This window comes from Poecile atricapillus, chromosome 4, assembly GCF_030490865.1.
Source record: "Poecile atricapillus isolate bPoeAtr1 chromosome 4, bPoeAtr1.hap1, whole genome shotgun sequence".
Lineage (NCBI taxonomy): Eukaryota > Metazoa > Chordata > Aves > Passeriformes > Paridae > Poecile > Poecile atricapillus.
The window spans coordinates 33,964,384-34,108,562 of record NC_081252.1 but is presented as its reverse complement, the minus strand read 5'-3'; the positions used below and the strand labels follow the sequence as shown (position 1 = coordinate 34,108,562).

The window sequence follows — 144,179 nt, the reverse complement described above, 5'->3', positions numbered from 1 at the left end:
TCAGCTGGAAACCAGAAATTATCAAGAGAAAGAGATTTTAGTGCGGCAACATACTACTTCTGTATTTTTGTTTTGGCTTTCCTGAGAGCATTCAGTCACATTTTGTTCTGCCTAGAACAGCAGAACAAGAAGTCAGCTAAGTCATTGCTATTTCAACAAGTTTTATAATAAATTTTATTTCTCTTTCCTTTTGTCTTTTTTTGTTGCGATTCCAGCAAACCAATTGAATCTTAACTTTGTGGAATATGCATGGTTCATGAAAAAGATAGGTGTGCAGGTGGTTATTTTTTTAGACTTACACTCAATAGATTCTTATAAAGATATTTTGATGAGCTAGGTTTTCTGAAACACCCTTGCTTGACCTCAAAAGTTAATTGCAAATTTATGCATAGAAGTCATCTCCTGGAAGTTCCTTGGGGCACTTTCAGATTTTAGACCAATATTGTTTATTGTACATAGGCTAAGTCTGTACTAAATTAGAGTTACAGAATAATTTAGAAACAAGCAGGACAACACAAAATAAGGTAGTTTGCTTTAGGAACATGGCCACTGAGGATTGCTGGTGCTGTGTTATTGGATGAAATGGATCTTCAAAGTGTATCTTTCCCCAGGAAAGCTTTCTAATGGAAGCACTCATCTTCGTTTATGTTGTTTCAGAGTGGGTCTTCTGAGCTAGGACCGCTGTTGAGTCATTTTGTTTGCAGGACCGGTTTACTTTCTTTGTAGATGAACTGTTTGTTCTTTTCAGTTATCTAAAGCATATATGACAGTAGAGTGCAGTGAACTTTTAAAAGTCAGCTCAAGGAAAAGCTCTTAAGTCATTTAAGCCTTATTTTACAGGTTGCTGTCTTCCCGTGATCTTAGGACAGAATTTAAAATAAACTGTTACTGAAAGATAGTTCGTACTTCTGAAGAGACAAATCTTTCATTGGCTTTACAAATAGTCATGTAACAAGCAGTAAACATGCAAACCTCCTTGCTACTGCTTATCTGTGAAGTCTGTGCTGCTCTAAAGTAATTTCTCTTCACAGGGCAGTGGAGAAAATCATTGTCATCTGGCCATTCCGTTATTGGCAACTTTGCTGGCAGTGTTAATTGCTGCATTGGCAAGTTTTACGCTGGGTATATGCTGAGAACTAATCTGTGGCCTCATTGATACCAAGCATTGATGTCAAGCAATTCATAATAATTTCTATTCTCTTCCAGTTTGACTTCTTTCAAATCTAGGATTTGTGTTAGAGAAATGAGTTATTTGTAATTTAATTTTAACAAAAAGCTAGTAAAACTAAGTGTTGTTTATCTTATGACAATTTTTGTCTTCTTTATTATACATAGGAGGTCTTTTATTTATAATCTGGATGTTTGACAATGTCATTTCAAGGGAGTCCATGCTGCATAAATAACTGAATTTTAGTTGACAGCTACTGTTGAAGCAACTTCACAAAATAGGAAGGGGAATATTTGGTATTTACGAGTTGGGTTAAGCATCTTTTGAGTGGTAATTTGAATTTTTATGGATCTTGATTACAGTTCTTTCCATGTTAACACTTAAAAATCCAGACTGTGGTTTATGCATGTTGTATACTGCTACTAATGCTTCATTCCAGAAATCAGTGAATTATTGGTGTTATACAGAATTTTGTTGCTCACAGTGAAATCCACTTTAGGAAGCCAGAGTGGAGAGAAACAGCTTACTTGAGATGGGGTTGTTGAGGATTTTTTTTTGTTTGTCTTGGTTTTTTTTTTTTTTTAAAGTGTCTATTTTTTTTGGTAGTTCAGAATGAGCAAGGATAAGTTACAGCTCTAGCTATGGGCCACAGTTCTAGCATGTCTTTTCTGTATTGGCACTTTGCTTTAGAAACTGCGTGTATTTTACTCTATCATTTTGAAGAGAGATTAGAAAGTCTCCTTAAGAATTTGTGTTTCTTCTCTGGACTTCTGCAGGAATCTGTTATCTTGGGGCAGTGGTTACCACTTTTTTGTGCCCTCAGTAAAGATTTTGTTTATACATTAAAGGCCATGCACTATTATTTGGGATGTTTCCTTTTTGGCTGTAGGATAGGCAGCCCCAGTTCTAAGTGTGTATTCTTGAACGTTTGATTTACTTGTTCGTTTCCTTCCCAGCAGTTTTTTCTCCTCCTTGACAGTAATGTGAATATCATCACATGTTCTTCTGTAAGTATTATTTATGGTGCATCAAGATTGTCAGATTTCATCAAAGTACTTCTCTAGTGCCAAGTAAGCCTGGATAGTCAGTTGTGACATGAGCCCAATCAGGTAGGATACACAGTGACATTAGATTTGACCATGTCAGTCATAAGGTGAAGCAAGAGAGGAGGATCTGGTCCAATGAATAGATTTTCCATGCTTCTGGAAAGGGTCCCAATGCAATGTCAGTTTAAGTAATCTTGAATGGGAGTCTAATAGCAGAGAATAATTAATGTCCTTAATTTCATAAAATTTGATGTTTTCTTCTGTATAGGATCAAATAATTTCTGCCACAAACCCTGAGATTTGTTTTATACTGTGTATAAAATTGCAGAGAAGTAAGGAAACGGGTTTTGTTTGTAACATAAAAAAGTATGACTGGTAAAAATGATGAATTTTCAGATCACTCTTTGCTTATGCTGAAGCATACAGTGTAAGCTGTGCAGCTACAACACTGTTGTGTTGCTGGCAGTGTGGGAGTTGTGCTGAACAATATGTATTTGGCAACTGAAAGGCTTACAAAAACAAGTCTAATAACAGCTTCTTTATAGTTTTGTTTGATTGGAATTAAAGTGATGTAAGCAACAATTTAGTAATCAATAAAACCTTCCATACAATATGAATTCATGTCTTTTTTCCATTACGGTTTTTATAGTGAGAAGAAGAAAAAAATAACTGTATTGAAGTGAAAGTAATTTAGTATCGACATGGACTGTTTCCCATAGCACAGTAACAAATAGTTTTGCCCATCAGCTGTAATGGGAAGCGAGAAACTATTGATTGCTGTTTTATGGAGAACTTCCTGTCTGCATGAAAGGATTAGAAAAACAGGTTCAGAATTGTTCATGCATTTCCTCTAGTGTGTTTTTATAAAACATGGAAACACCTCTGGAGTTAAGTATGAGTTCTAGGACGAATTCTGGATGAGAGTTTTGTGGGTGGAAGAAAGCTTAAACTAATTTTGCTATGTCTTAATGGCAGCAAATTAAAGAGGTATTTCTCTACATGGCATGCAATTGAAAATTTGGCCACAATGAAGTTGATGGGGGTTTTACCACTGAATTTTGAAGTAGTGATTCCACTATGTGGGATGTAATTTTTTTTTTTTTTTTGGTTGGTTTTGGGTTTTTTTTTGTGAGGGCAGGAGGAGGGTTGGTGAGTTTCTCCCTCCAATTAATTGGAAAACCTATTAGTCTGGCATGTCATGTATGTAAATATAAATATCTGCACAAGGTGTGTTTTTTTTATTCAAGATGCATCATTCATTTTTAGATGAGGCTTCTAAACTTTTACTAGCACACCTGAGAAAATACTGCATATTTGGAAATTAATTGGTGTCAGTAAGCCTGATCAGCTAAAGAAGGGTCAACCTGTACTCTTAATTCATAAAGTGAACAGTGGGTTAACAAGACTTGAAATTACTGTTCCATAAGCATAATATGGAGTAGATAAATCACTTTGGTCCTTTGAAACTTGACAGACAAGTAACTACAGGTTTCACTGGTTGTGAAAGAAGAACTTACCATTTTGGGAGATTCCCATCTGAGATTTCATTAATGGTAGCAGCTAAGAATCTGGCTTTTACACCTTGACGTCTGGTGAATTTTGTTCTGTGCTTACTAGGACAGAAATTGTTTGAAAACTGACAAAAGTAAGTTGGATGAAAAATAAATGGCTGTTCCTGTCTGAAGATGACTCAAGAATTTTGAAGCACAGAGGGGAATCTGCATTTCTTGTTTTGATACTGAATAAGGTTCTGTAAGTAAGCTCTGATTGCAGGGCTAGTAGAATGTAACTGCTTCTGTGAACACTTTTTCACATAAATTTTTCCTAGGCTTGCTTATCTTGAAAAATACAGTTAACCAGCAGTCATGCAGTATTGTAATCTCATCTAGGATGCATCAGAAACTTGAAGAACATCAACATAAGTATTCATAAATATTGATGTTGCAAAATTACCTTAAAAGGTTTTCCAGCAAAATAACAAAATCTAACCAAGGGAATTTTGTCTTTAATCTGTCTTTATGTATTCTGTCTACCGATTGCTGTAAAGCAGTGCTCAGGTAAAGATGTAAAACTCTGATGGGAACTGTGGAGTATCTAGATGTGGACTTGTTTGGGTTTTTTTTCAAATGTTCTCTAGAAAATCTTCAAAATATTTTTTCTTCAGGGATTTGCTGGATCATCCCTTAGGTGTTACTGTCTTCCTATTGCTTGTATTGCATCTATGTAGGATAGGCTTTGTAATGTTCAGTTGTGCACTTAAGTCAGTAACATAACTTCTTTTAGGTGCATGTTGGCACGAGGGTTTTGTTAACTTTTCTTTAGGACTTTTGTTTGAATATGAGTACACAAGCCCTAAATTTGTATCTAAAGCGTGGATTAATTTGAGGTACTCACATGCAAATTAGACCTCAGCAGTAAAATAATTGAACTAAGTGTCTGTCTCCTTGCAAGGAAGGTTGAAAACACTGACAAGAAAACTGTAGTTGAAAATGCTTGGGAAATTTGTACTGTGCTGGGTTTTTTTTTTCTTCAATAAACCTGCACACCTTACCCTTTTGTTTGGGAAGTGCAGGTAATGTGTGAGATGCTCATTTCTGCCAACATGTTTTTGCAACCTTTGCTTTATTTTTTAGGGAGAGCACATCTTTGCAAGACATGCCACCTTTACTCTTTCTGCTCCAGTAACAATTCTTGAATTTTAGATCCTGCAAATGTCTTTTTTTCCCAGGTGATGCATCACTGAGAGAAGGGATGAAGGGTTAAGTCCTTCAGAGCAAGGGAGAGTCAATGCAGCATCAGTATGAATTACAAGTACCAAGGGCTACACATAGAGAAAAGTAAGACTTGCCAGAGACCAGATACAAAAACTGTCATTAACTGAAATCTCTCAGGGAGGTGAAAAGGATAGTGAAATAATTAAGACTAAAGGAGACTAGAGCTATGATGTCTGAAAGGAAATATTTGAAAACTTGCTACATTTACCTGGCAGGCTGGAGTAGAGGAGGCATTTCTGGATTAGATGTGTATAAATGGAAGAATGGAGGAGCAATAGTGTGTTAATGTGGGTGCAGCCAATGGTGAAAATGAAAATGTGGGTACCTTGATGCAAATAAATGTTTTTACAGCAAGCTATAAGTGCATTCCTGAAAAGTGCAGGTGTTGTAAGTATCTGGATGTTCCAGTGCCGGCATACTCCAAATTATATCTCAGTATAGTACAGAAAATTCAGTGGCAGGTGAAGAATTGTGGACCACTGCAGAATGATAAGTCTGGAGGGATTTGCAGCTGCACTGGGATTTTCACTGAGGAGGCGCTTGCAAGCACAGTTCTAAACAAGGCTTAAAAGTAAAGTGTGAAGAGTGAAGCCAAAGTTTGCATGGTGAATATCTTAAAAAAACAGGCTAATTTTTTTTTACAGCTGGTTGAATGTAGGGATTACCTTACAACACTGAGTTTGGGTTTTTTCTGACAGGTAAGTGGTGAGCTGAGGAATGAGAAGTGAGCTTATAGCCACAGAATATCATGCTGACAGGATGCATTGCTGTTGGGAGACTTGTGATAAGAGTGTAGCTTGTGCAATCAGAAAAAAAAGCCTCTGTGCTGCATCCAAAAGTGCTTTTTTTTTTTTTAAACTTGGAAAAGACACTAAAATCATAACATGACTTAACTATTTCCAAGTAAATCCCCTTGACAAGCAAACTTCCTGCATTGACAACTTGAGATCTGCTCTCAGTAAAGCAGCAATATAGATTATGAATATAAAAATTCCATACAAAAATTTGAGCATGGCTTCAGCTGCCAGATGAGTCAAATTTCATGTCTTGTAGATATATTAATTCTTTCCTGCTCATTCAATTTCTTCCCATGCAACATTTCTTTTTGTTTCTTCTTCCCAAACAAGCATATTTCTTTTAAAGAAAGCTTGGCAATGGAAACCAACCAGAATTTATTAATTCTGTTAATGACTTTGTTCTATTTGGAACTAAAAAACTCAGTTGAAGGAGTTTTGTGTTGCTCTAAATCAAACTTTTTACAGGAAAATCAAAAGTAACTAGCAATCAATCACAGTAGCTAAATGAAAGCATAGATAAAATTGCTTGCTGCTTACTTAAATTAATGCAATGAAGTGCAGTTTATTTTTCTTCCTGGGCAAACCTGCTTCATTATTTTTGGTTTTGTAATCTTTTTTTGTTAGATTTTGTTTGTTTTTTAATTTGTAGTTGAGGTTGTAAATGTCCTTTAATTACATAAGAGGAAAGAAAACTGCTCCTAGTGTTTTTGCAGTTTTAGTTGCCATGCAGTTGCCAATTCAATGATGCAGTTTTTCTGGAGTGATTAAAATAGAAAGACTGTGCTTAAAATGGCACAGTGAGTGTCAGAGATTCACATGCTGAAGAGAAGGTCCACACACTTCCCGTAATGCAACCCTGTGGCAGTGCAATTGTAGTTTTGTATTCTCTCACAGGCTTCAATTTCTCAGTTTTTTTTCTTGGGAAATTTTATTGGTGAAAACACTGCTAAGAAATTGGAAGCTATCTCTAGCCTGTATCTCCAGCCTGATTAATTATGATGTGGTAACTCCTTTCTTTTTTCCCTTCCCCCCAAACTTGTCCTGGCCTTCTTCCAGCAACAACATCCCTGAGGAGCCTGTGAGAGCCTAAGCTATTCTGGAGAGCTTCATGTTGTCCAGGTGCAGCATGCAGTGCTATCGATTGCTCTTTCAAGTCCCTGTGTAGTTCAGCCTTGCTGCATCAAACACTGACAGAACTATGCAGTGGGAGTGTTTTGTGGTGGGAAGTTGTTCTTGGAGACAGAAAATACTGACTGGATAATCAGATATGCAACCTGATGTTGATAGATAATTGTTCTGCTTCCATCCTCCCAGTTCCTCTTACCCTACTTGATTTTTCTTGTGAAATACAGCGCACTGTGTATAAGGTGCACCAGTGGTTGTTAACAATGCCCTACACTGATTTTAATAACAAAATTTGACAACAGTTTTCACATTCTTGACAGAAAATAAGCAAGTGGTAACGCCTGAGATTGAATGAGAATCAAAAAGGAAACCTAAACCAAAGTGAGGAAGATGATCAAATAAATCATATCTGGGTTTTTTCTTTTTTTTTAACATGTTCAGCTCAGCAGTGTGCCCAGTAACTGTTGCTAAACCTCAGCATTCCACTAAGAAACATTCAGTCCAACCTGGCTGACTGTCCTGGCAAGTGCTTTGTATTGGTGAAGCTGAGCAGGGGATGTTCTGGTGGAGGAATGCCAAAATCTCTGTGAGTGAAAAGCTGACCGTGTGATGAGAGAAAGTCTAGTTTTTTTTCTGTTTCACAATTTCTTAGTTTCTTAAACCCCATAAATAGTTACTGTGAATAGTAAACAGATTTAATATTGCAGGTAATAAAGACCTTTAAATTGTGGTCAAACTCCTAAATTGTCTTAAAATTTTGGACTCAGGAATATTCCAGGACATACAAGTTTCATGATAACATGGCACTTACAGAGAAATAAAAAATCACAGACAAAGAGCCATTACCAATAATGGTTACAAGTAGGAAATGGGAGAACTTTCAGCTCTGGAGCATATTGCATCTCCATACATGTCTTCCAAAAAGATGAGCCTACATGTTGTTGCTCTGTTCAAAGGGAAGACAGAAGGGATGGTGAGGTGTGTTTACAAAATGAATGGCCAGAACATAAATGTCTGTGTGCTGTTCTGTGTGTGCCTCACACCCTACTTATACTGTAGCAGTTAATTTGAAACAACTCTGGTGATAACTGATACCTGTGTGGAGATCTGTGTTGGATGTGACCAAAAAAACTGGTGATTTTCTACAGGACACACCTCAGTTAACCACTGGGAGCCAGCATGTTTTAAAATAACACAGCTGTTGTCACTCCTACCTCAGGGCAATACTGTGTTTTCACACTCTTTTCCTTTAAGACATGTCAGTTCTCACTCTTTTAACATGGTGCTTTTCTCTAGTGTAGACAGGACCAAAGTAGTATGTGGTTGATTTTAGAAATGTTCCTGTATAAGGAATACACTTTCCTCATCCTTTTTCCTTTTCTTTCTCCCATGTTTTTGTTTTTGTTTTGTTTTTTTTAAGGTTTTCCTGTATGTTCTCACATGGAGTTCGTGTAAAGTCACTTCTTTTCAGCAGAAGGGGAACATAATTTTTATTATGCAAGAAGGAATAAAGGTAATGTTCCCTGACAACTTTACCTTAAAAAAAAATTAAAATGTCTTAGCCTCACATTTTGATAGTTACAGTCAGCTAAGTCTCTTGCAAAAATGCATTTGATTCTAAGCTTTTTAAATTCATTTTTAGTGCTTTTAGTTGTCCTTAGGCTGCTGTAATTTCCCCCTGTGCTAAGGCTGATTAGGACAGTGGTCATCACAGTGAGATGCTGCTTTCTTCCTTCCTGGACACACCCTGTCCTTCATCATTCTCAGCCTGCCCCTTCCAGAATGGAGGGAGGTGGTGGGCAGAGACACAGCCACAACACTGTCCTCCCAGCCCAGAGCTCTGCCTCTTCTTCTGCCTCTACCAAAAGCCTCTTTGTCCCTTTTGGTTCATGAGCAGAATAAAATAGTAATCTGTTGTTTCTCTTCTGAGCACCAGAGACCATCAAAGAAGTGAGTGGATTACAGGGGAAGAAGAAATGGGTTTCTTTTTTTCCCCTTGATGGCTAGAAGTTAGAAAGGGATCACCTGCTGGAAACACTGGAGTTGTGTTTATAGGGTCATGTTTCCTAAAATTCACTGGGGATTTTGTAGAGACTCTAAAGCTGTTTTGCTGACAACTTTGTTGTTTCTTCTGTCCAAAAGCATCACAACAATAAAAAGAATGGTTGTGATCTACAATTTTCCACAATGGCGCACTGAGCATGGAGTTGCATTTTTCACATTTTCCTCCAAATAGTTTTGTATTTTTTTTCTTTTTTTCCTTTTTTTTTTTCCATTTGAAATGGGACTGAGAAGCATCACTGATTCACTCCATTGGGTTTCTAAATTTTGTTTGGCAAGTTGAATGCAGTCTGGAAAACAGAAATTCTACATCTGCTTTGCTCATTGCCTCCCTGCAGTGATCACTGTCCCTAACAAATACAGAGCCTGAGCAGTAACTAAGCATAGCACAGAAATGGATTCTGCCCCATGGTGCTATGCTTAGTTCCTGTTCAGGGGCTGCATGACTGTCATTACTTGCAAAACTTGTTTCTTACAAATCTCTGGGGGTTGCTAGGATGGCTTTGCATCCAAACCATTGGTCTAAATATTAGTATTTGAAGCATTTTTGCTACTAAAACCCAAAATGTCTCCTACCGGGCTCACAGTGGTGCAAGTCTACCAGCCCTGGGGGCCATGTCACAGTTCAGAGGTTTTCTCACGGGTACTAAGGTAGATCCTGCCTGTGCTGCTCCAAACATGTCCCACCTCTTGCCACTCTTTCCTAGGAACTAGTGGCAGTGACAGCAGCTTTAGCAGAGCAGTGTCAACTATTTGGAAATGTGCTCAGGTCTTTGGGATGTTTGCCATCTGATCATCCATCCCCACCAGCACACACTACCAAAACCTGGCCATGCAAACCCCACACAACCATCTACTTTTCACACTGGATGTTAAGCTTGGATAAAATAAAGCATATGCACATTCCTGAGGAAGTAACATTTGGGAAGCTAAATTTGCAGTTCCTATTTCACATTCTTTTCTCCTTTTAAATCAAGATGTGAATGTTGGGATATGCACTCTGTGTATATGGTGATCCTTGCTGTTGCATCTCATAATAGGAGGAGGAGGGATAGGAAGTATTCTTGTATTTGTTCTGCTCTGAAGTCTTCTTTGTCCTGCCAAAATTTCTTCTTTGGCATTTTTTCCATATCTGGCTCATTGAAGCTATGCATTTGTTTTCCATTAGTTGCCTCAGTTAATATGATGAGTTTCTCTACTATTATTTTTAAATACTGCATTTTAAATGAAAAAATGCACTCATTCAATGGTCTGATAAACTGGTGTTATTTGCCATCTTTGCTTCATGTCCTTCTTTTCACTCATTTTCCTTCTTTTCGGTTCATGTCTTTGAGCCAGCTTTGCTCATGCATGTATCATTTCATGTGTTTTCATGTGTGTGGTACTACACACAGAAACCCCCAGTGTGAGCCCAAGTCTGCTGTGAACTCTGCCCAGCTCACCTGTGTGCTGGGATCAGGACACTGGATGTACCAGAGACAAGACGGTGACAAGTGTGGTTAAGAAGCACTAACATTTTTGAAATATCTGTCCTGGCTGGTTGATTCACTCACTTTCCATCTATCTACGTTTTCCAAATCTGTTCTGGGCTTTTTCTCCTTTGACTGAAGGAAATAGAAATAAAAAGTGCACAAGAGAATAAGTATTGAGAAGTAACACTGAAGAAAGATTTTTCATGTGCTTTTGTGTCCTATAAACCCACCACAGAAGGAGGACCATAGGATCAAACCTCCCAAACTTCATACTATAAAGCTTCCTCTATCAAACCACTAATTTTTTCCTCTTTTCCCTCAGGAAAGATTTAAGCCAACAGATAAGTCTTGAGCCTTGCCTCATAGACCAAAAGTAAATAAATCCACCCAGCATACACTGGCAGAGAAATTTTAAAGTTACATTGTTCTCATGGCTGCATTTTCTAAAATGTCTTTTCTCTGCCAGCACTTTTTGTTATAAGCCCTCTTCAGCAAATTCTGCAGTCACATTTCTGCCTTGAATCTGTAATAGTCATAGTAGGGGAGGTGACTTCTACCAAACTGAGTGGTTTTGTATTTCAAAGTACAATCAGTTACAATCAGTAGATATTTCTTGGGGTGAGGCAGCCAGAGAGACTATGCTGGGCATGATGGGATGGGGTGTTTCAATTAATTCTGAAATGTTATAACTGCATTAACGTACTGCTTCTTTCCTTCCCACCTCAGAAAGCGATGAACCAACAGATCAATATTTGTTCTGTCTAAACATCTATTTAAAATTCCAGTTTGAACCATTTTCTCATTTTTGTGCCTTTGTTTTTTCTTTGTGTTTCTTCAAAGAGGGAAAAAAATCCCCAGGCTGAGATATTAGCCAAAGAGTTTTGTCTCTCTAACAGAGAGGTCAAAAAATGTGAAGTGGCTTCTGAACTTGGGCATACAAAAGCTCCCTGCATTGAATACCTGCTTTAGATGTAGGTTTTGAAGAGGGAATTCCACTTCCCAGCACTCTGGTGAGACTTTTTAATACATTAATTGATGGGCAGAGGGAAAGCCAGGCATCAGTTCACAGAGGAGTAATTTAGTAGGAAATCAAAGTCTCCCAAGAGAGAATTTTAACACTCTTTATCCTCCCCCAGAAGATGGTTACTTTCCCAGTTATCTTCACCTCTTGAGGAGTTTTTTACCTGTGATCAGCAGCAGTTTGATGTCCTTGGATATGCTATGTTGCTGTCTGTGACTTGAGTGCATGGGAGAACTGGCTGCAGTGCCCAGATAATTGCCCCTGCACCTGCCTGGCCTCCATGCCCTGGCCAGAGGCAGCTCCTGGCAGGAGCCTGCCTATGTCCCAGCCTGTTGTGATTCATTGCCCAGTTTATTGCTGCAAATTGAGGCAGTTGAGGTTAACTCATGGAAGTATGAACTGGAGCAGATGAAATGCTGGCCTGCATCTTGTCCTGTGGCTGCAGGGCAGCAACCCATGTGGAGGAGCAGCAGCAGAAAGCTGTGAGAAGCCAGTCATGCACTGCTGCCAGGATTGCTAGGCATCCTCTCTGAACACATTTTTCTGCCCCAGTTTAATTTCTGTGGTGCTCGGGTCATTGCCCTTTTACTCACTGAGAGGAGTTTTGATGCATTTTCCCATCCTCAACCTTTCCACTTTACCATTTATTCCTTGCTTCATGATGAACTGTGTTTGAAATTGGACACAGAGACATGTATGAGTGGAAAACCAAAGGAGAAGTCCCAAACTCTGCTGTTACTATTAATGGCAGGGCTCGCAGCCAGCAAGTTTGCTTGGTTATGCCAAACCCAGATTGGACGGAACAAACCCTGACAATTTGGTGTTATTTTCTGAAGAAATTATTCAAAGTCTATTTCCTAGTGGGGAGACAAGACAGCATTTTGCATGAAAAGAGTAACTTTCTTTAGCTGTTGAGCAAACACAGAGCATCTGCCTAATATAGATAGCCAAGAAAATGTAGGCAGAAAATGTTCATTTTGGAACCTAGTGGATAAAATTTTGTCCCTTTAGAGTAAATGGGAGATTTGCCATTGACTCAGTCAAGCAGGCGTTTCATCCGATACTTTTTACATATGTTTTTATATGTTATGATAATTCGTGAATGAACTAAAATAGTCCTGTAGAGAATATATAAGGATTGTTCTTCTCTGGCTTAGGGGGAGCAGTCTTCATTTATATTGGGGTCCTTGGAAAGAAATAGGGATGGGAGATTCTTTACTACATTAACAATACATACTTCATCTTGTATCTCTGTTTTGTGTAATCCATCAACAGCAACATTGCACAGAGTTAGCTGAGAAAGGATCACAGATGGGAAGAAAATGTTTTAAACCAGATCTGAAGGAGGCTGAGGTGATGTTGTCTGGATGGGAGTTGTAATCAGCAGAGAAAGCAGAGTATCTTGCCCTTTGAGGGTGTCTGTCTTAGCTTGTTCCAAGTCTATGATCCAAAGGCCTAGTTGGGCTTCCAACCTCATTCTGGCTGTATTTCTAAGTGCTCGAGAAATCATTAGTAGCTAGGAGAACTTTCGGGGGTTTATTTGTTTGTTATCTGGCATGGGGAGATTCTGAAGATTCCTTGTGGATACAGACCTTATCCTTGCAGCCAGGCTTCTGCCTCCCAGCATCAGGTTCCTTCAACACGCTCCTTATTAAGATGCATCTTCTACCTGATGAGAAACTGATACCCATGAACATTATGAGCTGGTTTTATCCCCTGTGAATGCATGATGCCTGTTCTCCACAGTCTGCTTTGGCCACCTCTTGCCTTGATTTGAATATGTTAGTTTTGGCCTAGGAAGTTCCAGCAGACCAGGGGAGCTTGTCCTTTCCTGGCTCAGCCACCAGTTAGTGCTGGCACTCGGCCTGGAAGCCTGCTAATGTAAGAGAGAAAAGGGGTAGCTGGAGAGCCATTTTCTGTTCAAGATTTTTGACTTGGAAACTTTAATTCTTGTCCTGGTCAGAACATCTCCAGGGAATGAATAAGTGGTTAGGAACTTAGGGAAGGAGAGAAAGAGGATGAAATTAATGCCATGATATTTTCTGTTGCAGGTGGTTGGCAGGTAATTGGGGGAATCCTCCATTATTGTAACTGCATTTGGCTTAAATATGCAGTGAAGTGACCATCTAGAGAAAATAAAACCATAGCTCATATAAAGCCCATGTAAAGCAGAGCACAAGCAGATAGGACAAACAATTGGTAGGATAAAAATGTTGGTGATGCTGTTGACTGCAGAGTAGAGAAGTCCCAAACTTTTACTGACAGATCTGCTTTGCCCAGCTCAGGTGTGAAAGCAGTAGAGCTGTTTGGATGGTGTTGTGTGCAAGTAAATAAGCTTGTCTTCTCAGAGCAACTTGGGTGTCTTCCTGTTGCTGTGGTATGACTAATCCCAGCCACAATAATTTGCTTCCATATAGTTCAGAGACATCTGTATTTCCAAGTGCATCCTACAGTTATGACTACATGGTGGCTACTGCAATTAAAAAGGTGTGGTTTAAATTAAAAGATGATTTAAGTTCTCATTGCATCTGTTTAACAGCCTAACAGTGCACAGTTCTGTGTGGTTCAGATTTTTCATTTCCTTGGTACACTACTGAGTCCTGAATTCTAGCCGGTACTTCTGCTATTGCCCTGTCCCTTTAACCTAGGTAGTAATGGCATAGAGTTGTTGCAGTAAATAAAAATTTCAGATAAATGATTTAGTGTTCAAGCAAAGAAGCCTATGAGAATATTTCAACCCATTCTGATTTCCTTTAAATATTATCTTGGCCACAAAATACTATTATTTGTCCTTGCAATATGATTTTTTTTCTGGAAAGCTTTAACACAAATTCTCTTGTATCATATTGTCATGTAATAAATTTTTGTGGTTTGGCTGATGTTCTGGCTTAAGCCTGTTCTGAAACAGAAGGAAGAAAGGTAGCCTAAAATAGCAATTAGAAGAGAGATTTGAGGTTTATTAATTATTTTCTGTTTCTGTCACTAGCTTAGGTATCAGCTCAGCATGCCTTGAAGTTGCAGGAAATGTTTTATTGATTTCAGTAGATCTTGATTCAGTGCATTTAGTCTGACCTTGGACAAGTCAGGTGCCTACTGTGCTTGGGACTGAAAAGTCCATGTTCTGCTTACCCCTTCAACAAATCACTATAAAGCTTCATTCATTCATTCATTCATTCACATCTGTAGAGAGCTTTAGGGCTTGTAAATGAATGCCACTTTCTAAAGTACAAACTATAATTTCAGTGTAGATGAATTCATTTTACCTTCCCACCAGCTGCCAACAATCTGTTTAGTGCAATGAAACTCTGACAGCCTGTGTCAACAGCTGAAAGCAGCTCATTCATGACAGAAAGAAGAAAGAGAAAATGCAGACCCAAACTCTTTCCCTAGCAGAGAATGGCTCTGTGTATGAAAATAAAAATTTTGTCTGTCATTTCAAAAGGCCCACTCGTAAAAGAAATGCATGTTAAATTAAAACTGCTGTTATTTTTTCATTCCATCACACTACAGACCCCTCCTGGTTCTTGATGAAGAGTGAGGTGAAATATCGCATGACTGAGCTACAGAGAAAACAGCAAGCTGTTCCAAGTGCATAAGCCAAAATGAGCATTCAGAGAGAGATCACCCTGTCATGAGCTCATGCTGGCAATATGTTTTTTTCTATGGGTGTAAACTGAGATTTGAGCCTGAGAGAGACTCCATATTCAGCCCTGCAGGAGCACTTTTGTGCGTGTTGTTTTCTTTAGAATAAGCGAGGAAGTTGTGAACGGCTCCCAGACCTAGAAAAATACCTACAGCCACAGCGAGTTCAATGGTCTCTTCCCCTTCCCTCCCCACCATGCAGCAATAAACTGAAGATGGAGTCAGAGAGAAAGCATGCAGATTTTACTGAAGGGACAATGTCATTTTGCCCTGTGTGATTACTTGGGTTTGTGTGGTGGTCTGAGCATTTTGCCTCGTTTGGGAGGTGCTAGGTAGATGAAGGCTTGTGGTGGGCAGAGGCAGGGACATGGTGGTCAGGGCTGGGAAGCTGAAAGGCAGAGTGAGTCCCTACGTGAGACAGGCACCATGTGAGCTCACTATGTGAGCCTGATGTCCCTGCTCCTGTGTGGCAGTGGGGAACCTGTCTGTATCATCTCAGCAGCAGCTCTTCCCATACAGAGTGGGGGCTCTGCGGTAGTTGTGGCATCCCTGAGGGAGGTCCCTTCCTAGACACCAGCCCAGAAACTGGCTGTAGTCCTTCCCTGGTATGTGTGAAAGGAAAATAATGCCCTGGGCAGTGCCCAAAGTCAGCAGAGTACCCAGTTTCTCTATTCTCTGAATTTTCAGTCAAGTAAGTACTGTGCTGTAGAGGAACAATGTCATTTGAATTCACTAGTATATTTTACGCCCTTCTCAGTGCTGTTTTTTTTTCTGCTAGATGTGAGCAACACTGGGATTTCTGGTATAAACTGCCCCTTCCAGGCACTCACACTTCCCTCTGCCTAAGGTCTACTACCAGCAGAGTGTGATCACAATCTGTTCGAGACCTAAACACTTCACAATTCTTTTCAAGAGGATCATATAATTCTTATTGGTAAAGTCTGAAAAGCACACCATTAATTCGTTTCCTCTTAACCTAAAAAAGGCTAGTAACTCTTGTTAGGAAAAAAAATGTATTTAAAAATAGATGGACTCTTCTAACCCCCAAAGTACTGGCACCGAGTTTTAGAGTATGACTGTGGCTGGGGGCATCATGGCACTGGGACAGGCCACCCCAGCTGTGCTGTTAACCAAGACACCTACTCTGATGAACATGTTTAGGAAACCAGTTTCATTTTCCTGATGGCATTTTTCAGTGCAGTTCAGAAATGGGATGCATTTTGAGTTATTTTGAAAGAAGCAGCCAGAAACCCTTTGATGCAGGAATTCAGAAACAATGTGGTCTAGTCAGGCATGAACACATGGAAAATGTAATTGAAATAGTAAGCTGGGCCTACAGACAGTTCTTGCCTAAAATTAGCTGTAGGAATTTAGACTTCCTATAATATCTTCTTGTTCCTGTTGTCATATTCTAGTACATGAATGTACATGGGTTTAGAAGTCCTGCATTCCTTTTATAGATGCCTAGCGGTCTTTCTTCGTCCTCTAAATATATTGCAGAAGTTTATCTTATGCCTTACTTAAAGGCTTAAGAAACTTCTCCTTCCTATCTTTTTTTGGCTGAGTTCACTCTGAAATACACTGATTTCTGTATTTACTGCAGTATGATACATGGAATCATTGCAACCCATACCTAGGGTTACATTAAAGGTAACATAGTCAAAGATGCAAATATTCATGAATATTCTAGGAGTGATGAAAAAAACATATATTTTTGTTGACTATTTTGTGGTGGGGTACAATCTGCTGTGGGTAACAGTGTGATGTCCATGTTTGAAGCTTTAAAACCACTGCTGCAATGCTGTGATCTCAAGCATCTCATAGTTGATGTTCCCGCCACCAGAGCAGAAAGTACATAGCTAAAATTGGCAAAAGCCTGTGTTATTTTATTCTTGAGCGCACACACACACACACACACACATACACACACAAAAAATAAAAACTAAAAAGGTCAGCAGTGAAATACAACTAGAACAGGCTGGGAAAAGCAAGTGGGGAAAAAGAAGCCCAAAGTCACTGCCTTGGGATGCAGGAACTGCAGGTTGCATTGCTGACACCCTCTGTGACTGTGCACATGGAGTGAGGGCTCCTCACCCCAATGTATTGATTGTCTGTGAACCATGTCTTCACAAATTGCAAACACTGTTTGCACTAGAAACTGTGGTGGTGATATGGTTGGGGCTTTTCCGGCACATAACCCCACCTTGGGTCTGTTATTTCAGGCTGGGGCTCCTTAGGGTGGTGCTGTGATACCTCCAGCTGAAGAACAGGTACAGTTTTACCTTAGGGGTCTCTGTCCATTGCAGGATGTAAATGTGCCCTGTCATTGTATCTGCCTGCAGTCCTCTGTGGAATGGTGATTATGAGCCTTTTCAGCCCCATAAAGATTCTGTAGTGATAAACTCTAGTAAAAAAATGATAACATCTTGGATAATTCAGTGACAACACTATAAAAGTAGGATTTCCCCCTGCTGACATGCAGAGGCTCAAGGAATCTGTCAGAACTGCTTTTACATGCAGCTTATATGACCTAAATTAAACTAGGCAATCAACTTCTGTCTCCAGCACTCAGTCTGGCTTACTTTCAATCAAATAGGGTTCATTAATTAAGATTTGTACAAATTTGTTTTCACATCTAGTAAAAATGGGTGCCTGTCGAGAAGATGCTAGGTGCTCCACTACCACTGAGCACGACATGAGCAGAATTACCCGGCAACAGTTTGCTGACAGCTGCCAATACAAACAAACCTGCTATGGGAGATAACACAAACATCTGCTCCCTTACGGCTGCTAGGGGGTTTTCACCCCATTCAGCCACACCTCCAGCTGCCACTTCCCCAGAGAAATACGTAGTACTGCGTAATACTGTGTACCCTGAAAATCAGCAGGTCAGGGCACTCATACTGGGACAAGGAGGATTGCTTTGTTCTTGTGTATTTATAGCTTTGTCTTAATAGACTGTTTAAGAAAACATGTGAACCTTTCAGGAGTGTAATTGTGGTAGTGTCAGTTGTAGCACAGCAGCCAAAACTCAGGCATCAAAACTCTTTATGAAATTATCATTTGGAAGAGGAATATGAAGGCTCTAAAACTGCTGGTGAATTCATTGCTTTTAGTGTTTGTGCACCTGAGAGAGAGAAAATAGCCAGGGGCATTAATTCACATGCGGATTATGGTATATTTAATGTTTAAAAGCAAAGCTCTTTTCTGATTTACAGCTATTTAAAATAATTACTTAGCTCAATGCAGCAAGGGAATCGCTGGCAGAGTGGCTTAGCATATTAAGATACAGCTTTATGTGTAGACCCTCCCTCCTCTCAGTGCCACAAGCTTGAGTCCTCAGCAAGGACCTCAGCTGATGAAGTGATAGCAGCAGGTTTCCAGTCTCAAGCACACTGTGTGGGCTGCTCTTCTGCAACTGGGGCAGCTGCCCTGGGAAGCTGGATTTTCATAGATGTGAAAGCCAGAAAGGAACAGCCTAATCGTGTAGCCTGATTTCATTTTACTTGGTAATTCCTGCCTAAAGCCCTGTCATTTGTGGCTGAAATAGAACATGTCTGGTAGCTGTCTAACCTTGATTTAAACACTGCAAGTGACAGAAAATGCGTCCTATCCCATGGCATGCCATTGCAATTGTTCTTGCTATTTGCATCTTGTTTGCAGCTTGAACTCTGTTAACAGACTCTTAACTTCCAGCTACTGAATTTTGGCTCTCTGGCACCACTAGTGCTGTGCACAGTGCTGGCCAATGTTAACGTCAGCTGACTGACATCACTGAAGGGAAATCTGGTAAGAGCTAATTCAGAGCAATCCTCTACTTGATGACTTCTGTGTCTTCAGATACGGTTGTAATGGTTTTGTTTTGCATGCTCTCAGCCAGTTCTTGATTTTCAAAGCTTCAGAGCTTACAGAGAGATAGACTGGGAAGCATAGTAAATGCTAGGATATCATATCCTGTAAATACGGAATAACTTCTGTAATGCTGCACTCACGTCCCTGATTTAAGAGGCTGCATCCAGATGAAGATTATCTGTATTTGGAGCTCCTCCCAATGTGTTTGGTCATTTTATACTATCAGTATCATCTGAAGTTCAGACAAACACATCAGATAACAGGATTTGGTCCCATTTTGTTTCTCCCACCTGTGTTTTTTTTTTTTTTCTTTTGCTCTTCTACACACATAGAATTTGACTACTGGATCCGATTGCAGGTTGTGATCTATTATTATTTGAGACAAGTTGATAATGTAGATAATCTCATAAATTTTATGTGAGAATTCAACATAGTAGTCAAGGGAGATACTATATCCAAGGAGTATTACATCCAGCTTGGGATATATTTTTTCACATTTTCTGGAGCTACCCTTCATGTTTTAGAGAGGCCACTAAGCTCTGGATTCAGCAGTGGCAAGCAGATGGCAAAAGACAGCTTTATGTGGAATGCAACCCATGTAGTGGGAAGCTCTTGTGTGTTTATTCCTGGCTTGTAAGGGTGAACCCTTTGCCATCCTAAAGAGATTGCTTTAAATCTGCATCAGCTTGTTGGAATAACAGACAGCTAAAGAAAGAAGCCTTTCTTTCTGTTTCATGTTAATTACAAATGAGGCAGTGAACAGCAATCAAATATGGAGTCTTACTTTTGGATAAAATCTCATTGCTGTGATCAAGTTTATAAACTAAATATATGTATAGATATAAAATGGGTTAGGATGTCAAAATCTGAATGAACACCTACATAGCAGAATCTAATTTGTGTTATTATTTATTTTAATATTTTATTTGCTATTTCCCATAACCTTTGTTCATAATAAAAGGTTCATTATATATATTGTGCATAACAAGAAATGTCTTCATCATCAGCAGATATTGGGATAAATTTAACATGGGTAGACAGACAATTTTTTCAGGCAAATCTAAGTATATTTGAGGAATCATCTTGACAAGTGATGTGACACCTGAATTTGCAGCTGGGAAGGTGTGTAGAAACAGAATGGGATCGACAGCAAAGAGATTAATGAAGATCCATAAAATGGAAACACAAAATTGGGACAGACGATTAAGTCTGGTTGACAGCATATGAGATAAGTGGACTAGAAATAAAGTTAATGTGAAAATATTGATCTGAGTAATCCTACTTAGATGGTTATATCTGAGTGACAAATTCTGAAGTAATTGCCCACAGAAGGCAGCAGCAACGTGCTTTACAGGCAGAGTGAAGGCGTTGTGGTATGTCTGGAATAAAACTGAAAAACCCAACAACTACTATCTGTACTACTAATAGTATGAAAGTCTTTCCTGCCTTTGAAGACAGACTCAGGTATATTATTTCCAATCAGATTCTGGCAACTATGTGATTTTTCATTGGAGAAGGAAAACATCTATTATTTCACAGCAAAAGGAGTTTGACAAACTAGCTTGTGATTAAGAGTCAAATGATGACTACCAGGGGGAAAAAAAAAAATACTCTTAATTACATTTCTCTGCATTTATAAGGAGAGAAGTCCCTACATAGCTTTTTATTATAGCAACTGTGACCAGCCTCCATGTGGTCACCAGCAAATCTTTTGTGCAGCTGACACTCTTTCAAGGAGGTGTTGCTGAAATCAATATACGTGTGCCTGGGGAACCATAAATAATGAAACACCTGATGCTCTGCAAAGTTAACACTTTCTCCATATATCACATATTACAGGCTGAATATCCATAGTGACCCCAGCCAGTGAGGCTGGAGACAAACATCCTTTCTTAGATGCAGCTGCAATAACTGAAGATATTAGTGCTTCCCCACGCCTCAATTTTGCCAGAAAGCTGATTTATATGGGCATTCTTTAACCCAGCATAGGAAATAAATCACTGAGGTTAATGGAAATCATTGTTTCAGCATTGGTTAAACTAATCTCTGTCCTTAAACTAAGCCCACAGAGGATCAGGGAACACCACCTGGTAGGCAGAAATGGAAGCATGGTGCCCACTGGCTGAAAGGCAGTAACAAGCAGCCGAGACCATGCTGTCTTCAAACAGCAGGAAATAACTTCATGGAAAATTTTTTAGGTTTTATTTTATTTGCTTCAGCTCTGTCTGGAGCAGCTCAGCCACGCTCTGCCCTCAGCTGGCTGCTACCGCCCATCTAATGAGTGCTGGAATGGATCCTGCAGCGCTCCCGCCCTGTGTCAGCCCCGAGTCAGGTGGTTTGGCTTAAACTGCTGCTGCTGCTGAAGATGATTTGGAGTGAGCCAGCGAGCGGCAGAAAAGGAAGTGGTCATACTGCTTTACCACCTCAGCCATGCCTTCAGCATGGGAGGGTCACATTTTCAGCTGCCGCAGCTGTTGCGTGGGCGAGGCAAAGTTTCTAGGTAGAATTAACTCTGTTATTGATAGACCTTCATGGTTGTAACAACACTTATCTCCGTTTCAGCAATCTTTTGCACTCTAGTGTCACAGCCAGCTTTAGTTTGCCATAGTTTAATTCTCCTGGAAGGAAAAAGAATTTCCAATTAATCCAAGGTGGATTAAGCTATAGTAAATTGTGTTTTGCAAATATAGGCTGATTAAATTTGAGCAGCTGATACAGCTATCACCTTCCAGTTTCCTTCCTTGCTCCTTTCCTGGAGGTTGGGAGCCTGCCACAGGACAGCTGAATTTGGCACTTGGAGCTGCTTGGGAGTACCAGAGTTCACTGCCTTGCATAGTGGATTAGACGGATTCTCATGCAGGGTTGCCTGAAGACACAGAGTTCAAAACTTCAGTGGCTTGAAAGTGGATTCCTATGCTGTTCACCTGCCTACAAAGTCAGAGGTGACCACCTCCAAGAATGGAATGGGAGACCAGCAGGAGAAGTAACTTTCTGCTATCCAGCTGAGCAGGCTTGCTCACCAACAGACAATTCCTTCTAAACTGGAGTGCTCAGGCACTTTGTGTACTCTAACCAATATCCCTCATCTTCAAATAATACGCTTATCCTCCTGTCCACTTTTTACACTGGAAGACTTCGTAGGTCTGAAGAGCTGGCAAGTGTCTTCACTATGAGAGCTATGTTGAGGATATAGGAGGTTGCTAGTATACTAAAACTTTGACATCCTGCTTCCCTTGAGATAATGGCATTATGGCAGCTTCCCTTCATGTCTTAGAAATGTCAGTTCTCCTTTTTTGTAGGTCAGCATGTCACTGAGAAGATGGGGAACAGCAGGGGCAGCTAAATATAGCCAGGAGATGGCAAACATCTCAAGATTTAGAAACTTCTGTTTGTGATTTGTGGAAGAAAAGAATGAGGTCATGAACATGGCAAAACAGAGGAAGAGAAAATGTTTAAGAAAGGAGTGGAGGAAAGAATAGACTCAGAGAAGGCAGAAACACAAAGAAGGTAGAAGAACACTTAAGAGGTAAAGCTCATGCTCACAGTAGGCAAAACATCTATAGTGTCCCGAAGATGTAGTATTTCTGGAAACACGCTGTAGTTGGGCAGTGCTTTCATATGACTTTACTTCATATAAAACTGTTAAAGTGCCCTGGTTTCACAGAAGACATTAAAACTGCCAGAACCACAGATAGCTACATCAGTCTTATTTTCACCTGCTATCTTTATGTAAGCTGTATCTGAACACAGAATTTTGCTCTTTAGGCACTGCCTGACCATGTCAACAGCAGGTTTTGTTTAGGTTTTCAATGAATGTGCCTGATTGAACATGATTCATGTGTTTTCTTAGTGACAGCATGGGACATGGCTGTTTTTCCAAACTTGCTGTGATTCAGTGGAATTCAGGCATTTTCATATTGAACATCTGTGACTTGGGGAGGATCCATGTGTTTTCTCAATGAATATGAACGAAGCTGGCAAGGGCCTCTACATTTCCTTCTTGTTCCTATGCTTGTAATTATCACAGTGTATAAATACACAGAGACTTTCTCAGAATGTGCCTAGGAAGATCTGACAAGATCTAGCTTTGCTCTGGCCCGTTTCTCTGTGTAAGGAAGCAAGTCAGATACAGTAGATGTGATCTCATGTGTTCCCCCTCCTGACCATGCAACTACACACATGCAGTAGGACTTCTAAATTTTAGAACTTAGTTCTCCCTCTTAATCTGGATACATGGCACTGTGTAGGTCTCAAAAATGTTGGGGGAAAAAAAAGTCCTCTTCCCCTTCTCCTCACTGTTGCAGTGAGTTTGCTCCCTCCTCAGAACACTCTGGCAGTGTACTCAGGTAGTTCTTCCATGACTTGGAAAAGAGGCAAATAGTAAAACAGCTGCCCTCTCAAGTGCTCTTTCATAGGAGAGGACTGAGCTATAGTAACTCCTCCTGCTACTAACTGTCTTTGCTTGTCTGATTTTACTTGTCTGTCCTAGGATGAATTTTTCTCTGAACAGCTGTTAGATTCTTGCCAGAAAGGTGAAGTTAAGTTTGTAAAGCATCAGTGGGAACAGCAAGAGACTGGTAATCACTGAAGTATTGTACTTTGGTTTTATGGACAGATGGATGGTTGGTACTTAGCACTTATATGATGCTCTGTATTCTCAGTGTCATTGAAGAAACTTATTCATTCTTAGACCATTCTGAGATAGATATGGAAGTCAGGAATAGTGAGAAAGCAAAGAAGTTCTGGTCTTGCTGAAACTGATTGAAGTTTCTACTTAAAGCTTTCTTCTGGTAAATGCTTTCCTGCCATACTGAATTGCTATTGACTGACCTAGTGCTAGGATAACAAGCAAGCCTTTTAACGGAAAATGAGGACCAGAATATTAAGGCGAGACAAATCCTCGTTGAATTGTGCAAACTCGTTTATCCTCGGACATTTCTGTTCCATTTAAATTCTTCTTCACAAGCCATGCCTCTGCATCTAGAGGCAGCCCGTGCGCTAGTCACACTTAGCCCCATCAGCAGGAAGCCAGCTGATTCCCCGAGTAATCAATTTCAGCGAAGACCTCTCCGAATTCTGGGCGGCACTGGAGCAGCGCCACACCATCCCGACCCAGCGCGACACGTCCGTGCACGGGGACGCGGCCACCCCCCCGGGCGCTGGGTGGGCGGGCGGGCGGTGGCCCCAGGGCTGCGGGGGGGCGGCGGGGCGGGGGCTGCGGGGGGGCGGCGGCGGCGGGAGCCGCTCTCCCGCCCCCTCGCACACGCTCGTCCTTCCCATCACCGGCGGCGGCGTTCGGGAGTTGCTCCCGCGGCGGCGAGCCGGAGGCACCTGCGCGGCGGTGGCGAGTAGCAGGGCCGGAGGCTGCCCGGGATGCCGGCTTAGCGGCCAAGCATGGCGCGGCGGCTGCGGGCCGGCAGGTGCCGGGGCGGGCAGGGCGGTGCTCCCCCGACGGGACGGATGCTGGCGCTGCTGCTGCCGCTGTGGCTGTGCGCGGCGGGCGGCGGCGCGGCGCCGGTGTATAACCTCAGCCTGGCAGTGGACGAGGGGCTGCCGGCGGAGACGCTGGTGGGCGACATCCGCGCGGGGCTGCCGGCAGGCGCGGACTCACCGGGGGGCTTCCTGCTGTCGGAGGGGAGCGGAGAGTCGGCGGTGCTGGCGGACTTCCACATCCAGCCGGAGACGGGCATCATCCGCACGGCGCGGCGGCTGGACCGGGAGCGGCGGGCGCGCTACAGCTTCGCGGCGGCCACGCTGCGCGGCGAGGTGGTGCAGGTGGAGATCGCTGTCACCGACGTGAACGACCACCCGCCACGCTTCCCGAAGGACAGTCTGCAGCTCAACATCTCCGAGCTCAGCCCGCCCGGCACCGCTTTCCGCCTGCCGGCTGCCCGCGACCCCGACGCCGGCCGTTTCGGCACGCAGGGCTACGCGCTGCTGGAGGAGGGCGGCGCGGCGGGGGAGCCGCCGCTCTTCCAGCTGCGCTATGTGCGGCCGGAGCCGCTGGAGCTGGTGCTGCTGCGGCGGCTGGACCGAGAACGGGCCGACGTCCACCGGCTGGTGGTGGAGGCGTGGGACGGCGGCAGCCCGCGGCGACGGGGCCGCCTGCGGGTGTCCGTGCGGGTGCTGGACGAGAACGACAACGCGCCCGCATTCAGCCGCGGCGAGTACCGGGCGCGGCTGCGGGAGGACGCGCCGCCGGGCACCGCCGTCTGCCGCCTGCGAGCCACCGACCCCGACCTCGGCGCCAACGGCGAGGTACGATACGCCATCAATCGCCGGCAGAGCGACCCCGACGGCTACTTCGCGGTGGAGGAGCGCAGCGGCGTCCTGCGCCTCCGCCGCCCGCTGGACCGCGAGGCGCGGGCCCTGCACCGCCTGGTCGTGGAGGCGCGGGACGGCGGCTCCCAGCCCGAAGTCTCCAGCGTCCTCGTCTCCGTGGCCGTGCTGGACGTCAACGACAACCGGCCCTCCATCCGTCTGCTCTACCTCACCGAGACAGGCGGCCCGCGGGTCTCCGAAGGGGCACGACCCGGCGACTACGTGGCCCGAGTCTCCGTCTCGGACGCCGACGAGGGCGGCGAAGCGGAGAGCGCGGAGGGCGACGGCGGCATTGCGCTGGCCCTGCTGGGCGGCGACGGCGCCTTCGCGTTGCAGGCGGCCGGGGCCGGCGTCTTCTTCCTCTGCGTGGCGGGGCCGCTGGACCGGGAGAACCGCGACCTGTACGAGCTGCGGCTGGTGGCCACGGACGGCGGCACGCCGCCGCTCTCCTCCGAGGAGCCGCTGCTGCTGCGCGTCGCCGACCTCAACGACGAGACGCCCGCGTTCCCGCAGCCCCACTACCGCGCCGCCGTCTCGGAGGCCGCCTCCCCCGGCACCGCCGTGCTCCGCCTCACCGCCTCCGACGCCGACGAGCCGGGCTCGCCCAACGCCGAGGTGCGGTACGCGCTGGAGGGCGACGCGGCCGCCCTGGCCCTGCTGCGCATCGACGCGCGGAGCGGCGCCGTCAGCACGCGCGCGCGCCTGGACCGGGAGCGGCAGGCGGCGCTGGAGCTGCGCGTGGTGGCGCGGGACGGCGGCGTCCCGCCGCGCGCCGCCGCGTGCCGCCTCAGCGTGCGCGTGGAGGACGCCAACGACAACGAGCCGCGCTTCGAGCGCGCCGTGTACCGCGCGCGCCTGCGCGAGCACGCCGCGCGCGGCCGCCGCCTCCTCCAGGTGAGCCCCACACGGCCCGGAACCACACGGTCCGGTCCCGCACCGTCCGGCTTCCGGCGCCGCTGCCCTGGGACGCCGCGGGCCATGGCACCGCCGCCGCGCTCCAGCACTGCAGGGAAGCAGGGAGCGCGGCCGGTGGAGCTCAGATAATCAGCGCAGCCCTGAGGAGTGTGTTCCTTGTCCCGTAACACTCAGCGCGGGTAATGAGCACCGAAGCTCAGGTCTGCAGAGGGAATCAAGTATCAACTCTGGTTGAACCTCAGAGGGAATTAAACCAACTGTGATACTTCTGAGGACTTGAGATGGTCTTCAGAGAGCCAGTAGCACCCGTCCCCGAGAGCAGCATGACCCAAACTGAACCAGGGAGTAGGGCAGGCAGTGTAACACACAGCAGCTTAAAATTAAAATGTACTTCAGGATCTGTGTGATGGTTCCCGAGCTTTCTGCTAACAATGTGAATCAACTCACCCTGCCTTCGCAGAAACTCATTAGTCCTAATAGAGAAAAATGTTCTGCTTGTCTGTAAAACCCCTTTTATTCTTTGTAGGTGAGGTTGAATGGAGGCTTTGGATGGCCAGAAGTTGACAAAGGGCCCTTTTGCTTTTAGCTTGGGAAAGCATTGCAGAATGTATACCCTGAAACTGAACAAACCCGTTTCCATCAGAAGAAAATTCACAGCAGTTGGCCTGAGTTAATGTAGACATGTTTCTGAGTTTGTGCAGAACTTACATGAATCTGGGAAAAACCATTACTTAAAGAGGAGATTAGGGAAAACTGCAATGTGTTTCCTCAGTACATTTGATGAAAAATCAATGTCTTTATCTGCAGGTGGCCTACTAAATTAATTTTTTTCTTTTCAGTTCAGGAATCATTGATGGTATTTTGGGTCTGACAGTAGTTGATTGGAACAAAAGACGTTTTCTTCTCTATAATTTTTTATCTTTTTTTTTAATTGCACTCTGAGCTCAAAAAGTACAGTTTGTACAGCCCTTAATACAGTTTAATCTATAAAAGCTTTGGGAAGGTTGAGCTCATGGTGCTTTTCATTTAGTATCCCAAGCCAGAAAGAAAATCCCATCGCTGCCCATTCTTTTTCCTTCAACAACATGGGGAAAAAAAACTAAACAAAAACCAACCAAAGAAAAAACCCACCAAAAACAAGCAAGAAACCTGATGCTGTGATTTTAGGAGCTGGCCATGTCCCGGGGAGGAGCGAGGGGCGGTGCGGCAGCCCCGGCCTCTGGCGCGGGGCGCGGGCGTCCGTGGTGCTGAAAGGCAGCGGGGCTCGGGGAGAGCTGCCGCAGCCTGACACCGCGGCCGGGCTGATGGACAGCGATCGTTTGCCTTTGATTGAAGCGCATAGAAGCCTCCTGAAGGATTCCTGATTGTGGTTCTACTAATTTTTATATTTTTTCCCCTTGTAGGTTTTGATGCATTAACACTGCAGATTTTCCACGGGCACAGGTGTCATTCACTCTGATGTCATGTATGCAGATATCACTCTCAGTGCACTGAATTTTGAAAGTGCACTGCGAGTTGGTCATGCTGCCATAATCCTGTTTAGAGAGTAGAAAGAAACAGTCATGTCCTGGTAATGATTGAACCTGGGGTAATAAAGCCAAACATGAAAGAGGAGGCATGAGTGACATGCACAGGAGGAATAGCAGATGAGCATCCTATGGTCTGCCAGGAAAGGAAGCTGGTTCTACTTGCAGATTAATCCAGGATCGTCGTAGTGATGTCCATGTTTCATACTAGATTGTGTAGCAGGCTTAAACTTTAAACATGCCCACATTTTACAATTAGCCTCGTATCTTTTCCCCCAGGAAAGGAAACCTGCTCAAAAATTGTGAGCAGGAAGGGCTGTCATGAAGTGGGCAGCTTTGTTTATGTTGCTCTAGGAGTTGCAGTGAGTGATGAGAATGCAGAAAATAGGTTTTGGTTTGGCCAAGCTGTTTTTCAGGGTCTGTGGTATGAGTCTCTCTCCAGGTGGGCTCTTGAACTTCAGTACTAGCATGAAAAGGAGGCAACCACGGACTCTGTTATTGCTGCTCCTGGAGAACAGGAAACAAACCAAGATATTGAAGGAGGCTACTCATGTCACATCTTCCTCTGCTCCACAGCCTGGGAGGTGGTGATAAACATTTGTTCTATATTTGAGTCACAATCATGCTATCTGGCAGTCTTCTAGTCTTTTCCCTCTGCAAGCAGAGGGGCTCTTGCAATAGGGCATTACTGAAGTAGTCATGTTCATCAGTAACCTTTGTTTGAGGACCAACTGGTGACAAACCATTGCCTCTTAGAGTGTTTGTCTAGAGCCTTCTACCTTAGTGCTTTGCCATGCCTCTGCCCAATCACTAAATAAGTGACTAGATAATAAGCTGGACAGCTTGTTTCCATATGTTCTTGACTGCATGTTGATAATGGGGGATTTCTTTCCTTCTGGGAAATCTTTAACTCCTACTGTGATCATTTATCATTATCTTCATTTCCCCCCTGCTCTGCACAGATGTAGCCCATAATATGGGCTGGTCTTGTTAAATAGATCATCTTGCCTGTAAGTCTGTATTAGTGGTTCCTCCTAGTCTGTAGAAGAATTAACCATTAGAAGAATTAACCATGTACTTAAAAGACATAGTTTTCAGCCACTTCTGGAAATATGGCTTTGTTCTAGGCATATGTCTGGGCTTTTCCTTGTGGACAAAAGACTCTCCCTTTCCAATGCAGATTGACCAGTTAGGGAGAATCTGAATCCTGAAAAATAAATTCTTTCGCATTAGCTAATATAAAAAATAAATGTGGTGATGCAATGATTGCATCCTCAGGGTAGATAATGTAGGTGGAGATCAGAAATCTGAGCAGACAAATCCAAGAACGTGAAATGAAGAAAAGAGAAAATCAGTGGGAAGGTAGTGGGTTATCAGACATTAGAAAGTAGAGCAGAAGTATACAGTGAAAGTTGTAAGTAGAATTTTGAAGCCGTTAACAGCATTTATTTAACTTTGGCTGGTTTTTTGATACTGAACTTCTGGTTTGTTACCAATTGTTATAGGCACAACTCTTTAAAAATTTAAGAATTACTGGTGGCATGCATAAAAAAAATAAAAGGTACAGGGAGATAAAAGTGAACACAACCAGAGATAAATTGTAGATCAAGGCAATTTGCAGTAACTAAAAGGGAAGCAGTAGAAGCACTCGGTCTGATGTGATGCCTGCAAACATTTTAGTAATGCATTGATTTTTGCAGATGTGTCAACATCTTGGTTTCTTCATGTAGAGGTATTGCACATTAATTTTGAATGGTCACTGGCCTTAAGGATGACATCAGTTATTATGATGATCTTTCAGCATAATATGAATCTAATTTCCTGAAGATCTTCAGCATGGCCTAGAAACTAGGAATAAGATGGAGGAATGAGTGAGAGCTCATTGGGCAGTCTCCTGTCTTTTTACTATACTTTCTCAAGGACCAATGTGATTACAAATGTCCATCAGCTGTTGAGTGATGGTGATTATGTTCTGTTTCTGCACTCTTTGGTGTGAGCTTGGCAATTTTAGGTAGATTTAGCATCTGGTGAGGTGTAACTCTTCGATAACTGCACCTCTGTGGCCTAAGGGTAAGAGGTGTGACAAAGTGTCTCTCTTCTGAGCCATTCATTTACCTAATGGATGAATTAAGAAATAAAGCTTTATCATAGACCTGCCTTGATAACAGAGGATTAATTCTGATTACAAATTTTATTTTGAAGCTTTTTTTGGTGATTATAATGCTGCTCAATACTCATTGTGAAGGTTCTCTTTAGCACAATATATCTCAAAATTATAGCACTGTATTGCCAGACTTGTCGGGATTTACTGTCTTCTAGCCAAAGTCAAGTGTTGAAAGGCAATATTCGTTCTCTCTGTCTCTGAGCAAGCTAAAACTTTATCTGAATTAGGAGAAATCAGCACATCATGTTGGCATCAGTTTGCCTGGTGTTTTTTACCTAGATGGGATGGAAACACCACATCCTGTTTCTTATCCTCCATGGACTCCTGCATAAAAGAGTATTTCCCTTACTGGCTTCTGAAAAGCTTAATGATTTGGTGATGGTGACAGGTCTCAGTTCAACTCATATCTTGAACTTAATGAAGGTGTTTATTTTGTGTTACACAGCACAGTACATTCTGTATATGTTTGGGGCTTGTAGGTAAAACTTGCTTCCACTGCCAGGGTGTGCTGTAGCTTGTAGGGTATAAATGAATTATATAATTGTTATTCTCTTATAGCACACATGGATTTTTATGAAAAGTCTAACAAATTATGTACTTGTGATTGCATATTGAAGAGAACATGGTCATGACTTAGTAACAGTCATGTCAGTAGCTTTTTAGTAAATATATTTTCTTTTATGGTGTATTAGAAAATTTCTGTTTATTTGCTTTAGAGTCATCTCTGAAAGAGCAGAGGAAGAAGAAAAAACATATGTTATATGGCAAATGATAGAGACCCATATGCATTCCAGTATTATGGCAACTTGCACTTTTCTGGTCCATTAAGGAGGTTGTTTCAAATTACTGGGTAGAGCTTCTCTGTTCCTTTTATTTAAAAATTACACTTTCTGATGCTGAGATTGTGGGAGGTTTGTAAATGCAGTGACAGTAAAGAAAGATTTTGTTTTAAGGTCTTAAAGCTATTCTAGGTATGCCAGGAATTATGGAATATATTATTATTATTATTATTATTATTATTATTATTATCATTATCATTATCATTATCATTATCATTATCATTATTATTTTATTATTATTATTAACAATAATAACAATAATAACAATAATAATGTAATAATAATAAATCCATTTGATTTTAGAAAATACTATGAAAGGTATAATATATGTAAGAAGGATACATGCAGTTTGAGGATTTTTTAAGTGCTTAGTATATTTGAGAGTTGTTATTTGTACTTTCTTGAAATACACATTTCCAAGTGCTACTTGCAGAAAGAGAGAGTTCTAAAAAAGACATTATAATATGTATCTTCTCTAATTTTTCTCTGCCTTATGCAAAATTAAAAAGAAAACTAAGAAGACAAAAGGGAATAGAGGATACATCCCTGCTTTGAGTGATGGAGACTTAGAGTCTGTAATCTGTCCTTGAGATGCTAAGCAGGTAGCACCAGCATTGCCTGGAGATCACATTTTTCTTCCTTTTTCTTTCCCTGGATGTTGAAACAAGGAGCTAGAAGGGCAGCCGTTTCCCTCATGGTTTGGTTCTGGATCATTTAATCCACACTGCAATTACTGAAAGCAGAAATGAAGCCAGCAAAGAAGGTTCATGTAAATTCTAAAGAATTATGAAATCCCACTCATCCTTGTTAGAGGTAAATCAGAAAGAAACTAAAGATGTCATGGCATGCATTCCTCTTTTTGCTTTTTGAACTTTCCAGGTCTTGTTTTCACTGCAATATTTTCTATTTAAAGTCAGCTGCAGAAAAGACAGATTTTGTTCATTGACTTGAAATGCTACTGTGTTTTAAAACTGATACAGTTGATAACAGACAGACCAAACCCAGACTTAACTACCATAACAACAAAGAAATTTGTCAACTAATCTGTAACTATAATGCAAAACTATTTACTTGTTCATCCAATTTCTATTCTTAGATTGAGTCTAAAAACAATTAACATATCATTTATCTGTTATATGTGTAATTTTGTAGCAATTATTTCTTTCTGAATTCACAAGAATCCCTTCGCTCTCCAGAAGCTGTTCAGTAGATTATCAGTATATTATCATAGCTTTGTGGGTATAAAATTGGGTTTTATGGCTATGCACAACTTTTTGTGATTTATTGATATTTATCTTTAGGAAGTGTGGGTGGTCTAGGCTCAAAGATAAATAGATGTTTCTTTGAATCTGTGCAGGAGTAGTAGATGACCATGCTGAGCTGATTGCAGGAAGGAAGGAAAATTAATTTAAAAAAAAATCAACCCCCAAAATATATAATTTTAATCATTAGGTAACTTCATGTGAATGGGAACTCTCCAGATGCTTTTGCTTAAGAATTCTCTTATGGTGGCTTTTTAGCATTTTAAAAATAGATTCCATGTTCCATGTAATAATTAAAACGTTTGTAAGAATGAGACTGTATTCCTTGATGCAGTTCTTTCAGTCTAGCATCTGGTACCAAATGGGTGCTTTGTAGATATAAGAAGCTCTAATCCTGGGAAATGGGAATAGGAAGCCTTTTGCTTCTCTTAGTTTGTGGTTGCTCTTAAATGTGGCAAGTGTTAAATTTTCAGTGTCTAACACCTGCAAAAAAACAGATCTCCAGAGGTAATTTCCCCCTGTCTGTGTAATAAATCTGCAGCTGTTTGCTACCTGAATCCATGATTTAGAGAACATATGAAATACTGAAACATCAAAAACACATTGACAATTGATGTCAGCAAACTGGGTCTGGTAAGAGGGAGGTTTTGAAAGCTTATGTGTGGCTAAGTCCAAAATTTTGTGCATACTTCAGTCTATAGCTCTGATATGAAAAGAAGCACATGTGATAAAGATATGTTTGTTGGATAAATTAGATGTGTCCCTAACTATGGAAAAGGAGTAATGATATTAAAAAGTCTTAATCACAGACTTTATATTGCAGAGGGCTGTGTATTAAAATATTAGCTAATAGACTGTTCAGAGCACCATTGGCAAAGATAGAGTCCTTGAATACCTTTGGCTGCTACGTTTTTAGAGTTTTATGCAGCATAATGAATAACATTTCAGTTAAGTGTCCAGCACAAGCTCATTCATAACCACTGACCTTCTGGAGTAAAGGTCATGAACAACTCTTTTAGATGGAAGTAATCTCAATTCATAAATGGATGGGTTTTGCTGGTGTTCACTTTTATACAAAGAATTGGCACCAGCAGTTGTCTTACAGTACACCAGAGCAAATTACTAATAAGCTGTAAATGGATGGGTATGGTTGGGTCTGTCCATCTATCAAATATTAATGGCATTTTATTGTCCTTGCAGATTTTCATGAATTGCAGGGTCAGCAGAAGGCTTAGACTTTCCTGGAAGGCTTTAAAGCATTGGGAAACAGAAGAGTTAGGAATCCCTTAAATTCCATCTTTCTATGCAAGCAGATTGACTTGCAGCAGAATGAGCCTTTTTATTTTACTTCACGGCTCAGTTCATTCTTGAGAACAAACTTCTAGTTGCATGCTGAAAAAAAACCCAACAATGATTTCCAGAGTCTGCATTTTTCTTATAAAGTGCATGAGTTAGATTTAGAATGTTATGAGCTTCAGAGTTCATGTAGATAGCTTGGAGAAACTTGCTTTGCAGTGTTTTAATGATAAGAATTTGTCTGAGCAGTCTGTTCTCCACACTGAGTATCAAACTATTGTGAACACTTCTGTAGTGAGGAGTGGGGCTCTGTCCCACTGATGGCTCAAATCCTGCTGCAGGTGTGAACAGCATGGAATCAGAGATGACAGCTAACAAAACCTTTGTGGGAAAAATATTGTACAGCTCATTTGGGACAGGTGTTATATGCAAGAGTCAGTGTATGATTGTATCAGACCGATATCCCATCTAGCCCCATATCCTTCTTCTCCTAGAAGCTAAAAGCATACACCCTGAATGAGTGTAAGAGCCGCCAAAAGTGACATTTTCCCTCATGGATACTTGGTGTTTGACCATTTTCAGCTTGAGGACACCCCAGACAAGGTAGTTTCTGCACATTTGTAACCCTGAATGGATTTTCTTTTTTTCCTGTGAAAATTACCTAGCCCTCACTTCAGCTTTTCAAGTATCATTTGCCTTAATATGCTGTGGTCATAGGTGTGTCAATCAGCTGCCTTTTCCAGGAAAAAGCACCTTTTGCTCTCAATCTGGAGACAAAGAGAATGGTTGGTCCCAGCTCCTTATGATTTCACACATCTGCTGTATCACCTCTCCATTCATTTCCAGTACTCATTCTTGTTAGCAGGGGAAAAAAAGGCATTTGGCCAACAGCTGCTCTTTAACACCAAATGCTGAAATGTGCCACTGGTGAAAATACAAGATTAAGCCTTGTTTACAAAGGAAATGTAGCAGAAGAAAGTTCACATTTTATAGAATTGGTAGAAGATAATGCCCTTGCTCTCAGTCTATGAGAAAAATGTAGTAGTAAGGAGGAGTAATGGATTTTAAAGTTATGCTCATAAATCACAGTTCATTCAATCAGTTCTAAGTTCTTGAGACAGCTATATAAGAGGCTGTAGAAAATCATTAATTTCATTGGCACTTAGGTGAAATAATTCTTCTCAGAAAATTGAATTGCAAGGGATTTCTGTCGTGCATGAAGAGCAGTGGTGTATTTAGCATTGCAACAGAAGATGTGCTGATACTTCTCACCTCTTGGTAGTGAACTACTCTCATATGTAAACTTGTGTATATAATTTCATATTCTATATAAATAAATGTGCAGCTAATTAAATAGCTGTATCTTACCTAATACATACATGACCAAATGTAGTAACTGTAAGCATTTACAGTATCTACTAGTACTCTCTAATGCAAAAGGGATGTTTGTAAGGACCTGTGTGCTGGCTGGCTGTGCTTGGATATAAAATCTCAGCTGACTCGTCTGGATAAATACTTGTTAAGGGTTTTTAGTGTAGAGGCAGGAAATATGTACCAAAGTAGGTGGATTACTGATTGAGTTGTGTTGTGTATGGACTCAATTCATATTCCTCAGTCAGTCCTAAATGAAATAGGGTAAAGAAAGTTTTAACTGGGCTTGCTTTATGTGGGTGAACTTGACAGTACAACTCAAACTTCATTGTAGCATCTGACAGGGAAAGTCAGCAGAACATGTTTTAAGGGACAATGCTTATGTTGCAATCATTTTTTGTGCCTATTTCCTCACTTCCACAGGCTTCCAATTGATAACTTGGGTTACTTTAGATGGGTCAAATCTATGGACTTTGAAATGCTTTGAAGTGCTTTGTTTAGAAGTGGGTTTTCATTCTATAACTGAAAGTACATTAGAGGCTGAGCTCTAGGTTCTCTCTCTTCCTGCTCTCTGTAGTAAATGAAAACATTACATTTATACCAGACTTTACTAGTTCCATTTCCTGTGGGATATGACTTAAAATAAAAATCAGGATAGTCATGCCTATTTAGTTGTGCTTACAGGCTTTAAGCATAAACTGTTGCAGTACCAGCATTATTTGCTGTAATAAAAGCAAATGTACTGACTTCCAGCCCTGACAGATGTCTCAATCTCTTGCACTGACCTTGTGTGAAGTGTTTATGTCTCCCCTTCCCCCTCCTTGTCCTCAGCTACTTCCTTCGTGCAGGGAATTAGGTTGTCATGCCTATGTCTGCTCCACTTCCACTGACTTGTGCCTACATCTGGTACTGGGAAAGGGGCAACAGGAAGGGCAGTTTTTAGCTAATGTCTGGTTAAACATATGGGAGACAAACAACTTGTGTATGCTCTTTTTTAACAGTTATAAACAAACACATATGGTTTAATGCAGTGTCCAAGGAACTGGATGTATCTTACCAATCAACGAAACTGCTGGAGATGACTGCACTCTGATTCTGGTGCATTACAGTCTCTACATGACCTTTTGTTTTCAGTTGCATAAAACCTCAATAAATTAATTTTGTTCTACATGTTCAGTTTTTCCTGCTTTGAATTTTGAGCTCATGTCCAGACATACCAGAGTAAGGATTTACCAAAGCCTTTTCTTCCATGTGTCTGTCTCTATTGTGGCATTAATAAATATTAGACCTATCATTTGTATGAATTTGTTTTCTCATAGGCTGTTGTCAGTCACAGATATATTGATATATTTATCTGCTTCTTTACACCAGTAAGGTCACATATTAAACACTCTGCATAGATACATGGACACCTAATTCTTTTTACTTAAGGTTATTTCATAAAGCATTGGATAGGCTATTGCATTTTTTGTTAATTAGGTAATTGTATGGATATATTTCAGTTTGGTACTTTGATCACTGTGATGTTCAACTGATGTTTCTGTCGGGTCAGTGTGCATTTAGGTGGACATGGACTCAATAAAGCATTGAGCCTGTTACTCTCTACTGAAAAGATTGTCTTAAGATACTCCCAAATGTAGGAGAATAATCTCTTGGAGAGAAGGATTGTCCCTCTGTTAATGCTTAAGCCATACATGGGACCATAAGTGTGTATTGTATAGGCAGGGTTTTGGTGTACTACTAGAAAATACATTCATCTCAAGAATGTATCAACTCAGAGTTTAAACTTTAGAATTTGCACTTACATTCAGGGGAAGGGAAGCAGTTACCTTAAAGCACCAACTCAGCACTTGTACAGTACACAAAACACTCAAAACCTTTTTTGTGTAGTGTGCTGCTGCTGCTGCTCATGAAGACATCCAACACAACCTGATTTACGGCATTGTGAGAAATTAAGTCATTGAAAGCCTTTCAGATGTTTTAGAGCATGCTGTGCTTACACTTGTAGTTATTCTAGTGAGGCTCAGGGGTAGCTCTTCAGCACAGTAGTACCAAGGATCATGGTGTTTGGATGCCCATCAGGATCTAGTCTCCAGCAAAAATAGGATGGGGCAAAAATTGCTCAAATTGAACATTGCCTATTTATTGGAGCACAAGATTTGGTAATGATGGGTTTTAAAACAGACAAAACCTGGTGTTTCCTGCCTCTGCCTCGTGCTTGTGTAGGTCTGTAATAATACTATACAAAACATCACTCCAGTTAGTGGCTGGACAAGCACACTGGACAGTGGGGAGAACTGGGTGGATCTTTTAAAAAAACTTTTGTTGTTCAAACATACAGGGAGCTCAATAACACAAGCCACAGTTAAATCAGCCACAGCTTGTTCTTTGGGGGGATTTTCAGCTTCTCTGCATTTTGGAATTCCCAGCTAATTTAATGTGTGTCTGTGGGTTTCTGAGGGGAAGAGAGTACTTTGTGCATAACACTGTAGGAGCAAGGGTATGAAACAAGCTAATACTAAACAAACTAAATGTGACCTGCTTTCCCAGAGCACAGAACTTCTTAATGTAAACAGTTTAAATCAGTGTGTGCTTCTGTCACTACTAATAGTAGAATAATTATTTTCCTGAAAAGTTTAATTTGAAAATGAAGTCACAAGTTAGAAAATTCTTTTTCCTGTAGTTCTAGATTTGTGTAACTTCTAAAGGATCTAAGAGAGAGCATTTCATTCTGGGTTTCAAAAGAAAGAGGAATGGCAGCCTCCCATGTATTTGGCTCTTGTTTATTTGTTTGCTCCCTTTTGTTACTATAAAAGCAAAATTCCATTTCCTGGAATTTGTTTCTTTTCTTTTTTTAGCTGTCTTTGAAGTTGGTGTCTTTAGCAATAATTTTGGCAGGCGTACAGTTTTGTAATGATTTTGCTATGATACCAGGCTGCTTTTGTGTTTTCTTTCCATTGATAAAAAAAAACAAACCCCAAATCTCTTAGGTTCGTAATACTCTATTAAAGAAGTCATGTTTACATTTTCTCGAAACTAATCATTATTTTTGTTTTTGTTTTGTTTTGTTTTGTTTTGTTTTGTTTTGTTTTGTTTTTGTTTTTTTTTTAAATTAATATCCACTTGTGTCTATATCTGAGGATGGGGGAAAGACCTGAAAGCTGAAACAGCCTTTTTGAAAGGCTGACTGCTTTTCATTTTCAGAAATGTTTGTCTGAAGGGAGGACCCTAGCTAATATTTGGGAGTTAGACTAGACCATGAGTTACATTTCCAGAACCCTGTGATTATGGGACACAAGTTATTCTTCACTTCCTGAAACTTTGTTGTTGAAATGCAATGTTCAGAAATCATCAGGAAACACAAATGTTTTCCATGTCTATTACATCTTACTGGAGGCCATTTATAGTGCACTTTGTGAGACTTTGATTTTATGCTATGCCATTATTCTTGCTAATTGCTTCTAATGGATACCATGTTTTAGGCCTATGAGCATGCACTAATCATGGTAATTTTTCCTAGAAAGTGTGGATGAAAGTTAGAAACATTGCTAGGGATTTTCAGGTGCAAATCTAAGTACCCACCATCCCCAAAGGCTCCCACTGACTACACCTCCCCTTGCCCACCCCACATTTCTGGGAAGCATCAGAACTGCTGTGCCTTCTGAAACACATGGTCAGGCAGGTGTTTTCATCAAGTCTCTGGCTTTAGCCAGACCACTGGACCTCTCTGCTTCATCATCCAAATTCAGTGTTTTCCAAGCGGACAAGTTATTTGCAGAGGAATGTTAGTACTTAACTGGTAACATCTCACCTAAATCAGTTTGTATTTATCATTTTTTTAGACTGGATCACTTTGACTTATAGTCATCTTTGTTTGGGGTTTTTTTCTTCTCATCAGTTTCCAATGAATAAATTCCCAGCTCCCAGCAAAAAATATTAATTTGTTGGTATGTAATTTCATGTTTTGTCATTCTATATTTGTTACTTTAGTATTCTTGTTCTTCTGTATAAAGATCCTCTTGATCTACATTGATAGTGCTTTCTAGTTTCAAGAATTAGTGAATGTTATTGAATTGCTTATGTTCTGTTTTTTTTCTGGTTAATTAAGAGATTTAACAAGCTGGTTATCAATACAATCAACATATTTGTTAATTCCCTTTTTTGAGACAACTTGCTTTCATTCCTTCTTTACCTGGTTTTCTGCAATATGATTCTTTGACTAAAAGCTGTGCTGTCTGTACTAAGTAGTATGTAAAGAAATATGATTTCTATTGGTTGCTTTATTAAGTAGAATAGCTTAGTAATTAAGGTCAGCTTTCTTCAGTGCCTAGGAAAAATCTCTTATTGGAAGGATGGTGGAGTACTCAGAAAATGTTGTATCTTCTTTACCGTCTTCATTCTTTGAAAGTTGTTCTAATAGTCTATTTAAGTCAGGCTGATAGGATTGTAGTTGCCACATGCAGTTTTGCTCCTTTTCTGTAGTTCCTCCATTTGATATTTTTAAGAGAGATTGTTTTGTTAAGATCTAGAATGGTTATGGCTGCAAGCTTGGAGCTTGATTTGTCAGTTTTATAATAATTCTATATCGGGTCCTCCCACTTTGACTGCTGTTTGAATTTTACTTGTAAGCACCTGTTGTGTCCTCACTGTAGTTATGCTGGCCACAATCTCTGCTGATAGCAGAAGTGGGGAATGTACTCCTTCAGTTCTAGTACAATGGCCAATTTTAACAGCATGCTCTCATTTCATCTTGGTACACACATTTCTCTTTATTTCCTTCTGTCCAGGAATACCTGTATTTTTTTATTGTGATTAATGTAAGTCTTAGACTTCTCTCTCATATCCAGCCCTCCATTTTTATTTTGGTCTTTGTTAACTACTCATTTGAACATTATGTATTTATCACATAAACTTTGAGATACAGACTAACTGTTGTTCATGCCTCCATTTAATTTAAATGTAAGTGATAATTCCATGGTCTGAAACATTCAAGTCCAATGGCTTTGCTATTTTCATTGGTTTATGAGTCTCTGGGAAGTCAAAGCTTTTTATAAAGAAATTATTCTGGGTGATATTCTTTCTCCAAGAGTATGGTAATTCTCTCTGTATATCTTCAAGTCTAGCCCTGGGGCCAAGGAGACCTAGAGTAGATACTCAGCTTTATTCCATAAGATACTGAGGGAAAGAATCCACCAAACAGCAGAATATCCTCTGAGCATTAGCTCAACACTTTGCAGCTGTTAAAATCTCATCATCTTGCTCTGAGAACTAACAATCTATGTTTCTCTTGGCGCATAGATTTGCACATGAATTCATTTGGTCTTTTTTTTTTTTTTTTTTTTTTAATAACATACAGGTTAACTGGGGTTGCTGGTAGAGTTCCTCCTCTGGTGGGACATTTCACTGGCTTTTGTGTTAGGGATTTATTTCATTAGACCATTCATTCTTTAAGCCCCTGGAATCTGAGCCTCTGTGAGGTCTCTAAGCACCTTCTGGAGATACCATAAATCTTTCAAGTGACTGTTGGGATTCAGCCCAGGTCTTCTTGGCTTCTGCACTTTCTGGCTTTTCTTCATAAAGCTTTTCTGACATTTTGTTCTCACGTGAACTTACATGTCTCCAACTGAATAGGACCACCTTCTTTCTCCTCTCTGAAAATTACTGAGATTTCCCCCTACGTAGTCTTTTCTTCCAAAGCTTTTTAAGCTTATGCTTTATCCACTCAGAGAATTTCTCTTGCTTGGGTGTCCTCTGCTCTCTCCACTTCTTCCTTGTGGACAAGCAGGAGAAAACTCTTAACTGACTTTAATCAAGCTCACTCAGTGAAGCAATTTTTATTCTTAATGGCCAGTCATTCTGTCTGGTTGGAGTGGTATGGTTGGAAATAGTGTGTATGACACTTAGTAAATTAAAAAAAAATAATATTTATAAAACAATTTCCAAATGTCAGACAAAGTTCATTATTTGTTTACAGGGAGGATTCCTGGAGTGTCACAGTGAGTGTGGATATTCTCATCATGCAGTACTAAAACTGCTTTTCTTGAGTGAAATTGTTAATGAAGCCTTCACAGAGCCTCAAGAAGCAGACAGTCATCTGTCATATTCCTCACCCTGCTTTTAAAAATCCTCTAGAAAATTCAGGACCTCTGAATATTTAGAATATCTGAAATTCCTCTTAGAATGAATATTAATTGAATTAAATAAGATACATCACTATAAGCAAGAGAAAGGGTCTCTGAAGAATCGTGGAAGAATAAACATCTCAGTTGTATTCCTCTTGTATCTGTGAAGTTCTTAAGCATGAATGTAATTGTGGTTATAATTCATCCTGTTTCTGTTTCTAACTTTGCTGTTGCAGTTATGAAATAGGAGAAAATATACACAGGTAATTAAAATCCTGACGGAAGGTAAAAACAGTTTTATGGTAATAAGGAGGCAGACTGACAAGTACAGAGATGAGACTGGAACCTTAAGCTGCCATCCATAGTGACCAGGAAAAAAAAGGCATTGTGTCATAATCATGGCAGATAGCACCCTTTAATACCATCTAAATCTAGAATAATTTTTTCTCTTTAGATATCTGCATGCTTTTTACCAAATATACAGTACTAAGACCATTCAATATTCTTGCCACATTCTTTTGTAACAAGAAAGTGGTAGTATTAATTCTTATCCTTTAAAATGGAATAAAGATGGGATTCAATATAATACAGAACCATAAGTTGAGTTCCGGTTATTTGGCTACTCTTATTTAAAATGTGAACTTTGAGAACACTTTTTTTGCATAGAATTCCTCTAGAATCATTAATCTCACTGGATTAGTTCACATTCTCTTCATGTGTACAATCATTGCAGGCCTTGGAAACTGTTATGTAGTACACAGATTTAGATACTGGGAACATTGTGTGTATTTGTGACAATTTCAGGGAGATTTTATATGTTCAGATAGTTACTAAGCTATAAGTATATTGATCACATCTAGCTGCAGCATCAATGATGTGGATGATCTCTATGTGATATATTATTCAAAACCTTGAAATACTAACATTGATTTGGTAGAGCCATCTTTAATTTGTTCTTTCAGTCTGTGTGTTTTGCAGTAATTTATCAATTTTCAGTAACTCCAGTACCATTAGTCAGAAGTTCTATTAGGTGGATTTTTTTGATCATCAATATGGTTTTGACATTTAGACCAGCAGCACAAAATAAGTAGTAGCAGGTTTAGGCTGTTGTTATTGTCTCTGGTTCAAATCCCCAGAGATGTGACTTCTATTGGCTCTTTTATCACACTTATTCTGGTTCAGTGCTTTAGATCTTATCCTGCCTTTTCTGAGCTGAAAAATTAACACAGGCTTTCACTTAGAATGAACCTGAAACTTGTTTCACTGCTTTTTTTTCTATTTCCTATTAAATATGAAGTTAACAAGGTTCTGCAGGCTTAATGAAACATTGACATCCTTTGGAAATAAAGCACATATTTTGATCCTTAATGAAAGCAAAGAAGCTAATAAATGTTCTCTTTATTTTTTTCCCCTGATAGCTCAGTTGTTAATTCACCCAAAAAGGGACTGAGGCAGAAATCAAGCTCCCATTTTCCTTTTTCTGAAAAGGGGTGTGTGTAATACATGTATGTGAAGGCTTTTCTTGTACATTAAAACCAGACACAATTCCATATATGCTTTCCACAATCACAGCTGTAGACCTGTGCTTGGAAAATATTTCTAGTCTTGGAGGTGTTCTTAATCATTGTGATATTAATTTGGTGAGATGCTGTAGCATGCCAGGATGTTTCCCAGGAAACTGATTGTAATAAATCCAGGGTATGAAATTCATCTTGTGAAAATAAGACCTAAGAGAGGAAAGTTGAAAGAGAAAGAAAAGTCCTGGTCAGTAATGCAAGGTCCTCTCTCATAAAGGAGAGTTTACTGTGAAATTTCAGTTCTCTTTGTGCTCCCACCCTTTCATTCCTGTTGGTTTATTTCCCCCAGAGGCCTCTTTAATACTGAAAGCCTGACGTAATTATCTTGAATTAATTAGTTCAATGTAAAGTGGAGAACACTGAATATCCGTGATTGACTTGTGAGGGACCTGCAGTGAAGTTGTACAAATGGGTATAAAAGTGTGAAAGTCTTCAGGAATGCTTGCAGGATCAGCTGCAGGGAAAGGCAGTGATTTACTTCCAAGCCTAATGGCTTTGTCCAGGTGTTAACAATCTGAAGGGGGACAGTTTGAACTGTGATATAACACTTCAGGCAGTTAATTGCCTTACAGATTTAATTTCTGCAGGAGAGTTTACTCATGCAGTCATTCCCATTCCCTAGAGATTTCACCTGTGCCCCATTGCCTTCACTTGCCACTTAGTGGACTGTTCTATCACTGACCTGTTTACTATGTGTTAGTTAGTCCCTGTTTAAATGTTGTGAGCAGGAAAAATGGATTACTGGAAACTTAAACCTGTGTGTTGCAAATAAAACCTCTGTAAGTGTAAATAGGATCCTGAATGTCCACTGATCACAAAGTTTTCCACTTTGGTAGTTGTATGTGGGGAAAACTCTTTATTAATATCGGGTCTGATAGACTGTGTTTTCCTTTGAGAAATATGTCATATTTGTGAAGTCTGCTTAACTAGACTTTATGCTGTTATTCCCTGCAATTAGAAATTGATGGGTTTAAGAAACTAACAGTCCTTAGTCCTTAATAGATGTCTGTGTTATCTTGTTGTCTTTATTCATTTTACTAGTATCTGAAAGGTATTGTTAAGATACTGAGATGTGGTAAGGGCATGCCAAATTAAAATGCCCTGGATCATTAGGGCAATGTGTTACAGTTATCCTGCTACCAGATGAAAGCAGTCAACTATTCTGCCTCTGACAGTCTTTATCATTTGATTGGAAAGACCCTATTACATATAAATAGCAGGTCTGGCAGAGCCTCCCTAGCAAAAGTTAGGGTTTTTTTAAGATCTTAATGGAGGTAGTACCTACATTGCCTTTTAGAAGTCCAACAGGTACCTAAAAAAGATCTTCAGTGAATTTTAGATATCAGGATTTTCCATAGGAATTGTGTAAACAGTAGGCTGAATTTTCTTGGTGACGGTGATGTTTGTAATAAGGGTAATGAAAAGTAATTAGCTAGCTTTCCTTTTCTAGTCCAGCTCTAAACCATGCTTAGCCTTACATAAAGCTTTTGTCCTCTAAACCCTCAGGTTACTGAGGCTCTTCTGCAGTTGTGCTTTCAGTTAAGGCCATATTAACAAGCAGCTTGAATGATAGTGGTTAAATTGGAATGGGAGGGAGTGTTCTTTTCTCCCAGTTCTCTGCTTAAACTACAGAACTTAGTCTTGTGTCTTCTGTATTTTTAATTTTTTTTATCAAGGTGTCTAGTATTTCTACCCTAGACCACGTGGCTAGTTTATTTTTCTTATTTGGTTTGTGCCTGAAGCTGTTTCAACTTCTTACATGTGTTCTGTATGGTCTGTCTGGATACTTTCCTCCCAGAATCACTTGTGCAAAACACGAGTTTTCTGCACGGGGCTTTATCCTGTGAAACTCTTCATGTTGTGAGCTGTAGTATAGTAAACTGAGAGATAACAGACTGTAAAGACTGAATGTGATAGAAAAATGTTTCCAAGTATACAAAGAGACTTTATTTATTACATGGGGCTTCTAATTGCTGATGTTAAACTTTTGCATTATAATATTCATCAGTGCAGTAGAGTATTGGAAATTTTCATAACATGAACCAGGATGGTGACTTGTTCTGTGTGCTGCTTAAAAACTTGCTCCTATAAAAAAACATGTTTTTAATAATACAGCTGGCTTTTATATTTGTCAGCAATTTTTGCATTTCCATGTTTTACCAGTCAGGATCACTTTAGTAACATCAATGTGACAAATGCAGAACGCTTGGTCCTGCTGTGATGCATTTTTTTGTTTGGCAAGATTTCTCTTTTTCTAATTAAGTCAACAAAAGATGCAGTTTTGGTGTTTTTCTTGTCTTTCTGTGTTGTGGTTGCTAAATCTCAAACAGTCTTACCCAAGATAGTGGTCAGTCTGTTTCATTCCTGTGGAGAATTGCTGACATGCATTAGCAAACTTTTCCAGTCTTCGAAGATTATTCTGTTAACTGTCAAGTTTCTCTGGTTCTGATAGTGTTACTATTTTTTCTATCAAAAGGTAAATTTTTCTCCTGTGTTTCTGGTCATGATTAAAAAAAAAAAAAAAAATAAATCTTTGTTTATTCCTGTCTTAAGCCCTTGAGCATGTCCAATAGCTAGGACTTTCCTGAGACATTTAAGTACCTGTAATTATGTGGTCACCCAGCTTGTAAATATAAAGAGGAAGCCAAGTTTGAATTTTATCACTGACATTTTGTCTGAGGTTTTCTACATAATAATTTTTTGTATTGTGAGGTTTTTTTTCTGTGTTTCTGTGATACTGTGAAGAATATCACAACTTTGAACAAACTTTCTAACTCTCTGTAGTCTGTCTTTAGATGAATCTATAGAAGAAAAGCTGCTTGATTTCGCTCTCTGAGTCCAGGGATGCTGAAGATAAGAATAAAGGCTTGAACTTTTTGATAGCAGTGTATCAGAATAGCAGGAATTAAAAAACTTTGTGAGATTATTATTTGACAGTAATTGTCAGATTTCCAGGTGTCTTTATTGCAGAAAAATTCCACCCCAGCTGTATAAATAGCTGTAGCTGTATAGATCTTACAGTTTGTCAACAACGGTCCTAAAACAAATTTAAAGCTATACATTTCATACCTTCAGACTGTGGGCAGTATTTTATTACAGAATGAAATATGCTTTCTTCCGGAGCTGAGCAGCTGTAGTGTGTCCAAGTGCCTTCATCTGAGGAGCTCCAGAACCAACAGGTCAGGTCCTATTGTGAAAAAGAAACCAGCTGCCCACTTCCCTTTGTAGAACAGGATACTGACTCCTCACGGTGAAATTAGGGCTCAAAGGAGAGTGAGAAATTTAACAGCTGCTTTTAATTTCTCCTGAGAAGGCTCACATGCTTCCATGAGATTTGTGTTCATTGTCTCTAGGTAGCAAGAATTCCAACTGCTTGAAAATGCTCTCATTCCTTCCACTTGCCTTGATATTATTCTCTGTGCTGGTGGGATGACTCTTTCCATGGCTGTTTATCCTCAGCTTTGACTGTAGATGAGTAGGTATGAGTAGATTTGTTCTCACAAGTAGCCTTGTTCTGATGGCTACATGAACACACAAATAAAGGTCCACTGGGCAGAACTTGAAATAAACAGTAAAAAGTACTTTTTTCATGCTGGTGCTATATGCATGGCAGATGGAGTTGTATGCATTATCTTCTAGGACAAAAGCAGGGGGGTACAGCTGCTGCTTCTTCGGAGCTGAGAGTTTTTATGGAACAGAGCTCTGGTGCTACCTTCTTATTCAGACCCTTGGATGGGAAGCTTAGCACTGATGATGTATGCAAAGAAGTTATTAAAGTGTAAAATGAGACACTCCAATTTGACATTAATGACTGGAAAAGGAACACATTAAGTTAATTTATAAAACTTGTTAATGTACTAGGGTTTGTTAGTGTGAGAAAAAAATACTATTTTTCTTCAGCACATTGAATGATACTATAAAAATACTGTTTTCATAAATCCTTCTTGGGTGATTTTTGTTTAGTAGCTACGTAACTGCTTAGCCTGTTGAAATGGCTGTATTGAAAAGATGTGATGAAGTATTACCTTTTTAAGTTTTGAGATCTCCAACTACCTTCATATGGTTTTGAAAGTGAAGGGATTTTTGTTTGTCAACAATACTTGAACTTAACAGATAGAATTGTATAAATAGTGTTGAAAATGTGAGACTGCTCTTACTCAGTTTTGTCAGATCTCCTTCCTGTAATGGATGTCTAAAACATATTTTCTTTCAGCCCCAAATGATAGTAATTATTTTGCTGTAGTTTCCCTCCAGTGATTCTATTCTTTCTTTTCCTTCTCCCTCTTTATGTAACCGTGTTACCACCAAGTGGCCGTCCAACTCTCCAGATTTTGCCAGTGCTTCTGAGAGCCTTCATTCTTGCACTGTGGGACCTGACTGAACCACAGCTGACCTTTCTTCCCACTGAACAGCTGCTTCAGTGTTCATTGCCTTGTTGAGAAGGGAAGCTCTGTAATCATATGGAAAAACTTCATTTTGTTCAAGGGAAGAATTTTGTTCAAGGACACAACTTTCTCATTCAGAAACTAGTGATGCTTTTAGCCATGGCTCTCGTATGCCTTGTATTTGGCCTGCTTTTTAATGGGGAGGTTAGTCAGAGGAGAATAAATTGAGAGAAGATGTGCTGAGTGATTGTGTCTGCTGAGCAACTGCTGTGCTGTCTTCCAGTCTGGTAGGAGCCCTTCCAGGATTTGTGGCTGTGGTGTGTTCAGTTATCTGCGCTGTTGCAGTCAAACTTGTGAGGCCTAAAGGTGGAAGAACTTGTGATCCTGGTGATTAAATCCAGCTGTGGCACAAATTGACGCCACTCCCCTCTTTCTGCCTGCAGCTGTTCTGGCTTTCTGAGTGTTTGGGAAGGATGATAAATTCAGATGAATACCAAAACGGGCAGCCTAATGTTGTGTAGGGAGATTGTTTGATGTGAGTGATACTTGAAAGGTGTTAGGGTTTTATTACAACTCTTCTTTTGCACTAGGACAATCTTAGGATTGCTAGGGATCAATCAGCTGTCCGCTATATAGGCTACATCTTGGATACTTGTGAAATCATGCTCTTGTATATCATAACAGAGGGGGGTGCTGGCAGTATATAAGCCATTATATTTAATTTTTCTCTGGTGATTTTGGGGAGAGGAAGAGCAGGAACACTTGGATTTTCTGAGAAGAGCTCTAAAACTGGCTTGCCACAAGCCCAGTGACCCCTGCGAGGTGTTTATGGCAGTAACATCCTCATCTGGGAGGAAACCCACTTCTTGGCAGTGCTTGAATGGATTTGGAGGCAATTCTTGTAAAGTGTCTTACTTGGTTTCCTCAGGAACTGGGAGTTTACAGACAAGTAAATAGGGGAGTTGAATAAATGGATGGTCAAATATGGTGTGCCTCAAAGGAGATTCTTCTCAAAAGAGTTTTAGAAAGGAGCATGATGTAACTGAAAAACAATGGGGGAAAGTTGAATTTACCTTTCCCTTACCAACCCAGATTCTTAGGAACAGCTTTATAACTTATTACTAATGAATGGTCTTACTTTTATACCTTCGTAGCCGTCATGAATGTGACTGGGTGTCTTGGACTTGTTACTCCTGCTTCAGTTGTAACAGAACACATTGTGAAAGAAACTAGTCCTTCTGGCAGCTAAGTGAAAAACAAAACAGCCCAAAACTGTACAGATAGTGAAACCTCTGTGTTAAAAGTGGGTTCCTTTGTGTTTGGTGCTGATATGCTCCAACAGGAATTTCTCCTGTCAGAGGAGAGAAGGGGTTTCATTTTGTCCGGGCTGGCTGTTTGGGGTTTTTATGGGAACCAAATGTATGTTAAGGAAATATGTGAGCATTTCCCACAAAATTAATAAAAGCTCATTAAACTTGTTTACATTAAAATGTCCAAATGCAGTTGTTCACATGACATTATCTGGTTGCACACAAAATGACTGCTGTGTGACCTTTCAAATTTGATATAAGTAGTATGTGACTGTGGACAGGTTAACCCAATAGACAAAATAATAATAGTTACTTTACTGAGTGATTAAAGCTCAAAAAAGAGGGAGAGTTGATATGTTTAGCTATAACTCAGCCAAAGAAAATAAGGACCAAGACCTCAACAGTAGCTAAGATTTATGGGATTGTGATGCTAGCTGGAAAAAAGGGCTAATACCAACTTTATACTAACTTAAAATTAATTCAACATTTGTAATTTTGTATCTGTATTGTAACTGTATTTGTGTTGTTAAGCATGTTAATGTGAGACAGCTGATACACCTTCATACAGAGACTCTGTCCACATAACAAGCTGCTTTTGCATGCAACAGAGAGGATCTAGTACTATTCATACTTTAAAGTGGTGTAGAAAAATGCTTTTTCACCTCAGAACTTTGTCTTGGCACTAAAGAAGCAGGTTTTTCTGATTTCCACTGAGTCAAAGTTCAAAACTGTAAATCCTTGTTATCTGCAAAGCAGCAGAAACAGCTTACTTTCTCAGCTGTTGTTGGTAGCACATGTGAAGAGGAGAAGCTTTTAAAAATTGTCAGTGTGTTAATCAATGGTTAATAGGCCCATGGATGAAGCCAGATGATCTTTGGAGTTAGCATAATTCCTCAAATGCAGAGGAGCTGCATATAAAGTAAAACAGACCAACATAGTACATGCATGCTCACCACAGTATTTGTTGACTGTGGTGTTAAAGTCACAAAGGCTGTGACTTTCTACACTTGATCTTTTGAGTTATGTCATTTGCTGTTGTGTAGTTACTGATTTTTGCATTAATGTGTTTGATTTCAAGGTGAGATCTCTCTGACAGACCTGCTTATATGCTAAGCAGGTATTCATTAAAGATTTAATTATTTTCTTAAGGTATGTTGTAATTTAACTTGCTTGAAGAGGGTTTGTTTTGCTGTATTTTGCAGCAAGAGACATTTCTCACTTCTGTCATGAATTATCCCATTCACTATTGACATACTGTCTTTGCTTTTGATTTCAGTTTTACAGTGGGAGTTTTTATACTTGATGCATGATTAGTATAGCCTGTTTAATTCCTGAACTGAATCTTTTTTCCTTGTGGTGTTCAGTATTTTGGCACTGGCAGCCAGAGCTGTGGGCAGGGCTCTTTGTAGTGTTATCATCAATTGGAGCAGTCAAGCTGGAAGCACTGGGCTATCATGAAGCTGCAGTACAAAACACCTGATCAATCATTCAAAGCTAATTTGTCTTTATCCCTTTATTTGTTTTGTAAAACATTGCCAATATTTATTAGTAATTTATTTTAATTATCTTTGGGTGTATTATCTCAATGAGCAAGCATCAAATAAATACATGCCAGCATGACTTTGCCCATATTTTATCACTGACATTACTTGCCACAGAGTGATGTTACTTTCTAAACTAGGTGTAAAATATGCCTTAATAAAGGCACAAAGTCTGCATTTGTTCACCTTTGAATGCCAAGGTGATGACATTGTAAAGCTAATGGTAATTTTTCTGAAATTTCCCAGTCCATGACTAGCATGTTAAAAAATAATGAAATTCTTTGCAAGAGGCAAGATTATTAAAGGAGGGAAAATATGCCGACACAATTTATTTTGACTTTTGTATTAAATCTATTTTTATTAATTTCATAACAAAGAATAAATTGCATAACTTTTTTTTGGTGAAAATTCTTAGTTTAAGAATTTTAAATATTTTTAAATATTTAATATATTTAAATAGTTATTTTTCATCAGATTGTAGATTAGATGGCAGTACAGAAAGGAGATACTGTCAGAGTAGAAAATAATGCTGAGAAAGATCTTTCTCTGCATGCTGGCCTGGAAAAAGGGCTTTTCTTTTGTCTGGAACCCACAGGTGGTGACAGTGGGGTCGGTTTCAAAATGTGCTGTGTAGTCATGGTCAGTTCAAACCAGTCCCTCAGGATTTCATGCAGTAATAGAGAATACTGTCTGTGATGGGAAATTGATTTTGACATACATTTTGCAAATGCCTTTGCATGCTACTGTGTTAGTGTTATTAAAATCCTGAATTCCTTGTACTGTAGAACAGTTGGAATTCACAGCGATGTTGGTGGGTTTTTTTGATCTGTTATAGAATCTGTAACTTTGTTTTACTGATTTTATTTCTCTAGTATAATTTCTTATTAATTTCATAGCGGAATTTCAGAACTACTTGCCTGCCTATTCTTAGAATTGGGGAACAAAGCCCCTACCTGTAACTGCATTTTTCTCCTATCCTGTCTGATAGTTTTACAAAGTAGTTTTTTGCTTCAGATAGTTTCTACAATGTTCTTTTTGTTCTTTAGTTGGTCTCATCCTATCCTTCCTTTATCTTCTTTTATGTTATGTATTTAAAGAGATATTGGCCTGGGGCCATATATTTACAAAAAAAATATGAGCTTGGATTTTCTCTTGGTATTTTAAGTTTGCTGTGTGAAGCTGTGAATCTTCCTGGAAAAGCTGTGGCAAGCAACAGCAATGCATAATACTGGTATAAGTGTCTTTACATGAAAGGTCATTCTTCTTCCCTTTAGTTGTTTCATTTCTTTACACACCATCAAAATTTGAATGTAATTTATCCTTTTATTTGTTTAATTTACTATATTATTTAAAGTTATCTTTCTAATGTAATTAGGTTATGTTACTTTTTTTCTTGAACTTTTTTTTTTTTGCCTGCTGGTGGAATGAGGTGGAGGAACCACAGTGACTTAAGATAATTTCAGAACCAAAAAATAGTTTATCTTGGATATTGATGTCCTTTGCTATGAATAGGTGAATTACTCCAATTTGCTGGAAGTGGATCTTGAAGGAATCAGAAAAGAGATTTTTGCATTGTGGGTGGTAAAAAGCCAGGTGCTGTATCCAGTAGGATGTTATTACTGAGGGCAGCTTTAGCACAAAGTACTGTACCATTTGATACTCATCACGTGTAGCTGCTCCTTTCTCTTAAAGCTGGAGACCTGGATTTCTGTCATCATCTTGTTTTCCTGGAGTTTTGTGCTGAGTTTCCCCTTTGCTCCTTTTCTACTTCTGTAATTCAATTTCACAGCACTGTTTCATAGCACTCAGCCCATGAGTTGATATTGCCATAGCTTGTATTCACTATCATTAAACACAGTAATCCAAATCTTAGTTTATCCTCCAGGCAGCTCCTGGTGTTGAAGCATTCCATAGATTTTAAAGTTGTGCCTGTGGAAGATGCCTATAGAACCAAGTGGAAATGAAGTACTTCTTCACAGAAAAAAAAAAAGGTGAATAGCCACAGTATTTAACAGAGAGTCAGTTTGCAGTTCCAGCCTTTTCAACTTACAGAAGTAGACCAAATCCTGCAGGAGAGAAGACTGCAGAAAATGAGAATATGGTTGGCATTGGACAAGTGATAGAAGAATCTGAGGATGATAGAAAGGGTGTTTAAAGGATTAAATAATGCATAGCTCATTAATTTGTCTCCATTGCCTTCACTGAAATATATATATATAAATATATATATAATCAACTTCCATTCACTGTAATTGTGTGTTCCTAGCACAGCAACATGCAAAACGCATTTCCTTGCCTTAACAGCTAAGATTTTATATAATAAAGTAGGGAAGTGGTGGTAGTGAATGTCTGAAGCAGTGCTTTTATTTGCCTGATATTTTCTCCTGATAATGACAATCTTTTGTGAGTAACGAATACTACACTACTTATGGACAGTTTTCAGAGACAGAAAAACCATTTTCAATTGCCATTACTGAGAGGAAATAAATGTAAATCTCACCATTCCATCTTACAGCCTTTGGAAATTGCCTTTCTAGCAGGCAGAGAATGTATTGTAACTTCAAAGCAAGTTTTGCCCCATTATGATAAGACAAGGTATAATTTTTGTTGTTTATTTTTCCTATAAATCTTTTTACCTTGCTTACTTTTTCTTGCTTATTTTTGAGCATATTGCACAGCCTAGCAGATAACTCTTATAATCAAGTAGTTGGTGAGAATCCCCTGCTTTGTAGTTCTGTGTAGCTCTGCTGCTGTCAAGAAGCAGTTTCTTTCTTCGATGTAAGCTATTTATGAGTGTGTGCTAATGGTAAAGTAGCTCTACCAAGAATTATTTAAGACAGCTCACTGTTCATGAGCTTTGGCTGCTACTGTTACAGTCACTGTATTTAATTATTTCTAGATATACTTCCAATCCATTCTGCATTTGCTTCAAAACACACTCATTTTATATCACCCCACCTGTGCTCCCACTGCGCACAATGTGCATGACATTACCAGATGTGTGTTCAGACTGAGGCATTGGGTTACTGATGTGGGAGCAGCTTAAATTACAGAGTTGTGAATTGTAGTGGAGCACAGAGCATGGTGGCTATTGGGAGATCATGTTTCTGTTTCCTGTCCCAAAAAACTGCATCTGCATTTACAGTACCTGACTATTAAAGTACTCAGGCTTCTTTAATTCTCGAAGCGTGCACGTGTAGAACTGGTGGACCTGATGGAGTACACTTACTTTGTGATAGAGCAGTTGCTTTACTACCAAGCCCCATCACTCTCATTGTAATTAATTCTTTCATAAACTTCTGAATTGTATTTTGTAGCATCTTGTAGAAAGAATCACATTTTAAAATATGATTCCCTTATGTTCATTTCTCTGTGAAGACTGCTTTTTTTCACTTCTAGGTTTCACCTCTCTTTGGAAAGTAGTTCTTTGATAGTAGCACATGTGTGTATTCATGATGATTTGTTTTGACTGGTGTTTTTGTCACGCTTTGGAACTTTTTCAGAATGTCAAGTTCTAAATTCAACATTTTAATTTAAGACAGTGGATGTCCTCCAATTGTATGACCCTTTCCCTGCCATCACTTTTCTACTGGAGTTAATTTGAGCTGTGGAGGTGCTGTACTTGCTTTAGGCCATGAGTTGTTTCATAATTCTGTAATGTCAGTTTTTATTCTTTAGCCTTTCTATGAGTTGATTTACATCCTGCTCCATGCACCATTATTGCATCCTACCTTTCACTTAGTGCACTGAAGGCTTCAAGTACTACAGTAAATTGTGTATTTTCAAATTTGAAACAGCTTCCAATTAAGCAAGCTCCATACTTTGTGGTGAAGTGAATCTAAATGTTAGTTGTTGTGAAGGTATGCCTGTTGTTGCCAGATCCAACAGTGATAAAGGTAGACCAACCAATTCCATCCTCCTTCTTGGTGGAGGACTCTGGTGCATTATTCAGGGTCAACTGAAAGTAGCTCAGTTAGTCAGAGCATGGTGCTGATGACACCAAGGTCATGGGTATAATCCCTGTATGGGCCATTCATTTAACAGTTGGACTAGATTCTTTGGGGTTCCTTCCAACTCAGAATATTCTGTGATGGAGGTCACTCCTTTAAGAGATCACTTCATGACTTTTCAACTTTCATGCCTAAGTGATCATCATCAGCAATTAATTTTTAGTCATTACCAATGTTCCCACATGCAAAAGGGACCTTACTGCAATCCATGTGGACAAAAGCATGGATGGATATCAAGCATTAGTAGATCCTTATCTGTGGAAAAAGATCTTTACTGGTGCTGCTTCATCATTTTTCTAGGACAACACTGGCTCCTTACTTGTTAAGGAGATGGATTTCTTTAGTGCTGCATGATGTGACTCTGCAGATATGTTAGCTCAGCTTCCCAACAAGCTTTGACTGATGTCAAGTGTTTCCTGTTTCAGAAATGGAAAAGAGAGACTGGTATTGTTTATCTTGGCCAGAAAATTAGTAAAGGGACACTAAGTAAAGGAATTATTAAATAATTTAATATTTCAGTGTAGATATTAGGATCTTTTCACTCTTTGTATAATAATATAAAATAATTCATTAAATTGAAAAGGCATAAATTAAAAAATTGAGAACATTCTTCCTGGGAAGATGATTTGTAGCCATGACTTTTCTTGGCAAGGGTTTTACTTTGGACAAAAGTTGGACATTTTTGGATTTAACACAAGTGAAGACAGCTCATTTAGAAGAGTTTAATGAATAATAAACCCCTGACCTTTGGCTATTAGCCTGTTTAACTATTATACTTATGATGAGCACCTCATGGTAGAGAAGAAAGGAGAGGGGAAGAGAGTAGTATTGTCGGCTGTGGGGTTCTTGCATCTTGCTCTTCAGATCTTCAAACTCTGGCACTGACCATTGTCCAGTAACCAGGGCCTGCACTAAAGGTCCAGTTGCTGTGCTCCAGTCTGGAAGTTTTACATCTTTATAATGTTCCTGCAAAAGCTACAGCTTCACTTGGGAAGGAATGGGGAAAAAATGAGATTGTGGCAAGACATGCTAGGAAACAAGCTCTGATTCTGTGTAGTGGAATGAGACCTCGAGAATAAAATATGCTAGTGTATTTACAAGCAAAGTGGAAAGAGCACACACATTCATTCAGATATCCCCATCTCTCTTCTGTGTTCACTCCAGGGTCCCTTGGGCAGATGAAATACAATAGATCTGTTGTGAAACTGTAGTTGGTGTGATTCCCATTTCTGTTGTTTAGCAGGAGCCAAGGTCTCAGTAAGAAACAGTTTAAATAGTTAAAAGACTGTTGCTATGTCTTTGCTGTATAGCTGCAGATGAGGGAGCGCTGCCACTCCTCTGAGGAGGAGGACCAGGGCTAGGGGTGAAATGGCATGTCAGTGGTTGGGAAAAATGAGCCACTTCTTTGGCCATATGATGAAAAGTTCCTTTAAACAAAGGCAGCTGGGAATAACTAACATTGTGGACAGGTACCAATAATGCACATGAAAGATGGGAGCAATTGGGAACGGAATCTTTTTATTCAGCTGTTTGCTATTGTAATTTGTCTTTTCAGCTTCTCCAGAAGATGGAGGAATATTACACAGCAATGGAAATTAAAGGGCTACAAATTTAGCGCATAGATGTGACAAAACCACAGGGATTCTTCTGGTTTAATCAGACTATCTGGTCTGTTTATAGTTTAAACCATGGTTCAAATAGTCTCATCCATTTGTTTGAGAAAAAAGTAATGAGGAAATAGAGAATGGGTTGTCTGAAAGCAGCATATGTGATTGTCGTGGTTTTAAACCAGTAATTAACAAAAAAAAAGGGGAAAAAAGGAATTATTTATTTCTTGCTGTGAGATATGGATTAAAATAAGAGCAAACCAGGCATAAAACTTAAAAGGAATAAAGAAGAGTTTATTGACAAACTACAAGAATAAGAACACTAGAATAAACTTTTAGAAAAACCTTTTCATTTCTCACTGCTCACTATTCTTTTGTTTACATGACAACAGAGACAAAAACTGTATAATTTTGATGGTTTAAACAGTTCTAATTCTTTCCATAGTCTTTTCCTCAGTTTCTGTAGAGAAACAGAAGTTCCTTTCTGTTAATTTATGGAGTTTGTTACAAGAAAACTATTTTTGTTATAGTTTCTCGTTTCTCTGATATCAGCTGCTCAGAGCTACTGTTATTAAAGCCCACCCCTCCCATTCTACATCACTGAAAATGTGTTATGGGTCATGAGTTTGAAGATAGCATTTTTAAGGATAAGTTAGTCAAAGGCAAAAAAAGTATTCTTCATCTGCTTCTGTGAGCTTCACTAAGAAACAGTTTTTCTCATTGCCTCTCAAGGCTTCAAATTTCTCAGCACTTCACTATACCACAATTACTTCACTTATTACTTAAATTTACACTTTGAACACCTTATTCCTCTCCATACTCTATTATGAATTAAAGGGGTTTTTCTCAAGACTTCATTGTCCATTTCCATAGTTTTAACAGAAAGATATTTCAGCTTAATTAAAGCATCTCCTTAATTCTCTACCTTTCTTGAAGTCTCTTTTCTTTCTTGCCACTAGTAGTTTATAAAGTCTCTTTTCATGTTGATTACTCTCCTTTTCTCTCTCTGGATGAAAAGATTAATCCGCAAGTCTCATCTGGATAAGAAAGAGTTAAAATCTTGCCCAAGCTTTTGTAGATGGTTCGGTGATCTCTGCTGAACAGGAGCTAGAGCCGTCTGCGCTGGAAAGTTCTTCATAGCTGCTTTTAGAGAGCGTAGTCTCTGTCTTTGCTTGCTGCAGGCTCAGAGTTCTTTTCCTCTTTTACTCGGCAGTTTTCTAGTGAATGTAGTTACAGCAAAACCTCCAGCTGAACCAGAGATCGGGCCGAGCCCGGCCCAGCCCGACCTAGCTCGGGGCAAGCCTCATCTCCCGGCCGGGAGACGAGAGACGCGGCGGGCCCGGCTCGGCCCCGGCCCGGCCCCTGCCCGGCCACATGGCTTGGGCAGGGAACCGGAGGCCAGCCGGAGCTCCGCCACGCTTCACAGTCTGGAAAACAAAAAAAGCACCACAGACTTCTGGGTGTACACTTTAAGGTGGGGTTCACGAGTTGATTCTACTTTTCAATGGCTAAAACTGCTGTCAATTCTCAGCAATGACCGATAATTGGTCAAGAGAAAAGACTCCCAGGAGACCCCAGCAACTTTAACTTTCTTAAAGGTAAAGGAACTTTATGACAGTGATAAAGTGATTTAGCATTAGAGACATACTGTCTGAATATTCAGGGAAGCCTCAGTCCTCCCAAAAATTCTGTATGTATAAATTCTGTATGTACCATGTTGGACATAACACTTCTTTTTGGAGTTGCTATGTTTTAAATTTTTGTTTCTTAAGAGCAGATACTGATGAATCCCTCTACTTGCCAGCACCATCTCATTCTTCTGATCAATGAAGCTGAAATTCATTCCAGTTAACTGTTTTGATCACTGAAGGGGCTAAATCCAAAATGTTCAGAATGAGTTCCCAGAACAGAGCATTTCCTTTTCCTAAGAGAAAACAAAATACTTTGGAGAATTCTGGAGCTGAGAAAATGGACCTAGCCATATGATTTTCATCAGCTCCTTCTTCAAAACAGCTGACTTCTGCTGTGTGAGAAGTATAGGAAGAGTATAGGACTTCAGTGTCCTGTTTGGAGGATAATTCCTTGTCAAATGAAAGGGGTGCTTGTGTCTGTATCACTGGTGTGGCAAATTTATACCATCAGCCCCTCTCACTTCCTTCCCAGAACTTAATCCATCTGTTATTTTCATGAATTAAAAATTGCTGCAAATACACAGTGTGCTTTCCTTAAATGTTACACTACGAAACTTGGTCACTTTCTGTAGGTTTTCAAGCAAGGCGGGCACCCTGGCTAGAGCCAGCACGGGCAGCTATCCTCAGCCGCGCAGACCACATCCCACAGCATCAATGTGATGGATGGCAAATATGGCGATTTATTGCAGGGGAATTGAACATTTTATAGCCTAGGGTCATTGTGTTACTCTCATCATCGTTAGGTGCTATTGGCTAATTGCAGAAGACTTTACTATCCTAGCAGAGAGGGGGGTCTGCTAACTTTCCGTAACATCCCGAAATCTTCAGATCGCCAGGCCTTAAACTACAACAACTTTCTGTGCTTGTGTATGTGCTTGAACTATTCCCTCACATGATGTTCCTGAAGTTATGGGGTGTATTTTGTAAAGGTCTTGGTTTGTCATATACTGTATCATGCTATTTAAATGCTCTGAACTCACAAAGGATGAATGTAGAAATTGGAGTCTGTAATGCATCATTATAATGGCGGGGAGGAGGGGAGGGTGACCACTTGTGCAGCAGGTTCATCTCACTTTCTCTTTGGTACTGTTAGTTGCCTCAGGACTTTTCTGGCCTGGAAGCTTTCGTATTTTTGCATTTCTGTGTGGTGCATGCAGCTCAGTGGGACAGTCTGCTCCTAGGCTCCCATCTGATGGAGGTGCATCCCTCACAGTGACAAATATTTGTCACACAGTGCACAGTCTGGATGTGTATCCTGACCTGTGCCCATATAATGTGCTGGTCTTGTTACTACCCATGTGCTGGGTTTGTGTGTGGAAGCTGTATGAACAGGGACTGATTGTAGAAAGAAAGATGCATCTCATGGTTTCATTCAGACATGTAGCTTGCTCTGAAAAGGGCATAAAGTACTTCTGGCCCTATAATTCTGAATGACATAGATGTTACTACATTCATTTGAAGATCTGTAGCTTGTGAAAGAGAGTGTACATGCAATTATTTTTATAATTGATGTGTATGACTTAGTTGGCATGATAACGTGTTTCAGGTAAATTTTACTAGCCCTTCATCAAACAGAATTTTTGCTTTATGAGTAAGTGTAATTCTCGTAATACTACTAATCAGCACTTTTAGTTTGGGATCGGGAACTATTTTATGGTATGCTCAGTTTTAAGTATTGAGTGTTTAAAAGCTCTGTCTTGAGTTAAATTTAGAGTGGTGGTGAGTTTGTCATGCTTCTGCATATCATTGTTTAAACATCATGGATCATAGGTGATACCCTTTAGCTCTTTGGGAGTGGCTCTGCTACCTCCACATATTCAAAGCTGGACCATCTGATTCATGTTTGTAAAATACACAGCTATCTTAAATTGAAGAACTTGCTGGTTTAATTACATTTCTTGTGTACCCAGTGGATTTTGTATTTCAAACCAAATAAATTACTAAAGGATTTTTTTGTTAGATATCTCAGATTTTGCTTCATGTTATGCAACTGAGGTTAAGATTTGCATGTTTTGTGTCTTTTGTTCTTTCTGAGGATTGCTTATTGTCCTCTGCTATCCCCTAAATTCTGTGAGTGTGAGGCTTGTGTAGAGCAAGTATAGCTAGAAATATAGACAGGCAGTGTTGGAGAGAAAAATAACATTGGTGTGTATATATGAAAAAAATGGATTTAGAAGGAAGGAGAAGGGAAATGTCTCAAAACTTTGTGTCAGGCTTCATTTTTGCATCAATTATTAGGAGATATATATGATCCCTCACTAATTTTTAATCTACAATGAACAAAATATGAAAATATTTTTTCTCAAGTGCTATGAATACAATCTTCAAGCTGTGAGTTTGGCCATGTTTTAAATTTTTCATAAAAGCAGAAATGAACTAAGAGAGCCCTCATCTACTTCCAAATATAAATTAAACATGATTTATAAGATTCAAGTTACACAAAATATATGCTCTCCTTAGGAGAGAGTTTATTCTTTTAACACTTAGGAACACAACATTTTGCAGGCAGTAAATGAAAGGAGTGCAGGCCATATTTCTGAGAGCCAAGCTAGAACATGCTATTAATACTGTAGTTTTGGATGTAAGCACATTAACAGGTATTCAGGAGTCAGGACAAAAGAGGCCAGCTTTCTGAAGAGATTCTGGAAGGCATTTAATATCTGTTAATCTTTGGCAGTCTTCTTAAATGGGCATTCGGACTCAGAGCATTAGACATGCAGTGCCTTTGCCTTCCTTTACTTACATGCTCTGCAAAGCATGTCTTGAAGTGATGCTCTTGAACCTCAGCACACTGATCAAAATGAAATGGGACAAATGATCATGATATTGCTGTTTATCTAACTTACATTAGTACATTTGCTACAGTCATTAAAAACCTGATTTTTAATGGATGAAATAGACATACCTGTTTCTCAAGGGTGTGTGAATGACTAGGTAAATTAAACAAGTCCATTGTCATTTAACTCATTGACTTGGTAGCAGTCTGAAAGGTAAACATCTGCAAAAAGAGTATGGGCACTAGGAAGCACACCACTATTTGAAGAGCAGCCATGCGGAATGCAAAAGAATCTAACTGGGATCAACTTGCTTGCTCTGAATTTTTGTGGATTTTTTTAAAATGAGGACTCCTTGCTGATTTATGGAAAGGTGGTGACCAGTCAACTTGCTGCTCTGGCAAATGCCCACATACATTGCATGGAATATCCACAGCTGTAATAAAGATGTGGGGGGGACTGCGCTCTGAGTTGACCCTCTCTGACATCTTCTTTGGCCTTGAGCAAAAGTGTGCATTTTCTGAGTTAACCTTCTGCTAGGACAAGTAATGATATCTCAAAGATTTCTTCTCCAGTGACAGTGGGCCTCCAGCTGGCCTGCCTTGCTACTCTTTCTCTGGTGCTAAACCACCATATCTACCCAAGGAGTGCAGCAATTTACAAGTGTATTTGTAAGTGGCAATTTAGACAGCCCACACATAGTAAAAGTGCAATAACAAATCCTTTCAGTCTGACAGCAGAATAAATTTGAGCTTTCAATCTTGGCTGCTCACTGATACTTGCTAGTGTGACCCAGAAATGAACTAGGAAAAAAATTCAATAAGCTGACTATATATAAATAAAGCTTCTTGGGTTTCATTCTGTTTTCTTTTCTTTAAATTGACTACTATATTACTCTTAGTGATCTTGTTCACAACAAAGCTCCATAAATAGTTGCAGCCGTCCAGTCAGGACAATTGGTTGGAGCATTGTGGTTTGCAGGCAGGAATTAGCAGCTCAGACTTGTTTTGGGGCTTGGAAAATGTTTGCACAAATGTTTGTAAGTGTTTAGATTTAGCCTATCATAAGGTCAATACTTAAGAGAGTTTATGCTCTACCTGGACTGAATTTTTCCTGCCACCTTCTTACCATTTGCCTTAGGTCAGCTGCATCAGGAGCTGAGTTGGCTAAAATACAATGTTGCACCAATAACAAAGTTTTTATGATGAGCTTTTATTGGATCCTATTCTTGATCTGACTCAAAAATCCATTTGCCCAAAACAACGTCAAAAGGAAGGCAGCTGGGTGCAAGGTTGCTTTTCTACTTAGAGTTCTTCTTTCTCTCCTTTGTAGCATCCTCCTGCAATTTGTCTATCAGATGAATATAATTAAAAGATTTTCATTTTCATTAGTATTCTGTTTAAAGAACCCATACATACTTTGAATTCAGGATACATACTTCCATCATTTAGGCTCAGTTAAATAACATATCCCATTACAGCTGTATAAGTATAGTAATAATATTAATTGACCTAAGCAAAAAAGTTGAATTATTCTAACATTTTTTTTTAACTATAATACATGCTACTAATAAAAGTTACATTATTGATTTGTTTTTCATAGTAAGTTGCCCTAAACAAGATAGCTAGTACCTTGAGTTGGTGCTTTTTAAAACAACTTGTTAAATATAATTCTAAAATAATCCTGCCACTAAAAGTTAAAATGTGCCCCAGTATTAAGATCATTGAAATAACATTTTCAGTACAAATATTTATTTGTGAGATAGATATTCTCTATTAATAAACACATCACTCCTTGCTTTATGCAATTAGCACAGAATAGGGAAATTTTTGTTCTCTTCTATTGCTTGGCAGAGGTATTCAGTCTTGGGGCTCTGTAGCTTACTAATGAATAAAAATGGATTTGTACTTAAATCCTTAACTGTGCATAGCAAGGTTTTAGCATGTTATAAAATCTAAAATTATATCAGAATACATGAGCAGTGTTAACAAATGGATGGAGCTGCTTCCAATGAGAAGTAGGTGAGTTGACTTTAAATAAGGCTTTAGTCATGCAAATGTTTTCTGGTTGCTGTTAATTCCTTTTTCTTTCCTCAGAAATACATTCTCTTTTAATTTCTGTTCTTTCAGGTTACATAGATTATTAAATTATTTTCTATTTGATTATATTTAAACAATATGAAGGAAGGCAATGTAGACCAAACAGACTGACAGAGTAGGTGGTCCTTTTAGCAGACATTTTTGGTGCTGGAACTTAAGGTTTGTACTCTGAAAAAGACGTTTTTTAACCCCTACTCTATCATGTGATAAGTAGGCATTTAGCAGTACAGCTTCTTGCTATGCATTCAGACATTGACAATTGTATTCTCTGGTGGTCCAGTGTAATAAGAGTGATTAAGGTTAGGCATTCCAAGTTGGACCTGCCTCCCACACCTCTGGATCCTGGCTCACCTCAATGGAATCTAGCTGCTTGTGCTGTTTTGCAGGAGGCATGGTAGCAAAACTTAAGGTATGTCAGGAATAGCTGCGTAAAACTGGAATGAATTCAGGCTCTAGCTAGCATTAGAGCAGGAATTGCAGGTTAAAATATAGAATGAAATGCCTAGTTCTTCCTAGATCTGTATTTGGCTTGCTGAATAGCGTCTGGTGTTCAGAATTGCAAGTGTGATGCTGTAATTGCAAGTGTGATGCTTAGGCTGTTTTCTCCTCCAGTGATTTTAATTTTTCTTGCTTTCTGTAGACTAACTGAAAGCGGTAAATCCAAGATCTATCAATATTTCTTATTGGCAGGTTTGTTCACAGTCACCAGTTAGATACACAGAAGAGCAGAGAAGGCAAAAACCCAAGATCTCATAATCATTCATCATGTAAATTGCTTCTTTTTATTTGTTTGTTGTGGGGAAGATAGTGTGTTGTAAACACCAGTGTATTTTAAAGAAGATAAAAATCAGTGTGATCTTTTGTGAGATATTCATATGGGATTCATATGGGGTTAGTTTTACCTTATTTTAAAACCATGTAGTTCATTGGAATTTCTGTACAACTCATGGGGGTGCACGCCAAAAAAAACCCCAAACCAAACAGATGTAGGTGTTTGAAAAGGCAAAAACAAAAGCCTTTATAATTATAGAATCTAATGTTTAGCTGAGATCACGTTTCACATGCTGTCCTTGAGCAGAGAGGATGTCTGGCCTCTGTCTCTGCTTGCATTTAAGCTTTTCCCTTTTCATGTGAAAGGCTGTTGAGAATTAATTATTGAATGTTGAATGACTTTTTTGTTATTACCACCTTCATAAAACTGATGGCAATTTCTCGAGTGAATCAAGAATCAGCTGGGGCAATCAGCATCAGCTTCAGTACAGGTTAGCAAGGTTGTGTCTGTGTAGTGCTTATTGTCAGTTGTTCAGCTGTGGTAGTCTCTATCCTATAGGTATTCATTCTGCATTCAAAAAAATGCAGAAAAATTGACATTAGTCAAGTCCATTGACTTGACCGTCACAGAGGAGATACTTTGCATCAGAGCAAGGATGAGGACTAAGGATTTTTTTATTCTTTGGGGACTTTTTGAGTATCTGGTACTTGTGGTGGTTGACAAAGTAAGCATCAAAGCCAGTTAAAAGATCAGCTTACATTCCAGTTGTTATTTTGATTTGTGGCTTTCCAGATGCAGCCCAGTTTGAGAATGAAGGGGTTTTTCTGCTGTCACTGCACTGCACTTGTTAGGGACCAGCTATAAAGTCCTCACGCAAATAGCTCCTGAACAGGAACTGTTGAAGTCAAGGCTTGACATTTGAAGTCAAGGCTCATGCTTTTAAGACTTCAAGTGGGTCTGCAACTTTATTCCCATTTTCATGTGTTAAACCTGCTGCACTAGGGACATGAGGGTTAATTGTGGGTGCTGAGGCAGATAAATAAAATTCCAAAGTAATGTATTTATTACACTCTTTAGGCTTGCTGTCAGCATTATTGTCTGCACCGCCTCAGGCAGCTGTGAGTAGAGATCATTGGTTTGTATTCAATATGCTATTTTCTCACTAACCAGGGTTGTAAGTCAGAGCACTGACTTGAAGACATTTGATTTGTGATTGTGGCAGTTCACATGCTGATCTATTATACAGATACACCCAACTGACTTGAAAAATGTCTTCTACGAGTTACTTCACTGCCAATATTTCTACAGTCACATTTTGCTGACAGCATGCCACCAGCTCAGACTGCTCCTTTCCTTCCCTATGGTTGTGGACCTGGCATGAAGGTCTGGCAGAGCAGATGCTTCCACAGTAGTTAACTATTCTGATGGTGCTTGGGTTGCCTACATGAGGAATTAAAACACTTATCTGGTGAGGATATGCTGTCAGGTATTGCTGTGCCTGTTCCAGGCCTGCTGTCCTTTATTATGTCAAATGTAACGATGCTGGATTTTGTGCTGTTGATGGCTGCATGACAGAAGCATGCTTACACCATTGATCAGAAACCTGTCACTGAACTTTTGCTTTTTAGGTCCCTGGTAGTTTTTTTTGTTGGTTTTTTTTTTTTTTTTCCACCATTTTGTCTATTTTTGTCTTGTCTTTTGAGTTCATCTCAATTCAACTTCAGTTTGATGATGAATATTGCGGAGTATACAGTCATAGAATCGCTAAGGGTAGAAAAGGCCTCCAAAATTATGAAGTTCAACTTTTGATCAAATACTACCATATCAACTAAACAATACCTCTAAGTCCTCCAGTCATTTCTCAAAGTCACTTCCTGGGATGGTGACTCCCCCATTTCTCTAGGCTGCCTGTTTCATTGCTTTACCACCCCTTCAGTGAAGAAATTCTTCCTGATTTCTAACCTGAACCTCTACTGGTGCAGCGTGAGGCTATGTCCTCTTGTTCTGTCACTTCTAACCTGGGAGAAGAGGCCAACCCCACCTGGATACAGCCTCCTTTCAGGTAGTTGTAGAGAGTGATAAGGTCACCCCGGAGCCTCCTTTTCTCCAGGCTAAACAGCCCTAGATCCCTCAGTTGCTCCTTGTATAATTTACTCTCCAGACCCTTCACCAGCTCTCTTGCCCTTCTCTGGACATGCTCCAGCACCTCAATGTCCTTCCTGTAGTGAGGGCCCAGAACTGGACAGAGGACTCAAGATGCCAAGGAGGCAGCCTTGGTGAGGACTCAAGGTGGCCTCACCAGTGCCAAGTACAGGGGGCAGTCACTGCCCTGGTCCTGCTGGCCATGCTCTTCCTGATGCCAGGATGCCATTGGCTGCTTTGGCCACCTGAGCACAGCTGGCTCATGTTTGGCTGCTGTTGACCAGAACCCCCCAGGTCCTTTTCCACTGGGCAGCTTTCCAGACTTTAACTCTGCACAGGGTTGTTGTGACCTAAGTGCAGAACCCACCACTTTCCCTTATTGAGCCTCATACAATTGGCCTTGGCCCATCAGTCCAGCCTTCCATCAGATCCACCTGTATCCTTCAGATCTGTCTGTATCCTTCCAGCCCTCCATCAGATCCACCTTCCCGCCCAACTTGATGTTGTCTGCAAACTGACTGAAGATGCACTCAGTCTGTTTGACCAAATTATTGGAAAAGACATGGAACAGGAATGGCCACATCCAACTGGTGCACATTTCTCACCACTCTGTGGGCCTGGCCATCCAGCAGATTTTTTAACCCAGTGAAGAGTGCACCTATCCAAGCCATGGGCTGCCATCTTGTCCAGGAGAATGCTGTGGGAGGCAGTATCAAAGGCTTGAATGAACTTGAGGTAGACACATCCACAGCTTTTTCCCTCATTCACTTGGCGGGTTACCTGCCATAAAAAGAGATCAGGTTAGTCAAGCAGGACCTGTCTTTCCTAAACCTATGCTGGCTGGGCCTGATCCCTTGGTTGTCCTCAGTAGTGTAGTATGCTTTTATTTACCCTATATTCTGATATTCTTTAAAATTGGCTGCTGGCAATTAACTTGCTTTTCATGATATCAGTAGAACTAAAACAATCAAACAGGCTTTTTGTGCACAAAATAAATGCACAAAATCTGTCTTATGCTCTGACATTGAGTCCACCAAACAGATTTTAACAGCTATGAAATCTGTATCTTGGTTAGCTGAAATCAAGTGAAGTAAACTTAACAGAATGTATGGTATGGGAAAAATTCCTATGCTGTGGAGAACTGATATTTCTTAGTCTCATTTAACTGCTATCACAGATGACTGTGGTCATGACTTATTTGGCTGGATGGCCTGGTGTTTCCAGTGGTCGGGTCTACTTTAGACTATCTGAAAGATGTAAATTAATCCTGGTCACTCACATGTGAAATTCAGCATTGCCAATCAGTTATCTTTAAGGCTGCATTCTCTAAATCCTAAAAATTTTTATATAGGCTCTGAATTCTTAATCTGCAAGTAATAGGGCTGTCTTTTCTCTTGTGGTTTTTGGGGAACAAGACATTTTCCCCCATTTTTGCATTTAACATATTTGCTCTGCTTTTCAAAATATTTTTAGTTGTTAGGAAATAATATCTAGGAAGCAAAAGAAAGAAAGCTAAATATAACCAAGGGGACTTTAATTTGTTGAGGATAAAAAGGAGTAGAAATTTTAAAAAAACAAACAAAAAAAACAGGGGGCTTTTTATCTTAAAATGACTTTGTGTTTAAAGCAATGTAGAGTTTAGTAGCAGATCTATTTCTCTATAATCTTGTTTACTATTAGTTTATTGGTTACAAGATTCAATACCTGTAAAATATGGAGACATATTGCCCACTTCTGTGAGTTATCATCATTCCACTGAAGTGAATGGAAGCAGATGAAGATCTGCTGAATGTTTGCTTTCTGTAAGCTCTGAAGTCTTTCCTTTCTCAGCACAGTGCTAAAAAATGTTTCTGTTCCCTCTTACTTAAGTGTATTGCCAGCAATTTTTTTTTCCATTTAAACCTGGACATGTGTTACCAGGTTGAAGTGGGCGAGGAAATTAGTGTAATTACCCCTAAAATCACAGATTCTTTGAGATCATCCCCTCTTTTCCATATGCAAATAGAAGAATATTTCTGCACTTCCAGCACTGTTGAATTTTATTTATCTTCTTACACCCTTTAGTGTCTACCGCTTCACACCATTTATTATTCTCTTGCACTAGTCTGTCTGAACATCACACAGATGGGTCAGATTTTTTACTTGTTCTACACAGCATTTCTCTAGGTCCCCCTGTTTTCTCCTCTTGAGAGGATATCTGAAGTCAGACCACTTTATTGGTAGTGTCAACAGGACAGAAGAAACTCTTTTTTTCTCTGACAGATTTTTAGTGTAGACATTGCACAAGCTGACCAAAGGATGTAGGCTACAGGAAGCATGACTGACGGGAGAGATCCAGCCAGGAGCTATCCATACACTGACTCTTGCTGGCGTTAAAAAGTGTTTCTTGGGAAAATACTTTGTCCTGAACTTAATCCCAAGTTTACACTTCTTAAAAACTTGAATGTTCAACTTACTGTATTGAAAACATACTTAGTAAAACAAGAAAGACCTTGGGGGAATAAGCCTTCCTTTTCTTCCTGTTTCTTTTTCTCCAAGATTCCAATCTTGTATTAGGCTTGTCAGAGATGTTACTTGGTTGTTATTTGGTACTCTCCTGCCTCCCACTCCTTTAAGGCACATAAATCTGTTCAACTCTATCACCTTTGTGATATTGCCAACATACAACACTCTTGGTCAGTCCACTGTGAAGATTCCTGCTGCTGCCTTCATTTCCTCCTGTTTTGGCTGCTGTAACTCACAGCTCTTGGGCAATTAACTGCTGCAATACTCTGTAGGATTGGTATTCACAGTATGCTAGCACAACCCAATGTGTTTTGGACAGTGACTACTGTGTGTTTTAATTCCTAAAATCTTCAACAACTTGGTCTCTTAATTGTGTCAAAAACCTTGAATTTGTTAGCGTGTTTTTCACTGAATTCCTCCTTCTAAATCAACTTGCATTGAAGTTTGTAATCTTAAGGGTCTTTTTTCAGCCTAAATGATTCTATGATCACGGTTAATAGCTTCCCTGACCTCAAGTATAGTGCCATTCAATGTCAGATCTGTTTGCTAGAGGAAATTTTTCATTCACTTTTAATTCCAGATTTTCCTTCTTTGGATCAAAGGTTCCATGGTGAGTGATTAAAAAAAGGACTATTAAGTGGATAGAAATTGAATGTATGTGAGGTACTTGAATGGGGAGAAAGATTATATTTTTCTGCAAAAATTGCTGCCACTTAGATCTGCTGCCTGAGAGATGATTATAGTAATTGAAGTTGATCACAATTAGACCTTTAAATTTGCATTGCCTTGAACTGAAGTATTTTTATTTAAATGCATTCCTCATTATGCCTTTACATGTACTGTTCAAAGTCTGAGGACTGCATAATTTACAACAAAGAAAACAAGTCACTGAACGTAATGAGCTAAACTTCTAGCAATACCCTCAAATTTCACCTGTAATTAATCATTCATGCTCAGTTACAGACAAAAATGTTTGCATTTATACATGTAACTGCATGTAGGCACAGTCAGACAGAACCTTTCAGTACTGTCACTCCTGTTGGATTTCAGGCAAAGAAATAAACTGAAATACTTTTCTTATAAGGGCCAAGTGAATTATTGTTCCATAACATTAGGGTGGTAGATTACTGAGCACACTAGATATATGTTCTGTTCTTGTTTTTATGACAGAAATAACAAAATATAGGCTGGAGAAATATGCATGTTGTAGACTTGATTTACATACAGCTGTAAAGCATTTTTAGGATTGAATCTTTGTTTAGCTGTGCATGATTGTGAATTCTGCCTTTAAATTACCCAGAATGAGTGGTGGGACTGAGGTCAGGAGGGGCCACACGTTGCACACTGTGCTGTAGCTGTGGGATGCAAATTGCAAGGGTGTAAAAAGGGTATGAAGGGCTCTGTGAGCACAGGGCACTTCCTAAAGGAGCTTTTTTCTGTTTTTGCAGAAACTCTGGTATAATGGCCTTTGGTGTTGTGAAAGCCTTCTTATGGGAGGAAAAATATTATGGAGTATGTTGTGCAGTCACAGTGATACTTCTGCAATACAAAAAATCTTGAGTTTCCATGAAGTGGAAAAGTCTGAAAAACAAGCAAAAACCAAGTCACAAGCAAAAAATAATAATTGAAATAACACATGTGTCGTTTGGGTTGTCATTTTAAAATTCTGATTGATGTAACTTGTCTAGAGTAAGTTTTAGCTTTATAATTTAAATTGGAACTTTTTATGTGGTTTCCCTTTCCCCACTTCCATGCTTTTCAGCCTTCCCACGGCATGTTTTGTTCATTTGGTTTTAATTCAGTCTCAGTTAAGTATCTTAGTGCCAAAACAATTCCTGTGTGGGCAAAGAAGGGAGCTTGTGATGCAGGCACCAACTGGTCATTATGGCCACATTTGTTCCGGTAGGAGCAGCAGCCAAAGGCTATTCTGGGTCCCAAGGCCAAATGACCTGGCACAGTTTGTGTCCATGCAACTAAATTAATTTATATCACCCCAAAAGGATGACCTAATCCAAATGTACTTCTAGGAATACTCCCTGTCCTGGACTGTTTCTTTTGCAACTCTACCTAAAACTGTGCCAGGTGGTTTTCTGTGCAGGCAGGCACATGGGCATACCTCCACCTTTGTCCTGTCTGTGATTGATGGCTGTGGGTCTCATCTTATTCAGCCTGTGTCAGGTGCAGACAGTGACTGGCACAGGTCTTCTCTGTGAGCTCCCACCAATTCTAGCTCTTGGGCTTTGTGATACTGAAGTTTCCAAAGCTCTGTTAAGGTCTTCAGGCATTGTGCTTGTACAGACAGGCTGATGGAAAACCCACAGAATTTATAATTTTCAAAGAAAAAGTAGAAAAGGAAACCAATTGTAAAGGAGAAATTCTGTATATATATCTAATAATGATAAATTAGGGAACTGAAAATACTGGCTTTCTTAATGCATACGTATTTTTATAAATTATTTTCTACCAAAATGTTTCTAAATTTAAGTGAAAACTATCACAATGGAATGTGCCAGAGAGGAGCCAAACTCAACACAAAACACTTGTTATCAAAGATCTTGGGGGCATAAAATTGAAGGAGCAATGTATAAATCTTCTGTGTTTGTCAAATACATTTTAAATCAACCAACCTGTGGATCAAAAAGCATGAGTACCACCAAGCCCTCTTTCAAGTGAAAACTAAATTAAGATCTGTGGAGTCTTTTATAGAATACATTAGGTAAGGATGTCCTGCAGCACTTTTCTGATCTACATGTGACATAAGAGATTTCTAATTCTTCACAAGAGCTACCTCCACTGGTAAAAATAAAAAAAAAAAAGGAGAAATAGTTTAAGGTGTTGCCTATTGACATGGCTTAATGAGTGTGGCTTTTACAGTCATGGGAAAGGAAGAAGATCGATAATTACACTGTCAGTAGCTGAGATATTTTATGAACTGCAGGCAGCCAGCTTTGGTAGCAGAACATGTTTGTATTTATTCTGTGTATACTCATTTGCTTTTACAATACATAACGGGTTCAAAAATCACAGATACTTTTGTTTTAATGAATAACGGTATCACCAGCTTAATTTTTATCTCTGTTGTCTCTCTGCAGGTCAAAGCAACAGATGCAGATGCTGACCAGTTTGGAGAAATTGAGTATTCTCTTTATGATGGATTTAATTTTTATGAAAAATCCAAAGCTTTCCAGATTGACCCACACACTGGGCAGATCTTTGTGTCTCAAGACATTGACAGAGAAGGAGATCCAACCACTTATGATCTCTTAGTAAAAGCTACAGATGGGGTAAGTTTCACCTTTCTACACTGCCAGATTTGTGAATGTATTTGCAAATTTGGATGTCTGGTATACTTTTAAATGAGAATGTAGCGACTATGTAAAAACTGCATGAATTTGAATAATATATTTTATCCTTAAAGAGAGCCAAAAATTATATTCATGAACTGTGAATTTTTACCCAAATTAATAAAATTTGCTGTGAAATACCCAATCACTCCTAAATAAGGTTTGGAAAAATGTTTCTAGGATGTGTTAATCCTTGCTAATTTTCCTCCTCCTATTGGTAACAATGGACTTCAAGTTACTTCTACTCCCTGCTTTCAAGATCACTGCAGCTATAGTAAGACAGTACCATGGGCTAGAACTGCATGGCTACTGTGGGTGACAGTGACTTTCCTGGCTAAATTCCTTGTCCTTTCTAGCTGGCTGATGCCATTGCTGCTGCTGTAGCTGGGTGCAACCTCCCTTCAGCTGCATGTCTGAGTGTTTTCCCACTTTACAAGATCTGGTGCTTGGAAGTAGGTATTCATGGTACAGCAAGGACAGGGTAGTTGCATGTGCCTGAAATAGTTTGTTGCAGATCCTGGCAAGGAGGGTGTGGTAGGGAACATATTAGGATGTCTAGGAATGGACACCTTGCCTACCTGATACCACGCAACAAAAAAATTTTGCTAGTAAGCTCCAGAAAAATAATGGAAGAAAATGATTCGTTATATTATTTTCATTACAAAATTTTCATTTTGTGTGATTTGCATGGTAATTTTCAGAGGTGGTTTGCATTTGGAGGCCCAGTCTGTACTTGTCTTCACCTTCTTCAGCTTAATAGTGAATTGTGAAGAAGCTGAAGAAAAGGTTATTGGTTGCCTTCAAATGTTGAAGTTAACATAAGGACACTTTTGAAACTGTAATTCAGGTCACATTTTGCAGTACAATTTGTCCTGAAAAACATAGAAATTCAGTTATTTCAGGCTATGCAGTTTTTATTTCTTACTTTGAATTAAACTTGCGTTTAAGATAATGTCCTAAGTGTACGTAATACAATGTTTTTAAAATGCAGTTGTGCTTGAAATGCTATATTTTTCATTAAAATGCCTGTAGTTTTTGTTATTGTACACTGAAGAAACTTAGTGAAGTATGATTTCCATACTCATGAGTAGATGGACTTAAATAGCTGCAGTTGATGGTTGTATTAATTATTTCATTTTGAGAATGTATCTGTTGAGGGTATATTTCTGTTTTGTTGAATTCTGATATTTCTGTAATAGTTACACAATCTTTTTTTTTGTTTAGCTGTCACAATTCAGTGTTCATTTCTGGGGCTACAGAAATACTCTTTTAGTAATATTGCCTTTAGCAGTGTGCTTTTTCTGCCCCATAGATTTTTAAAGAAAAAAATTACATAAATATATTTGTATGTTTGTTGCCATACTCATCTGATTTGAATGTCTAATAACTTGACCTTGCTCATTGCTCATTGTAGGGGGCTTGGAGTGGACTACCTTTGCAAGGTCTCTTCCTACTCAAGCCATTCTATGATGATAACATAAGAATATAAGAGTGGGTTTTTCCCACTGCTATAGACATTGCCTGTAATGTCTATAGCAGAGGTGGTTCTATTTGACCGTTTTGGAATTCCACTTGTATCTGATTTCTGTCTTCAGAATTTTTACTTGAGTACAGACACCCAAACTTTGAAGAGTAAAGCAATCTGTATTGAAATGTATAACAACAGAAAATTATGCATTCTCTTATTTGTTTAGTTTTTCCTCTCATTCACATCTTTTGTAGCTGTAAAAATATAAAGGACACATACACGTGTCTGGAATATCAAGATTAGTCATTAATAAAATGTATGTGAGAACTTGAGAATAGCAGTGAAATTCTGAAAATTTCTATTCATGCTGGTACAGAAATTTATTTTGAAAATCCAAAAGAAAATATGTTTGCATGAAAAATGCTAGATGCCTTAATTTAAGTTAAATTACTGCTCTATTGATAAATCTTACCTCAAGTTAAAGGAAAATAGCCAATGCACTGAAACTATAGGGTATTTAATTTTTAAATTGCTCTGTCATTTATCTTCATTTAGGGAACTTGTATTTTCAGAAGTTCAATAATGGGGAAAAAGGCTCAGCTTTTTATTGCCTTGTTTGTGACAGACAAAGCTTGATCTTTTTACTGGAACTCTGTAGAAGTTTTCCCAACTGACACCTAAATACTAAAGCACCTAAATTCGATATCAACTTTTCAAAATTTTCAGTGCATCTGAACTTGTGTTGACCAACTCTCAACCTTTAGAGCAGAATTGTAGTAGAATAGTTATTTTATTTCCTGACATTCTGCTGCTGATTTTGAGGGATTAAAGATGATAGGTATGAGTCTCAGAGGCTGTGATCAGGGGAGAAATGTGAACAGAAAAGAGAGAGGAAGAATGAAGGGTCACTTGTGACAAAGGAGGGTAGGGAGATGAAAAGGAAAGAAAATAACACAGTTAATTAGAAATGAGGAGGAAAATAAAGTATTTTCCAGGTGGTGTGCAGTTTATCTTACAGCAAAAGTATCAGTTTTCCCCACCTGTTTCTGGCTACTCCATTACGTGGCTTTAGAGCTTGTCAGTCATGCCTTTCATGCATTGTGTAGAAAATGTAAGGAGTGAACTTAAATTGCACACAAGAGCCCATGGACAGGCAGGTGGAAAACAGTTTCTGTTAAACTGGTTTTAAATAAACATCCTATGAGATCTTGTGGGAGCATTCTCACTGATTAAGCAAAGATGAAAAGAAGTATCCTTGTCTCTTGTGGAGAAAGGAGAAATGGTAGGTCTTCAATTTTTCAGCTGCTTCATCATCAATGCACTACATCAGAACACTATCAGCAGGTGTGTTAGTGACTTTCTTACTGCCTTTCTGCATAGAGAGACACTTTCTCTTACTTTTTGGTAATCCACTCTATCCAATTTTCTTTGTCTTTTACACTGGAGCAGTTGAAACCTAGATATAAACACTTGAAACTCACAGGCAAAGCTTCTGAAGAACTTCAGGCTATTGAAATAATTTGAGACATCTCTCCACTTTGACAGTGTTAAACTTCAAGATGACCTATCCTTTAGGTTTACCAAAAAAAAGCCTTTATGTCAGAGATTCTGTATCTAATAGTTGAGTTTGGAACAAAAACTTGACAGCATGGTTCACTGACAAAAACTTTGGAGTCTGTGATGAAAATCTTGATGATGTTTTAAGCATTTTACAGCACCAAAATGAAGAGATACAGCTGCTCAAAATGGCATAATTTCTACTTAAGACAAAGAGTTTCTCCTGCCAAAGACAGGGTAATTTTTTTTTTTTGTTAAGACTTGACAAAGGTCTACTTGATAAGAGGTCTACTAATAGCTTTAGCTATTCATACAAATTTGATCCTTCTGAAGTAATGAAAACATTAATTGTTATTTTGGCTTGATGGTAGTTTATGTCCCCTTTTTCTTTCACAAGGGACACAACCCTCAGGACTCTGGCAGAGAAGGCACTGTAATTGTGACTTTTTGTTTGTGACACCAGAGAGTACAACAGTAGTTAAAAGTACTCAAACATTTGAGATAAGGGATTTTAAAATGAACAGCTGTGGCTTTCTGTTCCTTGTTAACATGTTTTGACAAATGTAATTTTCTGTCAGCAATAGAATTTATGTGAGTCAGCCTTCATATTTTAGAAGATTTGTTTTACTTGCTTCCGAGTAGTTGAAGTATATCCTCATCATTAGAAATAGGAGTTTTTGTTCCTTCTCAATTGGAATTACACTTTTGTTCAGTTGTCAGAGCAAGAATTGTGCCATAACCAGTTAATATCATAAGCTGAGTAAATATCATAGTTGGCATGTGAAGGGTATACACGGCTTTTTCAGGAAAAGAAGGTTCTGTCTCCATCATGAAATCTGGTCAGTCTTCTTAGAGAATAGGTTTCCCTATATACTTAGGGTTAATCAGTTTCAAAGGACTTTTCAGTCTTTACATAGCTTTGTAGCACAAATGTAGATTGGCTAAAGAGTGGGGTTTGGGGTTTTTTTCAGGTCTGTTTAGCAATGATGAAGCTTGAAAGAAACAGTTTAACACAAACTCTTGTGAGTTTGGTTTTATGCTGTTCCAACCATCTTTTTTTCAGATGCTTTTTATTCTTGATCTCACTTCCTTCCTGGTCCTCTTGCCTTAAAAATAATTTATTTCTGTTTTAAAGTACCTGAAGGCTGCAGACACACACAACATCTTCTGACAGTGAGCAGAGCACATTCTCTCCCCTTCCCCTGCATTCCCTTTTAGCTCCTGTGCAGGGATTTCCTTATCATGGAAATCAAGGTACTGGGGAAGGGGGCTTGCCCTCAAGTGGGGGTGTTGACATTGGGCTCACTGCCATCTCCATTTCTCCATATTGGCATGGGGTTTCATGGCTGTCCCAATAACTGGTAGGCTGATGACCATCTTTTAGAGTCCTGGTCTTCAGGCAAGAGTGCTGGCTGCCTGTGCAGCAGCATGAGCTGTGGAAGCATGCCATGCCTTATTTCTCTCAGAAGCATACCAGGAGGATGTGGGATAGATCTCCTTGTTTGTGGGTGAAACAGACATATGATGCACAATATCATCTTAATTTTCTGCTTATTTGAGCCTTTATAGGAATGTCACTGCACCCAATAGAGGCAACATTACAACACAGTGGAAAAAAACAAAACCAGGACAAAGCAAAAATCACTATGAAAATGTGAGAGCAAATGATGATAGTATTTTTTTCCCAAAAATTAGTCTGAGCCTATGGATACACTAAGCAAACCCTCAAAAATAGTTTTGTGTGTGCTTGTTATATAGCAGGGTAAAAGTCTAAAGGAGTCATAGTCAGTTTAAATCTTTAGGTAATTTAATGAAGGTCAGCTTTAAAAATAATTGATGTAAAAATTTGATTGCAGAATTAGGCAACACAGTTGGTTTTGAGTTGGTTTGGTTTTCTTTGTATCGTGGCTACTGTGACTGCAAAATGAAGTTTGCACTAGCTCAGCATAGTTTGTCATGCGTATGCATGAACATCTGATCTCTGTCAGCAGTTTCTCTAAGTGACTGCTACAAGCACACCACGCTCAGTGTGACTTTGAAGAACTCAGGATTCTTCCTCCATCTGTGTTTTAAAGTACTGCATAAAGCACGTGCAGACTGTACATGCCTGTGCTGCCTTGTGCCTCTGAACATGCCAGTGCCTCAGAATTTACTTCTATCTCTGCCACAGTGGACCTACTGTCTTTTAAAAATGCACTTCCTATGGCTGTAAAATAATCTTGGAAACACGAGCCCCTCCAAACTTATGGAAGGAGTCCTCTGAGAAGTAAATTGCCATTAGTTTCACTGGGGCACGTCAGCACCCACAGAACTGTCATTTTTGCAGATTGTCACAGAATTCAGTGCTTTGTCATAGCAAATCAGTATTTTTCTGTAGCATAGTCTGATAATCCATCTTCCAGTTGGCTCCTTTCTTCTCCAGTTTCACTCCAGAGCAAGGCTAAATGTGGTCCCATGTGGTATTTTAGTGGGCGTTTGTAGGGCATCAGTCAATAAATTGAGGATAGGTCTTGTAGACAGCAGCCTGACAGGTCAGCTTTTGGCTGTCCTGCACTGCTTTAAGTTTGTATCCCTGGTTAAAAAAGTCTCATTTATTCACCCTTATGATGGTCATGCTTTTACATCTGAAAAATAGATGAGAGAAGTTATTCCTGCTTTACTGGAGCACTACAGTCACCTGAGGGGCATGTCTTTCTGGGGCAAAAAGCCCCTGGCTTTTATCTGTGAAGGAATAAGTGGGATGTTGGTGATGTCAGCAGAAGCATGTGAAGCTAGACTAGCAAGGTTTTTGCTGAGTGGTGTTCATTAGCATTAACAAAACTGACTTGAAGTTCAGGCCTCACCATTGTAGAGAAGCTGAATTTCTTTATGTACTCAATCAGCCGTTGGTGTTGTGCTGCGCATGTAGCTTGCCTTATGTGTTGTGTTTTGGGGTACAAGTTGCTTTTAATGGACATTTTCATTGCAATATTTTTGCAGTATGTTCCATTTCCTAATGATGGACTGCAGCCAGTTGTGTACCATCCTGTTTTAAAAATTGATCTTGCTTTTTGTTTGTTTTTTTTCTTATTTATCCAACAGGGTGGTCTGAGTGCCCAAGCTTTTGTTCGCATTGAGATAGAAGATATTAATGACAATCAACCCATCTTTGAACAAGACATCTATGTGACAAGTATCAGCAGTCACACACAGCCAGGAACAGAAATCATCAATGTTGTTGCCACAGACAGAGATTCAGGAGTGTTTGGTGTTGTCACATACGAACTGGTCCCAGGAGAATTTTCTTCTTTTTTCACAGTGGATACATCCACAGGTACTGTGTGAGTCTGTGATTCAGAAAGGTGTTAATTATTCAAGAGTCATATTTTCCTTGATGATGTTTTTTGTATTTGGAGTCATGTCATACAGGTGAAATTTGGATACTGAGGGAAAATAATTCTAGAGGTTGATGGAGGATTTAGATTTAACATGAAACCTTTGCATTCACTGGAATAAGCAGAAGAATGGAAAACATAGTACATACCAGCACAATGAAGGACAAACAGTATGCCACTTACCCACTATTTTAAGCCCTGAATCTATTGATCATTGTAAGAAATAATAAAATGTTACTTTTTTACAAAAATATTTGTGTTTCTGAAATTCTTAGGGCTTACTCTTGAAGAGCAATAAAACACCCTTCAAGGTGCTCCTCCTTTCATTTCTTCTCTGTTTCTGTTCTAATCTTTCTCTGTACTGCGCTAGGATAAATCCTCATTGTGCTCAGTCTTACAAGGCACATTTTGCCTCCCTGTTTGACTCAATGTTTAGCTTTGTGTCTTTTTCTGCCTTTTACTTTCTGATGTGACACTGCATCCTTCTGGAGGGTGGTTCAATGAAGGAGTGATGGTGAGAGCAGAAAACCAATTATGGCAAAACCAAATCTGTGTGAATTTTTTTAAAGACTTGTTGAATCTCACAGATTGAATTACTCTTCCCATTGTTATAAAGCAGCTTCTGTAGTCAGCTTTCTAACCTTAAAATAGTTGTCAGCATCAGCTGAGGAGAACATGAACATTGCATCTACAACTGGCCATGGTGCTTTTCAGTAAGTGGTTGACAAAACTGAAATTTCCATTTTTCTTGAGGCCCAGCCCTTGCATGTGAATGTATTCTGATCAACAGGTGGTTATGGCATACATTTTTTTATATGCTTTAGGATATTTTTAGACTGTAGTACATGTGTGTATATATTAGCTCTTTGGCATACAAAATGTTGCAAGATTCTATTCTTTTAAAACAGTGTCTGTTTTTACACAGTTCCCAAAACATTCCGATGAACAGAACTAATCTTCTTAGGAAGTCAGGCTGCTTGTCTTGGCTATTTCAGAATTTATTTAACTGTGGACTTTTAACTACCTGTCAAGTCAGGTTCTCAGGGGCATAACTGATGTCAAAACTACGTAGGTCAGTCAATAATTAGGAAGCTGGATCTCTACAGGCATTTAACTGGTCATTTTAAAACTGTCCCATCAGGCTTGTTGAAGAGAGCCCCTGTGGATCACATTAGCAGCATTGGCTCTGCAGCAACCCTTTGCTGAAAGAAAGCGTTTTGAAAGGCTTCTTCCTTGGATTGTGACCTTTTGGCCTCTCTTTCCAGTTTGGCACTTTGTATAGGAAAAATGTCATGCTTAATGATGAAGACTCTCTAAGCTTGTAAGTTACTATTACGTCGTGGATCTATCACGGTATTTTATCAAAGGCAGAGCAAATTCAGAGTGAAGTTGCTTGAGGTCATTATTGCTGACATTTCATGATGAGAAAAGCTCTTAGGTCAGGCACTATTCCCAGCATTATAGTGCTTGGAATCTGATTGCACTTAATCAGATCTCCTGGGTAATTCACAAGGTCAGACTGTGTCTAATTTTAACTTATTAATATTAATGCTGTGGGCTTTTTTTTCTTTATACACTTTTTCCATTTATATTCTTCCACATCTACTGACAATAGTGCTTATGTTCAGTCACTGCTGAGGCGAATGATTTTTAAACTATTAGAAAAAATAAATATTTTAAACAAAAAAACCCCAAAACATAAAAATTACCAATTTTTCACACAAAATTTTTGTAATCTTTGAGCTCCAAAACCTGTTCAGTATTCAGAGAGAGGTGAAACAAGTGGTTCACTACTAGGGCACAGAGATTTTGAGCTCTTCCTCCTTACTTCTTGTTATGACAGAGACATTTTCCAGTGTTCATTGTGCTAAAGCTGTCTTCATATGCTCTGATATATGGCCTAATTTAGCTGTGCCTCTCTGAAGGTTACGTGAGGGACTTCATCTAGTTAGCTGGGCTGCATTTTGTGTACAGAGGGCAATGGACAAGTATGTGAAGGAGCAGGCATTCTCCAGGAGAAGGATGCTCAGACCAGAAAGCCAAATGAGATGATATTACAGTTTGGTCTCTGTTTTTCTGATCTTATGGATGCGCAGTCTGTTACTGATGCGTTCTACAGTTTTTCCAATTTACAGTATGGCATATTCTGTTTTGTCTGCTCTTCTCATTATTAGAGGACCTAAACAGAGGGATAGTGATGGTTTGGAGAATTCTGTGGGTTTGCCTGCCTGCTAAGTTTTATTTTTTTAAATAATTATTTTTCTCACTGATAGAACATTTACTAATGCAGTAATTTTCTCCTTTCCAATTTTGAATTCCTATGTTCATTATAGCCCTCAATATTTTATGTGGACAGAGATATTTTTAGTATGATGAGATTTAAAATAATTAGTGCAGTTTGTCACATTACACTCTGATGCATTAAAATCATATTCAAGATTATGCTGTTATCCATGATGTGTAATTTCTCCTTTTCTTTTGACATTTTCTCTTTTTTCTAGCATGAAAAATTTATCTCACTGATTTTCATCAGGGGTTTGTTTGTTGAGTGCTGCACTTAGGATACTCACTAAAAATTGACTTTTGAATTTTTGGGAGAGAAATGGATAAAACAGTAAAATAACAACTGAAACCCAAATTCTTAGCTGCTATGGCTTGCTTCTGGGTCTTGTTTGTTAAAGCTCTTAGTTTTTCTATGAGCTGTGTTCAGAATATTCTACCAGCTGGTCAATTCCTGACTATATAAAGTATAACAATACTGCTTGTGATACAAAGATATGAGGTTGAGACACAGCCAGGCTCTCTGAAGGGGCTTCATCTTTTGTTTCAAGCACTGGAACCTGTGGATGTTGTAAATAGATAAATTCAGTGGAAGTGGGAAGGAACATCCTTTCATTGACCAGGTAGACTGATTTTTTAATTTTTTTTTAATTCAAAACAAGATTTTATTAATTATATTTGTTTGCTATTTTAGCTTTTAGACACCACATGTATTGTTTATGATATGCTCTTGTACTCATAAATAACCTTTATTGTGTTTCCATTTTTGAGAAAGTCGAAGTGTTTTTCATTTGATTGATGATAGACTTTCCACAAGAAAAACCACTTTAAGAACTGTGTAACTAGAAAAATGTATGGAGAGGAAACTGTAAACCAGCTTCTCTGCTGGTTCGTGACTCTTGCTATCATTTGTTTCTAGCATTGGTGTAAACAACATCTTGGCTTCATTATGTTGCCTTTTGTAGATATCTGATCCATGCATGATCTATGAACAGTACTCGTGAATTGATTAGAACAGGGCAAGTTGAAGAGCTCTTCTGGCTAAGAAACCGTTTGAGCTATGTTTGTTTATTTTCCCATTGTTACCTAACAAGCTATCTGAAAGACAGTGTATTTATAGTTATGGCTGAGCGGGTAATTAAAAATGTAATTCACAGGATGCAATCATAAGTGTGGCAGAAAACCTATGCAGTGCTTAACTTTAAGACTTTAGGATTAACAACTGAATTTGTAAACTTCCATTACAATAACAGCATTAATACTTATCTTCACCCAAGGGCATGTAATTAATTTTTCCATTGATCTTAGTGATGCCCTATTCAAGAGATGGGCAAAAAGATAGTTATCATCATCATAGCTCTGGTTCAGGGAAGTTGTTTCAAACCAACAAATTAATAATAGTCCTTGAAAATTATTATGGACCAGTGTGACTTTGTGTCAGTCTTCAGGTAAATGGTCTTTTCATAGCCTTAAAACAAATCTCCTAGCTAGCCCATGTGTGCAGAGAAAACTTCCATGAAGGCTAAGTAAAAGGCAGCAGCCATTAGTTTGTCTTCATGTGAATGCATTTGTTTTTTAAACCTAGCATGAAAACGATGTAGAGAATCATTTACTTAGTGTATGTTACAGCAGTATAAGCATTTAATTTAGTTTCTTTCAACTCTATTAGATATTTAGGCTCGTGTTTCTGTGATTCCTATGTAAATTGGATGCCTAGAACAAAGGCTATGGCCTTCCTTTTGTGTATTTTTTAGAGAATGTTTCTGTGAACATGGTGGATAGACCTGGGCTGGATGCCAGGTACCCACTAAAGTCACTCTATTACTCTCCTCCTCAGTTGTGCAGGGGAAGAAAATGATGACAAAAGGCTTGTGGGTCAAGAGAAGGGCAGGGAGAAATCTCTCAGCAATTACTGTCACAGGCAAAAGAGATTCAATTTGAGGAAGTGACTTTAATTTATTGGCAATCAAATCGGAGGAGGGTAATGAGAAATAAAAACTACATCATAAAAGATATTTTGCCCCCCCCCCCCCCCCCCCCCCCTTTTTCTTGCACTTAACTTCACTCCCAATATTCACTATTTTCTCTGACCTGGCAGCACAGGAGGATAGGGAATGGGAACTGTGAAATTCATCACAGGTGGTCTCTGCTGCTCCTTCTTCCTCACACGCTACTGCTCCAGCATAGGTCATTTCAACAGTATCCAGTCCTTTAGGAACAGAATGATCCAGTGGGGGTTTCCTGCAGGGTCACAACTCCTGCAGCAAACCTGCACCAGTACGAGCTTCCTATGGGGCCACAGCCTTCTTTGGGCATCCATCTGCTCCAGTGAGGGGTCTTCCATGGGCTGGGGGTGGATCTCTGTTCCACTGCAGACCTCCATAGGCTGCAGCATAGGGGACAGCTGCCTCACCATGGTCTGCACCCCGGAGCCACTCCTGTAGCCCTTACACAGCCAAACCCTTGCCACAAAAACACAGTACACTGAGATATTTGGAGATCGCTCCATTGACTTGAAGATACTTGGATCACCCTTTTGTTGTAATACTTTCTGTCACTTATACCAAAAAACTCATTTTGAGGAGATCAGACAAGCCTTGTTGCAAAATCTGGTTAGTAGTTGAACATTTAAAAAAAAAAAAAATCAGCACAGGAGTACAGCTCCTGCAAAATGAACATTCTTTTGAGGAAGTTTTGACTTGCTAAAAACTTGCTTCCTTTAAGATGAGCTCTGATTTCTTTTTAACAGAAGAGCAAAGGACACCATGCGACTAAAATGTCCTGTAAAAGATGTAGAGCAGTCAACGAGCTTGATCTGTTGGAGAAGAATAAAAGGATGAATATACCTAAAGATCATGCAAATTTAAGAATATAAGAAGTACCTTAACCAAAAACCAAATTTAATTCCAGCATCTTATCACTTTAACAGTGCCTAGTAATGGATACAAGAAGAGGAGTTGTGGAACTTGTACAGAACAATGCCTCACTGGTGTATGTTTCTTGTGGCAGTGTGTATTTTAGTGCTGTGCTACTTCCATTACTGCACTATGGAACCATATGTAAATGTAATTTAATGGCAAACTAACTTATAATGAACTTTGATTTGGTTCAGAATAGATTCGTTCCAGTTAAGGATGATGACAAACTTTGTTCTACTGAAAAAATAGAACTGTTTTTTGACAGATGCATCTTGGGAAATTTTAATTGCATTAAGAAGTTTTGCTTTATTCTTATTGCAATACAGGTTGAAAAGTAATGTTGAAATGCCATCATTGCTTTTTGTGGCTGAAAAACCCCCAAAACTTAACTTTACTCAATGTATTATGGAGTGTTTAATATATAGCAGATTGTACTAGGCACTGAAGTAAAATGGGGATGCGCCCTTTTTAAAGAAAACAAGGCCATATTTATGATGATTGATGATGTTTTCGTATAGTATTGTAGGAAAAAATAGTTTATTTTTAAACTACTTTTGGCATTTTCCTACAGCATGTAGTACATTTGCTAAACATATGAAGAGCCTCACATAAATAACATTTAAAATTAAGAGTGTTTTAGTTTGGAACATTTTGAGGCCACTTCTTTTTTTAAACTGCAGTTTCTTCAATTACTGTCTTTCTGATCTGTCATACGATACTGATAGTGTATTTGGAATGCTGCAAATCAGAGGAATATGTCTGAGACATCAGTTTAGCACAGTAAGTTTTCACCTTTGAAAAATTTTGTGTTAAATCAAAAAAGAAAAATTTGTGATCTCAGCTATTTGTGGACATTTACCTCCACTGAGATCTCATCTAATGAGACATTTACCATAAAGAATGCAGAAAATAGTATATTGTCCTAGAAGCACACAAAACTTGCTGTAGTAAGTGTAAGGGTGCAGATTTGGCCCTGAAAGAAAGTTGTGTAGCAGAACAGCATGAAAAAATATCCATATTGCTAGCTCTTAATGTAGCTCTTTTTTCTTTCATGTATAAAATCCAATAAAATAAACCATCTACAAAGAGAAATAATCCTACAAGCTATGTGACAAAAACTCGACCATGCAATAGTGGAGTGTACATGAGATTATTGTGCATGAAAGAATGCAAAGTACTACCAAAAATACTCTAGGCCACCCTCTTTTCTCTTAGTTAAGCCAGTGTCAGATCTCATAAACAGAAGAACCCACCAGAAGAGGCAAAGAGCAGACTTCCATGGCATTGCACAGATGATGTGGGCTGATTTAAAAATAAACAATGGTAAAAAGCAAAAAGTTATGCCCAAAACTCCCATTTTAGAGGAGGGGAATAATGATATTTATACAGTGAAATTCAGACAACCGTTTTCTTTGCTAGAGACTGTATATGTCTCAGAGCACAGGATTTATTTACTGTACTTTGCGTTCTCAGTTAACCTAAAGAAAAGAAGAAAGTGGTAGGTCAAGGGAGCATTGTAACATTGTGGTACAACGTTACAATGAATGTTGCAGGGAAGTGTGTGCAGCAGAAAATCGGTTAATTTAAATGAAGGGCAGCATCTGGAATGTTTTGTAGTGCTCTTAATATAGGAACAGCAAATATATCTTCTTTGGCTTATAGCAGGCTTCTGCATCTGTCCTGATACATCTTTTTGTACAGTGCCTTCAAAGAAATACCATCTCTGGTTACCATGGCAGTCAAGTTTTGTTACCAGGCTGTGCACTGAGCTGTTTTTGGATCTAGAGCCTGGCAGGTTGATTGAAAAAGGTCCTTGATTAGAAAGATGTTTTTGGAAAACTTTGATAAGCTAAGCAAGAAAAGGCAACCTGCTGAGAAGGTGTGGCTGGGCTGGAGCTGTGCAGATTGTGGGGGGAGGTGTCTGCCTTTGTCTTTGAAAACACAGCAATTCACCAGGCTGAAGTCCTGCCTGCTTACTGCTGTAAGCTTTGATTTCTGGATGGACTCACGTTTGTGTGCGAGTGTTTGCTTTGTACACAATCAGACAGCAGACACGCTCTGAGTTACTACTATGTCAGATTAAAGGAAATAAACCAGGACAAAAACAAAGGAAATCTTGTAACAGCAAATTATATCTCTTCAGTTATCTGTTTTACTGAAAAAATAGAATTTTGTTGAGTTTTTTGTTGCTTTGTTGCTTTTTTGGTTTTTTTAGGGAATAATTTTTTAAACATGTAATAGTAAAAGCAGAGGAAGCTAGGAGACACCTCATCTTCTAAACTGGCAAACTACAGTCTGTAGAGACATAAAATTTTGCATCCCAAATTGCAAGACTATGTCTAAAAAGCACTTGTGTAAGAGAACTGAGCCTAGATGATACAAAACCATTCTCGTCCTATACTCATGCCCTCTTCTGCTCAACATTAGAGGCTCAGGTGGGTATACTGTTTGTGAATAATGGAACTTCTGTAATTAGAAATTCATATTTTGTGTGTTGATGAATACTTCTTAACTCATTGAAACTCTGTAATCTATAATATTTGAAATGTAGTCATGCATTAGTGGCATGCTTCTGGGGGGAGCTGCAGTATTAAAACTGCTTATGTTATTTTATAGATTCAGGTAGTGGTTTATGTGCAGACACCCAGCATGGTCAGGTTCTGATGAAGTGCTCTAGGACAGACTTCTGTGTGCTAAGCAATTTTTGTGATTAAACACAGTATGTTTATATAGTATTGGTTGTAGACACTAAGTCCTTTTATAGCTATTTCTCTTTCTAAGAGGAAAACTATGAATTGAGCAAAAGAATTTGCTACAGAGGGGCCTGTGTTGAAAACATCTCCAGTGCAGGGGTATGAGACCTGTAAAGTAGAAACGTAGCTAGAAGATTGATACAGGTTTTATCAGTTATTTACTACAAAAATATTCAAACACTGAATATTTTCAAACTGAAGAAGTCCTTTTCTTTGCTGAAATGCAAACCAGCGTTTGTGTCATCAAAAGTAAGCTTTTTAAAGACTTTCATGTGAGCTGAGCTGCGTGTATTACAGCAGGTAGACTGTAAATGTAATTCCTTATTAATTCCTTATTAATTCCTTCCTTCCCCTGGCAGTTATTAAACCAGCTTTTCAGTGTATTTGGCAGAGTGTTGCTATGGTTACCAGCATGAATGCAGCTTCACTAAAAAAGGTGCATTTTAAGTCCAGGTAAAATGCTAAAGCTGGAATCTGTATGCAGTACTTAAGATGACAGCATAGGCAATGAGTTGGATAAACTGAAATAGAAATGTCAAGCAGAAACACTGTCATTCTTCCTTAAAACAGTGCTGATTTTAATGTTATTGGGAAATGCACACTTCCTAACTGCATTCATATTCTGGAGGATCACCCAGCACAGATGTGCTCATCTTGAAGTTTTTTTCTGAAACAATAGAGAGCAAAGCTGTGCAGGCACTCCTGCACTGGGAAGTGGCCAAGCTGGGGTGGGTGCTTTGGGCAGATCAGTGGGTCAGTTCTGACCTGCACAGTAAACAGCAGGCCCAGTGGCCAGCTTTGAAGGTGAACTGGGGTGAGGAACCATGTGGACCTTTTGGCCATCTGCTTGTTGTCTGAGCTGTGTCAGGTAATGCCAGCTGGCCCATACTAGGTTATTTGCTGAAGAAATAGTGCCATCATTTAAGTTTCTAAGGGTGGTTGGTTTCAAGGGCTTAGGTAACACCACTGGTAACTGTTGATTGAATTTTATACCTCTTGCTGTATTCTAAAGCTGCTTTTCTATTTCATGAACAATGATATAATATTAGAAGCTGTTTAAGAAAGTGTACCTATGCAATCCAGACTTTGTTACTGAAGTTAGTGCATCCTGGTAATTATCTTTGCAGCACTTGACTAGCGGAAAACATATGGTTTACCTACAAATGGCTATAAATGTAGGGCTGGTTTTTGTTTTGCTAATGGTAGAACCCTGTGCAAAACCAGATTTTCAAAGTGATCAAATGGAGATGTGTGTAGAAGTCCTATTGGGCTAACCAGTATGATTCTTTTTCCATACAAAAAGTTCTTTTGGTGAGTGAACCTACTTTGGTGCTGTATGCTGTTGTAAGATTAGGACTGAACACAGGATCATTAATATAACAAAACATGTATTTTAAAAGAATCTTTGCATGTGGATTCCTGTCTCCTGCCTTTAACTGTTGAGAAACAGCAGTTAACCCACTTGTGGAATAGGGTGCACCTCCACAAAAATAAGAACAAAATCCTGTGAGAAATGTTGCCATTGCTAGAGGATAGTTGGTGACACAGAGTCCTGTCCTTCATTAGTGCATTTGCACTTCCTGGGTGAATAGGCACAAAGTGAAGAGCGAGACTTCATGGAAATTCATGCCCTACCATGTACAGTGAGTGAGGAAGTATGAAGCAGATTAAAGAGCTGGCCATTAGGATTTTGCCTTCAGTATTAGTTCTCCCCATACATTCAGTCCTCCAAACCATCGTAACGATTTCTGCTAGCCCTTAAGCACAGATTGTTCTGCAGCAAAACATCTGTAATTCCAGCTGTGCTGACCTGCCTTGGAGTAGAGCTATTCCCAGACTTCAGCCTGCAGTGGCAGTTGCTAACATGCATCCAGCATTGCAAGTTCTGCCTGAAATCTGTATCTAGATCATACCCAGGCAGCAGGCAGTCTGTATGTCATGCTTTTGATTTAAAGGGTTGGGATCTGCAATCTCCCATGCCGATCTAGTCAAGAAAATGAGATTGCCAAGGTGTGAATGAGGCTGGATGTTAATGCTTCATCTGGTGTGTAATTATAGGATTGTTCACCTGCGAAACAGAAATTATTCCAGCTCATTCTCATGCAGAATAAGGAATTAACCAGAGGTAAAATCTTCAGAGCACTGCAGTGATATACATATTAATTTGAAAAATGGGAATGAAATGTTTTTAAAGGCAGCAGATAAGACTATTCATTTATATGCTGAGTCAAGCTGTAAGAAAGGTGGCACTTTTCTTAAAAAGTGGACCCACACTTATGTATTTGTGGTCTCCTGCTGGGAGCTTTAGTAAAACATTCCTTGCAGAGGAGCTGTTTCATCCTTTTCCATTGTCAATGTTTATAGAAACTGTTGTTCATAATGGAAGAATATATTCTGTACCACAGCAAACTGATTGTCTTTTAAGTTCTCTCTGAAGCCTTGAATTACAGGCTGCAAATTATTGTGGTAATAACAATAATAAGCCCCAATCTTAATTACAGAATGAGGAAGAAAGGAAAACCATGGTTCATCTTCAGTCTGTTACTTAGAGAGACATGCCTCTGTTGAGTTTCACACACTGGACCTGTGGCTTTGACAGTTCCTGCTCCGTGTAATTTCCTTCTGTGTTTCTGCCTTTGCAGTGTAGTACTCGGGCACCTCCTGCGCCCTGCTGCAGCAGATGAAATGCATCCAGCCAGCCTGCTCTGAGGTGTGCTAGCAGCTGCTTTTGGCCAAAGTGGTCCTGACAGTCCATTTCAGTCACAGTCTGCCGTTTTACCTAATGATACAGAAAGTGAAATCCCAGATGCTGTTTTCTTCTATGACTTCTTTCCCATCATGTAGTGTGATAACAGAGCCTAATGAGGCTTGTGCACCAGCATATGGCAGAGCTATCTCAAATGTCTCTATAGATTATATGTCACCAGATGCAAAGCTAATGCCCAGTCCTACAAATGCTGAAATAAACAGAATGTACACAGTAAAAAGTCAAAATGGGCTATTAAATTTCTGCATACTACAGTTTTTGAGGTTGGAGGGAGCCATATGGAAAACACATACTTTTTACTTGCATTTTGCTACTCTTCTTATGGTGTCCCTGGTCCTGCAAAAGAGAGCTGAGTTGGCGAAATGGACTTGCCTATACCCCTTTTTCCCTAGGACACAGCAAAAGAATGAAGAAAGAAAACAAATCTTTTATTAATTTTCTTTCTGCTTTCTATAACTGAACTGGCATGGAATGTGCTGAGATGTGTCTAGGTCAGCAGAGAAGGAGCTTTGGTTCTGAAATAATTCTTTTCCATCAAGTCTTCAGAGCTCCTGGAATGGAGCACTGTTTGCTCCACCCTTTGCTATAGGATGTTCTGAAGTCTTTAGTTACGCCTCTGAGAGTAAGATTTTCAGTTTGAGTTAAGTTTAAGTTTCAGCTTTTCTGTAGAAGTTTTCCAGTTCTCCACATACCTCTTGAAGTATCTAAATGAAGACATATTTATATCCTTGTCAATAGAAAAATATCCAGTTGGTCAAATTAGTAACATATAGTCCATTTGATTTAAATTAATTTGACAGAAATTATATTAAAAATCCATGTGTATATGTTTACCCTCTGGGGAAAAATAGTTAAACCCCTTTTTCCTTCAAACTACAATTACTCAGATTACCTTGGGAAATGCCAACAGTTTGTGTCCTTGAAGGACTACTTTGTTGAGCTGCTTAAGTAATCATAAAACTCAATGATCAGAAGAAAAAAAATAAATTTAAAAGCCAAAATAAGGTTGTTTCTTAGAATTGCATCAGTTGTTAGCAAAGCTAAGCTGGATTCAGCTGAGCTAGATCATTACTGCACCCTGAATCCATCTGAATCAATGTTGAGCTTTTTGTGTGGTTTGTCACACTGGAATAAGTGTCCCTTTTTTGCTAGTGAAAAGCATTTTTCCTTGATCCTGAAGACCCTTTTACTGCATTTTAAGCATATCAAGACATAGTTTATTATAGTCTTTTGGCAGTATATTTGGAACATATATTGCATGCATGCACATTTGAATCTTTCTAAGAATTTTATGTGTTTTCCATTATTCTGCATTAAATGGATTGTAGAAAATTAAGGTTGTAGCTTCACCCTGAATTCTGAGAAGATATATTCTCATTGAATCATGCATTGATTCTCCTAAGACACTTTGAGCTAAAGCTAGTTTTACCCTGTCTAACCACTAAATGTCCAACTTGAATGGCAGACATCATCCCTACTAAACTTGTCTTAACAGTCAGGAAATTATAAAGGTAGCCCAACATTTAAAGGTTTTGTTTTAATGAACTGCCAGAGGTTCTGTGTCTTAACCGGCTTCTACAAAAAGCTAGGTAATTTCTTAAAAATATCTGTAGGTATGTAAAGGGTTGTCCCTATTAGTTGAATGGAGTTTACTGCAATTTTACTGCTTAACACACTGTGATTTTAGCATTTAGTGTATATTTAGTTAAACTCACTCATTGTTAAGAAAAATTTTCCTGCATTTGGTCACCTTTCATCTTCATTTTCATGTTGAAAAACTTACTTTGCAAATATATTGTCTTGAGGAATGAACATTCAAAGTACTATATTTTGGGACAGAACATTGCATTATTTTCAAAGAATTAGTTCATACAGTTTATATAAAATGTAATTGTTAGAAGCTTGAAAATTCAATGGACCTTAGAATTCACTATTAAAGGGTATTTTGACAGAAACTTGTGATCAGACAGCAGGTGATTGTTTCCCAGATATTTTCCACAGAGCCCCCTGCTCCTAATATTTATATTTTGGGGCTTTGACTCCATTTGTGTGGATGTTTTATTTCAGGAGTTATTTAAGCAATGTCTCTGCAGTCTGTTTGAAATAACATTAAGTTTACCATTTGCAAAGATAAATTAATTTGTAACAATACTTTTTTTCTACCCCAATGCATTTCCAAGTTGCTATAGACTAGTAGTAGCAATAAAATTTAGCATCATTAAGGATTTAACTGAATCTGTGTTTCTAAAATCAGAATTATGGACACTGTGTTTTGAAACAGAACTTGCTGTCTTTCAGTGGCTCTGTGAATGGTAAAGATCATAAAGTTTTAAAAGAACTTGGCTCTCAAAAATTGAATTGGGAGTGCTGATTTTTGTCCACATGGTTTCTAAGAGATTTTTCTCTTAGAGTAGCGATACATGTTGAAACTAATTTGACAGCCTGCTGAATGTGGTCTTACATCTCTCTTAAGTGCTATTTTATTTCTGTGTACTTTCAGGAATTATTTACCTTACCTCAGCTCTTGGCCACCTGACACGTTCTGCAATCCTCCTGACTGTTTCTGCACGGGATGGGGGTGGCCTTCCCTCTGCCAGCAATGCAGCTGTCACAGTAAACATCCTTCAGACTGTTTTGGTTCCTGCCACATTTGAGAGGTCTCGGTATAGCTTTTCTGTTCCAGAAGATGCACCTGAAGACAGCGTGATTGGCACCGTGAAGGCCAGAGAGCCTACAAGTAAGTCACATTCTCAGTCAGAGATTGTTGTATTTTTGTTGTGACCATTAACTGGAAATAGCTGTGGATGATTTTTATTTCCCCCATAAACCTCCATGTTATTCATTCAGTCTGTCAAGCATTAAATAGAATTTAGTGTTGGTGTTTACAGCAACTGGTGTAATGGCTGGTTTATCAGGATGCTCTTTAGAACAGTTGGAGATTCATGGTATGCTCCTTGGTGGTCCATAGAGATTGGCAATGGCCTCCATTTTCATCCTGATGGATTTCTGTAATTGTAAATGGGGAGATAGGAAGCATGTTGTGAAAGTTCAAGTAAGTGTGACGGTTTGGCTCATGTTAAAGCATTAGCCATCCAAGCCAAATCTCAGAGCAATACTTAATATAAGAAAGTATTCAGAAGTTTCAGAGGATCTTCAAGAAATGCTCTTGGCCACCTGTCAAAAAACCAAACGACCAAACAAAACCCCACACTGTCTCAAATTAAGGGAAGTCCAGATGAATGTTTGTGGGACCTTTTGAAAATATATTTAATCCATCTGGTTTTGTTATCATTTGTAAAGGGAAATGGGTTAGCTCCTGACAGTCCTTGGTCATAAAAAGCCCTGTCCTGAGAGCTGTATGTATTTGGTTCCTATGCAGAGCAGCGGGATCCGTGAGTTCACATAATAACCTGATGATGGATCTGTAAATATAAGGTGGTAGATGACAAGATTTCATACAAACTTGATTAGTCAGGTCCTCCCATTTCCTTCTTTTGGGAAGGACTGTCCTCAGGGTGGAGATAGCACCCATGGGGTGGCCTTGGTAGTAAGCCTGAATCTTTGGACAGCTTGTGCTTTAGGTAGCATCTGATGTATAAATGTTACAACAGTGATCACCCATGAACAGTAAATTTATTAAAATACTTTTTTTTTTCAGGGAACTGCCACTTGTTTCATTCCTTGCTATAGTAAATGCCTATGTGTAGTGAAATTGCTCCCACAAGACTAATTTATAGGAATGTTTTTTCTGTATTTTAGATCAGGGAAAAACAAGAGGCTATTATGTGATTTTCTCTATAGAGTTTTATAGTACCAGTGTGATGAAAATCAAACAGTGCAGAAGTGGACAAACTGTATTCATTCATGTTTTTCTGAAGGGCTCCAGGGATGGGAAGAAGGAAGCATAAAAAGCCTAAGAATGTCAAACATCTGTGTAGCTTACATTTATTCCATTGAATTTAGCAGCATGCATTCCCCCCAGATGTTCTTGCCTATGTTTGTTATCACTTCCATATTTTATTTTATTTTTTTTTACATTTTTTGTTGTTGTTTCTATTTCTAGATTCGTTAGAGGTGGTTTCTTATAGAATTTGCTCTGGTGATCCTCATGGAAAGTTCTCTATCGACCCCCAGGTTGGCATTATCCGCACCAAGAAACAGCTTGACCACGAAGCTCAGCCTGTTGTGGTGCTCACTGTTCAGTCACAGCTGGGTAATTCCCCTGTCTACAGCAGCACTCAAGTCAACATATCTGTGACAGACATTAATGACAACCCCCCAGTATTTCCTACCAAATCTGATAAAGTAAGCATCTCACATACCCAGCCTCCTGGCACTGCTGTCTACATTGCTCACGCAGAAGACAAAGACAGTGGCCTAAACGGGGCAATCAAATACAGTATTGCAAGCAAGCAGTCAGATGCATTTAGCATTGATCCAAGTCTTGGAGTGGTAAACCTTACCAGGACAGTGTTTGCAGAAAAGCAGCAGGAATATACTCTACACATAGCAGCCGAAGACTGTGGAAGTCCTCCTCTGACTTCTTTGCTGGTGTTGACAGTGGTTATTGAAGAGCAGAAGATGGGCCCTACTTTGGTTTTCCAAAGCTTGGTATATCAAGTAGAAATCAGTGAAGCTACCTCTCCAGGTGCCCAGATCCTTCAGGTTCAAGCCCACTCACTTGATCCACACAGCATTACTTCCAATCTGACGTATTCCTTAGAGCCTAGCACTGATTCTGTTGCATTTGGAATCAGCTCTGATACTGGCTGGATTTATCTTCGGAAACGCTTGAACTATGAATGTGCACAAATGCTGAGTTTTAGAGCCTTGGTCAGCACATCTCAGGATGAAAACCTTAGGCAAAATGCAAGTACATCTATAATAGTTAATGTCCTGGATGAAAATGATCATTCTCCCATGTTTATGCGTGAGAGCTACTTCTTTGAAATTGAGGAAAATCCAATTCCCAGTGGTGTGGTTGGCACCATTACAGCCATTGACAAAGACTCAGGAAGAAATGGACAGCTTTCCTATTTCCTCTTGTCTGATGGAAAATATTTCAAGATTAATTCCAACACAGGTAGCATTTTATGATTTATAATCTGCCTAATACTGCTTTTGGAAAGCAGCCTTCCCTAAGGGTATGGAAGTGAAGTATAAAGCTTTCAGGAACTGCTGTGAATCTTTTTGCTTGATATATAAATATTTTAACTCTGAGCTTCACAATTTGGGGAATGAAATAAACCAAGTACATTTTCGTGAAAGATGGACTAGCCCCTAGGATTTTATATTTTTCATGACTTTGTTCATGTCACTTGGTCATAAGTTTTAGTGTTTGGCCAAAAAAAAAAAGAAGTTTTAAGTTATAACTTCAGTAGTTCATATGGTAATTTTTTTTGCCTGTGATCAAGTAGAGTTGAAAAGTACAGATCAGCTGTAAGTAACTATAAAGGTACTCATGAAATTAGACAAAGTGATTTAAAATACTTGTGAATGTTTCTGTAACTGACATCAAAACCGAGTTAGTGTTGTACATGGCATCACAGAAGTCAAATTGGCTGTGAGAAATTTTTCACAGCATAGGGTGTACTCTGCAGTGAATCCCCAAAGCCTCAAGTAATAGGGGTTATGTGTACACCGTATAACACCAGAGAGCAGAGCATGGAAAGCCTAAAGGAAGGGAATCCTTCAAGGGGCACAGGCACTGTAAATAATCCAGTTTAGCAAAATAATACGTAGGGAGCAAAGATCTGTTGTTTAAAATTCCGATTTCCAGATGTCCAGTCCCCATGTGGAGTGAATAGGCATTCCCAGAATTTCTCTATATGAATCTCAAAATAAAAGCAGGTTCCTTTTGAGTACACTCACGGAAGCTTACAGGCAAACAGAATACCGGAAGTTAACCAAGAAGATATAAAAAAAACCATGTGGTTATCTGTGTGATAAGCTTTGGTCAACCGCAAATCTCTGGTTATATTGGATATCACTAAGTAGATGGGGAGAAGACTGGTCAGATTTATTTGCTGGGTTTACCAGAATGCATGGGAGCATAAGAGTTTATGATTAATGTACGTAATTAATAATGGCCCCTTGTCAGCAGTTAAACCCCAGTGCTCATGTATTACGTGTCCTGAAGTGTGGTGAAGGCCAGATGGATTTCTTTGGAAGGTCAGCATTTTGGTTCACACTGTTTTATACCTTTGCTCTGGGGTGCCCAGTGTTCAGGAAAAGATGTCGTAGGGCTCTAAAGTACATTTGCAAAATTGCTATTGACAGATGTTTCTACAGAATGGGGTTTGAAAAGCTGAGGTTTTCGTGTCAGTGATCAGATGTATCAGAGGGCACGTATCATTATTACACATGAAATCAAATGCATAATTGCACGGGCTAAGATGAGTGCTAGCGTACGCTAAACGCCTAACTCCCTTTCTCCCCCCTTTTCCTTGGCCGCCAGGTGAAATCATAAACTGGGCGGCGCTGGACCGGGAGGAGCGGGCGCACCACGAGCTGCGGGTGCTGGTGACGGACGCGGGCCGGCCCCGGCGCAGCGCCACGGCCGCCGTGCGCATCTCCGTGCGCGACCGCAACGACCACGCGCCGCGCTTCCCGCAGGGGGCGCTGCGCCGCCAGGTGCGCCGGGAACCGCGCGGGCAGCGCCGCCCCGCGGCCAAACCGCCAACTGCGGGGCTTCCCAGAGCCGCCGGCTCTCGGGGACAGCGCCAGCCTAGTGCTGCTCGCTTCATTTCCCACCTCCGAGCTGTGGGAAAGATGCTCGAGTTAGCGCTCTATGCAGACCGCGGCAGAGGGCTGCTGCAACTCTGTTGTTTAACCGTCTCCAGAAATGCTCATTGCACTTGCCGTAAATACTGCTGAAGTGGAGAATGGAGCAGCAGCTAAGCTCTCGTGTTATGGCGAGGGATTTGTTTTAAGACTGGCTTTATCCATGTATAATTGCAAATAATTTATAAACTTTATAAAATTACAGAATTTATAATTTATAAACTGTTTGGTGACAGGTTTTGGAAGGGCAGCCATCAGGGACGCTTGTTACCACCATCTTTGCAAAAGACTTGGATTCTGGAAACAACGGTGTTGTATTATATTCAGTAGAATCAGGTAAGAATTTAAATGGTTTTCTAATACAGAAAGATACATTAAAATAACTAGCATTTTAGAAAGCCGTGTATCATACATGTTTATTTTGTGTCTGACCAAATAAAGCTGCCTTTGTAAATAGGAATCAGCACCATCTTGTGTCTTACAAAGTATCTAAGGATGTGCAAGCAGCTGCCTTGCCTCCCTTCGCTCTCTGCCCCATCTTTCACAGGGTTTAGTTGCTTCTGTGGCTGGTAGAGATTGTTCAAACAGCACTCAGAAAAGAGTAGGACCATGACCTTGTACTGTACAGCTGAGTATTTTAGTCAGTTGTTTAATATCTTAAAGGAAAAATGTTCTCCCTTTTCCCATAGCCAGTTGAAAATTTTCCTGCTAAAATAACAGTTTGTGACAGTCTGAGACAGGGATCAGAGGGATCAGCAGATAATCTGAGTAAACAATGGGGTTTGTGGGTTTTAGTTCAGGTTCCACCCTTTGCTTAGCACTGTGTTAACCTGACATAGCATAGCTGCTTAAAAACAGTTCTTTAATTTTTCCCATAATTCCCAGATGTAGTAGTTCACTTCTGGGGTAAACTATAGGATCCAGTTTTGTTTGCAGTGAAATTAGTAACAGAGCAGTCCTAAATTAGAGCATGAGTAGGACTGGGGCATTAATACCAGTAGGAGACATAAGGTGATGTCTGGTTTTGCTGCATACCACTTGCTACACTTCCATAAAAGTGAGAACTCCATCCGTAACCAGGAGGGAAGACAGGTCTGTTCCTCCTGCTTTCCTTCAGTGTTGCTTCAAAACAAGAGCTACCAGGAGCAGAACCATTTCTTTTTGTTTGGTTTATGTTCTATTCTACAAGTTTAATGTAATCAATACTTTTTAAGGTTGGGATTTGTAACCTATAGTAATTTGCAAGTAGAGCCTACTGTTTCATCAGAGCAAGAAAACATTATTCCCTTAATTCAGATATAAATGACTGCTTATATTCCAGAGGGAATTGGATGGTGTCTTAGACTTTGTGACATTGTGAGTAAGAATATTTTGCACAAAAAAGATCCCCCTTGTGAAAAAGGGAATGAGTAGTGTGCAACCCTTTGTTCGAAGAGTGATGGCCAAGCAATACAGGAAGTGTTTTTCAGGGGTCTCGGCCTGTTCATGGCCTGTTCATGTATCTAACTATATCCCCTTCCTTCAAACAGCACATTGGATTTTCTTACTGACTTCACTGTAGAGCCCCAGAAAGGAGAAAGAAAGAGTCCAAATTATAAAAATGACTAGCTACACAAAATATGACTGGTCTTGCAAAAGCTGTCTCTGGAAAGAACAAAAGGATAAAAACAGCAGCAAACACACCCCCATCTTTCCCCCCCTTTCAAATTGAAAAACCACTAAAAAATCCTTCCCAGCCTTGGTGGAACTAGATATTTTCCTGATAAACAAATCCAGAAACAGCTGAGCTTCTCTGATACTAATTTTTGTTGTTGTTAGTTGGCTCACAGCCTTTAACATCTGGTCTTCTGTTTCATGGTGAAGTTTTTGCCTGGTTTATATTTAAAATAGTATTTTCTAGTTCTGGGACATTGTTCAGTACTTAAAGATGAAGAAGAAATATGATCTGATTTTCAGCCATATTTGTTAAACTGAGAGACAGCAGGTTAATTGGGGAACTCCATGCAGACCAGTGCTCTATCCTTCAGTCATGGGACTGCCACAAGATGAGCTGCAAGTGCCAGCTGTTAAGCTTGTAAATGTTGCTGGGTAATTTTTAATATTCTTGAGATGTTAAAGAAATGTCAAGACAGCAGCAGTATATTAAGCTATGCAGGAATATTAATGACAATTGACAACAAAATATATGAGCAAAAATCTGTAAAAGAACGATGAGGTTTACATACCAGGCGAATTTTAAGTTACAGGGAAGTGTTTCCTTCAAAATGTCCCTTCCTCTTCCTAGAAAATCAAAGCAAATCATCCTATAAAAATGTATGTGTATGGAAGTGGGTGCTCACATGACCCTACCTCCACTTCTCCGTTATCACTAATTCAGAGGGAGGTTAATCCCAGCTGTGTGTACTGTTTATTCTGTCGTGATGCTGACAGTAGGAAAGTGGTTTGCCTGCTCTTCTTTATGACTATCAAAGGGTGTAGTATAGCATTTATAACAGAAATTAATGTATATTTGTAGGGCATCTGGAACTACTGCTTTGTGTGTTAAGACTAGCATTGACAGAGGCTTCTACAGTTACATTTTGAGTAATTATGTGAATGCAACATTAGCCCTTGGCCGTGCAAGTGCCAAGAGAAGTCTAGTTACACTGCTAACATCACAAATTGGGAAGTGCTGTCCATGTGTCTGTGAAGAAGTCCTTGTTCTCCAGAATAAGTAGCAAGCAGCATGCAGGGAGCATTCCTAGAGCTGCAGAGGGTTACATTTCTGCAGGAGCCCTCATCATGTTCAGGTTCTCTGGGAGCCATGGCATTGCCTTCCTCTTTTCTGCTAAGGGAAGCAACTTTTCCATCATCTCAAAGGAAAAGGACATGGTCAGGGCACTAAGTATTTTAACACCTAGGAAAGAAGCAGTTGTTCAAGAAATGAGGTAAAAATATAGTGCTGAGGTCACTAATCTCTGAGAAATCTCTAGTGCTATTTTGTGTCTGCTCTCTGGGCCATTTTGCCTAAATGCCAGTTTCTGTAAGGCCCGAATGTTCAGCCAGCCAGAGTTCACAGTAACACATTGCTTGGTGTTTCTTTTATTTTTTTTTTTTCTTTTTAAATCACAGTTTCTGTGATCATCTTTGAGAGCACAGAGCTGAGAGAGTGTCTGAGTTTTGGAGAACCTCATGCAAATGAAAGTCTGGCCAACAGGTGGGACAAGGCAGAGGTTAAAAAATTAATTGTAAAAATATATGTATTTATTGCCAGGTTACTTTTGCAAGCTCAAGAAGAGACTGGGGCCATTAGAGTCTAGGTATAGAGAGATTCAATTTTTTTCTGTTTCGTGCTTCATCTGCTCTTTCCAGTTTCCTTATTTCTTATCCATTTCTCATATACTTTCTTCCTTTTCTCCTCAGACACAAAAGGACACATTTAGGATGTATATGATATAAGCAGCAGTTGTCTAATTCAGGTGACTTATGGAGATGAGAGCTAAGGAAATGTTTTTGGAAATTCAGGGAGCATGAGCTTTCAGAACAATGACTGACATGCTGGATAGGTGTTAAACTTTTTTCTCAGTGTAAAAGTTTTTTCTGGCTTTCATTCAAATGGCTATACTTAGAATGCATTTTTAAAATAGTTTGATAAAAATACCATAAAAATAGACATGGGGCATTTCAGGTTTGACTGTCCTTATAGTGTGGTACCAGATAAAAAAAATGAAAATGCAAAACACTTAGAAAATGTAAATCCCAAGGGGTTTCTCTTCTATACAATGTCTCTTTCCAATATTTTCAGATTTTTTTTGTTACTTTTATTGCCACCAAAATGTGCACAGAACTATTTCATGCAATATTTGAATTTTAGTGTAACTGTAAGTGTAGGTTTTAGCAAAATACTGAAAATATATCCATGCAATTCACATTATATGTTCTGTTTCTCATATCTCCTGTGACTTTTCCTTAGCTGGGATTTTCTGTCATGAAACATTATACGGAACAAAACAAAATAGTGGATCTGCGACTGTAGACGTATTGTTGGGACGTACACCAGGAAAGTAAACCAAAAGCTATTTATGAAAACAGTAATATAGCAGCATTAATATTTTGAAACTACCATGGAAAATGCAAAATGCAAGACTGTCTCATTCAATATAATTGTCTCTATATATTGTTTCCTTTTGTTAGCAATTTCCTTGTTAATGTTCCAGCCAGCAAGACTCAACCCAGGAGGGACTGATGGAGAATTAGAAAGCTATATTCATGCAAAAAATAACAGAACAATATTGAAAAAAATCCTATTTGTTGGTTGTGAAAACCCAGTTTTCTAACTAGTTTGCCGAGTGTTTTTTTTCTTCAAATGTTACAGGTGCAAATATTTTACAGTTGCAAATGATATAATTGGATACAAAAGTGAACTATCTATATGTGCAGTTAACTAATTTGGAGTTCAGATTTGGAGAATGTAAACAACTTCATGCTTACTTAGGTGCTTATGGAAATATAGTTCTTTGTGTGTGTTTTGTGTACTGCATCTGCACTGAATTTATTTTTACCACAGTTGCTTACTATAATAGCAGCTGTTATGGTGCATGACTTTATTTAACCCACTAGCTCACCTTATTAAAAATTCACATAACAGAAATCTGTTTGGATGGTATTCTAAGAGAGAAGTAGTTATAATAATTGTGATTTTCCCTGTTTCTGGTGATGAATACAAAGTAATAGATACTTTCCCATTTTACTAAAATTTGAAAGTAATTTGTATTCCATTTCTTAAAAATGGGAGAGCTATGTGTCAGTCTCTTTTTCCAGGGGAGGTTTAAATTTGATATTAGGAAAAATTCCTTTACTTAATAATTTGTCAAACATTGGAACAGACTGCCCAGGGAGGTGGTAGAGTCACCTTCCTCAGAGTTATTTAAAAGACACCTAGACATGGTACTTAGGGATATGGTTTAGTGAACTTGGCTGTGTTGAGTTAAAGATCATCCACTTGATCTTAAGGATATTTTTCAGCTTAAATGATTCTGTAATTCTAAATCATGAAGAGCTATTTATTCATTTCTGGTAAAAGTATTCTTTGCAACTCTCAAATAAATGGTGTGGCTGCAAGTAATAACTTTTATTAAAAGCCACTTATTAGGGTGCCACCAGTCCTTGATGAAAGATATAAGCATAATTTCCAATATTCACATGTTGCCCTGCAACAGCTTACTGTAAGATTGCAGCTGTCCCCAACTGGCTGCTGGCAGAGCACAAGCAGGGCTGGTGGCATTGCTGCAGTCAAGGTGTATCATAGGGGTCAACAGTGCTCTTTGCTGGCCCCATAATCTTCAACTCACAGGAGATACTTGACCCTTCGTGTCAGTTTGGAGACTAACTAATTCTTAATTAATTCTTACTTAATTCTTTCTCTGGCCCTGTCTGCTAAGGTTAGAAATAGGAAGACCAGTCATGGGCTATCTGTTGCCCTCCTGATGCACACACCACTGGTGTGAGTGAAGTTGGTATGAAACTGGGCAGTTGCTTTAGTACTCTATGGAGTTTCTCTCCATGTTTTTCTCAATCCACATTAAGTGATTTATAATAACTGTACTCAGTGAAAGAAGAGGAGGTGAACCAAACAAGCCAGAGAGATCCAAATGAGCGCAGCAGGTTCCTTTCCTTCTGGGTCCTGCTCTTTTTCACTGTTCATTTCAATGTTCAGTACTATGGAGGCAAGCTGTTACTGATTTGCAATAACGCATATCCATTTTTACCCCACAGAAGGGGATATAGGATACTTTCAGATTGATGCTGTCAGTGGAGAGTTAAGAACAACCCAGCCTCTGTCACATGCTGAGAAATCCGACTACAGAATGACAGTCACAGCCAAGGACCAGGGGATGCCTTCGCTTCAAGGACGTGCTGCTATTTACATCCAGGTACTTATTTGCACTGTAAGATAGATAGATAGATAGATAGAACAATTATGTTAAATGCTTAGTTTCTTTGAGGGGAAGAAAAACGATTCTGGGAGAAGGTTGGGAAATAAACTGGAAAAAGGAAGAAGTTCAAAATTGTAAGCACCTTGTCATATGGTAATTTTCCTTAGCTGTTTTTCTGTTGAGAGAGGAAATGAGAGGGCAGACTCTTTTTGATTTGTTAAGAATGCACAACAGCATTCTGAATCATCTTGCAAATAGATGATGCTTGTGCATTAGAATCGTTGGAAATTGGAAATGATTGGAAATCATTGATCATTGGAAACACTGGAAAATAAGATGAAGATATTCAGGTAGGTAGAAAATAAAATAAATATCAAGTGGGGCTAGAAGTGGAGAAGAGTAGACTTTTTTGTTTTCTGCAGTAAGTTTCTCTCTTTTCTGAATTCTGTCTCTATAACCTGGTATAAGAATATCTCATTTCTCTGCACTGGTTTATACAGGGCTGCTCTTCATGGGAGTGTGAAATGCAGCATGTGCTTATTCCATAGCAAGCCACCTGCTGCTCGTGGAGCCACAGTGGGGCTGCTTTGTTCAGGCCACCTGTGCATTCCTCTGTCAGAGGCTGGATGTCATTGAGGCTGCGCTTTTCAACTCACCCTAAAGATGGTTAATTTTGGATAGCTTGTAGTAACATGCTTCGGTCCAGGCAAGGCAAATGCTGTTCCCACAGTTAGAGAGTTAAAGGAGTCCTCTCCCTGAGCAATGGGAGAAGCAATGGGTGATGTAACCCTCATTCCCTGTCTCCCTGCACCCCTGGAGGAGCAGGTAGAGCTCGGAAGGAGGGAGGGGTGGGGGGGAAGGTGTGTTTTTAAGGTCATATTTTACTTCTCATTATCCTGCTGTTAGCAGTAACTTCAGTTAATATCTCTAATTCTAGTCTGTTTTGGCTATCGTGGTATTTGCTGAGTGATTGGTCCTTGCCCTTATCTCAGCTCATGAACCTTTATTATGTTTTCTGTCCCCTGTCCAGTGGCACAGGGGAGTGAGAAAGCAGCTTTGCTGGTACCTGGCATCCAGTCAGGGTCAGTCCACTACACATTGCAATATTCATAATTACAGTGGGAAAACCTTGCAGTTTTACATTAAAATTCAATTTATATTAAATATTCAACTTTATGTTTTGGTTGCAGGTGATCCCACTTCCCAGTGGGAAATCTGGCTTCTCTCAAGACTTCAAGCACTTGGTCATACCTGAAAATTTTAAACCTGCACAAGTTTTGGATTCTCTGAAGGTACCGGGTAACCATCTGGCACTTAACAGGAAACTGCATTTCAGTATTGCTAAAGAAGATAATGTTCATTTTGAAATAGACAGCTTGACAGGAGACCTTTATCTTTCTAAGGAGCTTGACTATGAAACAGATTCACACTTTCTTTTGCAAGTTATTATAAAGGATTATAATAATCCCCCCCAAAATAGCACTGTTCTCCTAAGTATTGATGTGGAAGATAAGAATGATCATTCTCCATATTTTCAAGATGACTTTGTAGTGATTGGCATAGAAGAAAATGTACCTGTTGGCACTCTGGTTTACACATTTAATGCAAAGGATGGAGATGGCAGTTTTCTGAACAGCAAAATAGAGTACTCCTTAGAAATTAGTGACGTGGGTGAAAATCCATTTCTTATTCACCCTTTGTATGGCACCTTGACCACAGCTTCTTCACTAGACAGGGAGACTACTCATTCTGTGATCTTAACGGTGTTTGCAGAAGACCAGGCAATAAATTTGACTGATCGCCGGCTGGATTCCCTGGCTGTGAAAATTGTTATTTTAGATATCAATGACAACAGTCCCAGTTTTATGTCTTCGCCTGTTTCCTATGTCCTGGAGGATGTGGACGTGGGCTTCCTTGTACACCACATAATTGCAAAGGATCCAGATGAAGGAAGAAATGGACAAGTAACGTATCACATTCTTTCAGGCAATGAAAACAAAGCATTTGTACTGGATAAAATCACAGGTACTGCAACTTCTCTTCTCTGGGGTTTCTTGTGTTGTGATTTTCACAGTAACATTTGGGAATGCATACCATGCAATAGTGAAATACCATATTAGTGTGGCACTCTGCTCAGATGACTTACCGTCCTCAGGTGTGATTGCCTTGGGCAGAGCACTATACAAGCAGGGCAGTACAGCACACAGCGGTCAAGCTCTGTGAGACTTAGCTCAAAAATTTTGGCATAACACTGTTACTGTGTTGTGTAGGTGTACTGGGGCATCTTCCAATAGTGCATTAAGGAAGGTGGGAAGAAAATGGGTGCAGTGAAATACTTCATTCTGATTTTGGAATGATGCATACTTAAAGCACGTGCACACATATGTTGTGATATGTACTCATGAGGAAAGGCAAAGTTGAGATCAAGGAGTTTGCATTACACTGTGGGTGGAATGTGTTCAGTGGAGGCTCAAAGTGCTGATGAATTTTGTTCTTCAGTCCCCTGAAAGTCTCTGGTTTCTAACTATTATACTATTTTCTCACAATGCAAATATCACCTTAATAGTTGTAGTATTTTCTGGTTCTTATTCTGATTTTGAATCCATTACATGATGCAGCTGACACTAATTTATAAAGCTCCTAACTGCATAACTTACGTGCAAAAGAAGACAAACATTTAAGTTAAATAAAGTTAAAAGTTAAGCCAGAAGTTATGTAATAAGCAATGTCTGAGCTTCACTTGAATTTTCCATTAATCCAAATTTCTCTGGATGCCAAAGGCAGTATTTCTGGGCTAATTAGCACTGTAGAGGGAATCACAGGTAATGAATGACTGCAAAGTCTAGATACCTTGCAGCAGTGGTGGTAATGCTGCATTGAAGCTGTGAGTGCTGGAACAGCTAGGATCTTAACCTGGAGCAGGATACTTTTTTAAAACCTTTTTTCTTTAAATTAGGACTCTTAACTACAGCCCAGTTTCTAGACCATGAGGTTCAGGAGCGCTACAGTTTGACACTCATAGCTCTTGATGATGGCAGCCCAGCTCTCTCTGCCACACAAGTTCTAACCGTCATCGTTCTTGATGTGAATGATGAGACCCCAATATTTCTGAAGCAACTTTATGAGACTGCTGTTCATGAAAACCGTGATCCAGGGGAGTTTGTGATAAGAGTGGAGGCTGTGGACCAAGATGCAGGTAATTTGTGTCCTTTTGCTAGTTATTTACTTGTGGACCATAGTACACCAATCCAAGCTTGATGCCTTGTGGGTGCAGCTGTTGTGCTTTTCCCAAGGTAATGTATAACTTTTGAGTTTAAAAATATGAGTTTTGGTTCAGAATCTCAACCTTTAATTGGAGCTTGGAGGTATTGTGACTCGCCCTCTGGGATAGCTTCGGCTCTGATGAGTATATTAAATGTAAAATATGCTCTTGAGTGACACAGCATACTATAGGTTTCATGTGATGAAAGCCAACATATTCTGGTTATAAATCAGGGAAGAATATTCAACTCCAAGTTAGTATCTGAACATTTTGTCGCTCTTAATCAGAGCGTTTTGGATAGTTTTAAAGTAGATCACTAGTCAAGAGTCCAGGTTTTGTAAGAACCGGCAAATATGCACTCATCTCTTCTGACCAGAGAGGGGCACTGTCATCCAAGATTTTCCAGCTTGTTGAGCTGTGAAGGCACAGTGGAAGCTGTTCCGGGTTTAAGTAGGCCTTTACGTGCTGAAGAGTCTTAATGCATTGCTTTTCAAAAATACACAGAATGTATGAATAAGATGTGGGTATGGTTCATCTCCTCAGTGAATCACATGTAAGGACTAAACCTGAGAAAGTCTGCTAAGCAATAAAAAATTCCCTCCAGTTCTTTGATTACCTATTCTTTTGAGGTGTCCAAAGTGCATAGCATATGATGTTACAGATAGTCCATATGCTGGAGCAGTTATACAAGGTCTGTGTGATAAATAATAAAATCTGGAAAGAGAGTTAAATATTACAATACTGCAGTCTTTGGCCCAAGGGTAGTCTCAACGCTGTGAATGACTTAATTTTAACTATAGGTTCACTTTCTGTACTTTCTTTAGAACTGTGTAAGACTATGCTATCCTAAAAGCAGATAATGGAATTTGTTAGCAAAATAATCTTCTGTATTCAGTAGGATTTGTAATTTTAATGTAGAGCACATGTTGATTACAAAAAGCTGATGTGAGCTCAATAGAGGTATTATATAGAAAAGACATTTCCCCACAAGTATGTAAAGTATTTAGAAATTAGGAATGGGTAGGTATTCCTGTCTGTTATGATCTCCATAACAGCTGAGCTGTGCTGCAGTCTGCCTCTGTATCTCACTCTTCCAAATATTTTCTTTCTTTTGTGTGTCACAAAAAAGGTGATACTTGAAGAAAGGTTTGGAAGATAAAGGAGACAACTGAGAATTTGCTTGAATTCTTCTCCTTCCTTTTCCATCCCTTACATTTTTTCACATCTTGTGGGAAATACAGCAGAAAACAAATTTCCAGAGCAGTTAGTGGGAGGGCGTCAGGGTGGCTTGGCAGGGTGGAGAGGAAGGGCATTCCAAGTATACTGGGTGGCACAGTGTGTGCCTGCCTGTGCAGACACTTTGGGCTGGAGCACTGTTGTGGCTGATGGTTCCTTCCTGCTATTATTTTTAAGTACAATTTCCAGTAACCACAGTCCTTCTGTTGAGTCTTTTTCTCACATTTGCAAGATTTGGCCCCATGGCATTGGTGTGTAATAGTCTTGTTTCAAATTAATATTGAAATGATGTTCATAATGTAAGAAAATGTGATTTATATAGGAATCATATGAATATAATACTACTCACTTTTCTTATGTTTTTGGAACACAGGTTTTGAATAAGATGACTCCTGTCATGGTGTTCTTTTTTTTGCTTTCACATAATATATTTATTTTTACACTCTTCAAATTGCAGTTCACATCCCAGTAATAATTGCATAGTGTCAGTGGAGCACTTTTTCTCATCACAGTTTTTTATTCACTTCATATGTTCCCTGAGTGACCACTGGGAGGAACCAGTCATTATCAACCTTTTGTTTTATTTTTCCTTTCTACTTTATTCTCTGTGACTGGAAGGGGGTCTTTTTGGGGGGAAATCACAGGTAAAATTTCTGACTTTGGAATGGTTTTCTTTCACATGAATATCCCTGAAACCTTTTGTTCAGCTACCTTGCCCCTGCACATTACGACACCTGCACTTACTACATCTCTATGTTGCTTGACTTTGGGAGCCTTTAGGGAGCCCTCCATGCCCTCACCCCCACCCAGCTGACATCTGACAGCTCAACATCACTAAGTGCAAGTGTAAAATATGTTAACATTGGAAAATATGCATGTTGGAAAAATAAGCATGGGAAAGCAAAGATTCCAGCAGCCTATTTAAGGTAGGTCAGGGTTTTTTCTTGAGGTAAGTCTTAGCAGAAGAACTGAACCAGCATTTGGTAAGGTCTCTTTTTAAGCTGATGTGCACCTCTGTGGTTCAGTAGTTATGTCTGGAGCCTTAGGAGAAAAATCTTTAAAGGTTAATAGGAACCCTTGACTTGGAGTTATGAGACAAGGCTTACTGCCATTCATTAGACATTATTGTAAAGTCCTATAAAGATGTGCATCTGGATTTGGGGCAGGGGGGACATTTTTTATTTCAGTTTGTAATTTCAGCCCCTAAAATGTGACCAGTGCTACTGAAAAATTAAACAGCAGGTTGGATTGAGTGCACGTGTGTTAGCTGCTGTGCTGTGGTGCGGTGTGTGTGCTGTGCCTCCTCTTTTGGGAAGGCTGTGCAGCTTTTCCCTAATGCTACCTTACGCTCCTAGCAGTTGGATATGGGAAAGTAGTCAGTAAATGCTTGGTAAATAAATGTGGTTAAGATGTCACACATCTGTGTTCTTTAAGGGTTAAAACTTTTAAATTCAGCATTGTGTGAGTAGTCAACTTGGATGGCACCCATGTTTTTTCAAAACTGGTTGTGAATAGTGTCCATTGTGGAACCTGCCAGAGAAGGCACTGGGTTGAAGGCACTAGGTTGAAGCAGCTCAATTGCAGGAAGCAAGAAGCTAATAGTATTAGACCTGCAGTTTTGTGTCTCTTTTCCCCATCTGTAGCATATTGGTGATAAAGGATAGATAAATGCAGGCAAATTTAAAAATTTAGTTGAATGTTATCTGATATGGGCAGATCAGAGAAATATATATTAGTAACCTAAGACTTTGAAGACATTCACATTGATTGTCCTCGCTGATGTGATTTTTCTTCCTTCTGTAAAGATGAAAGGATTTCTGTAAGTCATTTTTCCTCCTGTGTGTATTGTATGAATATGTCCCTCCCTTGACTTAGTTTAGGTGTGCATGCATTTACAGAAGTAATTCTCTGAATCAGATTTCAGTAACACTGTCAACCACTTAATAAAGCTATTCAAAGGCAAATAATGTGTAGTATGTGAAAGACTGTAGGCTCTGTTTCTTCTCTCATGTGGGTGTTTCTCCATCACCTCCAATGCAGATTGTCTTGTGCTTGACTGCAGCAGATGAGAACAGGCAGGCAGTGTTTGACATTGAATAGGAGTTTTCATATGACTAGAAGTGTCATGTCATTTTCCAGGGGTACCAACTGTCCCTGCCCTACTGAAGGACTAATTCTGGGTGGGAAAAACACAGAATGGTTGAATGGAATGTAGGAAAATTTTCAAAAATATAAAGGCACAGTAGTTCCCTTGGGTATAACGTAGGATTAAGCTCACTAAAGGTAATAAGTGTGATGGAGATGACATTATACTTTACTTGGGAGGATGTTGAAACTAGAAGAAGTATGAAAGGAATTATCTTATAACCACAATAGGTAAGAATGTTCAGTCTCATTTCCTGTTCAGCTAAGATGGGCAACTTTGAAAGAAAGGTTTCTAAAAGCTTGTACAGTTTTAGCCTATTTCCTAGAGAAATATGGGAAGGCTAATATTCCTTCACTATATACCTTTAGTAGGTCTAATCAGGAATTGTATGGAATTGTCATTCAGAAGAACTTGGAGGGAGAAGAAAGAGACAAATAAATACACCTGAATGTGAGGAGAATTGCTGTGTTTTACTGAGACTTCCATTCTATTTTAAAGGGTTGAATTCCTTGCTTCACTATGAAATCTTACCAGGAGCTGGTTATGAGAAATTCAAGATGAACTCGGTCAGTGGAGAACTTGTAACAGCTGCATCACTGGACAGGGAAACTCAGGAGGTTTTCAGTATTAAAGGTAGGAGTGTGAAATATCTATGAATGCCTCTAGAGTGGGAAGTGAGAGTGACTGAGGTGTTACTATCAGCATTGCTTCTTTCATGCCTTCTGAATTAGATGCTAGTGGGAAGATTTTCCAGTACAGAAGAGCATATGCTTTTTGCATAGCACAAATAACTCTCCTGCTCTGATATTATTAAAGAAATCTATTGTTGCACCCACAACCACTGGATGATATTTGCTTTCTTTTTATTGATCTTAGTTTTGGTTCGGGACAGTGGAACCCCGTCGCTGTCAAACACAGTGACAGTAATCTGCACAGTACTGGATGAAAATGATCACTCTCCCACATTTCTTCTTCCTCCCTCTGAGATCTTTATTCCAGAGAATCAACAGCCTTCTGTTGTTTACATTATCCGGGCTGTAGATATGGATGCTGGCAATAATGGAGCTCTAAGATATAAAATAATTGGTAAGTTACATTTCATCATTTTGTTAGTATAAATCAGGGAATATATAAACAGCAGCATCCAAGTTTTAGACTAGTCTTGACTTTACCAAGCTTCCCTAGCTCCCATCTTGTCCACATACTTCTTTAATGTGGAAAAGAGAGGACATCTTTCACCCTTTTGTCAGCACTAATAAGCATCTCCCAGGCATACTTTCATTCTGCTTTCTAGATTTGAAATAGTGCAGAAGAGAAAAACAAAAGAAATAACCAAATGCTGGAATGAGACATTAATCATGAAGGCATAATTTTGTCCTTTTTGTTATAGTTGTAGAAGCCTGTATGTAAACATGCCCATGAAAATATATGCAAGAATTAATTGAATTATTTAATGCTATTCATTGAATTTTATTTCATGACAGTTTCTTTCACCCAGCAATTAGTAATGTCATACTTGGCTTCCATCTTGCCAAACTCTCCCTGTGTCCACTATGCCAGTGTAAGCTCCATAGCTGTTCAAGACCTCCTGGAGTATCTTTGGACACATACAAGTTTGCTGTGCTTACTGTAGTTTGTGGCTCTTAGCAAAAGCTCAGCTGGAGGCAGAGAGCTACTGTGGTATAAACCACCATACTTTTCTTTGAAGAAACAGTTATGAATTCCTTTCTAGGTTTTAGTGTTGTGATCTTCTATGACATTTAATTTAGTTACCTTTGGTCTTTCTACATGTTATAAAGTATGTATGGTATTCACTGTTACTAAAAATGCTGACTTTTCAGTTGACTGCTTTATATTTATTCCCGGTGCCCCCAAATCATGACCTTGCACAACTCTTGAATTCCAAGAGATAGGTTTGTAGAAGAGAACGAGGAGCAAGCAATTACAATTGACAGCAATGCTTTATAGATTTTTGGAATTCGTAACTAAGGTTGAGAAGAGGTTGCTTCACGTAGCAGCATAGATGCATGAGCTTTTGTAAGGTTGAGCTGGTTTGGGAAAAAAAGAGATGCATTTGTCTAGATAGCCAGTCTGTAAATTGATACGACATTCTGCATTTGCTCTCATTGCCACTCACTGATTTAAATAAAATACAGGTTTTAATTTGTATGAGAAATAAAATATACGAAAGGCACGTGAGCACACCAGCTGTATGAGCAATTGGACCTTGTTATTGCAATTAGCATTGAGCATTCACAAGGGGTTCTTTTTTAAAAGTAGTTGTTTGTGATAATTTAAATTTTTTTATGTGTTTGAAAGGTGGAAATGTTGGAGAGTACTTCACAGTGAATAACACATCGGGAAAGCTGCTGTTCACTCGTAGCTTAGACAGAGAAGATATCAGCAATTTCACTCTTGTGATTGAGTGCCATGACCTAGGCAGTCCCTCAAGAAGCTCCACTGCACAGCTCTATCTGACAGTATTGGATGAAAATGACCACAGCCCATTGTTTGCAAAGACCCGGTATCAAATCTCTGTGTCAGAAGACCTGGAGGAAGGCTCAGCCATCCTGGACCTCTCTGCTTCTGATGAAGATGCTGGCCTAAATGGTGAAGTTATGTACTCCCTCATTGATGACACCTATGGAGCATTTGCGATTGACAGTGTCACAGGATCCATCGTTACTACAAAGGCACTGGACCGGGAGACCAAGTCCCAGTACACATTTAGGGCTGTGGCAAGTGACTGTAGCATCCATTTTCCAAGGAGCACCACTGTCAGTGTTGTAGTGCATGTTGATGATGTCAATGACAACGATCCCATTTTTTTGCAGAATCCTGTCAGGGTCTTTGTTCCTGCTGAAACTGCTGTGAATGAGACAGTAGCCACTGTGAGAGCAGAGGATGTGGATCTGGGATCAAATGGAGCTATTGTTTTTAATTTGATGATGGCAGAAACTGCATTTCAGATCAATATGAAGACAGGTGACGTCATTCTTTGGGAGCCCTTGGCTACCAAGGACTTCAGTACCCAGCTGCTAGTGACAGCTTCAGATCAAGGCATCACACCTCGAACAGCTACAGCTGTGCTCATTATCTTAACAGAAGAGCAAGAGGAGGTGATCTCATTCAGCCGCAGCCTGTACGAAGCAAGTGTGCCTGAGAACAGTGCAGCAGGTGGGTGTGAAATCCTTCTTCTTGGAGTCACCAATCTCCCTTCCTTTTGGAATGATGTAATGGATATTATAGGGAAACTTTTATTTTCTGTGCAGTAGCAGGGAAAAGTTAATGTGGATGTAGTCAATACCCATTTGCCCCTTTCCAGTCCACCAGCATGAAAAAGATGTAATGGAGGAGGCATTGTCTAATCATCAGTGGGTTCATTCATTTAGCAAAATCACTTTAATGATGGGTGGCCAGCATTTACTTGCTGTTTCACTGGGCAGTGCACACAAGCTCAGATGAGTTGAGTGTTGGGAACCAGTTGCAACCTGGCATTTCTTGTTTTCACGATACCCTTCACAAACTGTAGTAGCTTTCAGAAAAACCTTACTCAAGTTTTGGGCTTTTCAAAAGAAGGAGAAAGAGGAGTAGGATGGGGTAGAGAAGGTCAGAGGCTATTGGTACATGGTCACTTGGACAGGCTTGTACAGTCTCTCTCTAGGTAGAGACTGCATTATAGAATGCTACCTATAGACCAACCAGCTTCAGTCACAAGGTGCTTACAGATTTATTTGGATTCATTCTGGGTATTGATGAGAATTACTGCTCTATTTTTTATCATTCAAAGAACCTTGGTAGTTATTCCTCCAGCCAATTAAATGTGGTATCTTCTTCTGCATCAGGGATTGGTTTCGTCCTGGTTAGGAATGCCTTCCACATATTTCTGTCCACAATTCTCACTATTTAATTGGCCAGATGCATTTAGAGATCTGACTTGCACTATATTCTCAATTCAAACAGGTCATGAGATTCACCTTGAACCTTGAACAATTCAAACTTCCCTCAGTAAAACAAAAGCAGTATTCCTTTATATCCTAAGGATTTTGTGACACTAGGGAATTCATAGTTCTTGAGTAACAGCCTGTGTATTGGATTATGAATCAGTAAATAAGAAATGTGTTAGTAATTTTGGAAAATCAATCAATATTCTTGGATGATTGCAAACAGAAGAGAGAATGAAGGGTGAAGATGGCTGTTGCAGTAATTACTGCTGTGGTTATTCAGCCATTCCTTCCTCTGTGCTTGTTTGGGACTACAAGCCAAATTTTCAAATTCTTACATTTAATGAAAGAAAATAAAGATGAGAGATGCATGGCAGTAGATAAACTGCTCTGATCCTAGATTTTTTTAAAGTATAGATGTGTTCCTGGGTCAGGCTAGAAAAGCCAGCCTGAAATTACAGAAATGCCCCAAGGAACCGTGGTATCAGAATGCCATTGTGTTTTGCCATTCAATCTATAGAAATGTAATTAAGATTCAATTTAAGTTGTTTTGATTAAAGGAAATTTAGCAAAGCTTCAGGGTAAACAGAAGGGTTTGATCACAAAATGTTAGTTTGTGTTTAATAATACTTATATTTGCTAAGAAGATCAAATTCTTTTAAGACTATAAGAGATTTTACCAAATACTAATACTGTTTGTCTATGTTTATACTATTTTTCTTTTTTCATAAGCATAAATAAATATCAAATATTTTACATTTCAGTGGGGAAGAAAAGCATGATTGTAATTAAAATTCTCATAGAAGTTAGCTTATAGGATAGAAGTGATCCTGGGACCCCTACGAATGTGAATAGTACCAGTGTATTCAGTCCAGGGAAGATTTATATTACATACTGATTATTTGTAGAACTGGTATTAATAAATGTGGCTTCTCTTCATAGTTTTATTTCTGCCTTAACTGATGGAGGGGTAAAACACTACGTTTATTTTAAAAAGAATAAAAAATGTGAATAATATAAACAACAAAAAAACCAAAGCCAAGAGTCCTTTGTTTTAATTTAGTCTAAACCCATCAAATGGGTAAGTGCCTCAAGAACTGGTCCTTGTGGTCACATTTTTCTTTAAGTGTTTGACCTCCAAGTTTAATAACCTTCAGAAAACCCCATTTTTCTACTTTTTTTGTTTAATATTGAATATTTAATGTTCTTAGATATTATAAACTGTATTACAGCAGGCACTTAGAAGCTAATCAATAAATAATCAATCAGTGATCACTGTGCTCTTCAGTGAGTAAGAAACCTTTATTACTTACCAAACTTTTAGTTGAATGGTTGTTTGCATAACAGTTCCTTGGAGACAGAGTCACCGGTAAAACTTCTTGACTCCTCTATTTTCTTTTTTTATTAGATATAAAATATGTAGCCCTTCATTCTTGAAATCACAGAATCACAAAACGGGTGAGGTTGGAAGGGACCAAAAGGGTCACCTGGTCCCACCTCCCTGCTCAAGCAGGGTCATCACAGAGCACACGGTGCAGGATTGTGTCCAGATGGTTCTTGAATCATTGTCTCTATGCTCTGCTTTTCCTTTCATGGCAATTAAGAAGTCTGAAGAAATAGTGGCAGGGGTGAAAACAGGTTAGATGGCAGAGGACAGGGAAAAGGGACTGCTACAGTGGGTACTGAAGAAAGAAGAAAATGCTGCTGTGATACAGAAGCTCAGTGTGGTGCTGGTGTTAGGACATATGTAAAAAAAACCTCATGTGTATAAAACATATATGTCCTAACACAGAATTCAGCAAATGTTTTGGAACTGATTTGGCCAGGTAGGCAAATTCTGTTCACTCTGACGTGTTTTAGTTTTGAGTCTGCAGGCATAATGTTGGGATCTATGCTGTATAAAACAGTTTGAGATACTTCCATATGCAGTCAGACTGTCTGTGATCAAACTGAAAAAAACCCTAGATTTACATATTTTACATCACTCTTCATGCCTTCAATATTTTTAACTAATTCAGAGGTGAATTTCAAGTATTTCAAGCCAGTCTGACTGCTTTCTGCTTTGCACCTGATCTCCCTGCTGCCTTGCTCTATCTTCAGTGTTGATCTCAGCCTCAATGTGTTTTGCAGACAAAGCTCCCTTTCCCTGATTTTTCTTTGTTAAGAGCTACATAATGTGACCTCTGCTTGAGGCCACATCTGAATTACATGTGATTGAAATGGCGAGTTTTAGCAGATGGATATTTTGTGTTGCTCTTTACCTGTATAGGGTCCGTTTATGTCACAACAGACTACACTTTGGTCATTTTTTTTGACAATGAACTGCAAAAACTCACTGTGTGGAGGAATAGTTCTCTGTGAAAGGTATCACAACACAAGAGATTTGTTCTCTGCTAAAAAGAAGTTGCAAACAATTCTATCTGCATAAAAAATGTGGAGCTTAAAGGATTAGGATATGAGGACTCAGAACAAGAGTTTATTAACCTAACCTCCAAAAAACAAGGATACAAGTAGAAATGCTGCTATGTCCTTTATTTCTGGTAGTTTTTCTTCTTAAACGCCCAGGCAAACAAACAAAAAGATGCAGACAGTGTTAAAAGGTAAGTAGGGATATTCTTCAGACCTTGGGGTTTTTTCCTTATCTTTAACTCTGCTTTGAGGATGCTGTGAATGATTGTCCTTGCAATTCTCTGTAGCAAATAGAAGTTGCTTGGCAGTGGAAATTCAACCCACAGCCCCTTATTTTAGTTCCTAAAAAAATGTAGCTCAGCATTCATAGATCTGTCTTTACATACTGGACAGATGGATGTTGATTCCAGAGCTTTTCTAGTACATATCTTACAAGTGTATTGACAAGTATAGAAAATCACATGTCAAAATTGGCATACTTTTGCTTTTGACTGACAGATTTTGAGAGAAAATAGCAAACCCTTAGTAAAAAATTTCTGGTTTTGAAGAAGTAGTATGTAACTGCTAAAATAAAAAAGCATCAGATCATTGCAATAGTAATGTTTCCTCTCATTTTTTATACTAAAGTCTTTTCCTGTGGCATCCAGGAGACTGAGTATGAGCAGTATGTCCCTTGTGATATAATAAAATAACTAGTTGCCTCTAGTGCTGTTTTGAAAGAGCTCAGGTTGCCTCATTCCATCACAGTTGCATGAAATCGATTACAATTTAATTTAATAATTAAAAAAATTAAAATCAATGGCCATATATGCTAGACAATTTCCTAGGACACTTGAAAAGAATAATTATTTGGAGGTTTTGATAACACCTTTTAAACTTGCTATATTTTTGTTAAATGTGATGATTCTGAGCAGGATAATTTATTCAGTTCCATGCTTTCCCTTTTATTTTATTCTAAACAGAATTTTTATTTCATGTCTCCTGCATTCTATATTAAATTATTGGTCTTTTAATGGAATTTGGATTCCATGTGAATTGACACATAGCTCTGCACATTGTTGAATCTTTTTTTTCTCTTTGTCTAAAGGTGGCTAATTAAAATTCTGAAGGATATTTAATTTAAGGTACTGTTCAAAAACTCAAATTGAATCCTGAGAAATGGAGAAAAAAAAAAACTCTTTCTGTTCATTTGTGGGTGACATGATTCACCAAAACAAAAAAAAATTAGATATGACTTCAGGTAAGAGAGAACTCCAACGAGTCCTGTGAGTTTGCAATTAGGAAAAGTTAAATCTCATCGTTTTATTCAGGCAGGTAAAGTTGTTACCAGATATGTAATTTACTGAGGAAGGAGGAGTAGACAGATCTTTGTCTATGAATTTGTAATATAGGAAAAGTCATGGAGGATTACTCTGTCTACTAAATTAATGGATGAGCACCTAACCTGGTACATAGTTGTGCATCTGCTATTAATACCAGTACTATAAAATTCGAGCAAAACCTTCTAGGGTGGGCATGATGAAAATGTCTTATTGCTTCCATAGGTACATCACTTCTAACAGTAGAAGTTTATGAACACAAATTTACAGGAGAAGACATAAAATACAGCATCTTCGGTGATCAGGAAATATTCTCCATACATCCTGCTACAGGTACATTTTATAATTGTTTTCCAGTGTCTATGTGTACTTTGGAACATTAGCAAGTTCCTACCACAAGAACCAAGGGCTAATTATCTTAGGATTTCTCCCTAGTAATAATTCTGTAACAAGAGCGGGTCATCAGTAAATCCAGGCACTGTTGTAAACTTGAGGTAAAAAGACATTGAACACCAGTATACCTGCTTAAAACACTCAGTTCTGATTTCCTGCTGATCACCAGGTGTTGGGAGTTGATAAACTACTGCTTTGTGATCCAAGCTGAGATTCCATTTTGTTTCTCATCATACAGTTTCCCAAAACTCAATGAACAAAATCCTTCAAAACACTGCTAATGTAGAAGCATTAGAGTCTTGTTGATTTTAATGCTTCAGAAAAACCTCAACACATTTTAAAGCCAAGTCTGTTTAATTTTTTTTGTGATTGTATTTGTGTTCTGCAGCAGTTTTTACCTGCTCTTCAGTTAGGAATTCCAAGTGCAGGAGAGGGGGGTGTTCCCTGTGTACATTTACATGTTCTTCTCTCGGGCTGGTAAGAGAGCACAGCTACTCTGATTACCTCTCAGCTGCTAAACATCTGCTATAAGTTTGCCTTCTGAATAGCTGCAGTCTCTCTTCTTGGGATGGTGTATAGACAGTGTAGCACATAGCAGTTTTCCTCAGAAACAGTGTAAATAGTTGGTACCCTTAATAAATAGCTTTATCCCTGAGTTTCTGAAGGCTTTAACCTCTGATTATCCTGATGTCTCAGGGCATCAAATGGCATACCACTGAAATAATTTTTTTTAGATGAGGGGCGCTTGAAGTGCATACTTTTGATTTTCAAGTCCTTCTTAGTTCACTGAAATAAAACTAGAGAGATTAGCTTTAAAGAGCATCTTAAAACCAGACAGGGTTTTTTGCTTAGGAAGTGAATATTCTCCAGTATCACCTTCAAAAAAAAAAAAAAAAAGAAAAAAGAAAATTTAAATGGGATTTTCACTTTTTTTATCAAGCTTGGCTGAAAAATGGTTACATGATGCTTTGAAGAGTCTCATAAGCACTCTTCACAAACAGGAGTGGAATTTCTATAGCAGTGAATGTGTCACAAGTCTTCTTTTGAGACATTTGATCCATTGTGGTTTCTTCTGTTTCCTTTCCTCTGAAGCCTTTCTTCTGTTTCTTAGAAAGCATTAATTGAAGTTCAACATTTAAGGACTTCTTAAGAGCAATGCTTACATTAGCATAATTTTTACACCAGTAATTCTCTACCCATTGCTTCTACTGCAGAAGTATTCTGAGCTGTACCAATGCCCTGTCTGTAATAGGGGTTCTGAACAGAAGGTCTGCGCTACTTCCCTTTTCAAGTACTGATGTTAATTAACCACGCTTTGGAGAAGACTTTCTACCATTTTAATTTTTTATTATACTGCAGAATTGTAAGAGTAGGAGGTGACTCAAAGACATGAACTAGTCTGTCCTCCAATGCAGGAGGGGGATCAATTGTGCCAAAATCTGACAGAAATTTGTACTGTCCTTAAAATCCATCAGGGACAGTGATTCTGCAAACTCTCTCAAAAGTCTGCGAAAGTCTTTGCAGTTGAAAAGTTTTTATTTATATTTATCTGAATTTTTGCTGAAATGTTTTAAACTTAATACTTCGTAGTCTAGTAAGAGTAGACATAAGACAAAGCCAACCCCTCTATTACTGATATATTTGAAGACTATTACCCTGTTTTTTCTTCAAGTGCACTTCCTAAGAATGAGCATCTCTGTTTTTTTCACATGTTCCTCCTGGTGAGGTACACTAGGGTGGTGTATCTTAAACTTAATTGTTTGTTTCATGCTACACTAGAGCCTTTCAGTTTGCTCTGTGACATCTGGAAGTGTATTTCTTCTGTCACTGTCTGTTTTCTTTTCTCTGTAAACAGAATGTGATATTAAGTGTTGTGCTGAAAATAAAGCACCTTTGAAATCTTTATGTTCAAGAAGAATGTCTGTAAACATTAGTTAATGTTTGCTTCTCCTAGAAAATAAAAATTAAAAAGCACTAGTTTGGAGAGCCACAGTTGATGCACTCTCATGATAGCCCAAGTTTGGGATAACAAGATTGATGACGTCATTACTGAAAGGTCCATGCGAAACTGGATTTGAATTCTAATGAAAATTAGATGTAACGGAGAATTATGACTATGTTCCTAGAACATTGAAACAATGACTATGGATTTCCAAGGACATTTCATATTTGATGTGGAGGTGGCCAGGCCAGTTGTTCTTGTCATCTCAATAAGTCTCATTATTTGTTTATTTTTGATAGAATAGCAGCTCAGGGAAGGGGGCTTCCTGCATTAGGAGTGTTTTGCCTGTGTGTCAGTCAGGTACAGAAATTGCTACAGCTGTGGCCAGATGTGGATTTTGATGGGAGGGTGGAGGTAGCCACTGTCAGATGAGGGACAAGTGTCTCTTCCGACATGGCTGTCTCACTGTCACGTGCCGAGGAGGAAACATCATGCAGACAATTTGCCTCTATTCCTCTGCTAGTAAATTGGCTTAGTTTTAGGAATTTGCCAGTGTAGTGGTGGTTGGTGAAAACTTAGCTATCCAAGATTTATTCAGTAACTAGCATGTTGGGGGTGATGGTGGGGAGAAAAAGGACACAACAGCAAGCTTGCTGGAATTCTGTCATGTGTTCAATAGAGATGACCATATATGTTAGGAATTTCATAACTACATTTGTACATGTTTTTTTCTGAATGAATGTGTCACATCTTGAGATCTTTTGTTGTTGTTGTTGTTGTAAAAAAACAGGCACAATCACAGTAAAAGAGCCAAAGTACCTTGATTATGAAGTTAAGCATAAAATACATCTTACAGTTGTGGCTGAAAATAGCTTCAATACAGTGTACTGTGGAGTGACAGTTTTGATTCAAGATGTGAACGACAATCCACCTAAATTTGAGCAAAGCTATTACAAAGCATCGGTATGGGAAGGCCAGAGTCCTAAAAGAGACATCATACAGGTGAGTGGAAGTATATCTTCCTAAGCACAGTGCTGTAGTTAAAAAGAAGTTGGGCTGATCTGTTCATCACTACAATCCTGCTACATCTGTTCTGGACCGCTCTGCCTTGAAAACTGGAAGTGGGGTTCTTGGTGTTGCTACTACTCTGCTTGGATATCTAAAATATTAAATGATTTTTTTTCTATACCATATTTCAGATCAGAGCATTCATTCAATAACTGTTCACCTGGAATTTAAATTCTCTTTTTGAAATAAATTCTGTTACTATCTTCCCACAATTGAAAAATACCACTCAGATTTGTGGTTCTGGTTACAATATAGGCTGGGTCTTGCATTAATGTCTCTACTGAAAGGACTATAGAAATAAAAAGAATACTTTCTACTCATCAGACTAGTAGAGGCAAACCCAATGTTCAGTTTAAAATGTGATGCCTAAAGAGCAGCTTGTCTTAATTTAAATGTGCAAACACTTCTTCCTCTGAATGGATCCATTCTCACAAAGTGTTTCCAGCTGGCCATGTTAGAGCAAAAGAAGACATCAGTTGAACTAGAAGAACACATAATTTCCTCAGTACATGTTCTTGCATTGCAAGTCAGGTCACGGTGAGGGTCATGTTAGGTACTAAAGATATTCCCTCTCTAGAGAATAAATAAATGAAAAAGCTACAAATGCCTTCTGGGCAAAGTGATTAGAAACTGATGGACATTGTATTTAGAGAAACATGTGTCCAGGAATGGAGAAAATTCAAAAGGCAGTCAAGCCAGATGTGTAATCAAAATTTTATGACAGAATATATTCTGTTTCCTTTATTCAATCTGACTGGTTGCCTCTACTATGTTTTGGATCCCAGACTCATTATAATGCTTGTTCAGCAACCAAAAAAAATACAAAGATGACTTTTCAAGGAGTTAGAGGACTCTGAGAAACCTGTTAACTGCTGCTGAATATTCCTTATTCTGTTGGCAAATCTTTACAGATTACCTCTGCCCTTTTTACATTTTCTGTTTGGTATTTTTAAAAGGTAATTAATGAACTATTCCATGAAACCTCTGAAGGCTTAATAGTTCAATTATTTTATCCTTTATCTGTTTGTATAGCAGCAATACTATAAAGGTCAGTACTGTACCACTGCGAAAGCACATATTTATGTGCTCAACAGGGAGAGCATTCTAATAGAAGAGTAAGAGTAAAATGATTACATTCAGCCCTAATGCTTTATGTAGCTGAATTTCAAATTACTCATTCATGTGCAGCCCATTGCAGTTCATGAGCTGATTTTGTGACCTTACATGACACTCAAGCTGGGGACAAAGATGATGAATTATTTAAATATGTGCAGTCGAAAAGAAAGTAATCAGAAATATCTGACTTTAGTATAAGGGTTTTCTTTCTGAAATCACATTCTACTGCTTTTAATTAAGACTCAGGTTTGCTCACAAACAGGTATTTGCAACTGACCTTGACAGTGGGCTGAATGGAGAAACTGAATTCTCAATTTTATCTGGAAATGAAAATGCAACATTTCTAATTGATTCAGCACGAGGAATTCTAGCAACTAATACAGGCCTAGATTTTGAAAACGCTCCATCTTACAGGTTTGTATGCAAGCTTCTAATAAAAACGTATTATTTTTGTCCAGTCTAACTTGAGAATATTCATGTTACATATTTCATAGTTTCCTGTTGATATCCATTACCCACAGAACTTGGGTGCAAGCCAGACAGCACTGAGAACAGCACTAAAGCTGCCCATTTGTACTTTAGATTCTTGTGTACTTTTCAAATTTAGAGAAAGAAATATAGTCTAGTTAATCAATGACAACACTTACTGATACAAGTGTGATTATTCACTATAGGAATAATGACAGTTCCTGGATTTTAGTTTATTAATAATTGTACATCCATTCCCTCTCAGGAAATGTTCTTTATAAAGACACTGTGAAAACACTCAAATCAAATCCAAGAAATAGGGATATGTTCTCATTTTTAATTGGTCAATAGTTCAAAGTTTCTACTCAATCATATGATAAAGTCTCTTTTTAAACTGTTTCCATCTATAACCTCTCTTGCACTAAGTATTAATTTTTTCCTGTTTTTCAGAAACTCTGAATAAATACGGTCAAGTGGACATGACAATTTTTCTTTATAGGTCATGCCATAGTTGGAATTAGAAAACAAATAATTAATGCCTTGAGGAGAAAATGTGAATATGCAGACTCATTAATAGACTCATTTTAAGTACTGGAATCTCCACAAAAAGTATTATTTCTGTGTATGTGTCACTAGAAATTACTTTTTTTTTTCCATCTGGTTGTGGTATCAGTTAAAATATTTTCAAGTTTTTCTGTCCTGTGGGACCTCCAAGTTTTAAACATCCAGTGTGAATTCTTATCAATGAGAATAACTTGTAGAAAACCATGTCCAAGAAGATTGACAGAGTATGTAGGGTTTTTTTTTTATATCAGGCTGATTTGATAATAATGGCACCAAAGTACTTTTAATGCACAGGACACTTAATTTGGAGGGGTTTTTTCGTTTTTTCACTGAATCAAAAACATCAATTCTGATTTTCAAAAATTTAAATAGCATAATACATTTTATTTTTAACCAGTACACCTGGAATTAGTCCTTCAGATGAAGGATGTTTAATATCAGTGAAATGTTGAGCATGGGAGCATAATAATTCTCATATCTCCCTTTAACTGGGAGCCTGATTTATTTCAGTATCTATGTTTGAATTCTAGACTTTGAGTTTGACAGTTTGTTCAGGGAATCTGTAGCTTCATTTTCCTTCTCTCTGAGTTCGTAATCTGTACATTGTTAGGTGAAAAGTGAATAGCAAAAGCAGTTTTCAAAACTATTTTCCTGTTTGATGTCAAAATGTTACTGTTGGTTTTCTCCAATTTGCAAGGAGTTGTTTATATATCTGAATTGAACATTTTCATCCCCAGAAATTCTAAGTTCCTTACAACAGGGCTTATAATGAAAGTGTTGACAGAACCTTAATTTTAATGCCTTGGCTAAGATGTTTTTATGAGCGGGTTTTTTTCCTGAAACCTTAGAAAGTGATTATTTTTAGTAAAATATTTCCATATGTATACTATACCAATATTCAATGTAGAAAAAATACACTTTCTATATGGAGTTATGCATGGTCACTGATTGAATACAAGCCTGCAATTTAAGTTGTCTTCTGTCAGATCAGAAACCACAAGGATACCCAGAGTAGAGCTGGTGTGGTTAAGGAATGGAAATGCTGCAAGCCACAGCTTGTGTTACAGCCTTGGTATTCCATACTGTCAAGTGAACTTTTAGGAAGTATTATCTATTTGACACTTCTAAACTGTTAGTTAGAAGAAAGAGGGAGAAATAAAGTGTTTAGAAGATCTTCAGGGAGGCAAAACAAAAAAATATGGTGCAACATGAAAACACTTGTTAATGCATAAAACATTTGAGATGCTCAAATGTTGAGTGTTGACCTGTATATCCTTTAGCATAGCTCATTTTTCCCTTTTTTCCTTTTTTTTCTTTTTTAAGATCACCTGTTGAGTTAGATTTAATTTTGCATTCCCTTCTGGAATCTTCCCTACTGGGAAGTGTTAAAGTCTTCCAAATAATCTCAGTTTGTTTGCTTTTTATTGTTCAGAAAGTGCTTCCCACAAAGAGTAAACCTTTTATCCGTGTTTATCATGTTGCTGCTTACCATTTTCTTTGCTGCATTTTTTGTGGAAATGAAAAGGTTGTTTACAGAATTCACAACCCATCCTTAAGCAGATGTGAAATGGAAGTGTACAGTCAAAACTTTTCTAATCTAACAGCAAGATTCCAATCTCACTAAAATCAGTGGGAACTTTGCCATTATCAAATGGCACATGTATTCAGGGTTTTCACTTTATCACTTGCATTTATAATGAATAGAAAGGCTACTCTGTGTCTTCAGGCATTCTGGCTGAATTATATTTTGGATGTTTTTGCATTTTCCAATTTTCACATCCCTTTTGTCCTTTCATAAATAATGAAGAGAGTCAGGTTCCTGCAAATTATAATTTAGTACTTAGGTTTTAATTCCTGCTCTGAATTACCAATGGGAGAACCATGTCTTATTTGAAAGAGTTGTTTAACCACTTTAATTCAATGTGAAATTGGATGAAATGAGTACAGATGAACACTTCCTTCTCTTTGTGTGATTTTACCATTCTTTTGCCATATAGAATCTCCTGGGACATTTTTCCTGCAAAACCAAAAAGTAAAACTGTGCACAGTCAACCTTGCAGAAAGAAAGATGGAATTTAAGGCTTGCAATGAGGAACAGAAATGGCTAATCTTTTTGGGTTTAAAATTTCCCCTGCTTGTAATAGTGGTGGATGATTCAGTGATTTCTGATCAAAAGTGACAATTAGTGCCTCCTTTAATTGTAGGTTGGTTGTACAAGCTGCTGATAAAGGAAACCCCAGGCTCTCTGCTACAAGTATTGTGAGGATACAAGTGTTAGATGTTAATGACAACGCTCCAGTTGTCCAACCACTAGGTGAAGTGAAGGTCCCAGAAAGTAAGTGTGAAAGTACAGCTAAGTTTTGTTAAGGCTAGGAATTCTCAGATAATGATTTAGTGCTTTTGGTGATTTGTGTAACCAAACAACTGTAATAGAAATTATAATGGATAGTGTTAAAGCTGAAGTATCAAAGCAAATTGTGATCTGCTTTTATTCTCAGAGACATTATTTTTAATCTTTAGACACTGTGTTTAAGAATAGTTTGGAATTAAACCATAGGCAATTCAGGAGGGAAAAGTCTGCAGAAATAAAACTTTAATCTGTTAATTTTCAGTACCGTACCCTTCACATGTCTTCAATTTCTGCTCTTCTCCAATAAAAATGTTTGGTGTTAAAACCACCATTTCTAGAAATGAGACATTTTGAGCTTCATTGTGATGAAAGAAATGCTTACTGTAAATTTGAATGAAGTGTTAATCAGACTCTATAGCTAGATCCAGTTGATGATCATTAAGACCTCCTGATTAAGATCATCAGGACCTCCTGAGTTCTCATCCCAGCATACATCTTGTATGTTGTGTGACATTAGCTCAACATCTGCACATTGAGTCCTAAGTCTGTAATTTTCAAATACAGGCATTGTACATGTGAATGCATTAAGATACACAGCAGAAAAATTATAAACACCAGTGCTCCTGTTAACAAAAGATATCAAGTTTGTCTTTTCTGCTGTTTTAGTCTTTCCTAAATTTACCTGCCACTGATAATGACAAGTATAGAATTCATAGACGGAGAGCAGCTGTAAACTACTGGTTACTTAATTAGATTTTTGTATTCTGTTTAAAAACACTTTATTTAGGACATGGCACCATATTTTTGAGGCTTCGTGCCCCAGGCATGCAAATGAGAAATGCTTTAGCTTCTGTTAGTTCCAGGCTTTGTAAAATGATCACTAATAGGTTCAGTTTGAAATCTCTGGTACTGTCAAATTGGCCCATGACAAAAGCTGTCTGTATCCAGTTTCTCAATCTCATAGGATTATACCTTGATTTCTTCATATTTTTGTGCCGTGTAGGTCTGTCTGAAGGCCTTGTTTCTCTCTAGTGGTCTTCTCCTTTGGAAAAGTTCCAGAATTGCATTTGCTGGTGCTACACAGATCTGGGTCTTTGCCTTAGTTAAATATTCTTGTGGCATTGTTCAGTAAATACATGTCACCTAAATGCTTGTGGAAAACCATGTAAGTTCCTGTTGCTGGTGAAGAAACTGTTATGACTACACTGGATCTGGGAAAGTCTAAAGAAAACCCAAATTAAAATTGGAATCCAGCACGTGCCTTTGAAGAAATCCACTACTGTTTCCATAGCTTTTCTGGATATGGTGGTTATTGTAAATCACAAAGTTTAAATATATAAAAAGCTATACAGTAAGATTAAATATATCCAAATCCAGTATTACAAAATAAGCAAAATCTTCAGAAATTGTAGCATTATCTTTTAACTCTGACTTATTCTCAAAATTATTGTTTCAGATGCCCTGCCTGGTTTTATAGTGACTCAAGTGTCAGCAAGTGATGCAGACTCCAGGCCAGCACTTCAGTTTGGTTTTATTTACGATACTAGTCCTGAAATGAAATTTTCCATCGATCAGCACACTGGTGTCATTATAGTGGTGGAACCATTAGATTTTGAAGAAACTGCTGTGTATACATTGCATATCATAGTTTCAGATTCTGTGCATCAAACAGAAGCAGAACTCACCATCCTTGTTTTGGATATCAATGATAACCCTCCGGTGTTTACTCAAGATTTTTATCAGGTAGGAACACGGCAAATGGACAATTAGCATGTGGTATCTTTCCATTTAGGATGATAAAGAGTAGGAGTGCTTGTTCCTATTTGACTTAAAATGCATGTGAGCGCTGAGAGGAAAGGTCTCTGCAAACTATTGTGAAGCAGAAAGAGACCAGAGCTCTTCTAGGGACCTCCAGCCCTTTCCTAAGAATTTTGCTAAAAGGACTGAGGAAACTGTTCAGTTTCTATGTTTGTGGTTTGTCTTCAGAAGGCAATTGGTGTGAACGCTAACTGTATTCCATAAACCATGCATTCATCACTAGGAGTTACTGGACACAATCCAATCCAGTTTGGGGAGCAGAGTCCAGTGTTCAGAACTTTTTTTCTTCTGAGAGAATGCTAAACAAGTTGGTACCTTTATACTGGCCCTGTTACTATGCATTAATTTCTTCATTTTCATTTACACAGCTCCTCAGAGGTGTAGCAAATGCCCCTGTGGTAGGTGATGCACATGAAGTTTGCATTGTGTAATGCTGCATTACAACAATGGCACTCACCTAGGGAGTGAAGGATATGAGTTTTGACCTCCCCAGCATCCCCTGAGACTGAGGAGGGTACAGAGCTCAGCTTTTGGACTCCTGGACAAGCATTTAAACTGCTGTACTGTTGTAGAAGTTAAGTTGTCCAACAGTGAAAACAAATCTCTTTTAGTGAATATGGACAGCTGTGGGCCATAGTAAAAAGTGGAGATTAAAGAAAATGAAGCATATATAAAATAGAATCATTGGCTCATAGAATAGTTTGGGATGCATGGGGTCTACAAACATTGTTTAATCCAAGTGCTGACCACTTTAGGGCTGACCAAAAGCTAAAACATGTTGTTAAGGGCATTGGCTAAATGCCTCTTATACATGGGCAGGCCTGGGGCGTTGACCACTTCTTGAGGAAACCTGTTCCTGTGTTTGACCACCCTCTACATAAATAAATGTTTCTGAATGTCCAGTCTGAGCCTTAATGAAATTGCCACAGGAAAAGTAAGTTGCCAGAGGTTTTGTTTCCTTAGGACTTGTTGGTGTGGGGTTAGGCTTGGGCTAAGGCCCAGAAGAGCCTACAGTGTGAGTGTTTCAGCCTGGGGAAGAGAAGGCTCAGACTTACCGATCTGTGTAAGTACTAGCATGGGCAAGTAAAGATGGACAAACCAAAGTCTTCTGTGTGGTGTCCAGTGACAGAACAGGAGGCAGTGGGCGTAAGTGAACATACAAGAAATTCCATTCAAACATCAGGAAACACTTTTTTTTTAAGATTTTCTTCAAATTCTAACAGTGGCTAAGTATTGGCACAGGTTGTCCAGAGAGGTTGGGGAGTCTCTGTCTCTGGAGATATTCAAAACTCAGCAGTATGCAGTTGTGGACACCCTGTTTTAGGTGACCCTACTCTGACCAAGGATTGCACCTTGGTGGTGCCCAATCACCCCAGCCATTCTGCAATCCCATGAACTGAGGTGTTTGACTTGGTGGTTTTTGTGTGTGGTAGATGTCCTCAGAGCCAAAAATATGAGGCACCGCAGAAGACTTGGATTTACTAATGCTCCATCTTTAAGTCTCAGACAGTTTTAGTAAAGAAATAAGTCTAAACATTTAGCTTAGTAAAGAATTTTCAACCTCTGAGCATGTGCAGGCACAGTAGTTTAGTCATTTATACACCTCCTGGACAAACTGTAGGCACCTGTGAAACTTTTGTGTGCCTGAGTGGACAGAATTTGTGTAAATTTCCAACTTAAAATCATAAATCTACATTCTGGAAAAAGTGCGCTATTAATATTAAATGATTTTTAGACCTTCATACGTATCTGATTTTGGAGAGCAGTTTAGGCAAGTACTTGCAAGTTTTGTAGATTGGAGCAGACATTATAGAGAACATTATTAATTGATTCAAAACAGTGTAGCTTTATTTACTTTTTTAATGTAAACAGCCAAGCTTCTCTTCCACAATCCCAATGTTTTGATGTGTTGCTTGGCAAGTAAAATACACTGCTTCTTTTTGGTTGATGATATATATAATTCCCTATTCATCATCCTGTATTTTTACCCTTTTATTGTTCTTTCAAGTGTTTTCATATTTATGCTTCTCATATATATTTTAATATATGTATGTAGTTATTATAAACATATAATCTCTGTTTAAATTATTTAAACTAACACTTCAAGTTATGACAGAAGTAGCTGCTATATCATACTGTTCATTTGAAATTGGATTTATAAGGTGGAAGGAAACTTTGGTCACAAAAGTGCTGTATCCAGACTTGAAACAATGAAAATGCTTAAAAAGGGAATGGACTTTTTTGGCTTCCTAGAAGAAAAAAAAAGGAGCATTTTGAGAATTTAAATTCTAGGAATAATTCAGTGGTGATTAAGTGCCCTAGTGTTGGAATTTTCAGGCTGCATATATTGGCTTTTTTAGCATTCAGTCATATACTCCAGACAGAGACTGCAGACTGTGTTCCATGTATGGAAATGAAGGGGCTTTTGAAAGCAAGGGGAAAAGCCTTTAGTTGCAGTCTATAAATGTACTTTTGAAAAACATGATTCGTTTCTTCTCTGAACTTGTTGTCGTAATGAACTAGATGGATTTGACTACTGTTTAAAGCTTACTATGAATTTTGGCCATATTGAAGGCATAGCTTTCAATATCTCAGCTCTTTCTGATTTTGTCCCAAAAGAAAATGGGTAGGTAAAACTTTTTCCAAAGCTGGGAACTGTGTGGGTTGTACTAATAAGATCAAATAAGGCAAATTTTTTTAATGTCTATAATCTTTTATTAAACTCTATTTTTGCTTTATATATCAGGTGAATTTGCCAGAGCTCATTTCTGTGGATGCCACTGTTCTGACACTCTCTGCCATAGATAGGGATTCTGAACATAATGGAATGATTTCCTACAAAATCCTCTCTTCCTCTGAGGGATTTTCCATTGATCACAAGAATGGTGAGTCTTCATGGTTTATTATTTCAGCTTTTTAAGTATAAATCAAAGTCCTCTTATTTCTCACCTGTTGCCAGTGATTACTTGAATTCTGGAAATTTGTGGTGGCCAAAGTAGTGTTTTTGCTAAATCTGTCATTATCAGTGGGGAGCTATCACATCAAAGACTGGAGTTCTCAGTTTGTCCCCAAACCATGCATATTTTTTCTGGTCTAAATGCAGTGTGTGTATTTCATACTGCATCACTGAGGGGAGGTCTTGCCTTCACAGCATTAGCTATGATTGCTTAGAATCATGGAATAGTTTGGAAGTGATTTTTAATGGTCATCTAGTTCAACCCCCCTGCAATAAGGAAAGACATCTTCAAATTGGTGTCCTGTCCAACCTGGTCTGGAATGTTTCTGGGGATGGGGCATCCACCACCTTTCTGGGAAATGTATTCCAGTGTTTCACCACCCTCATCGAAAAAAATAGTTCCTCATATCTGATCTGAATTTATCCTCTTTGTTATAATGGTTGAAAACCATTACACCTTGTCCTATCACAAAAGGCCTTATTAAAATGTCTGTCCTCATCCTTATAAACCCCTTTTAAGGCCAAAATAAGGTCTCCCTGGAACCTTCTCTGGGCTGAACTATCTCAGCCTTTTCTCATAGGAGTGGGGCTTCAGTCCTCTGATCATTTTTATGGCTCTCCTGTGGATTCACTCCAACAGGTCCATGTGTTTTCTTGGCTGAGAACTCCAGAGCTGAATGTAGCACTCCAGGTGGGCTCTAACAAGAGCAGAGGGAGTGAATCATGTCCTTCTCCCTGCTGCCCACGCTTTTGGTGCAGCCCAGGATACAATTGGTTTTCTGGGCTGTAACTGCACATTGATGGGTCATGTCCAGTTTTTCATCTACTGGTATCCCCAAGTCCTTCTCCATAGGGCTGGTCTCGATCCCTTTCCCCCCTACCCTCTATTGATATCAAAAGTTTCCCTGATTCATGTGCAGAACCTTTCACTCATCTTTACTAAACTTCATGAGGTTCCCATGGACACACTTCTTGAGTTTGTCCAGGTCCACCTGAATGGCATGCCATCCCTCAGGCAGTCAACTGCAGCACTCAGCTTGGTGTCATCTGCAAACTTGCTGGGGGTGGACTCTATCCCACTGTCTATGTCACTGAGGAAAGTATTAAACAGTACTGGCCCCAGTATACACCCCTGGGGGAAGGCGACTTGTCACTGATATCCGTCCAGACGTTGACCCACTGCTCTCCAGATGCAAGAGAGTTATTTTGTTGTGTACAGCCATTACAGCTGGGTTATTTTCAAGTACGACTGTTTAGAATCAGCTTTTGGAGTCGCGTTTACTTGCCTGTGAAGGGTGGGCTTTTGTTAATTCTGTTTTATTTCAGGTTCACTGTTTACCACGGAACCAGTTACGCAGCTGAAAAATATTTCCGTTATTCGTCTCCTGATAGAGGCCATGGATGGCGGCAGTCCCCCTCTGAGTGCAGTTACCTCCATAGAGGTGCATGTAGAAGATGTCAATAACTGTGTCCCTCGCTTCACAGAGGTCCTGTACAATCTCAGTGTGAGTGAGGATGCCTCCGCTGGAGAAACTGTCCTCCTGTTCTCAGCCATCAACTGTGATTGGATGCATGAAAACACGCTTGTTGAATACTCTATTATTGGTGGCAATGCTGAGAATTTATTCTCCATAGAAACAAGTGTCATGGGGTCAGAAATATCCTACAAACTTGCCAGCAGTCTTGTTTTGAGCAATGCTCTTGACAGGGAAACAGCTGCTTCTCACCAGTTGGTTCTCCTTGCCTCTGATCGTGGAACGCCCTCTTTGAATTCAACTGCTACAGTGCTGATAACTGTGCTGGATGTTAATGATAATCCTCCAGTGTTTAGCAGCCCAGAGTATCATGTTCATGTCAAAGAAAGCATCCCCATAGGTAGTCACATCACTGAAGTTTCAGCAAGAGACTGTGATGCAGGCACTAATGCAGAGATCACTTATGCTATCATCTCTGGAAATGACAGAGGGCATTTTTGCTTGGATGGTAGAACTGGATCTGTAAATTTGACGAAAATGCTGGATTATGAAGATACCATGAAATTCACTTTGGTTATCCAAGCCACAGATGGAGGAACTGATGTAAAAAATATGGCTTTTGCTGTTGTTCTTGTTAGTGTCCTAGATGACAATGATTATGCCCCGCTTTTTTTGTTTCCCAGTCTGAGCTGCACTGTCAGTGAAAATCTGCCTACCTTTTCTTTTGTGTGTGCTGTTTGTGCATTGGATTTTGATAAAGGCTCCTATGGGCACCTTACCTACTCCATTCAGTCTTCATGTTTGGCTCATCGTGGAGCTGCTAGAGACCATGACATGTTCTTCATTGATCCTTTAACAGGAGATATTCATACAAAGCAAATGTTTGACTATGAAAGTCAAAATAGCTACTGTCTCATAATTCAAGCAAAAGACAAAGGTGATTCACTGGCTACTGCTACAGTTCAGGTAGATATTGAGGGGAGGGATGAATTTGACCCAGTGTTTACACAGGAACATTATTTCCTTAATCTCCCTGAGAAGAATGAAGCAGGTCAGTTGATTGGCAGAGTGACAGCATCAGATAGTGATGGTGGAGTAGATGGAGTTGTTCATTATTCCCTTTTAAAACCTTCTCCGTTCTTTTCTGTGGATGAAACCAATGGCAATATTTATTTGACTCAGACTGTTCACAGATGGAAAAATGGCATCAAAAGGAATGATGATACTGTGAAACTGTTGGTAAGAGCTCATAGCCCCAAAATTGTGTCAAGGTTCACAGTATGCACTGTTTTTGTAAATGTTTCCAATTCTCCTGATAGTGATCCCACAGTGTCAGCACACAGCCTGACAGTGAGTGTTTCCATCTCACTGATGGTGTTCCTGCTGCTTGCCATCAGTCTTATCACACTTACTCTGAGACTTAAGCAGAAAGATCTGATGAATGCTTGTGTGAAAAAAAACCCAGTATCCTCCTCAGCTGCTGATGTGAATTCAATAAGAGAAGACAAGGACTGCCAGAAAATCCAAAGTACTGAGAGCAGTATGCTTCCCATGGGTGCTATAGCAAAATGGCTGAGCTTAGCAGGACTTGGAGAGGGGAAGGATGATGATGTCTTCTGCAGGCATTCAGACTCCAGTGGCCATGGTTCTGCTGAAGGAGAGACTGCAGAGGATGAGGAAATCAAACGGATCTATGAGTATCCTTGCAGAAAAAGCATTGGCTCAGCACTGAGCGAGCATGGCTCGCAGATGCCAGATTCGGGGATCCCAAGAGAGTCTGATCAGTTCTCCTATCAGTCTGGAGAGACAGATGTCACAGCTACCATGCAAAGCATGGAGAATGTGCAGACCATTAAAGGAGAAAGCAGAGAAGAAGCCTGTGACACAGCTTATACACATAAAATTTTGTCTCAAACACTTAGGAAAATTGGAATAAAAGAAGAAGTCATAATGACAGACCTCACAAGAGACTATGTCCTGATGTCAAATAGGGAAGACTCTGGGCATGATTTGCTTGCAACTGTTGGCACCTCTGATAAGGATCTCAGAGGTGGTTATAACTGGGATTATGTGCTCTGCTGTGAACCCAGATTTCAATCTCTTGCCTCAGTGTTTGATGATATTGCAGAACTGAAAGATGAAAATGTTCACATTCACAGCTTCTCTAAGGAGAGGAAATCTCTTGTTTTCCCTCCTCCCTTGATAACGTCAGTAGCACAGCCTGGCATAAGGACAGTGCCACCAAGAATGCCAAATATAACATCAGAGCAAGCTTTTAATAAATACCCTTATCCTCCTATTATCCATAATCATGAATACCCTCCAGCAGCCATGACCCCTAAGTTTTCTCCTACTCTCTCTTTGCTTACCATGCAGACAACTTCTGCTTCTCCAGTAGTGTCTGATGGGAAAATGATAGGAACATGTCTTATTGATCCAAGCTATGAACTTGCAACAGAGGAAGAAATTCAGGTCTAGGTTATTAACTGACAGTATTTTATGGTAAAAATATGGCTTAGAATGTATTTTGTTACTTTTTAACAGCAAAATATGCCTGTTAGAGCTGTATCACCAGTATTCTGTTTTCATGAGCCTAAAAAGTTAAAATATAAAACAGCCAGAAATTTGCTAACTGTACTACTTCTTCTCAGAATACAGTGAGAGCATGAGGCTTCTCTTTCAGCTCATAACTGTAGTTTCCTATGTAAAACACACAGCCAAGTGTCTGATAGACAATTTGACCAGTTTTACATTATTTCTTATAAAATACATTAATAACAAATAAATGGAAGTAAATCTTTATTGTGGAAACCAATCATTAGGATACTGGTGGGTTCTGACTGCTTCTGTGGTGGTATTAGCAGAGGGTACTGGGGGGATGTGTAAGTACAGCAGGTTTGGGGGTGGACAAAGGACGAAACAAGGATTCCTACTGAGATCTTTCTTTAGTGTTTACCCAGGTTTCCCACAGCTCAGCCTCTGGGTCCCAACAGTCTGTTTGGTCTGGTGTGGTTTCATCATCTGCAATGGCTCCTTAGTGGGCTTTCTTAGCTATCTTTGTACCGTGGAACCCATTCAGCAAGTTCTGTGCACCTTTTGTTTATCTCCTGATTTAAAGCCAGCAGGTCACAATAATCTGAATAATGGGTCACCTGTGGAAAACAGAATAACCAGTGGTAGGATAAAGACAACCATCTTCTCTTTTACTAGATCTCAAGTAGCTATCTGTTGTCTTTTTGTCATATTACAGAGGCTGCCCTGGTGCTTAGGCAGCTGTAGGAACAGACAGCGTTACAGTTCCAAAGGTCATGTATGCCTCCACCCCAGTCTTTGGTTCTGTGCTGGACCAAAGATCTCTGCAAGACCAGATAATCTGGCCTTGCTTGTTGTATGTATCATACACACGGCATTTTGTGTACCTATATATATCCAGACACATACACATGCTGTATATGCTTGTATATTGATCAATAAAATACACAGAAAATACATCTAGAATAACTGGTTTTTTTTCTTCAATGTATGTTTAAAAGTTTTTTGCATCATATGTATTAAAACTGGGCTATAAGGAGGTGTCTAATTGATACCTAGGAATCTGCTGCAAGTTGGATGTGTACAGAGGTATACATTGTACGGGCCATAACAGGTGGAGGGAAAGCATGCAGTGTGGTTAGGCTGAGTGATTTTGTGGGATAAGTAACATGTGCAGTGGCTGCTTTTCCTCAAGCATGAATGTCAACAGTTGCAGCCTGTGGGCTCATAACCAGTCTTTGAATAAGATCCCGTTTCTGAGGCTGCACTGACACTGCATCCATGAAGCTATGCAAGAGTGCTTTTTTTAAAGCTAGCGTTTGTCCTCTGTACGACCATGGAGTTGGAAACAAGATGTAGCTTTGGAATTCATTGGGACAGACAAATTTTACTAAGAACGAAGATGGGATTGTAAGTTTTGTAGTCAGGCAAAAAACTGTGCCAGGGAGAAGAAAGCAAAGAAAAGGAGCCATTCCCAGTTCATATCTGAACACAGAGATTCAGCTTAAGGACATTATTTCAGAATGAATGTTATTCTCTGCCTGTTGACATTATGTTATATACAGCCTGGTTGGCTTTAACTTACATGTCTGAAGTTATAAAGTAATTTCTAAATACAGTGAAAGGTGTTCTTTGGGTGTTCATTTCTGTGCAGTTATAGTATCAGAAGGCACACAGAGCTATCTTTTCTGTGAAGTCAACAACTTTGCTAATTTGATTTCAGTTTCAGATGGTCATGGACAAGTGGCAGCTGTTGCTGTGGTGATTAGTGAGCACATGCTGTCCTTAGAGGAGTCACCTTTCCAACATGGTACCAGTGGAAGAATGAATGCTTTACACAGCAAAACTGTTTCATCCTTCACATTGACGGATATGAAGCAAGTAACAAGGCCTTTGTTTAATGTATGGAGTCTAGGCTAACGGATGAGTAGTTTTCTCTTTGCTAATATGGCTCTTGCAAATGTTCTAGTGCTATTAGCATTAGAAATCATTAGAAAGCATCAGGAATCATATTTAGGACAATATTTGGACCTCATCTTGCTAATGGGTGTCCACCTCCTAGAGTTTTTAAAAAGCAAGAAAACAGCTTCTGTTTGTGCATTTTTAGCTCCTTCAACTTGTTTTTGATGCCTTTCTAAGAAGATTAGATATGATTTGCATTCTATTTATCAAGCACATGAAATAACCAATGCATACTTTGTGCTCGTATTAAGTGTTACAGCAATCTTTTCCTTGTCTTCTTTGGATTTATTGATTTTTTTATCAAATGGGGAACAACACTTAGCTGATATATTGTGTCATATATAGTCAAGCTCAAAAACTTAAACATTGAAACAAGTGTCTGCAATAAATCACCCACAGTTCTTTTAACCTGTTTTTTTCCCCTAAGTAAACAGTAAAACTTCTATAATTTACCATGACTTTAATATTAGCTTGCCTTGAAGAGGCTGTGTTACTTTGCAATTCTGCACACTAGTTTTAGCACTTTGGAGAAGGTACAGAACTTGTTAGTGGAAAATCATATTAAGCTCAAAAAGCATAAGCTATAAAATAAAAGACAGTTGTCTCTTCTGGAATTTTGGCTGCCTGCCCTCTGGATTTGCTTGTTGGCAGCCTTGAAAACACTGGTGTAAATCACTACCAAATGGATATAAAAATTCCATCTACCGGTAGTAATTGTTATATTGATGTTTAAGCAGATTTCTGTGCAAAGGAAAAAAAAAATCTTCATATTTTTGGGGAACCTATTATTTACAGATTGTAACATTGTATGCCTCTTTTCTAAAATGATACTAAAAACAGTAGTTACCTACGTAAGTCCATATTAAATTTGTATTTTTTCTTCAGCTGAATATTATTCCTAAATAATTATTCCAAAAGGAGTTTTAGGTAAAAATAGTTGTGCTAAAAATGAACCCTTGTTGCTAAGTCTATTGCACTGACAATTCCTAGTATTGTTTACATTTGGTAGCCATCCATCCACTGTGCTGCATGTCACTTGTTTTCTATAACTGACATGTAGCTTCCTGAAAACTTTATTTAACTCTTCTTTTTGGGACATCTATAAACAGCAAACATGCTGCCCTGACAAAAAAAGAGTAAATGTTATTAGGTCATCAGCTAGCACCAGACTGACAATTGTGTCCATATGGCTTTATACCTTTCCAGCTCAAAGACCAGTTGACAATCGAGTTGGCCACCATAGGCATGTGTGAGGCCACTTGGATTAGACCCCCTCCCAATGGTGATGCCTACATTGCTTCTTGAAAACCAACCCTCTAGGTGTGAAGAGCACAGAGAAATTAAATCCTTGCAGGAAGGGAATTGCACTGGTTGGCCCCAGATGGAAGGGGGTGCTCCCTAAAATCCTGTAAAAGCACTAATTGGAATAGGAGGCAGTTGTGACTTTGTAATTGAATATACTGTGGTGGGAGGATTATATTTAGGATTTGGCTTGCTTGGCAAGTGAAATCACTTTGCAGCTTCTTGCTCTTAATGTCTGTCACAACAGAACCAACTCACCATGGCAATATGTGGCTTAGTTGCCTGTAGATGGTCTGGTTGCAATAACTAAAGTGTTGCAGAATCAAATTGAGTATAATTTTGGGTGCCTCATAGTTGCCAGTTCTGTTAGCTGTTTGCTAGCACGTATGGAAAGCCTAATGTATATTCAGTCTGTGCATGGATTTGTGTGTTCAGAACTCATTCAGAAACCTTCAGTCTGACATCCTCTTGGTGGCTTTGAAAATTCCTCCATAAATATATACAACATTTAAAAAACATTGGAAAAAATGTAGATGCCTAAGCAAAAGAAAAGGGGCCTTATAGAAGGGAAAAAACGGAAGATCTAAAACTTCCTGGTTAAGGCTTGCACTTTACATTGCTGCTAGGGCTATTCCTCATAAAACATCAGATGCTTTTCTTCTAAAATGTGTAAAAAGCAATAGAAAAGCATGTGTAAAAAATACAGAGAGGCAGTAGGGTAGGCTAGAATTGCAAAATGATTCTGTTTCTTGACATGTATGAGTTACTTGAACAATGAAGAAAGTACCAAATCCTTTAGCTGATGATAGTCACAAAAATCACAATTGCTGCCTTGTTACTATATAAGCTTTTGACCGACCCTGATAAGTCCTGTACTGGATGAAGCATTAGGAGCCAAACGATATGCTTGAAAATGCAGATATGATAGTAAAGGACTGAAGGAATCTATCATGGTTTTCAAAATTTCAAATTAAAATCTCATTACAATTAGAAAACTCTGATTTCATGACTATCATGTTTAAAACAAGGTATTTCTGCCCTGAAAACTACACTGAAAACTGTCAGTCACATCTGTGTAATCTTATCCTCTTGAAAATAATCTTATGTTTGATACTTCTTTTGAAAGTTAGTATTTACATAATACTGCCACCTTCCCTAAAACTGCATGTTAATTGCCTATGAAAAGCTCTCAGAAAATTCAGGAAATGGAAGTTAAGCTGTTGATTGTGAGAGCTGCTTGGCTGCCAGTTGCTGTTGTATAGAAGTGACATTTCAGAGTGGCTGGATCTAGATGGTGCCTACTCACTATCAGGGGAATACCTGGCTGTTGCCTGTATCCACCTCCACCATTTTGTTGGAAACCTTCAAATGGGAAACTCTTTTGAGTTTCTAAAATGGTGCTACTGGTGCCATAACCAAAAGAAACTTGTTTGTGTTGACCTCTGAAAGTTCCATCTCAAATGCCATCTTGCTCAGTACGAAGTTCTTTCCAGCAGCTCCCTTTTAACAAACTGTAAGGTTTATTTAATTTCAGAGTTTTTTTTTTAAATACTGGGTTCTGATCCAACATCCCAATACTTCTTCCACTGATTTCAGTGAGATTTGAATAAAAAATGCAGCGGAAAGAAATGGGCAACATATGTGTTGCTAATGCTCCTGCAAGAGTCAGTCACACTGGAGAGCTGGCTCCCCAGTGTGCAGGGCTGTAAAGCCAGCAGGAGGGGGCATTAAGAGAAGGGAAATCGAGAGCCTAGAACAGAGTAGAACCAGCATGGGGCAGGGGTCTGGGATTTGGAGTGGAGGTTCCTCTGTGCTTCCAGGTGATTGATGCAAACCTTGCTTTATATACTTATTTTGGGAGCAACCTTTAGAGAAGTCTGGGAGGGTCTGTAAGGGAAAGGTCACTTACTGTTTCCTTATTCTTCTTTTATGTAAACTACAGTTGGCTGCCTGATTTGCCACTGCTTTTACTGAACACACAGAATAATTACACCTTCAGACAAGTATTTCTCTACTTGTCTTTTCTACTTGTCTACCTAGGGTCAAGTGCAGGGTAGAATTAGACTTCAAAATTATCCTAGTAATTCTTAAGGTAACCAGGAAGGATTTGGGAATTGTTGAATGGTTGTTGGGGTTTGGGGGTTCATTTGGGATTTGGGAGATTTTGTGGCATTGGTTTTTCATTGGGTTTTTCTGAGAGATGCATGTGAGTTTTTCAGTTTTAGGCTGGAATCCGCAGTCATACAGATTTTGAACTTTGAAATCTGTCTTCTGTCACACTAATGCAGCACCATGTGCCATTGGCTGATCACATATTCACTGGGTAGAGATTGGTAAATTTTAGCAGCCTGCTCTTTGGCAATAGAATTGCAGTAAACTGTATTTAATTTTGTCATAAACTCTAGGCTTGATCACTGATACGTTTCAACTACTCACTTTTCCTTTTGATTTTTTCCATATGTAGCTAAAATGTTTCATTGTTCACCATTTTCATCTCTCACATACTTCATTTAACTTAGTTTTAATAGCTGAAAATTGGGCATTCTGATCCCTAAGCACTTAAGGTGTGGAGCCAAGTTGTGAATATTTCCTGTTAAAAGAATGTGGTGTGTTCTGTCATTAGAGTTAGAGATAAATGAGGGTTTAGTAACACAAGTCTCCTCTTACCAATAGTTTTGGTGTGTGGTTTAAGGAGGTCTTCTGCGATTTACAGAGTTAAGTAGTAAAGTTTCTAGCACAAAGACAAAAAGCAACAAGGAAATTTGATTGCTGCAAGTAGTGCAAAGATGAAATGATGAAGCAAGGAGAACATCTTGACAACCAAATTTTAACATATGACAGTGAATAAAAGGCCCATCCAGTTCACCCACATACTTGAGACCTTGGCTACTTAGGAAGGTCCTGTGTCAATCAATACTGCAAAGTTGGGGAGTGCAGGCCTGCTAGTCCTTTGTTACAGTTCTTTTGTTTTGTAACAATGATAATTCTGACATGTATAAACAGAAGTGCCTGATACTGTAACCTATGGCAGAATTAGTGATTCCTTATGGCAATAGTGGGGACTGGAACAACACCATCGAACATGTCGCTTACTGAGCTTCTTAGTTTACAAAAAACTTGCCTAAAATAAATAATAAAAACAACAGATTTTGGGGTATTCTTCCTAAGAGAGAAATTAATTATGAATCTGAGCAAAATCTTTCAAGTGACTACCGATTGCATTCTTTTGAAATGCAGATGTATTTGTTTACTGGGTGACTCTCCCAAGCAGAGATGTTGTGAGTCTCAGCAATGGAGAGGTGAAGGTTTATGATAGAGGAGAGAAGATGGGATAAGCTGGAGTTGAAAGGAAGAGAAAGGATACATAACAGATATAGAGTAGATCTCTGTTAGTGAGGACTCCGAGTTAAGAAGAACTGAGTACTTAACAGCTCAGCTGTTTGAGAAAATAATGTTGTGCTGCATGCCAGGGACAGAGTTACATGTTAAAGACTTGACACAGAAATAATCTCTGAGGAACAAAAAAAGCTTATTTGTTCATCTGCAGTCTCCTGATGAAAGAAACTATCTGCTGGGGTCTGTCAAAGATAGTGATGAGAAGGTGGGGTTTCAGGACCTTGCAGTCTAGATGATTGTCCTGCTTTCATCCAGGACAAGGTTAACTTTGGCAGTTGCCAGGAAGGGCCACAGCCTATTCTGTACCACCTGATGCCATTGCTGGGGGCAGGGAAAGGGAACTCTCTTCTGGGGAACAGGAGTTCCTTCCATTTGAGGGGAGCAATCCATTATTGTCTATCATCAGGTGGTTTTTTTTGTTTTTTTATGTGAATAGTTTCTTTTCTTGTACCCTCTGTCATTAGTATTGTTACTGTTCATTTCCTTGTCTTATTGCTCTTTCCAGTAAATTGTTCTTACCTCAACCTGTGAGTTTTGCCTTTAGTTCCTCCAATTCTTCCCTCCATCGGAACACGGGAGTGAGGATGGAGAGGGAGCAAGCAGCAGTGTGGGAGCACTAAGTTGGAGAACACCATTCCTAAACTATGACGAAGACCCTCAGCAGAGCTCTGCTGGTCAGCCAAGAAGAGGGAAAGAATAGGGGAAGACAGTGTGGAGAAGGTCGGGGAGGATACATATGATTTCTCAAGCCTAGTTGGGTTACAGGGAAGAGAAAAGTCAGGTGAGGAGATGAGTTACAATTGTAATTATTCAAATTCTAAAAAATGTGCACTGTCCAGGTAGAGTAGATTTTGGTTGGTTACAGAGCCTGCTGTAGCCTCTAAGGTTGGCTTAGGCACAGGTATACATGTACACATGGGATTTTCTGTAACTGTACTGCTGGGGTGTTTTCTGTAATAATATATATATGGCAGGTAAATACATACTGCTGATTATATGGAGGTAACACACTTATTCACAAAGTTATTGACGAAAGGTGATCTGTGTTAATTTTTATTTTCATAAAATTTTGCATGCTATTGAAAATTTTACTGGAGAAAACAAGATTGTATCTGTAACCAGAAGTTACTTTTGTTAAAATGAAAAATAAAAAGCCTGTTCCAAAGAAAGGAAGAAATAGGTCTGAAATTAAGAATTATGTCTATATGACATTATCTACCCAGCAAAGAGAACCAAATTACTTCTGAATGGTCTGATTTGAATATCTGAAGCTGTACTTCTACATGCTTTGCTCCAGCTAACTGACTCAAAGTTCACTAGCTCAAGTGGAACATCACACTGACATAGCTACACTACCCAAGAAGGCTTTGATCGTATTCCCTACTGTGTCGTATAAGCTAAAGTCTAGGATTACTGACTTCAAAGAACAAACTTTCATAAATATAGAGGTGAAGACATTGGGACACAGCAGTCTGAATGCTGGAGAAGTTTAGAATTGTATCAAGCCAAAGATGTGAACATTAGCTGGAACTGTCTGGATAGCAAAGATTATTGAGGGCAAAAAAAAACGCACGGGGTACAGACTGTCCAGTAAGAAGAGCTTATGTTTGAAAGGGGGCAAAGTGTAAAGATTGCAAAAAGTCAGTGAATAGACTTAAGAATATAACTGCAAATTGCCAAAGGCTTTTTGCTCATAAAAAGAAAGAAAATAAGTAGGAATCCTGAAAATTGAGGTAGAGGTTAAAAACAATCTCTTCTAGCTGAAGTGAAGGCATTTTTAACCTTAATTTGTAGTAAAGCTATTGATAATGATGATCATGGGATTAATGACAGGACAAAAGTAATAGTAAGGGCAGGGAAAGAAAAGAGACCATGCCTAAGGTGAAGACAATGTTCACGAATAGAGGACAAATAATAGTCCTTGTCCGAAGGCTGAGAGTATGTGGGTATGAGTTAGCTTGCCCAACAGCATGGTGTGGCTTTTAACCAAGGAAAGGATGAAAGTATGCGACTGGAAGTCATGGTGGAGTCCCCCTGGCAAAAAAAGGGAAAAATAAAAGGATTCACCCAGCCCTCCAACAGTTATCTCCACTGGAATGGAATCAGCTCTGGAGAAAAATCAGGAGACACAGATGCAATAGTATTGTTCATGAATTTCAGGGCAGATCATGTGCCCAAACACTGCAGTCTTTGAGAAGATAGCTCAATGCATAAATTCAATGGAATTCATGTATTTGAGTTTCAGAAAGGCATTTGACACAGAGCCAAGTAAGAGTTAATTCTAGAACTGCAACATGATACATATATTGGAGAGTATATTGGCAGGGAAAAATAGAGTTGGAGCGAGGATATTGGTAGAGACAAATAGATTTTTCTGGACTGCTTAATATTTTCCAATAGAGCCAGTGACAGAAACAAGCCTGATTGAAACAAAGCTTGGTCAGTTTGAAAAAGGGAATTTGAATTAATTTCATATGTGAATTGGCCAAACTTCATCTACCAACTTTTGGATCATATAATATCTTTTTCTGCTTTAGGTTAAGGAGCACCTGAAATGATTGCTCATTGTAAGTGTATCTATTTTAATCTCTTTAACCTTTTCTACTGTCACACCATACGTCATTTTCTCTAGTCATTGGGAAATTTTTGTGGCTGTCATCAGAACCTATGTTTTCAACACCTCGAAGTACATTTAGTTCAGTTGTTATTCCAGTGTTCGTAAATACCAAAAATAATTGCAACTTAACATTTGTAGACATGAAGTATTTGCAGCCAATTTTGATTTGATTGTTGTATGCAAAGTACCCCAGCTTCTGACTCAGCCATAGTCACCCTGTTACGTGTTCTCTGACCTTTGTGACAACACCATTCCTTCACTTACTAACAGACTGGACAATGCTAATTATCTGTAAATAATATTGGAGCTTCTTCATGTTCCTTTAGAAGAGCAAACCAGACAGAAGTATTGAACACTTCTGAATTAACAGTGCTTCACACTGTGAATACTTGAAGAAAGAATTTTCCTTCATTTGTGCAGAGAAAGAAAATACTATCGTTTGAAAAGGTTGCGAGTACAAAAGAGAATGTGCGTATTGGCATGGGCTTCACTACTCTTTAGGGTACCATAACTCACAGGGCTCTGTTTAAACCATTAGGCTATCTAAAACTGCCATTTCTTGAAGAGAGTTTGGGACCAATTGAGTTTTTTCAAAATTTGCCCAGGGATTCAAATATTTAAAAATATTTTGTTTGAATTCTCATCAAGGTATTTTGAAATGTAATGAAGATGTTCACATTTAATAAATAATTAATGAAAATTCAAAGGCAGGCAGATTTTACTTAAGCTTCCAGTTTCACAAATCTACCTCTTCTTTTTCTGTTTCCTTGCCTCTCTTTGTCTCCATCCCCCCAATATCTCTTCCTGCCAAAAAATATTTTGGGAATTGAACTCAAACCGGAGAGCTATAGTCAGATTGCTGAAAGCATATTTTGCTATTAAATGTTGCAATACTGAATCATCTCATGCCATTTTAGAGATGTGAAAGTACAGAAGATACGTGTTTGGGATATATATAAAAATTCTAGCATTTTTGGAATGTGGTCTGAGAAAGTTTCGCACTGTGCATTTGGAAAGATTCAGTATTTTTGAGGGAAGATACTGTAAGTTATATAGGTCATCTCCAAGAAGCCACACATTTCACACCACAGCATGCTCTGTAGATGCCTGATATTTTACAGCAGCTTATTCATAAAATATTTTAGTAAGTTTTAAAGTTTTATTGTTTCTATTTCTGTCTCTGCCTGTAAAACCAAGCTCCATTAATACTACAATTCCAGCTCTAAAGAATTCTGTGAAAGTAAGGGAACTTATAAACATGCATTTAGAAATCTCTTACAAGGGTCTTCAGAACTTCTGCCACTTGTTAAAGCAGAATATCTCATGATCAGTGACAGACCGCTTTTTTTTTTTATTTTTTTTAAACCATAGAGAGATACGAAGAGCTTCCTGTTTTCTTTAATTAAATGCAAATATTTTGGTTTGTACCTAGGCAGGTCATTAGACTTATCAGTAGTTTTTATTCTGAGCAGGCTAATTCCATGGGTGAGGTTCATAGTTTATTTTGGGGGGAGAGGAGTCAACTTGAGGAAAGCACCACCCTGCTCACAGGACTGGTGTCGGAGTTCTCTGTGCATATGAAACTACCACAGCTGGATCCCAAGTTCCTATCTGCTGATACTCTGCAAAACATCATCTGTAGCTCAAAGGCTGAATCAGTCACTGGGGTTTATGTACTATAGCCTATAATTGTATAATTTTATGTGGAAATCTTGGAGGAAATTTCCCAAATTCAACATTCAAATTCCTCCTCCTAGAGCTTTTCCAACAGGCTTTGTTGTTGTTTTAAATGGAGATTTTTTTTTTAACAAAAAAAAAAATTTAAATGGATTAAATGGTGATTTAATTAGTTCTTTTTTTCTATGGATGTCCCTCCTGATCAGAGTGCTCAATTCAAATGCAATACAATGTCCTTTCTCAAGTGGACTTCAAGCCAGGAGTCTGTTTATCACAGGAGAGAGAAGTCCCACTGCTTTTCTTCTCTCTAATGCATTTTCCTCTTCTTGGCATCAGCCACAAGGTTTCCCTCTTTTCAGTACCTGCAAGTATAAGACTGTAACTTAGCCATTTGGGAATTTCTTAGCCATTCTGGGAATCCAATTCTTCCCCAGAGAATCAGTGGGAATTCTCATCCGGGTCAGATCTCTTAGATACATGGAAGAGTGCTTACAGAATGAAAAAATAGATAATTTTATTCTTCCTTCTGTATTAAATCTAGCACTTTATGACTTTCACAAAACTCAGTACTCAGAAACCAAATTTAAGAATCAGAAACAACTTCAATGAATAGGCTGTAAGAGTAGGTGTAGAGGTGTAGAGACCCAGTAAGATGAGAGTCTTTCCGTCAGAGCAGAAATTACCAGTGGTTGAAAAGTCAATGGAAACATGTGCTTAAATCCTGTGCAGCTTCACATTTAAATCTAGAAGATGTAGGTCGATGTAGCTTGAAGAATTTAAAGAATTCTTGGCTGGCTTTCAACAAAGGAAAAACAAATCTTTGACTTCTTTTGTCTCCTCTTTCTTTTATTGTAGACATTCTGAATGCTTTTCTTCCTTTTTTTCATCTTGCATAGTTCTGTTTTTCTCTGTTGCATTTCCGTAAATGTTAAAACAGTTCCTATTATTTGCACAAGGTATAGGCAAAACAGAATGCAATTCAATGCAATATTTAAGAAATAACTTTGACAGTGGCTGCTGAAGAACAAACCTAGTGATCTTCAAGGGGAAAGTTGGAGACTGGACAAACAGATAAAAAAGGAAGTGAACTGAACACTCTCCCAAATTCTGTGGTTGTTAGATGGCTTGGCACAAGTATCAGGTTTCTTTTTTGGTGAATTCCCTGAACTGCAGCTCAAGAGTTTTAAGCCAGGTCCTGCAATTTCTGTCTTTGGAATGTGCTTTGTTCTCTGGTGGTTCTCTGTTCCTGAGGTGATCCACCCACTGCTAGGATGGACTTTAAAGTTGTAATCCGGTCTTTGTGGGATCAAAGGCAACCCATCAAAATGAAACTCTTGAGGATAAGCTCCTTGTTCTGCATCTTGCTACTTGCAGTCCTGCCCACTTACTGTAAAACCATTTACCACATGATCAAAGTCTTTCCATGGCAAGTGACAAAAATTAAAAACTCAAGTAGTGGGATTGAGAGCCTATAAAAGAAAAGGTAATTTAGGGTTTCTAACAGAAACAACTTTATTATGTTGCCAAAGAATTTTAAAAATTACTCCTTTCTTGGGTCTGACTTGGTTCTTGCTTGCCTGTGCTGAGATGCTTCGGAGTATTACAGTTGGTCCTTCACTGGTTATTAGAGGTTGATTAACCAAACAGTACAATGTCTTTGATGTTTTGGAAAGAACATATACGTTGCTTATCTTGTATTAGATACCTTTCACACTTTAGTCTTGAATACTGCTAAAATTACTACTGAAAGAATTATGTGTTTTCAAAGAAATAGGAATTGTCATGGATTGTTTGTCTTTGGTTTTATGTAGCAGGTTTTATTCAGTTATGGCTGCAATTTTGCAAATGAATTGAGACTTGTAAAGCAGTGAAAACCTAAGA

At 39.0% G+C, this 144,179-nt stretch overlaps 2 protein-coding genes across 2 annotated transcripts in view; both read left to right on the top strand.

Annotated features, from left to right (window-relative positions):
* Nucleotides 1-1,304, top strand: part of PLRG1 (pleiotropic regulator 1) — a 14,692-nt gene extending 13,388 nt beyond the window's left edge. Inside the window, exon 15 of the mRNA XM_058838291.1 lies at nt 1-1,304. This exon is cut by the window's left edge and continues 19 nt beyond it. Coding sequence (XP_058694274.1) covers nt 1-41 — 41 coding nt within the window. The 3' untranslated portion in view covers nt 42-1,304.
* A 23,114-nt stretch (nt 1,305-24,418) lies between these two features.
* DCHS2 (dachsous cadherin-related 2) lies at nt 24,419-131,440 on the top strand. The gene is made up of 20 exons (XM_058838843.1): nt 24,419-26,173; nt 70,280-70,471; nt 76,638-76,869; nt 90,149-90,385; nt 91,712-92,731; nt 94,106-94,410; nt 94,668-94,767; nt 100,186-100,343; nt 101,537-102,371; nt 103,303-103,542; nt 107,489-107,623; nt 107,867-108,076; nt 109,310-110,167; nt 114,888-114,981; nt 117,774-117,999; nt 119,444-119,595; nt 122,418-122,548; nt 124,020-124,306; nt 127,128-127,266; nt 128,664-131,440. Exons 1-20 carry the CDS (start codon nt 24,419-24,421, stop codon nt 131,288-131,290), a joined length of 9,933 nt encoding a protein of 3,310 aa, XP_058694826.1. The 3' UTR covers nt 131,291-131,440.
* The last annotated feature ends 12,739 nt before the right edge of the window (nt 131,441-144,179 follow it).

Bases quoted from the DNA above. Each gene is read 5' to 3' on its own strand.
- DCHS2 (XM_058838843.1), top strand. From the start codon at position 24,419: ATGCTGGCGCTGCTGCTGCCGCTGTGGCTGTGCGCGGCGGGCGGCGGC. The intron at 107,624-107,866 runs GTAGGAGTGTGA...TATTGATCTTAG, and splicing joins GGAGGTTTTCAGTATTAAAG to TTTTGGTTCGGGACAGTGGA. The intron at 114,982-117,773 runs ACATCCTGCTAC...TTGTTGTTGTTG, and splicing joins GATCAGGAAATATTCTCCAT to TTGTAAAAAAACAGGCACAA.